The 108,697-nt window shown below is 55.6% G+C and overlaps 3 protein-coding genes and 1 non-coding gene across 4 annotated transcripts; 1 reads left to right on the plus strand and 3 right to left on the minus strand.

Moving 5' to 3' along the window:
• Positions 1-3,761: 3,761 nt before the first annotated feature.
• On the minus strand, positions 3,762-11,665 carry NPC2 (NPC intracellular cholesterol transporter 2). The gene is made up of 4 exons (XM_028506751.2): positions 11,499-11,665; positions 7,766-7,873; positions 5,924-6,096; positions 3,762-4,111 (listed from the first exon to the last, which is right to left on the minus strand). The coding sequence occupies exons 1-4, from the start codon at positions 11,578-11,580 to the stop codon at positions 4,025-4,027; spliced, it is 450 nt and encodes a 149-aa protein (XP_028362552.1). The 5' UTR covers positions 11,581-11,665; the 3' UTR covers positions 3,762-4,024.
• A 293-nt stretch (positions 11,666-11,958) lies between these two features.
• ISCA2 (iron-sulfur cluster assembly 2) lies at positions 11,959-13,895 on the plus strand. Its single transcript, XM_028506363.2, has 4 exons — positions 11,959-12,078; positions 12,320-12,422; positions 12,536-12,651; positions 13,135-13,895. Exons 1-4 carry the CDS (start codon positions 12,008-12,010, stop codon positions 13,307-13,309), a joined length of 465 nt encoding a protein of 154 aa, XP_028362164.1. The 5' UTR covers positions 11,959-12,007; the 3' UTR covers positions 13,310-13,895.
• A 2,892-nt stretch (positions 13,896-16,787) lies between these two features.
• On the minus strand, positions 16,788-107,624 carry LTBP2 (latent transforming growth factor beta binding protein 2). The gene is given in 43 exon segments (XM_036012167.1): positions 16,788-19,736; positions 20,214-20,363; positions 21,312-21,374; positions 21,377-21,497; positions 21,499-21,680; positions 22,003-22,170; positions 22,254-22,391; positions 22,720-22,848; positions 23,529-23,612; positions 23,720-23,881; positions 23,884-23,910; positions 24,750-24,893; positions 25,207-25,332; positions 25,618-25,752; positions 26,419-26,541; positions 26,959-27,084; positions 27,173-27,295; positions 28,065-28,190; positions 28,559-28,684; positions 28,910-29,032; positions 30,101-30,220; positions 34,756-34,875; positions 38,328-38,456; positions 39,172-39,291; positions 41,439-41,501; positions 41,504-41,551; positions 42,427-42,466; positions 43,646-43,665; positions 44,765-44,980; positions 45,215-45,379; positions 48,336-48,458; positions 51,658-51,732; positions 61,666-61,768; positions 62,849-63,135; positions 64,008-64,214; positions 64,522-64,692; positions 67,119-67,309; positions 86,744-86,990; positions 99,629-99,699; positions 106,028-106,304; positions 106,307-106,531; positions 106,534-106,822; positions 106,824-107,624. Coding segments are annotated over 43 exon segments (5,874 nt in total). The 5' UTR covers positions 106,869-107,624; the 3' UTR covers positions 16,788-19,590.
• Positions 82,353-82,456, minus strand: LOC114493738. Its single transcript, XR_003684338.1, has one exon. It is a non-coding gene; the product is annotated as a small nucleolar RNA U13 (small nucleolar RNA).
• Positions 107,625-108,697: the final 1,073 nt, after the last annotated feature.

The raw sequence follows: 108,697 nt of genomic DNA on the forward strand, positions 1-108,697 counted from the left end.
CAGCTGCTAGTTCTGCCAGAGGCTGCAGAGGTCACCTGGCCCGATCCCTTCCCTGTGCACCCCACGCACCGACCACAGTTAACGGCAGAGCCCCTAGGACGTTCCCTCTTTGTTTCGGCAGGTCACCTTACCACTAAACACTCATGTGAGTTATTGCTCTTCATTGCAAGATCCAGAAAAGAACCTTCGAACCCTCATGCGCATCCGATGAGAAGCTCCACCAAACCTCGTCTTTCCCGCTTGCACCATCTGCAGTACCTGCTCTGTGGTACAGGCATGCAGACGGGCAGGGCTTTGGGAGCAAAGTCATGCATTTCTCTAATCCTGACAATAGCCACTGCGGTTGCCTACCTGTCCCTCTGCTTCTTCACCTGGAACCCCCAGCACCTCTGCCATGTTCAAGGCCGGCATCCATCCATTTTGTCTGCCAGGCTCTGTATCAGTCTGACCCACTGGCGGTCAGAACTAAGCTGATTCTTTCACCTGTTGGCTGTCTCCTCTGAGACACGTGATGTGCGGAGAACAGCTTGCCGTGCAGAGAGGGGCCAAGACCTTCCATCTCGGGCCCAAGCAGATGAGGGGTAGCAGCACTGACTCGCTAGGTCTGCCCTGGGGTCTCATGCCCTTACTCTCCATCGGGGACAGTGAACATCTGTGCTCTGGGGCTACCATGGGACAATGGGCAGAGAACGGGTGGGGAACCTGCAGGAAGCGGAGGACCTCACTGTTCTTCTGCCACAGACCTAAGGAGCTCACCAGGCTCCCACGTTGCTCACTCTCTTCGGGGACCTCTGAGCCAAATATGCAGCCCATCTCTTGGGCTCCGCCCTCTAGCCTCCCATCTACTTTTTAGGAACCAAACTCCTGGTTTGGAGAGCATTGTAGGTTCCCATAGCAATGGGCTTTTAACTGTTTCCACGGCAACCAACACCCAGACCATTTAGTTGCTAGTCAACTGACAGCTGTAAATGAATAGCATTCAGTTTAGAATTTGAGGGATAGGCCAGGGGATTCTCTTCCTAGAAAAAGACACCACCACCCAAAATGACTCAGTTCATCTGAAGATTCTTTTAGGCAGCATCTGTGGAAATCCAGCACCACTTTCAAACTCAGGTCTCACAACGGTGCCTGTCCCATTCCCAACACACACACACACACACACACACACACCCCTAAACCAAGTATCCCGGGACTTTAAATCTCCCAAGCCCTACTTCCCATTGCCAAAGGGCCCTTGGGAAAAACACCTGTTCCCGGCGACTACCGCCGTGGTGACGTTTCTCACACACAACCCTTTCGTCTGTGTCAGTGCTCTCTCTTCCTGCGCACCACGACCCTGTCCTCGCACCGGCCCAGGCGTTTAGCCGGTATGTGCCTTTTGGATAATCTGATGTGCAAGGCCATTCCCAGATCCTCTTCCCTTCGCCTGCACCTCACCTAGGACCAGCTCCTTGTCCCACGTCCGTGGGTGTTTTCAGAGAACAGATTGTTTTATCAACCTCTGCAAAGTATAATGAAGATGAATTTGTTTCTTTTAAGAGGTCATCTAAGAGTTCAACACCAAAGAGGATTGGAAATTACTCCATGCTTTCTGATTTTTATTAGCCTGATCTGACTGAATGCCCGGCCTCCCACCTAGCCCTCTACTAAACTGGGGACACTCGCTGTTGGGCTCCCTCTACTCTGGAAGCAGGGGTGCCTCTCAATTTTTTTGTGTGTGGTTGAAGTTTTGAATTTACGCAAGGAAGATGTGTCTAAGCCTCCGTGGCTTGCTCAGTGGACTAGAAATAATATGAGACTGTCACTGGAAAAAACATGACCTTTCTTACGCAGCCTAAGTTCAGTGCTTCTCGATGTTTTAATGACTCGGGGGGCGCCTGTGAACCATCTCTACCGAAGACGACCTTTCAAACTAATCCCCCCGCAGGAGCCCTGGCTAGCTCCCTGCTACAGGCTCCACATAGCCTCACGTTGGCTGGTAAACAGTTATAAGCTGTTGCGTTACCCTTCTGCTCTGACTGAAGGGCACATGCTAGCTGAACTGCTTTTCTTCCATCATTGCACACGCGAGGGGGACACGCAGGGCAGGCAGCTGTTACCCTCAAGGAGCTCGATGACACGAGGGGTCTTCAGGGGGCAGGGAGAGAGCAGACACACATGAGAACGGAGCTTTTCCAGGAACCTCACACAGTTCTGTGCACAGAGACAGCCTCCTCCTTCGGAGGCGACGTACCGCACATCAGATTGAATTTTGATTTCCCTGATGTTTCTGAATGAAGAACAATGTCTGTCTCCTAGAATAACTGCTAACATTCACTGGGTCTGTGCCATGTGCCAGGGGGCATGCTAAATGTTTTACGGGCATCATCTCATTTCATCCTCACAGCCCTGAGGATGACTGTTGTCATCCCTATTCAACCATAGGAAACCGAATAAAGACTGCACTGGCAGTCCTATTCGCTGGGGAAGCCCAGATCCTGACAGTCTGCAGCCAGAGCCCACAGAACCCTTCAGGATTTGTGCAAGTCTGATGTACCTAGGGCCCCTGAGGGGGAGACAGAGTGGGCTGTCCCTCTGGACACCATGTGATGGGGTGCACAAAGGACTCAGCTAAGGAGCGCGGTGGAGTGGCTCCGGGAAGTGACTAGTCAGTCTGAGCGATTGATAACTTTATTCCCCGTCCAGGGCTGTCCCCTGGTGGTCTTTCCGGGAACCTCCAGTGAAAGCAGTGGGGTGACAAGAACTGGGCCAAACGGTGTTTGCTGTGTGAACAGCCTGACCAGAGGGCTTTTCAAAGTCATTACCCGATTCAGGGCTGCGGTCCCTGTGACTGGGTCAGAGCAGGCAGCCATGTACATGCCCCATGGCTATACTTGTGTTCCAAAAGCAGGAAATTCTAAGACTTAATTAGTTAGCCATTACTTGCAACTTTGTATTTCATTTTTAAGCTTCTAGGTTATCCTTGAGGCAGGTTCCCAAAAGACTTTATGCTTCTTGCCAACTTGTAACCTTACTCCCCACCCCCAGCCTCAATTCCGTTCCCTCAACCTTTCAGGTATTCAGCTAGGCAGTGTTGGCTTTCTCCGCTTATTTCAAACACACTCGGTGGTATAAGATTATGCGAAATAAAGCAAAACAGGGCCATTTAGTATCAAATAGATAGGTCCGGTCTATCTGGGCAGGAAGGGGTGAGAAGGCCGTTTCTGAGAGTGGTGTCTTTACTGCACGCTGGGACCATGGGGCTGGGGAGCCACCCTCCACGGATCTGGGGGACACACTCTGCACAAAGCAGGTGGCCTGCACACAAATACAGGAGACTGCCAAGATTTTTATTCAAAGGGACTGTTCCAGGTGCATAAAGAAGTCACAAATTAATGCTAAACAAACAGACAAACATCTGCGAATTAAGTGTTGCATTTAATGAAAACCACCGAAGACAGAAAAGAAGACAGGACATAACCGCAGAGAACCAGCCACCCGGAGTTGACGTTCTGCCGCAGACCACGCCCCTCCCCCCCAGAACCACTGGGCACCGCTACGGAGCATGTCGCCATCACCACTGTCGGAGCGGCGGAGCTGGAGGTGCTGTCAAAAGTCAGCAGGCTTGCTGGCCAGATGCAGCGAATGCAGTGAGGCACTTGGAGATGTGACAGACCAGCTGGAGGAACGTGGTTTGAAACCTCTCCTCCCCAACGAAGGCCAATAACCCCAAGGCAGGTTATCCCATGTCCCTCAGCAGGTCCTGTCTGGCTGGACCCTCCTTATTCCAACAGCAGAAATCAATGAAGACAATTAAATCAATCCTTCCAGACTCTCTCCTTTCCTTCAACTCTTTTACAAGATACTACAAGGGCAGCAGTTCTGAGCTCTCAGGAAACGGGGTCTTGGTTGCGGTTGGAGGTCGAGAGGCATAAGACGTCAGTCTATAAATTCCTTTCATCTTATGGCACTGATTTTGTGTAGATTCGGTTTTTCCTCTTCTCCCTCTCTGGTCCCCAGATGGACATACTGGCATCAAACAGCTCTAGTTTTCCAGCTGAACTGGGATTTCCCAGCAGAAGAAACATTGGTCGTTGTCATCCCGAAGTTCCCACTTCACCACCAGTTTTATCTGAAGCAAGAGGAAGAGAATTGGGAAACATAAAACTAGGACCTCGCCTCGACCCAGAGTTGATCTCACCATGAATCCTAGATGCACAAGGAAACAGACTGCCTGGCCCCTCGTGCTTCTGTCCTCCAACCAAGCCGCCAGGGAGGCTGCGAGGGATGTGGGTAGGCCTGCGCCTTTGAACCTAGGAGAGCGGGCCAGGCCCCGGCTACGCTGCGGTGTCGGCACCACATACTAACCGAGCCAACTTATCAGACAGGATTTCTGAAGCATCTTTTCCCGTCTTAGGTCAATGGTACATACATGAAGCCTATGTGAAAGAGTAATTTTTCGTTTACACAATTTCTCTTGTATGTGGCAATCTGATCCAGCTTCTTCCAACTGTAACCACGAGGAGCAGGGGTTGTTAAGAATAAGGAACTTACTGAGAAGCCAGAAATGAAAATATCAAAGCACAAGGGATGTCTACAGATGTTTACCGCTGTATAAATAATTTCAGGAACAACAACTTTTGTGCAACAACGTACAGTTTCAGTTAACTTCCTTAAGCTGTTTTTCGAGATATACCTCATTAGAGATCTCTGATATACTGTGAGCTTTCCCTTCTAATTCTTAATAAATCACCGACACTTTGCCGGTCCTTCCTAATGTGGACAGCGGCTTGCTTGTTATTACGCCTCTTCCAGGCTCCATGTTTCTTTACCATGCAGTACTTGAGGTGCAGTGACACCCAGGCCCTCGCAGCTTGCTTTGTAAGTTTTTCAAGACAAATACACGTTAACTACGGTTCTACTTAGTGCTTAAATTAGCATAGTTTAAGCTGTTTTTCAAATGAAATGTAATTCACTTCATTACTACCATATATAAAGTGCCTACTAGGTATCGGGCCCTACTTAGATATTCTGTACAAGTACCTGAGGCTCCGAAACGCCCATGATTCCCTGGCTGCCCTGTGAATTACTCTATAAACCTGTCTCGGACCTTTAGGGTCTCCGACATCTCTTAAAAACACATTCTCTACATTAGGGACTCTTTAAAAAAATGTTTGTTAATTATGTGCCATTTCTAGAAAATAAATGGCCAGATTGCTTCTGGGTTCTATTTGGGTGAAAAAAGATAATCCCTTTATTACCTCTATTCTTTTCAAGATCCATATTTTTTAATAAGACGGGCCCCTGCCAGCAGGCTCTGCCTTACCAGTGCTTGGTAGAAAAAGAAGTAGGTGTAGCAGGGTGAGTCAGAGGTGAAGGTGAGGGTCAGGGGGGGGGGGGGCAGAGGGAGAAAGGAGAGCAGAGAAAGCTACCTCTCTGCTATGGAGTAACTAGCTGCTGCTCTCCTGTTAACAGGTTACTGGAGAAAGCAGGATTTTCTTGTGACAACTTGAAATCTTGAACTGTTTGATATCTGGCTAAAATCTTTTAACATTGTGCAGGTTTTGGAGTCACAAGACCAGGCTCTCAGTCTAGGCTATAATATTTCTTAGCAGAGTGGACTCTGTCCATATTGCAGAATGGTGGAGGCTCAAATTTCATCATTTGTGAAAAAGGAGTGTCACCTCTCCCAAGGGTGGTCCTGAGAATCCAGTGAAACACTGTATGTAAAAATGGCGAACCAGGAGGCTACGGACAAAGGACGAAGGGGCACTGGAAAGCAGCGGCCGCCCCTCAGGTTCCTGGCTTCCCTCCCTCCCCTCAGGCTCCTTGCCTTCCCGGACATGAAGGACTCCCACTCCAGTGGTCTCTCCCTGCCCTCCCTTCTTCAGGCACCTAATCTAGTCCCAAGGTCTCGGGCGACCTCAGCAGCAATGTCACTCACAGAGGGGTAGTCGCTCTTCACGGGCAGTTTAGCCATGTAGCTGTAGGTCTTGTTCTTCTCTATGGGGCAGGTGACGCCGCTCTTACAGCCGTCAGCCTCGGGAATGGCAAAGGCGATCGGGACGCCCATCACGATGCCGTGCACCACGGCTTTGCTCCCTTGGGACTGAGTATCTAAGGGAGAGAGAGAGGGAAACAAAGACAACCAGACAGTGAAGGAAACAGCCTATTTCCAGACTCTAAATAAAAGTTCAGATATATTCTCAAGCAACAGCACTGCTATGAGAGCCAATCCTGAAGTCTGCACTTCTCATTTCCCACGGTCTGTTTCTCTTTGCGGTCATGCTCCGTACCTCTGTGAACCCTGCAGAGCAAGCACTCACCCCCGAAGTTAAAGACGTTACTCAATTATGCAAAAAAAAAAAAAAATCAGTGCAGGTTGTTTTCTTTGCTCTTAACCCCCACTTCACTGCCTTTCGCAGTTTCTCAGGAGAATCAGAGCTACTTGGATAAATAACCTCATTCAACTAAGTACCTGATTTTTGGCAGTAAACTTTCTATGTAATATTTGCATCAGCTTCTGTCGAAGCGGACTGTGTACCTTAAAGAGTTTCAGGAGAAACTCTTTAAGGTTGGTCTCTGAACTCTCAAATAATCCTGCACAGAGGATTCCACTAGAAATGAAGAGCGAAAGACAAGGCAACGTGGAAAGAAGGAATAAGGAACCGAAACAGACACGCCATGGCCTGTGACAGGAAAGATGGAGGTTAACTGTTTCGAAACTGGAAAAGGTTAGAAAGAGGCACATTTTCTGCCAAGCTCTACCCTTCCTAGGACAAGATGGGCAGGAGGAAAAAATAGAATAGAATTAGGACAATCATGCCCTGACTGGTGTGGCCCAGTGGTGTGCGTGCCGGCGTCCTCGGGTAGAGGGTGTGTCAGACATTAAACTGATACTACACTTGATCTCAGCCCAAAGGCCAAGAAGCCACGGGCAACTTCTTTTCATCTGGGTTGGCAATTACTTTTGTTAGAAGGTACTTTTTTGTTGTTTGGAACAACAGAGAAGCCAGGGTATTACCCAGGAGAAAAATAGGCTTAAGCAGGAGACAGATGATAGGAACTCTGAGATTTCTTATCAGACAGTCCAGTCTCGATCCACAGGATAGAAAGTAAGGGAAGGATTCAAGGTAGATGCCCTTTCTAGAAATCAGGGTTTTTCATTTGTCTAGATTCCTGGGAATCTGAAGGTGATGAATGTGGCACCAGAAAGCAGCAAGTTCCAATAATATTTCTTCCAACTGTAGAAAGTTCTCCAATTTCTTGATTGCTTCTTGGGTCCCCCGTGCGTTGCCTAAACCATACAGAGGCCAAGTATGAACTGCTCTTGTACTTTGAGGCAGAACACAGACTTAATAGCTAGAAGGTATATTGCTTAAAATAACATGTTGGAAGAGTTCCAAAGTCTGCAGAATTGGGTTCTGTACTAATAATACTCTGCAGTCTGTAGCTAAACAGAGCTGACATTCCCATAAAAGCCTACTGTGCAATATGGTCCAAAATAGGACATGGAGAAGCCAAGCTGTCTTCTCTCACCTGTGAACACATGGAAATCTCTCTCTCGGCTTAAAGGGAGTCTGGACTCTAGGAAACAGGCACATGGGAGCCCTGTATGAGAAGGGGGTCGGAGGGTCTAGCTAATCCTGGCTTCCACAGGTTGGAAGGGAGGTCACAGAATCCTTGACTGCCACTGCCCTCCCCCACACTCCCATGTTCATTCCAATGCCTGAGACTGATGTTACACTTTAAGATGAATCTTAAGGTAAGAGCCCCTTTTACTCACTACTGGTGAAGGTGACGTTGACAGTGTAAGACTGTCCTTTCTGCAGATGGCAGGGCTGGACGGGGCATGGGATCACATTCACTTCCTTTATAACTCCAACTCCGGAACCTGCAGAAGAAGAAAAACTGAGTTGAAATCAAAGAAAAAAAATAAACCACTTAGGCTGTCCCTACCTAATGGGAAGACACTCTGCTCTCCGAATCGCGGTGAGCTCTTTCCCCTCTGACCGTCAGTGGTCTCCAGGACACTGTTCGTATTTGATGGGAAAAGGGGAATTAAGGAAATGATTAAGTATACATAGCCAGCCCCCCCTACTGTACAACCTGGGAGGGCTATACCATGGGAAATCATCCCCACCCCTCCTCCCATCCCCACAGACTTGAAAGCAGCACACATCTCATCCAAGCGATGGCTCAAGTCACAGCCCTCCTCACTATCTCTGAGTCCTGTCCTGGTATCTCTCCACATCAGTGCCCCCAAGCTTTGTGTGCCCCCACCGAGGAGAACAACTCCAGGCACTCATCTGCAATACTCAGATGTGTGCTCTCCACTTTGCAAACCTGCGTTCTTCAAAATAAGTATCTTTGAGACAGGGTGTGTGTTTGTGGTTTTGTTTTTTTTTTAATTTCAGTCTAAAAAACAACAGAAGAGCTGTTCACAATAAATGCTCGACCAAAATAGGTTAGATACAAATCTTTCAAAATCCCGTCATCTCGTCCAGGCCACCGACACTGGACAGCTGAAGGGAGAGAAAGCAAGTCAACTGTGGTTAATGCTGCCTGCGACAGGGTCAGCGTAAGCTCTGCAACTCAGCCATCACTGCTGAGAGGTAGACTCTGGGACATGAGGTCGGCGTTTGAAATCTCACCGGCTCCACTGCTGACTGTGTAACCTCAAGGCAAGGTACTTAACCTCTCTGAGAACAGTAATAGTGCCTACTTCACACAGTAGGTGAGCTAATACACACACACCTCTGAGATAAGTGTTTGGAACATAGTAATGCTCTATAGTCATCCTCCTTCCTCCTGTTTCTCTTTCCATGGTTTCAGTCACCCATGGTCAACTGTGGTCCAAAACGATTAAATGGAAAATTCTAGAACTAAACAATGTGTAAGTTTCTTTTCTTTAGCAATTCGTAAGTTTTAAATTTTGAGTAGTGTGACAAACTCTCACACTATCCCACTCTATCCCGCCGGGGACATGACTCATCCTTTGTCCAGCAGGGCACTTAGTAGTTGACAGTGTGGGTAGTACAGTATTTGTATTCTAGTAACTCTTACTTTATTTAATAAAGGCCTCAAAGAACAAGAGTAGTGATACCAGCCACAGAGAAGCCATAAGGTGCTTCCTTTATGTGAAAAGGTACGTGTGTATAGGAAAAAACATAGTATATACAGGGTTCGGTACTATTCACGGTTTCAGGAATCCCTGGGGATCTTCGAACATATTCCCCGTGGATAAAGGGGCGCTACTGTATAATGTTTGCTCTTATTGTCATCATAGCAGGATTTAGTCCATAAATGTAATCTAGAATAGCTGCTCCTGGGTGGGTAAGCAGGTTCCTTTCGACACTCGAGGTGGGCCTCTCCTCTCGAATACTCTGTGGGAAGACATCGCGGATCCAGCTGACAGACATCATGAGCTCAGCATGACGGAAGGGATTCTGTCTCAAAAATGGAATGTGTGAAGACAGAGAGCAAGCCTAAGGCTGAGAGCACATGATCTGCTTTGTAGTCAGCAGGTCAGCTCCCTCCTGTAGGTCCTGTAGGATATGAACTGAGAAACTCAGGTGATGTCCGCTGCCTTCTCAGCCTATGCCTGGCGCTCTTGGGTGAACAGTTTCACCTTACTGACCAACACTGCTCCAGCTAGGTCTGTAAATAAATACTTTGAAGTCTCTTATCCCCAGCTTGCTTCTCCATCATGGCAAAGTTCTCAAACTAGACACTCGACGATGCCCTTCTCTAAGCACTCTGTTCCACTCTGTACTATCTTCATGGAAGGCAGGGGGGAAAGCCATCCAGAAGTTTTTAAGCAACAACCTACTGAAAATCAGTCCTTATGCTAAAGCTTTTCACATCTATCTTCTACCTGCTTCTTTCAAGGCTGGATCACATGATCTAGAAGGAACTAAGTAGAGGGTAATAGTTGTAGCTCCTTCATCTGGTTTTTCGGCTGACGAGAGGTTCTTGGACTTCCAGTGTCAACAGAACAAACTCCTCAGTCCTAGCCTGCAAAAACTTGCAAAATCACTTTGCTTGGTCCTATTTCTCACTTGAGGAAATGCCACTCCAAGGAAAAGGAGGCACACAAGGGAACTCAAAAAACTTTTGATGTGGGCAGTGAAGTTTTTACATTGTATTTCCCAATTCAAAAGTAAATTGAAACTCGGTCACCAACACCTGTTTCCAGTAAGTTCTTGCCATGGGTGGGGTGTACAGCTGCTCTTTTCAAACGAGTAGAAAGACATCTGGATTTAGTTTCCTCAAGTTTTTTTTTCTAATGTTATCACTGAAACCCAAAGTGCCTCAAAACACACACTAGTTTTATTAGATGTGAGAATGTGGGCAACATACTCTGTGTGCCTATTTGCTCATCTGCAAAACAGACTGTGAGGGCTGAACGAATGAACACAGTGTCTTCATCCAAATGTCGGCCACGAAATTTAATGGAGGGAAAGGCAGTAACCTGAGGCGACAATAGCGCCTTTCAAGCACCAGTCTTCTTGTTCAGTGGAACGCCATTTGTTAAGTACTAATAGGCCAGCAGTCTTTATTCCTTAATCAACCAGCCCCCAACTTTGCTTTTGTTTCAACATAAATTTTGAGGACATAGTGGAGAGAGGATTTATTCCCTCATTTACTTTTCCAGTAGATATTTTTGAGCAGTCACTATTACTTGGGAACTAGATATAAGGGAACAAACTTATGCTGGTTCCTGTTCTGCTGTGTGACTTTGGGTAAGTTACCTAACATCTCTGGAATTCGATGACTGATTTCCAAGTTTCCCTCCAGCTCACCAATTTTATAAAATCACTTTCATGCCTCTTTCATTTACTATTACACCTCTTCACTTCATAAAAGTTCGGCTGAAACAGTTCTGTAGACTTGACTGAATGAACTCACAATTTCTTCATCCCACTCTTTGTATTTCCCAATAGATTCCAACTACAGCGGCAAAAGGGGGTTATGTGTCACAAGCTGCGACCGCAAGCACGAGTTTTATAGATGGGGAAAAAAAATCACAAAATTCCATAACCCAAAGGAAACGCTAATTGAATGAATGATGAAGAGGAGAACTGACTTTTGACCTGCCAGCAAAAGATAAATTAAAAAGAAAAGCAAACAGAGTGGGGAGAGAGAGGTCATCCAAGACAGAAGGCAAAAATAAGAGTTCTGCGCCTCGCGCCTCATCCCTCACCCGCGGCGCTGCCTAAGGACCTTCGGTTGTTTGTCCTACAAACTTTAGGAAACTTCAGTAAAAAGTCCATACATCTCCAGGAATGTCCAGGGACCCCAAACACGCGTTCCAAGGGCAGACACAAAGTTGTGAGCGGTCGAGTTTCCTCGAGGCTGGCACCTTCTCCCCTACCCGAACCCACTCCACAAGAGGTCCCAAGACTGAGCCTAGCCGTCTACCGGGACCCGCCCAACCTAGATGGGGGTCTCAGCGCGAGGTTCCGGCGGAGGATCCCGCCGAGAGCGCGAGAACCTCAGATGGGTCTGGGGCTCACCGCAGTCCAGATAATGCACCGGCTCTGCCAGGGTGGAGGCGCTGAGCGCCAGGAGCAGGATCGCGGCGGTCAAGACATGCATCCTGCTAAGGAACTTCCAAGCTCGAGGAAGGAAGAAGCGGCTGCCGTAGTCACAAGATAAACCTACCGGGGCGGGGCCGAGGAGGAGCTTAGTCAGGCCGTGGAGCAACAGCAGACAAGGCCAAGACCCGCCCACGTCCCGCCCCCGGCTCCAGAGAGCCAGGCTTGAGTCGGTCTCCGCCCCATCCTGCCCACTCCGCAGCCCCGCGGGATTGGGTACATTTCAGCCCGCCTCTCTCTTTAGTTCTCGGCTTTATTAGTGCGTCCTCGCTTCGCAATGGGAGCACTTCTAGCCAATAAAAATTCCGCCGCCTCTCGCGTCACCCAATAAACGTGCTCGGAGGCGGGGTCTCTGTGGGTTCCACCTCCCGAGGCCCAGGTGGAGAAGGGGATTGGAGAGGCGCGAGGGGTGGGGTTTGTGGAGGAAGATGGCGGCCTCCCGGGCCTTATCTTTGAAAGTGGCGGCGCTGAGAGCGGTCACCCCCTGGTGGAACAGCAGGTACCAAGCCTAAAAAGGCACTTGGGGAGTGTGTTAGGTTTTGCGCCTTCCAGGACTGGTCCAAAACTAAGGCCAGCGGGGGAGGTGAGGGCTGTAGCGTGAGGCTGTCCAGTTGGAGGTCGTCGGGTTTGGTGAGGCAGTGCAGGTTGGGGGTCACCAGGTTTGGCGTGAGGGTGTCCAGGTGGGAAGGGTCGCCAGGTGCCCCTCTGCTCGCGGGCTCATCGTCCTCTGCGCGCCGCAGGCTCCTCGCGGCCTCCGCCAGACTTCAGGCACATCGGGACGTGTCATCCTCCAGCCCCAAGGCTGGCGAAGGGCAGATTCACCTCACCGAGAGCTGTGTCCAGGTAAGAGGGGTGGTGGTGCCCGGACGAGGGCCGGAAGTGCAGGGACCTCCCCTTGGCCCACCTTTCTTCCTTCCTGTGCCTGGCATTCCTGATCCCTTCTTCCTGCATTTCAGAGGCTTCTGGAAATCACCCAAGGGTCAGAATTCCTCAGGCTGGAGGTGGAGGGAGGTGGATGCTCCGGATTCCAATACAAATTTTCACTGGATACAGTTATCAACCCCGACGACAGGCAAGGAGGAAGGGGTGGCTCCTCAGAGAATGTGCGGGAGGGATAAAAGTGTCTCCAGTTTAAGGCGCACTTTTATTCCAAATTTAAAAGGTTTGCTAAGGATGCTTATCCCCCTTCTTACACAGTGGGGATACAGTGAAGCTTTGTTGTCTAGATTCAAAATAACTAAGTTATTGGAGGAAGATTGGCTGCCTGGGTTATGATTAGGGTTAGGGTTAGGGTTAGGGTCAGGTTCAGGGTCCATAGGGTAGTTGATAGAGTTAGGCTGGACTAGATTCCAGGCCTAAATCTCTAAACATTTTCCAGTATTCATTTCATTGAATCTTTTTGCCTCAAAATCAGCACATTTTGGAGGTAATAGGAATGCGTCCTCTATTTCAGAAACCTGAGGATGTACACCTCTCACACCAGGGCTCAGAGGATGTCCTGTTTTTGGTGTTTATGATATTCATTAATGCTTTTCTCCTTTTTTTTTCCCCCCAGGGTATTTGAACAGGGTGGGGCGAGAGTGGTGGTTGACTCTGATAGCTTGGCCTTCGTGAAAGGGGCCCAGGTGGACTTCAGCCAAGAACTGATCCGAAGCTCATTTCAAGTGTTGAACAACCCTCAAGCGCAGAAAGGCTGCTCCTGTGGGTCATCCTTCTCTGTCAAACTCTGATTAGATGACAGGTGACCCAGAGATTCCCACCACCAGTACCAATTTGAGGAACCTGGGTTTAGTAGAATTTTAGTGGTTTCCTTCCAATCATGTTCTTCTCTTAATTTTATTTCCCACGATCCAGGGGTGTTTCTCTTATTTTCAGAATGTGAAACTTTTACTCTTGACTTCATTTCTCTTGCACAATTTTAAGGCCGAGGCTCTAGTGGCTGTTACCTAAGATTTAATACCTAGTTGAAAACCAGTATAATCTGTAGAGCGTCCAAGGTTCCAAAATTTGAGTTACTTTTCTGGCCTTCAGGGTGGCTTGTATAGCTATGGATAAAAGCTTCATTTTAAAGAAAGTCCTTATTAGCTTGTGTTTCCGGTCAGAGTCTCAGATTAGGTATCTTGAACATTTATCACTAGGCCAGAGGGGATGAGAAAGGCAAACAAAATGTTCTCATTTTCATTTCACCCCTCCTGAATGTGCTGGTTGACTTATCCTTATTGTCTCTGCAGCTCATGCTCCACTAACCATTTGTTAGGGCCGATACATTTTCTTCTTATACTCAGGAATCCACTAAAACCAAAAAAAAACCAAACAGGCTTAACCCTGACTGATACCTGAGTCACTTGAAAAATAGCCTCCATACTCCCACAGACATGTCAAGATTCTGTGATCACTTTGTGACCGAATCTTTTAAGGAGATGTTGCTTTACTTAACTTATGGTGCGAAACATCTCTGGTCTTGTACAGAGCAGGAACTTACCTCTTAGTTGGACTAGATTGTAGATGCTTAAGGGTTTTCTTTTAGGTTGGATAACCAGATAAAATGCAGGACGCCCAGTTAAATTTGAATTTCAGATGAACAACAGGTTATTTTTAGTATAATTGTGTCCCAAACATTGTATGATACATACTTATAAAAATTATTTGTTGTTTATCTGAAATTCAAATTTAACTGGGCATCCTGCATTTTTATTTGTTTAAACCTGGCAACTTTAGGGTCACTGAAGGAAAAGCATTCTAAGCCACAAATCCCAGTGAATTTTAAAGCACTTGCTTGGGTTTGGCATTGAAATAGGTTATAGAGCTAGAAAAAGTTGTGTGTGTGTGTGTGTGTGTGTGTGTGTGTGTGTGTGTGGCTGCTGGGGGAGTCAGAACTGCATGGGCAAACAGACAGCTGGAAGGCAAGCATGCCATCACCCCAATGAATGATGTGCGAACGCTAGTGTTGGGGAAACCACATCAGATCGATTCTGGAAGAATTATCAGTTAAATCCATGTTTTCCTTGCAAGCCTAAAAGTTTGTTACAGCAGAAACTGGCATTTCTGGACTGGATGGAAACCCTTCTAGACTAGATTAGAATGAAGTCATTAGATAAAATAATTTACCATTAAAAGTGGAAATTAGGAATTTAGGGAGAAAGAAACTAAGAGAGACACACAGATGCTTACATTTTTAACACGGGAAGATCTAGAACTTAGAGAAAACAAACCTATCTTGTGTGTGCAATGTGTACAAAGAAGAAAGGAGGGGACGCTCAGAAACCTGAGCAGATTTCTTAGCAGATTTTCATGGATGGAGGCAGGAACCAGTGTACCGTGAAAGCATCGGTGTGTAACTTCACTGAGACATTGAAAATTGTTGCCAGTAACTGGGCCTAAGACGATTTTCAGCTCACGCTAAGTCCTTTCATCCTCCTCAAAAAAACATTTTGCTACATTTTAAGTATTAGAAATATTCTTCCAGAATGTTTTTGTGGGCTATTTATTGATATGGGGATTTAAAAACTCACAGTGGGCAGAAGCATAATAGCGCTAGTAGCTAAATAAGCCATTGAATTGGAGTCATGAATTAGGCAGGGACAGGCTCCCTTGGAATGCCTACATGTAATTATTAATGGGAAAAATGGAATTTTGTGTTTAGAAAGGGTAGGTTTGGGAGAAATCACCTTATTTCACACAGAAAGCTTTATGGGAGAACCTGAAGTAACAAGAACTCATCTGCTGCCCTGGCTGGACAGCTCTGCTGGTTAGAACATTATCCCAATACACCAGGGTTGTGGGTTTGATCCCCAGTCAGGACACACAAGAATCAACCAATGAATGCGTGAGTAAGTGGAACAACAAATCGATGTTTCTCTTTCCTTCTCTTTCTCTTTCTCAAGTCAGTTTTTTTTTAAAAAGTCTCTTCTGTAGGTGGGTGATACAGAAATTTTAGGAACAAATGATGCCATCAAGGTAACAGTAGGCAATTTCCTTGGAATAAACAGTAAGTGACATACAACAGGTTTAGGATCTTTCACAGGCACTTCCTGACCAGACGCCTTCTTCCTGGCAGGCCATAAAAGCAGACATCTTCACAAACGTTGCTCACTGAGCAAATTCACTTAGGAAAACTTTATAGTCTTCCAGTATCAATTGGAAGGGGTGTGTGTGTGTGTGTGTGTTTTGCTTCCTTTTAAGGGGAGGTTATCAAGGCCTTGTTTGTTGCAGAATTGATTTTATTTAACTATATGCAAACTACCTGGGGCAGCATGTGCTAACTGTGCCCCCCTCCACCGCCACAGTCGTCCACCACCTTTTGCTTTAGCAAAACGTGCAGGAACCAAAGGTAGGGGAGCCCTGGATCTACTTTATGTTGTGAATAGCTTTGTGTTGTTGGCTCCAAAGAGGTAGCTTCTTGGTCTACATTCAGATCTTACCTTGTGAAATAACGCTTTAGTTACGTGCTTGGTAGTGACTAGTGGAATGTGAACTCTAGGGGTCCCACCCACCCTTAGTTTCTTTGCGTGGTATGTAAATTATAGGTGTCCAGCCCACCCTTCCCGTCTTTCATGATTAGGGGAAAACAGGCTCAGAGTTAAGATTAGGAAGGACTACTAAAGTAGGTGTCCAAAAAGATACTCTTTTTTTTCTCTTTGCTCTGAGAATTGAGCCCTACTTTTTTGGCCATTTGTTAGAAGGCACCCAAGCAGAGGGTCGCCGTTCGGCAGGAACATCCTGTAGAGACAGGGGGCAGCACTGATTGATGGTCACGGCGCAGCTCTCCCTTAAACCCTGGCCCCATCCACTGCAGCACTACTGTGCTTCTGTATGTTTGTCTCAAAGGCAGGAAACGACTTTTCTGGGGGTCTAGGCTTGATGTTTATGATTGCTTTTTAAAAATATCCTCACCAAGAAGATAGGTTTTACTGATTTTAGAGAGAGAAACAAACATCGGTCAGTTGCTGTCTGTATGCTCCCTGACCCAGGATCAAGCCTGCAGCCTTTTGGTGTACGGGACCACGTGCTGACCGACCGACCGACTGACCTATCGAGCCAGATTTCTTTTTAAACATCCCTGCCTGCCATTTCCCTATAGGACTGCTTAAGGGAAGTTTGCTTTGAGAAGTTTTGAAGGAATGGTCATCTGGTTTTAATTGAAAATATAGTCAGGTACATATATAAAGAGAAGGAAGGAACATTTAAGTAGTCTATAGCCAGCAGGTGTATTTAAAAATATTTTATTTTTTTAATAGATCATACATATGATACAAAATTCCAAGAGGCACGAGAGGGGATACAGTGAAAAAGGGTCCAAATCCTGTATCCATCCACCCTGTCATCCTCCCCACAAATCACCATTGTTTCTAAGAATTTAGCCTACAGGCATAATCCCATAGATACAACATGAAGTAACATTTGCACAAGAATATTGATTATAGCATTACTTTTAATAGCAAAAAATAGGAAACAATGGAAATGTCCACCATTAGGGAACTGATTAAATAAATTATGATTTACCCATCCAATGGAAGAGTACACATTTATAAAATAGAATAAGCTCTTATGTGCAAGTATGAAGCAAAAAAAAGCAAAGGGTAGAACAGCATGCATAGTATGCTGTTTGTGTTTGTAATGCATGGAAATACATGTATGTGCATGAAGTATCTGCAAGAGCAGACAAGGTGAGGGTGAGGAGGAGGGCAACGGAGCAGCATGTAATAAAGCCCAGAGTCGGTGCTGGCCGGGTGGTTCAGTGGGTTAGAGCGTCATCCGGTTGCGGGTTGGATCCCAGGTCAGGGCACATACAAGAAGCAACCGATGAATGCATAAATAAGTGGAACAACAAACTGATGTTTCTCTCTCCCTCTCTCTAAAGCCAATTAAAAAATGGAAAGAACGTGCGGTGCTAACAGGGCCTATTGAGGAGCAGGAGGACGTCCTCTGAAATGATGGGGGTGAGGCGGAGTTGGTGGGGGTCCGATTCTCCCCCCCTTTCTTTGGACGAGTGGCAGCACGCGTCACACTGCGTTGTGCGGCCCTCCTTCCCCTCCATCCGTGTGGAAGGCATTGAGAGCCCCTTTTTATTTTTCTCTTTAGGGCTCCATAGCAATTAATTGTAATGCTTTGCTATTACAAATAATGCTATAATAAATAACCTCTTACCTATGTCATTTCACATTTGGGGAGAACATAGCTGAAGATTAAGTTCCTAGAAGGATAGTTACTGATTTGAAGAGTAAGTGATTTTGAAGGACAGTTTCATACCCTCTTCAGAAGACCTCTGTCGACTACGTTTGTGAGTGCCTCTTTCTACAGATGCTCGCCAGCCGACAATTAAAGTGTCTCAGTGTGGTTTAACGTGCATTTCTTTTATTTTGAAGGTCAGAATATTTTCGTATGTTTAAGAACTGTATGTTTTTGTCTGCTGAAAACATTTCAACTAGTACAGTGACCTAGAACAAATCATTGAAGCTTCGTGCGTTTCCGTTTCTCATCTCTAAGTTGGGAATAAAAATGATACATGGGATTGCTGGATGCCTACGTGAAATCTGTGTAGCACTCAGTACTGCCTGGCACAGGGCAAGCGTTCAGCAAGTTCCCGTGCGGCGGCTGGCACTCAGAGCAGCAGGAAGGACAGGGCAGATTCAGTGAAGAAAAGAGCATTCACTCCCTTGTTCATTTGCATTGCTGTCCGAGGGTACAAAGTCAGAGCTTTCCTTGACTTAGCAGAGTAAAGAGCCTTTTCCTGGGGGAACCCAATCAAAGGCCATTGGCAGTGCTGACCAGGAGTGGACACAGCCTCCGCTCTAGTACTCTGACTCAGCCAACGTGGTGAAGAAGTTGGGTTTAATGTGGAACAAAAAAGAGCCCAGATCTACATTTCTTTGTTCTACTGTGGGTCTAAATTCCCAGCTCGCCGCGGTTGGAGGTGGTCTCTACTTGCAGACTCAGAGGATGCCAGCCGGCCACTGCGTGAAGTGGGGAGGGCAGAGGCTTCCGAGCAGAGAGCACAAGCAGCACCGGAGATCTAGCTCCCCCCAAAACAAGACTCCACTGGATTGCACAAGCTAGAAAATAGACCTCTTTATTTTTAGCACATCAAACTGGTGTCCACAAGAGGAGAGCCCAGGAGAAATTTATTTCCCGTAAGAAGCAGTGTGTACTTCATTCAGGTCTCGGGAGATGGGGGCCGTGTCTGGGGCAGCCCTGTGCGCAGGAGCTGCCGCTGAGGGTGTTGGGGATGTTCATTCACTCGAAGGTTCTGAGTATTTTCTTTAGATTTGCATAAAGCCCTGGCTCCCCGTTTTAAAAGTCGATTTCCCCTATTGTTAATGTCACCCTTTTGCTTCTCAGGCTCCTTGCTCCCCTTCACATGTGTCTGTCACACTCAGCAATCCAGTTTTAGTCTTGCTCCTTTGAGATGAGGGGACCTCCGCCCCTCCCTGGGGCCACAGAAGTGGCTGCAGGATGACGTGGCAAAATCCGGTCCAGACCAGACTGGCAGTGCTGGCTTTGGGAGGAGGCGTTGGCGTCACTCCCCGGACTTCCTCCCATCCTTTTCTGCTCCACAGCGTCTGAAGGACCACCCCAGGACAGACGTAGGCTGTGCCCTGGTTTTGGAATCAGGGTGACGTGTGAGTCATGGCTAGAAAAGGGTGCCTGCGATGCAAGGCTGAAGGACCTCGAGTGTTTGCACGACTGGAGGGGAGAATGAGGGCCATCCTTCGGTAAGCATCCCACAGCGAGGCCAGGGCAGATGGCGGACTGGGCCTCATGGCCAGCGGCTGAAGCATTAAAGCGTTTGGTGGTGTTTGAGCCGAGCAAGGGCATGGCAGCATGGAGGCAGTGACAAGCTCACAGCCAGAGCCTAGGCTGGGACAGATGAAAAGCAGGCAAGGCTGGCTGGGAGAGGGGCTGCAGGGCCTCCTGCCAGATGTCTTCGTGGTGTCTTCCCAGCTAGAGAAGCGTCCTCCAGGGCCCCTCCAGAGCCCATTTCCAGGTAGCTGCCCACACTGACTCCTCACTGCTACTCCTTGGCAGTGCAGCGGGGCGGCCCCGACTCGGCCACGTAACCTGGGGGGCAGCGGCAGCGGTAGGAGCCCTCCGTGTTCTCACAGTGACCGTGGGCACAGAGTGCAGCAGGCCCGTTCAAGTCCTCACACTCATTCACATCTGCAAGGAAGGAAAGCAGGAGAGAGCTGGTGGGGGCCCAAGGGCCTGTGGCCTGGTGCTTCTGGCCTTCTGCTCACTGGCCCCCTGCTCACTGGCCCCAGCCCTGCAGTGGAATAGTAGGCATGGCAGCGAGAGGCTGACGTCACTGCCCCAAACTGAGCAACTCGAGGACACAAAGCAGGTGGTAGCAAGCCCATGCAGAGTGTGCCCAGGAGAGTGACTGTACTATTGTCCCTGCCTTTTCTCTGTCTAGGCACCTCCATGGAAAGGCTTAGCACAGCACCCGACCTTCCTTTGGAGTTTCCTCACCCCGAGAGCTGGCCCTGGGCAGCCTCCCCATGGGGCCGCTGTGGGTTTCCCGGCGACCCTGAATTTGGTCGTATGTCTCTAAAGTGAGTCATGGGCCAGTCTGGCTTTTCCGCACGGAGCCACCGGGGCCAGAGTGCTCCCGCATTGCCACTCTGACCCAGAACTCACCCACGCAGGCCATGTGGGCCATGTCCAGCTGGAAGCCCTCAAAGCAGTCGCAGGTGTAGCCCTCCCGCACACGCACGCAGCGTCCGTTCTCACAGCCGTTCAGGACCCCACACTCCTCCGCCTGAAGTCCCTCGAAGCCGGCCTGGTGTTCTGGTGGGAGGAAGTCAGGGAGAGAAGGAGGCTGGGGCGTCCCCGAGGCCCGGACCCTCACCCTGCACTGCAAAGGGTTGGCCCTGTTCAGTTCCCCGGGTGGGGCTGGGCACGGTCATCCAGCTCACAAAAAGATGCAAAAGCAAAAGGCAATACTGTTTAAAAGAGTCATTTTAGGTAAGGTAGACCTTTACGTGAGACCTTTAAATGAGGCCTCCAAAAGGGTTGCAATTCACTGCTTTCCTGAGGCCAGAGCCCCTGCGCAGTGGGGTGTCCATACAGTTAAGGTTTTGTGGTTGGTGGGAGGGGGTTTGGTTAAAATTTTCCTTTTCCTTTTTTTTTTTTTGCTGGGAGGAGATTGGCAGCAAAAGTGGATTTACCCTCACTCAACACAAAGCAAAACTACCAGGCCTGCCCAACCCTCTTTTCTGCCTAAGCCACTCCCCAGCCCTGGAGGAGCCCCCACCCCGACCAATCCCAGGGCGGTCAGTCCGAGTCCATCTGAGTGGGTGGCTGTGCCTGCGGCGGGTACGTGGCGCAGGTGCCAGCCCTGACTTCCCCCTTAGAGTCAGAAGCCCGAGTGCTGGGGTCATTGCCCCTGTCAAACCAAGTCCCCACAGCGGGCCTTGAAGTGGTCACAGGTCCCTGATTAGCGTTCCAGGTCACCAGCTGGAACTGCGGAGCAGGTCGTTCTGCACACCCCATGCGGCGAGGGAGCTGAGCCGGGCACCCGAGTGGGCCTGCGTCCTCCGCCGCCGTCTCCCATCTCCACCCGCGCCCACAGGGGCTCTCTGGGGGTGGGGATGGTGGTGTCCCAAACCCCCTCATGCCCTGTGCTAGTCCGTCGGAGGGAGTTGTGAGGGTCTGATGTGGGCATTTGGAGCTGTCCCTTCCCTTGAGTGACCCGGGGAGAGGGCTTGGTGCGTCTCTCCCCTCCCCAGTCCTCGCCCTGCTGACAGGGACTGGCAGGTGGGGGAGATGGAAGTGAAGCGGCTTTGGTGCCCGCCTCGTCCCATTTTTGCAGCAACACAGACCTGGGTGGCTGGCCACGTAGTGGGGCTGGAGTTCTGAAGGCGGCAGGGGAGACTCAGGGCCTGGGGTACGGCCCCCTGGGTGCCTGGCTGCGTTGGGGAAGGGCAGGCTCCGGGACGGCGTCCTCGGGGCCCAGGTAGTTGTAGAAGGGGGCCCCATCTGGGCCATAGAGACTGTACTGCAGGTCCTCGGGCCCGGGGCCGTACTCGTAGCCTGGCCGGAAGTGGACCCCGGCCTCCCGCTCTGCTTCGATCCGGGCCACGTTGCACAGCTGAGCATAGACCTCTGTCGGGGAGCAGGGAGAGAGGAAGCTGGGCCAGCTCCTGGTGACCAGCCTGGTGTGCTAGCCCCAGCTCACTACCCCAGGGAGGGGGTGCGGGCTGGGACTGCCGCCCTCTGGGAGTTCCAGCAGTGCTGCTGTCCCCACCTCGCCCCACAGCCTGCCCTGCTTCGTCCCCAGACAACAGGGACTGAAGACAGGGCCCCAGCTCTGGCCGCCCTACTCCTCTCTGAGTCTCCTCTTCCAAGGTGAGCGAGCGCATTGTCTACACTGAGGCCCAGCCCCACTCGGAGGTGTCTCCCCTCCCTCCCGCAGGCACGGCCGCACCAGAGCTCCTGGGGGGGCACAGTGCACACTGCTGGCTCCAGGCCTCGCCGTCCTGGCAGCAGCACTCTGTGTAGGTGGTGCGGTGCCCGTGCAGGGGTTGGCTGCACACGTAATTGGTGACTTTTTTCCAGCAGATGTCCATGTGGATGTCGTGGTCTGGCAGGTCCTCTGGTGGCAGAGACACAGAGGCACATGAGTGCCGCCCCCAGTCCAGGCCCGCCCCCCAGCCCTGCCACTCCAGGCCCACCGACCCGTGCCGCCGGTACTGTTCACGCAGCGCTGCCGGCTGAGGTCCAGGGTGAGGGGCGGGCTGCAGAAGCAGTGGAAGGAGCCTTCCGTGTTCACGCACTCGCCGTTCTCACAGGCCATGTCCTGGCACTCGTCGTGATCTGTGGTGGCGGGAAGACGGGAGGGGTGCGTGGGGCAGCGCCAAGGCGGCCGGCCCACGGACCCCTTCGTGGACAGGGTTTGCATGTAACGGATCACGAAGAGGCAGCACCTGCTTCCCCTCCCCTGCCCCAGCCAAGCCCCGGAGGACCCCTCTCTGGGGCCTGCTTTCCCAACAGGTCCCCACGGCTCCCCTCACCTCAGCCCTGCCTGCTGCAGCTGGCCTCTGTCCCCGGAAGGGCAACTCCCAGCAAGAAAGGGCTGGCTGGCAGGGCTGGGTGAGCACTCAGCTGTGGGCCCGGGGTGGGGAGGGCCGGAGTGTGTCCTCACCCTCACACTTCCTGCCGGCGGCATCGTAGTGGTAGCCGGGATTGCACAGGCAGATGTAGCCAGGAACCGTGTTGAGGCAGCGGCCGTTCTGGCAGAGGCCAGGCCCGAACAGGGCGCACTCGTCAGCATCTGCGGGAAGGCCAGAAGCAGCATGAGGCCGGACTTGCTGGGTTGGAATCCTGGCCCGACACCCGCTAGTTGGGTAGCTCCGGGCCACTTGCTTAAGGTCTCCTTGCCTCAGTTTTCTACCTAAAAAAATGTAGATATGACTACTTAACTTCTTACAGTTATGATGAGGATTAAAAGATTAATGCATGCAAGATGCTTAAAATAGTGCTGGGCACAGAGCAAGCACTTCAGGAAAGCTACTTCATTTTCTGTTATTTCCTTCTCCAGCTTTTGGATCAGGGTGCTCAGACCTGAACTACCCACTTTGAGTGCTGGCCCCCAAAGCTGCTAGCTCTGTCGGTGGGGCCAGGGAGACGGGCAGCTGCCTCTGGCTTCTGCACAGCAGCTCCCCTGATCTTGCCCTGTGCCCTGAGACAGGGTAGTCAAGGCGTCGTAGTTTGTTCCAGTGTGGGGGGGGGGTCAGTCCCAGGGGAGCAGAAAAACCAAGGTGGGGTTCTATGAACATTCCCAGGGGAGCTCTGGCCAGAACTTCCAGCTAAAACTCTGGAGGCCCCCAGCCCCGGGGAGTCTCTGGCTGCACGCAGAGCTTCCCTGGGACCTCCCTGGAGGCCCAGGCTGGACCAGTTCAGGGGAGCGGAGCTCGGTGGGGGGGCGGGGGTCAGGATGCGCAGGGAGGTTACCTGTGTACGTGGTCTGTCCAAACATCCAGGCTCCTTCCACAGGGATGTAGCCTTTGCCACTAGGGCAGATCTCGCTGAATTCGACTGTGGGGGAGGCACCTGAGCTCAGAGAGAGGAGGGCTCTGCCCCCTTCTCTCAGTGTCCCCCTGCAAAGCCGACCCCGAGAAGATTCGGACTGTCAGGGGCTGTACCTGAGTCCGGGGCCGGGCAGGGCTCACAGGCGGCCCCCCAGCTGGCCCCCTGGCTGCAGCAGCACTCGGCCTGCGTGGTGTTCCGGCCCAGGAGGCTGGCGCAGGGCGGCTGGCCCCTGGGCCCAGCGTAGCATTCTGCCCGGAGGGGGCCCGAGAGGTGGTCCCTTAGCGGGCCTCGGGGACACTCTGGCCTGTGTATGACAGGTGCTCCTTGTTATTGTCTGTTCATGGCCCTTGGGGACGCCCTCACCATTGCAGACTTACCATCTGCATACCACTTCCCAGTGCGCCACCTGCCTTTACCTGTACATCCCCTTGGCGCCCTCCACGACTCCGTGGGGTGCGTCATTCTCATCAGCTCCCTTGCACACACAGGCGAGTTGGGCGACTTGCCACAACCACCAGCTATAAGTGGCGGAGCGGGGAGTTGACCTCAGTTCCTCGGGTGCCAAAGCCCCCATTCTCTCCAGCATACCAGCCTGCCTTCTGCCACCACAGTGCGGGTGCCCCCTGCCTGCTCCTCTGCTTCACACTTACCCCATCCCCTCCCACCCTTCCTGTTCCAGGTCCTGCTTTATTTCCCCCACGTCAGAGGAGGCCAGCCGAGTCCCAGTCCACCTGGGAAGAGAGGCTGCACCCAGCCACTCTGGGGCGGAGTGGAAAGAGGAGAGTCCAGCTTAGCTCTGCTTCTAATGGATTTCCTGGGGGTGGACTGAGGGTCTCTCCAAGGCTCAATCTGAGATCCCTAGGGCCACCGTAAGTGGCCTCAGAGCTTCCTGAGCCTCCTATAGGGACCTCCACAACCCTGCAGCCTCCTGGGTGTTTCTGGGCCTGGGGCAGAACGCCCTCTTATCTTGACATTTGCTGCACTCTCCGACTCCTTGCTTCCCCACACTCCACTCCTAGGCTGCACCCCTGCCCACGCCACCTTAGTCCTGGCCCAGGCCCCCACTTGGGAGCTGGGGCGGTGGGAGAGCAAGCCACAGAGTGGCTGTGCGTGATGGTTGGGTCGAGTGTGGAGCCCGCTCACCTCCAGCCGCCCGCGGGCGGCAGCGCCCCTCCTGAGCGTCGTACTCTTCCAGGTCGCTGGCACAGAGGCACAGGAAGGAGCCCTCCACGTTCTCGCACAGTGCCGCCCCACACACGGCCAGCATGAGCTCACACTCATTCACGTCTGCCAGGCATGAGGGCAGGCTCGTGGGCGGGGAGGAGGCAGCCCATGCCCTCTGCCCCTGCCTCCCGCCCGGGGGGGGGAAGATACTCATTCCCTCAAAAGAAAGAGGCTGGGTCTTGGGGGAGGGGAGCCGAAGTGGGCATGAGTTAGCAGGAAGGAGGAATAGAGGAACAGAGGACACGGGAAGAGAGGACATAGGCCGAGCAACCGTGACCACTTCAGGAGGAGGGCCCCAGGGCCTCTACCCAGGACAGCCAGGGTCTGTGCAAATGGGACCAAGCGCCCAGGGCCCAGCCACTCTCAGGCCTCTCACCAACGCAGTCCCAGCCGGAGGATGAGGTCTCGAAGCCCTGGTCACAGAGGCAGCGGAAGGAGCCCTCGGTGTTGTCGCAGAAGCCGTGGCTCCCACACACGGTGTCGTTGGCACACTCGTCTATGTCTGTGGGACAGTGGACACCAGCGTGTGGGTGGTCTCACTCTCTTTACTCCCTGGGGACACTCATGTGGGCTAGTGACACCATGATCTGTGAAAAGTAACTTCTAAACACAGCACAAGGAAACTCTAACATTCCTCTTCAGTTTGTGCACAAGCCCTGCTACATGAAAAAATACAAACTTTCAGACAGCTGCAAACGTAGTGTCCTCAGGACAAAATAGCTTCTAGCCGCATGCACGAAAGGTAGGCATCTGCAGCCCTCCCCCAATGAGCCCCCTCCCTGCTCACCGATGCAGTCTCCGGTCGGGGCCATGTGGAAGCCGGGCTGGCAGCCCTGGACACAGCGGTAGGAGCCAGGGCTGTTCTCACACCTCCAGGCCCCACACACCGGGTCTCCTCCATAGTTCTTGCATTCGTCGATATCTGTCCCCAGAGCCGTGAGAGGGGACAGAAGAGGCCAGGTCACCGCTCTCACCCCACCTCTCTGGCATTACAAGATCATGCCCCCACACCCTCTGGGGTCCTCGATATAGTTTGAAACTACTATGAGCATCTCAACCCCAAAATATCAGGTTCAGGGTCATTTCCCCTGACCTGGCAGGGACAAATGTCTAAAAGAGAGCTCTATGCTATTGAGGAACAACTACAGAGCTCTTAGCTTCCTTTTCCCCACCCTCTTCTCCCCAAAGCAGAGCACTTTATACTTGTCCATATAAAACCTTCACCAGAGTGTATTACAGGGAGTTGTCTTCATACCTGTCTCCCTCACTCAATTTCAAGATTGCCCGTAACTGTCTATGCGTCCTAGCGAAAGACATCAAACCTAGCAGGTGTTTAATAAATGTCTTTGGAATCAGTTTGGCTTTGAAAACTAGATTGTGTGTTCTGCTAGCAAGGATTATTATTGTCTTCATTTTGTCATCCTTGCACAGTCCCTGAGTCAGCAGAGGCTCAATAAATAAATGCATTATCCACTGGGTGATTAATGTATGGCAAGGGCCCTGCTTCCCGGAAGCTGCAGGGGGAGGGGTGGGGGTGGCGGTGGGAAGATGTGGGGCAGAGCCCTGCCCCCCAGCAGGGAACCCTTACCCACACACTCCCCGCTGTCTGGGGAGGGCTGGAAGCCAGTCTCACACAGACAGCTGAAGGAGCCCTCGGTGTTGACACAGTGCCCTCCCAGACACCAGTCTGCGACTGCACACTCGTCCACATCTAAAACAGAGACGCCTGTCAGCAGACCCAGTCCTGGGTCCTGAGGGCCCTGGGCGGCTTCCCGTGGGCCCTAGGTAGCCCACGAGAGGGCCAGGGTGGGAAAGGGCTGAAGATCAGAGGAAGAGTTCAGAGCTGGAGGCCAGAGGTCCGGCTGGGGTAGGAGCCCTGGAACGGGGGCTTTGTCAAGGGGAGCAGGGTGACACCAAAGAGTTTGGAGGGAGCGTGCCTGCTGTAGACATCGTGGAGGCTTTGGTGAAAGAGTCGATCCCGATACTTGGCTCCCTCTCACCGCTCTCCAACTCCCACGTTCCCACCCCAGTGTGCGAGGGAGCTGGAGCACTTTATATCAGTACTCTAGACACAGCCTCTAGCGCCCTCTGCTGCCAGTAAGTGGACACGGCCAAGCTGGCTTCTCACCCTGGCAGCTGGCACCTCCCTCGCCGCTAACAAAGCCGGGTGCACAGAGACAGAAGAAGGACCCGTGGCTGTTGAGGCACTCGCCATGGGGCGCGCAGTACTCCTCTCCCATGCACTCGTCCACATCTGCAGGGAGGGGATAGGCAGTGGTGTCTCCTGGGGAACATCCCTGCCTCCCCACACAGTCCCGGGCGTGGGGACCTGAGCCACTCACCCTCACACACAGTGCCGTTGGCCAGCCGGAAGCCCAGGGGACACAGGCACTGGTAGGAGCCAGGCATGTTCTTGCACTCGCCTCCCAGGCAGTTGCTCTGCAGGTCTTCACACTCGTCCACATCTGCAGGGTCACACAGGAGGAAGGAGACCGGTGGCGGCACCTCCCAAGGACAGGACCCAGTCAGGGGGGATCCCCTGCCTGGGGAGCCTGGCCCCAAAGAGATGCCATCCCCTTGGAGAGCAGGCACAGCCAGCGTAAGGGAGCCTGCGGGGAGCTAAACGACTGAAGCTCCCCCCAACCTCTGCCCCAGCCCAGCAGGCTCCCCTGCCTCCCGGCTGGGCTTCTGCAGCTGCCCCTGCAGTGCCCACCTTGGGGACACTCGGCATCTCTCGGCAACCCCTGGCCTGGGATGGCCAAACCCCACTGCCCTCACGGCTGAGATGACTTAGGTTTTACTGAGAAGCAGCGGGGAAACAAATGAGAAACAAACCAAGGAAACACACACAACCTGAGAAGGTAACAGAAACCAGAGCCTTCGAGCTGACCTGAGATTTCAGAAACAGGCCGGCACCACCCTTACGAGGAACCTCTGGGGAGCGTGTTAGAAGACAGATCCCAAGCTCCTCCCCAGCCCTGACAGAGGTTCATTGAGCAGGATGGGGGCAAGGCCCAGGAGCTGCATTCGCCCAGCGAGGCTGATGCCCACTGAAGCTTGCGACCCAGCGGCTCATCGGCCCCTTAGCCCTGGATCCGTAGGCGTCCACAGCAAGCCCACCCTCTGAGGTGGACAGAGGGGCCCCTGGTCTAGGCACAGCCCTGCTGTGTCCTGGCCACTCCCTTCTCTAACCGTGAGGGGTTAGCCTCCCTCACCTGCTGCAGGGGCTCTTACCTTCACAGGTGCGGCCCTGGGGGCCAGGCCGGTAGCCCTGGTCACAGGCCCTGCAGGAGAAGGAGCCGGCAGTGTTGGTGCAGACTCCTGAGGGGCAGACTCCCGGAAAGGCGCACTCGTCTAGGTCTGGGGCAGACAGGGGCGGTCACCCGGGGGCTCGGGAGGGCTTCCTCCGCCTGGCGAGGCAGGAACCTGCCACGCCCCGGGCCTTTCTGTCTGAGCTCGCAAGACTCTCTCCACTGTAAGCTTCTCTCTTTCCCTCTTGTCTCTGTGGCTCCCGTTTCTTCCCGTCTTCACCTCTAAACTTGGGGATTACGACCACAGAAGCTCTCCTTGGGGCCAAGTCCATGGATACTGTGCTCTGGCCTAGCCTGGAGACCCTCAGCATTAGCCCAAAGCTAGGGGACAAACTGGAGTGTTCTTTGGAAGGTAAGAGGGCCTCTATCATATTCTCAGGCCGTCTCTGCCACCCGCCCCCCCCCCCACCGGGTTACCTTCGCAGGCAGTGCCGTCTTCATTCACCCAGTACCCGCTCTCGCAGGCCGAGCAGGCAAAGGAGCCCTCGGTGTTGAGGCAGAGGCCTGTGGGGCACGAGGCCCGGCTGGCACACTCGTTGACATCTGAAACAGGCCATTGAGTCCCGTGTGGGACTCTGCAGGACAGACAGGCCAGGACTGACAGGTGGCCAGGGCGCAGGGGGGAGGACAGGTCTCAGTGGCAGGCAGATGCGCTGGGTCAGCACCGTAAGGGCTGCGGGACCAGGGCGGGTCAGGAGAGCGTGCGCACGGGGGAGGAGCGGCAGGACTGGTTTGCTGTGGAGGAAGGGCGCTTCAGCGTCTCCGTACCTTGGCAGCTCTTCCCATCCGAGGTGACCTCGTAGCCCTGCTCACAAGAGCATCTGAAGGAGCCCTCCAGGTTGCTGCACCTTCCATGGGAGCAGACCCCGGGGGTCAGACACTCATTCACATCTGTGGGAGAGAAGCCCAGGATGGCCGCTGGCCTCCTCTCCCCCGTGCAGCCCCCTCTGTCAGGCTTAGAGCGCCTCCACTAGGAGGCCAAGGAATCACCCCTCGGAGGACCCACTGGCCACCCCAGGCACGCTGTGAGGCCAGACCTGCTTCTGGCCCCACACCTGGTCCTGGTGGCGCAGGTGCCCTTCCCCACCGAGTGCACTTCGTCTCTCTCCAGCGACACTGAGAACAGGGGCTAGGTCCCTCAGCCCTGGGGCTGGTGTGGCCCATCCAAGGACACCTAGAGTGAAGTGTCCAAACCCTTGACTTGCCTAACCATGGTCCTGAACCTCTCTGGCTTCTTACCTGCCGACCAAACCGGTACAATCTCACGTTCCCAGCTTCCCAAGCAGCGGTAAGAGGTGAGTGGGCAATGCCTGAGAAGGGCCAAGCTAGGCCTGGGCGGCTGAAGGGCAGTGTACAAGGGCCTGGGAAAGGTCTGCCCTCTCCTGAGCCTCAAAGCATCTATTCACGACTCAGCCCCTCCCGGCACTGTGAACCCTGGGCCCTCCTCCCTGCGGGGGGCTGCGGGGAAAGCACTTCTTCCTACAGCTGACACGCAGCCCCCTGTGGAGGGAGGAGAGCACCCGCTGTTCCGTTAGGCATCGCTGTTTAGACACTGCTGTTGGGACTGCAGAGGGGCAGGCGACCCCTCCTCCCAGGAAACCTCTCCTCCCAGGAAACCCCAGCGGGCCAGGCTTCTGGCTCACACCGCTGGACTCAGCCTCCCCCTAAGATGCTCCGCACTTCACTCTGCCCAGCAGGATCCAGCCACAGAAACTTCTGGGACCTTGGGTAGGACCAAGGAGCCAAAGTGGTCCCCACCCTAGCTGATTCAGACAGGCAGAGCATCAGTAACTGACGCACACCCATCTCATGCCCAGCGTCATCTGGGGACCCAGCCGGATCCCGAAGGACAATGGCCTCCAAACCACTTCCTCGCCTCTCTTCTCTCCCTGTGTGTGGGCTCCACCAGAGGTCCCAAGGCCAAACAGTCCTCTCAGCGCCTTGGCAAGCAGCCCTCACCTACACAGCTCCCGCTCTGGCCCCTGTAGCCCTCCTCGCAGGCCAGGCAAGTGTAGGAGCCGGGGGAGTTGACGCATTTCCCATCAGGGCAGGTGCCAGGGTGACGGCATTCGTCGATATCTGCAAAACAACAGCCCCTCCCTGGGTCATCCCTGGGAACCACAGCACGTGGGCAGGTCTGTGAGGAAGCAAATCCTTGACCCTGCCCTCGGATAGGGAGAGTGGGGAACGTCAGCTTCTGCAGGGATGGAAAGTAGGAAAAAGTGAGCGTTGTCCTGTGTTCCCAACTCCAGCTCCCACCCACTGTCCTGGAAGAACTTTAGAAAGGGCCGCTCCCTGGGTGGGTGTGAGAGGCTGCGGTGGCCACTAGCCGTGGGTGGGTGAGGGGGCGCCGCTTCGTGAGCTGGACCGGTGGGAACGGCCTCCGTGTCCTCCTGACTTATTGTTTTTGTTTTTTACAAGTGGTGACAATTACTGGGATTGAATGCACTTGGCACAACAGACCCCAGAATAGATCAGCCAGCTGGGTGGCGAGGGCAAAATGGACTTCCTGCCCCAGAAAATGGGGGCTGACAGTGACCCTCAGTCTTGGATGTGGACACGACCAGCCCCGAGGCTGGTGCAGAGCTAAGGGCAGACGCAGGCAGGGTCTCTCTGCAGGAGAGAAGACTTTTCTTCTGGTCAAGGACCCTGGAGGGCTCCCAGCATCCACCCTGGTGAGGCCCAGGAAAGTGAGCCAGAAAGGATGAGCCCTAGCACCACCTGGAGGAGCAGGGAGGAGGGGATGGGGAGGGGGAGGGGAGCTGTGATCCCGGGAGAGTGACAACGAGGAGAAGGATGGGCATCTCGCTCCCAGGCACTGCTCACGGGGCCCTCACCAATGCGACCCGGTATCATGGGGCGTCCACATCCAAGGGCCCAGGGGGTCTGGCTGAGATAGGAAGGCCATCCCACAGGGACCAGTGTCAAGGCTCCCACTCATGACGCACAGGTTGACTGAGCGCCAGAGGAAGCGGGAGGGTTTGTTCTTCCTCAATGGGTCGTTGTCACTGTCTCGAAGGGAGTCTGCCCACTTTCGCAGACCCAGAGGCCCTACGGCTCAGGAGGAAGACCTACTCCGCTCCATGGAGGAAAGGAGGAGGCAGGGCCGCGGGTCAGAACACAGGCTTTCCGCCAGGGGACTACGGCCAGAGGATGTCATCACAGAACGGGAAGTGGGCCCTGCATGGAGGGAGAAATGAGTCTCCCCTGAGGTTGCTGGGTCTGTAGGAGACAGGATGCATGGAAGCGCTCTGATCCAGGGAACCAGGGCGTCTCAAGGCCAAAATTTCATCCTGAAGGTCCAGAAGGGGAGGAAGACATCCACAGGGCAGGCGGTTAGTCAGGGGGGTATCTGCAAGGGGACACTCAGAACTCCACGGTGACCCTGGACACATGGAGATAAGTCTCGTCTCTGGAGAGAGGGTGGCCAAGAGCCCCTTGTTGCGTGTGGTGACACCAGGCTAAGCCCCAGTAAGGGTTTCTGTAAAGACAGACCTGGAGGGAAGGAGGCAGAGATGGAGGGAGTGATGGAGATAAGACCGCCACTCTGACCACTCGGAGACAGCGGCCAGCCCCACGGCCTGCTGGCCCGGGCCGAGGTACCAGAAGGAGGCTGGGCAGAGCCACTGAGGATGATAAGCAGTCCCTGCTTCAGGAAGGCAAGACTTTGGGGATGAAGGAGAACAAGGAGGAGGCAAAAGTCCTCCTCTAAGACCACACTGGGGAAAAACGAAGTCCTTGGGCCTCTCCTGCAGAGACGAGGCAGTGCAGGGAGAAGATCAGACGTGCCAGCAGCACAGAACCCTGAGGTCTGCCCTGGCCCCAGTTCTCTGGGCACACCCTCGGAGGTGGGGCATGAAGTGCCTTGTGCTGGGGAGTAGGGGCCTGGGGTCCTGATGCTGCTCACTAAATTTTCCAGCTCTTTCTGGGCCATGGTGGGCTTGTGTCTGCCTCCTGGGCTCTTGTGGTCGGGTAGGGCCGGGGGACTAGACCTGTGTGATTTAAGGACAAAGCATTGAACTGCATGCAATGCTGCAGAGCGCTCTTTCTTTCTTCCACAGAGACTGGCCGCATACAAGATGCTGGCCATTCCTTTGGCCTGGTTCTAGAGCTACGACACATGAGGCAGGACACTCAGCTGACCCGTGAGGGACACGTGGCACTGGTCCGATATAAAGTTTGCTCTGTTTTGGGAGCATCTGCAATCTTGCCCCCAGCCATGTGTCATCCGTTTGGCTCAATAAACTCGTATGAAATTTTTTTTTAAAAACTTTGCTCTGTTCTAAGTCACTAAGATTGGGGCTGCTTGTTAATGCACCATCACCTCATCTATCGTGGCAGGCTGCTGCTGGCCTCCTTCCTCAGAGCCCCAGCCATGATTACCACACATGTGAGAGGGCTGTCAGCAGGTGGGGGGGGGGGGCGGGCAGAAGAGCCCAGAGGCCCTTACTCTCCACCTGAGCCCGGGAGGGCCTCTGCTGAGTGGGAGCCGTTAGCCAAAGCAAACAAAAGAGCCAGATGAAGAATCTGCACGAGGTGGATGCCACATCTAACCGGTCCCTGTTAAAGGCACTGGCTGGCCTGTCACCCGATATCCTCAGGCGTTCCAGCAGCCCTCTGGTGCCTGGGGTAGAGCCAGTCTTTTTGGCCTGGCCTTGGGTTTGAACTTCAATCTAAGATCACGGTCTGTCTGGGCAGGTTTCCCCTGGTCGTGAGGGTGGGCGCTATCCCTCCTGCTCACTGCTGTATTCCCTGCCTGTGGCTGGGGCACACTGGGCGCTTGTGGAAGGTTTGTGGATCAGACAGTGAGACCGTGTGACTAAAACTTCACACCCTCTTGGTATGAGGCTGCTGCAGAGACCCCAGAAGATCCATGGAAACCGTCACTCCAGGGACCGGCTTGCCAACCCGCCCCTACACCGGGAGCCTTTGCAGGAGGAAAGGTCAGGGTGCCCGGCCTCTGTTCCTCGTGAGAGCGCAGGGTGGGGAGGGTGCTCAGTCAGGAGCCAGAGGCTCGGGTGACCTTGGCTGTGGGTTGGGGGCCGCAGAGCCCTGGCAGTCTGCAGGGGAATCTCACCCCTTTCCGTTGGAGCCCAGAGTCCTGGTACGACAGGCGTGCCATTGAGACTTTGGATGGGCTGCTGTCCAGACCACTCAGGCCTGTCACCAGAGACTTTGAGTTTAAGTGGAAAGAGTGGTTTTTCAGCTGGAAAAAGAAGGAAGAGGGAGCGGAAACTGACTGGCATCCTGGGGTGAGGGGTGAGGGACTGGGGCTGTGGTTGCCGATGGAAACCTGGGGAAGTGTGCGGGCTGCGACAGTCTTTCTTTCAACAGATTCAGGCGTCTGCCCTGGGCCAGGAACTCAGCCTGACCCCCCAGCCAAGGGGTGTGTCTGGAGCCTTGCCTCCAGGAAGGGAAAGGGATGGCCCAGCGGCGTGGTCTGGGGCATGGGAGGTCCTGAAGGGGAAAAGAGCAGGGCTGTCAGATGGTAACACTTTCCCGTGTTCGTGGAGGGTCCGCATGCGCCCGTTGCATGGATATTCGGCCCTCACAGGAGCCCTGCATGGGCACAACAGTTCCGTGTTCAGACACGGACATAGGGGCCGAATCCAGGCCTGTCTCCGCCACAGCACGCGCCCCAACACGCTCAGTCACCTGACACGCTCGGTCAGGGTACATCAGATCTTTCTGACGTCCTGGTGTTTGCTCAGTTCATTTCCTGTCGTTCTGCTTTTCTTTTTGATGATGTCTAAGGTCAAGCTCATAACGCTGTGATGCTTAAATGCGGTGATCTCTCAGGTGGCTAGCACAGGACTTGGCACGAGGTAGGCACCGCAAAATGCCAACTCCCTTCCCACCCCACTTCCCTGGAGACGCCAGGCTGTTGGCTCCACCACGTTGCTGGAGACAAGAGGTTCTGCCTTTGATCACGCAGGCTTGAGTCTTAAAGGCAGAGCGCCACAAGGGAGCCATTGGGGCGGGGGGGTGGGGAAGGTGACACGTGAGTAGTACAGACAGAGTTTTCTGTCCTACAGCCCCAGCCAGCTCTTGCAAGCATTTGACACCCCAGCCTGGCAGGGAGGTGGCAGGGGCAGAGCTGCCAGGAGGTGGCACAACAGAGGCCAGTTCAAGCCAGCTGGCAATGTCACAGCAAGAGCAGGACGCATTCCCTCGTTCATTCACTCAGCTAGAATTTGTTGGTGGTGTCCAACACATAGACAATTATTATTGGTCATCTAGGATATGGGCCAGTCCGAATGAGCTCACAGCCTGAAAGCTTTGGCAAGAAGGCCAAGCTGAGGCCCCGGGCGCCTCCCAGATAGAGCGACTCCTCCCTGCGTAAGGAGAGCACCGCGGCTCACAGCGAGGGGCACAAGTGTACAGAGGGATGTCCTCGGGCCTCGTGCACACAAAGCTGCCTGCGTTCTCGGCTTCAGGGGACAGGCGGGATGCCAAAATACCTCGGAGGGGGTGGAAGGGCTCAATATCCCCAGGCGGCTCTCTGTGCATAGGAGCGGGCTCGGCATCAAGGGGCCCAGTCAGAGACAAGTTGGAAGGGGCGTTGGGGACCACCAGTGCGTGGGGAGACGGCGGGGCGGCACCCAATTCCTTACCTTGGCAGTGTCCCTTCCTGACCATGATGTAGCCCTGGTCACACTCGCAGTGGTAGGAGCCCTCTGTGTTGGTGCAGCGCCCCCCACGGCACGCCCCTGGCTGCTCGCACTCATCTATGTCTGCAAACACAGGGAAAAGGCCTGAGTTGGGGCCAGCCCTGCAAGAGGTCCTGGACACCCCTGCAGAAGCCAAGGACAAGGACACCCATGCTGAGGCCCAGGAAGGACAGGCACCCTCGCTGCGGCCATGATTGGCAGGGGGCCTCGGTGCCAGATCTGGGACCGACCTAGCTCCGGCCCCTGCAAACCCCCCTCAGTCTCTTGCTCCCAGGGAGGCTAATTTGGGGTCCCATGGGGACCCTCACAGCTGTCTCCTCACCACAGTTCAAGGGCTCGTCTTGAGGTCAGGCGGTAGTCCATAAGGCATGATCTGGAGAAGCCAATAAAGTCCCCCTCCCAACACACCCCTCTGTGTCGGTCTAGTCCTAGAGCTCTTACAGGCCTTCTTAAAGGTTAGGGATTAAACAGCAAGTGAGAGCCAGCGTGTTAGGCAGCTGAGGAGCTATCAGTGAGGTTTATTCCATTGTCCCAAAGCATGCAGGTGCCCTGTGATGGCTCAAAGGCACAACCCTAGTCACGCCGTTCCCTTGCTGAAGCCCCACCAGGGTTCCCCCTGGCTCAGCCTGGCTCACACGGCCTCTGCCTCCTAGCCTCCGTCTCACTGGATTTGCCAATCCCCACTGGTTCGGCGTCTAAGCCTTCGTTCACACAAATACCTCTGCTCAGTTCAATGGCCAGCAGAGTGCTCCCATTTCAGAGACTGGGTGTACGGACCAACTCTAGGTCGCTCTGGCCCCGCCGCACTCCCCGCCCCACCGTCAAATTCATTGAGGACTCAGCTGCACCCCCACCCCCAGTGCTGACTGGTTCAAACACTCCCCAGGGCCCTGGTGCAGGTTAAATGAGATAATCCAGGTGGAGGGTTTAGCTCAGGGCCTGCCTGCCACACGGTCAGCACTGAGGAAGTGTCAACTGCTATTATTATTATTATTATATTAAACCTACCCCATAAAATCCAAGCTCCTCAGCCTGGCATGTAAGGTCTTTCAAGAGCCACCCGCTGCCTAAGTCTCTCACCTCAGCTCCTGCCTCCCCCCCCCCCCCCCGGCCCCAGCCACATGAGCTGCCGCACGAGCTGACTCCTTGCCCGGAGTGGCTCCCCACCCACCCACCCGCTTGGCTGTCTCCCACTCATCTCTCAGGTGAGTCTCACTTCTCCCCTCTAACCCAAGTGCTCCTTCCCAGGGGTACCTGAGGACCCAGCCCTCACAGTACTGCTCATCTACTCGCTTTTGCCCTCCCCGACTGTCAAGAATGTGCCTTATTCTCCCAGTGGGCCCCGCTGTCCAGCACAGAACTCCCCAAAGCGCACACCCTGCATGAACGGAATAACGATCATTTGCTCCGGGGCAGAGTTTTCCTCCAGCAGCCCTGCACAGCCCTGCAGTGCGCAGCGGAGTCCCGGGCCCACATCTGCAGGTTCCGAGCCGGCAGTACTGGACGGGCCCAGGAACCTGCACTTTAACAACTCCGTGGGCAGTTCTGAAATAACTGGCCCTCCCTCTGGAAGTGCTAATCCCAGTGGGTGAGAACCGGGAACCCAGAGGCAGAACTCGATAAAGGACCCACAGGCTGGCGGGGCCAGCACACGGCCTGAGAGACGAGGCTGGGAGCACTGGGGCGCTCCGTGGAGAGCAGCGGAAGTTGAAAAAGCCTGGCTTTTGGCCCACGTGCAAAGAAGGGCTCTGCACGAGTCAAACACGTCGTGAAAGACGAAATGATAACCTGAGGGAGAGAACAGGTAGGAGAACATTTCTGCGACTTAAGGGTGGGGAAGAACCTCTTAAAGCATGAACGTAAGGCACAAAGGTGAATTTTAACGCATCAACATTAAGGATTTCTGTTATAACAGGGCACGTGAACGAGGGTGATGCACAGAGGACAAAACGGGAGAGGTGCGGTGTCTCAGCCCAGGTGAGTGTCCGGAACACGTGGGGAGCTCTAAGAGAGCCACGAGAAAAACCAGCAACCGCCACTGGAAGACTGAGCAAAAGCCAGGAACAAGCAATTTCCGGGTAAGGAAAACCAGAGGCTAACTTCCAAAGAGATACTCACACTTATGAATAAAGCAACTCATTCAAAATATTTAATAGTCAAATAACTCATATTACTCAATTATATTATTTGAATCCTAGAAATTGTAAATTAATGAGCTGAAATAATGATACTGTTTTACGAGACTAGTACAACTTAGACAGTGGATGTTACCCTGGGTGAGGCCTCAGTGAGTGGCAGCCAGACCCCACGGCAGAAGTACAGACAGCTGACCTTGAGCTCCCTCCCTCCTTCCCAGCTGCTGGGTCTGGCAGAGACACCCCAGACACCCAGGCTGGCACGCAGCAGAATGCCCCGCGTGGGCCAGTCCCAGCAACGCCACTCCCTGCAGCAGTCACTGCGGGCCCTGGGCCAGCCCCCAGGGCCGGGCGGGCAGACAGCAGTGCCCCTGCCTGCAATGCGGGCCAAGGCCACAAGGCCTGGAGAAGCCCCTCGCCCCGGCCTCTCCAGATCCGGCTTGTGGGGAGCACTGCTGCCCGAGTCCCCTCCCTGACAGCCCGCTGACTGAATCACCACTCTCTGCTTCCAGACCCCTACGGGCTGCCGCTGGCCACGGGACGGCGCCCAAGCACTTTGGGCTGGCCCTCGGGACACCTCACAACTGGCCTGAGCCCCTGCCGCTTCCTGCATGGACCCCACGCTCCAGTCACACCGGATCTATCACTGTTCCCAGGCCTGGCCGCTGCCCTGCGCTCGGCAGAGGCGGCTCCCTTTCCCTAAGGTTATCCCTCTGCTCCCCCCAGCCCTTCACTTCGCGTGGAAGGGCGTGTGCTGGAGGAAGCAAACCACGCTTTGGGGCTCAAAGGGCTTTGGTTCTGTGCCCAGGTCTGCCACAGCCAGGTGTGAGGTCCCTGGGAGCTTCAGTTCACGTCTCTGAGCCCCCGTGTGCTAAACTGGAAAGAGGGTATACGGACTTCTGCTGCACGGGGTTGGGATGATGAGCTTCGTAAATAAAACGCTTGGGCCAGTGCCGGCTGGAATGAGCGCTCCTCTCACAGGGGCGTGTTTCCCCCCAGTCTGCCGGCAGTCCCAGCCAGCCGCCTCCCGGGTCACCCTCCTCTCCCTAAACAGAAGCATCTCCTTGTCACTCAGAATGGGGGCCTGGCTTTTAAACCTCCCCACCCCCACCCCGCCCACCATGTCCCTGGATTCTCTCGCTCTTCACATTAGCCGCAGCTCCCCAAAGGCTTTGTGAGTGTTGCTGCCTTTCCGATTCGTGCCTCTCAAGTTCCGTGTTGGGGTAGGTTGGCTTCCCCCAAGCCAGCCCAGAGCCCAGGGCTTGGGTCCCTGGGCCCCCGCACCCCCCACACTGCAGAGCTGTGAGGGAGTTCCTGCATCCGCTTCCACCTCTACACTCTCCGTGGGGCCCTGTGCCCACCCCAAGGGCAGGGGCTTACCTTGGCATCCCTGCGTGGTCCCTGAGGTGGCCGGTGCGTAGCCAGGGTAGCAGAGGCAGGAGTAGGAGCCCACGTGGTTGACACAGCGCCCTTTTCCCAGGCAGGGGTCCCTCAGACACTCATTGTCATCTGAGCACAGGGAGGTGGGGAGGGAGGTCAGGGAGGCCTTTCTCTGGGCACCTGCCAGCAACCTGCCTATACTAGGGGCTGGACGGGGATGGTGCTGTGGGGCAAGGAGCAGGTGAGGGAGCAGAGGAGGCCGGAGAGATGAAATATCTCTAAGGCTGGGCACCATGAACCCATCCACTGGGCCCGCTCAGACACCAAGGGCCTGGGCAGCTGTGCCGCACTCCTCCCTGCCCACGGCCCCTCCCCCAGTGGCCCCACGATCCCTTCCTTTCTCCTGGAAGGCGCAGTGGCCGTGTCTCCTTTGTATAATGTTGTGGGTGATGATTTGTCTTGGCCCCCAAACCTCTCCCCTAAGGGAAGAGGGAAAATGTCTCCTGATGGAGACATTTACAGCGACGGCGGACCTTGGTCCACTCTGCAGGCAGCGAGATGGCCGGTTTGAGGGGTAGGCTGAACGCAGGCCTGAGGGCTCCCGGCACTGGTGGCTTCCCGCCCTCCTGGAGTCCTGAAGACTTGTCGTATGCTTCTCCCAGAGATTGGCCTCCCCAAGGTTAAGGCCAGGTTTGTCCACAGCAACTGCACTGCTCCTCAACCCACACACCACCCAGCACAACTTGGACCTTCTGCTGCCTGGACCCTTTCCTGACTCTGTCCCCCAGTGGCCCTGCTCCCACCCACCCGACACTGAGTGTGCCCCGGACCCCGGAGTGAATACCTGTGCAGTAGGCCTGGCTGGGGTGCAGCCGGTAGCCGGGGCTGCACAGGCATCTGTACCCATCTGGGAGGTTCACACAGGTTCCGGGGCCACAGATGTTGGTGGCACATCTGTTGATATCTGTTGGAGGCAGAGCAAAGCAGAGGCTATGGCTGGGTAGTGGGTGGGCAAAGGCAGTAGAGCAGGGTGGGAGGAGCGTGGGGGGCAGGCCTGGGGGACTCAAAGGACGCTCACCCCACACTTAGTTGGGCCTTCCCACATTCACACATATAGCATGGCCTACATAAGCCCCTCCCACCCCCCACCCCCCGGAGGTCCCCCCAGGCCCTGAGCCCTACCAGGATGCAGCTTGAAAGAGCACACCACTCTGACCCAGACCAAGCAGATGCCAACGACCCGTGTCCTGAGTCTGAGGGCCTGCCCTGCTGAGGTCTCCAGCCTGACCTCTCCCTGAATAGGGGCGCGGCTCTTGCCCCAGTGCCCGGTGATTCCTTTACCTGGCTACTCCTGCCCATTTCCCCTGGACAGGCAGGCAGACAGACAGACAGATCTGGTGAGCGGAGTGCGTAGGGAGACCTTCCAGGAGGACAGGGGAGAGGGGCTGGGGCCCACTGAGCAGGGCCTTAAATGCCACACTGAGGCGTGTGAGCAAGGGGGTCATGCCACATGGGGTGTGACCAGCGCTGTCTCCGAAAGACCACTCGCTTTGCCACGCCCCCCACTCAGAAGGATGGGACGGAAGGCACACGGGGCCCCTATTAGAGACCTGCTGGAATAATTTAAACAAGGGCCATCGTGGGGGGTGGTTGTGGGGTAAAAAGGGGAGGCAGACACTGAATTCAGAAACAGTTTGGAGACTCTCCCAGACTCGGGGCAGAGGCCGCACGGAGGGCGGAGACCGGCTTTTGTGAACTCCGTCCCCAGCGCTGGAAAGGCGCCTCACACTTACAGCACACACCATGGACGGAAAGACGGATGCTTTCGGGCCCTGTGTGCACTCGTCAGCGGAGCCTCTCGGCCTGGCTCCCCCATCCGGCCCCACAGCCCTGAGGTAGCCCTGGAGACCCAGGGAACGGCTCAGGATGTGGCCTGTGGTGGTGCACACTGGGGCTTCAGAGCTATTGCTAAATTGGACTGGACTGAACCAAACAAGCACGCTGGCCCGTTTGGTAGGCTCCCTGCCACCGGCCTGGCTCCAAGTGTCCGTCTTGGGGCTCCTGGGGACCCCCAGCCATGTTCTAAATGTTCTCTTGGAGGGACGAGTTTGGGGGATAACAGAAAATGAGGGATAGGGCAGAAGACTATTGGTGGTGGTTGGGGGTACCCTCTGCCCCTTGGAGCTGCTGCAGGGCCTGGCTGGACCCCTCCTGCCCCTCTGTTTCTGACTCCAGGTCCATTTTCCTTGTCAGACACTCAGACTGCAGAGCAGAGCCCCCTCCCCCAGCTCATCCGGCCTGCCCGGCCTGCTTGGTGGAGGGGAGCTGAGGGGCGGGCGCTGAGCCCAGAGGACAGAGGGCCAGGCAGGGGCAGCAGGAGGCCCTGGTCCAAGCCCACGTTCCCTGGACTGCTCCACCGGGCTCCAGGTCTCTCCCTGTGTGGGAGGAAGGCCAGAAAGACCCCTCTCCCCCAAGGCGGCCTCAGGCTGTGAGGTTGAGAGACCGGTAAGCCCTGGAAAGGGCATGTGTGAGTGTGTGAGGGCACACACGAGGACACGAGGGCACACGTGAGTGCACATGCACACAGGGAGCAGCGGGCAGCACCGGCCTTGCCTATCCCCCAACAATGAGCCCCGGGGAGGGCACACTCCAGAGCCAGGTGGGTTTGCCAGGGACCCCCCCACAGCACCCCCTCACCATTGTAGTGGCGGGTGGGGGGGGTTAGGGGCAGGGGGAGCACAGGCTCCCAGGCAGTTAAACCACCCTGAGAACTAGGGCCATTCCCCTGCCCAAAGTCGGCCCTTCCGGAGGAGGGTGCTGCCTGCCACCAGGGCACACAGATGCCATGGCTCACGGTCTGCAAGAGCCAGGCCTCTGGGGCTCCCGGGTTCTCCGGGAAGGTCTCTGGGTGAGACCCTCCCCCAGGGTGGCCCTTCTCCTTCCCCTTCCTGGCTGGACCCATGCTCCAGTCAGGACCCCTGTGTCCTCCAGGGCATCCCGTGGTCTCCTTGGGGGTGAGGCCAGGGGCGCTGAGCTCCGGTGGGCTCATCTGGCTGAGAGCCCTGGGGTCAGCTCTGGGTGGTTGCCCCTCACAGGGCTGGATGCGGGTACCTGGGGGGCCCGGGGTCACCAGCACGTTGGCTGGGGTGGTCACTGGCTCTTCTTCCCGGGCCCTGGAATCCCCGGTCCAGGCAGTGGTGGCATTGGTCTTCCTGTGGCATGTCCTGTAGGGGGAAAGGGGAGGGGGAGCAGGTGGGCACAGCCCCTTGGCCACCCGCCTTCTCACCAGGGACAGTGCTCCCTCTGGAGGTGCCCGCAGGGGCCCTTCCCTTCCCCCCGCTGTTCCACCTCCAGGGGTGGAGCCTAGGGCTGCTCACCCCTTCTGTCTCCCAGCCTCCTGACACTGGACCTGGCCCCAGATAGCATCAGAGAACCTGAGAGCTCATTAGGGCTCATCCAGTCTCATGCTCCATTTCACAAGCGAGGGGACAGAAGCTGGCAGAAATGGCCACTTGCCCAAGGCCTACCTAGCTTCCTGGCCACAGAGCCAAAGCCCGGTCTTTGGGCTCCCACTCCAGCATCCATCTGTTTGCAAAGTGCTTTACTGTTTACTGTTTACTGTACTGCCACGAACACCAGCATCTCCCCTGGCTTGGGAGGCAGCAGGGCAGGTGTTAGTGCCCGTGTTTTACCAGAGGAAGCTGTCTGACTTCGGAACAGTGCTGTGTCCCCAACCCCAGCGACCGCCGAGCTGGGCTCTGCAGAGCCCTAAGTGTTCCCCAGGGAAGACAGGCCCTGGGGGAAGAGCTCTGGGGACCCGAGTCCCTTCAGGCAGTGCTTCCTCTTTGGTCGGTCTCCTGGGCGTGCTGGGAGGCATGCGGAACACGGAAAGGATGCTGGGGTAGGGAAACTTGCAAAGTACCACTGTGCCTCGCCGGCCTAACCAGCTCCTTACGTGTGTGGAGTTTACCTGTCATGTCGTCATGCATGACCTCACCTGACCGGAGCCCTGTGTAACACGCGCACTAACTCCACCACGAGATGGTCTCTCCTCCCCCCCTTCTCTGTTAGCTGGGAGCCAGTAGGAGGAGGGACTCACCTGGGACCCCGGCAGGTACTTGGGCAACACCGGCTGTGACCTGCACAGAAACAAGAGAATGTTTCTCTTGGTTCCTCTGTCACCCCCATGGCACACTTCCTTCTACCAGGCTCCCCGTCCGACTCACTCACTTTTCCATTCACTCCCGGAGTTGATAAGTGTTTGCTACATGTTGGGCGTCCTGCTAGGCACTTTATGTCTACACCTAGTTAATCTCAGCTGTCCTGTGCTGGTAGGTTGTAATGATTAAAGGGACCGAAGGGTGTAATGCGCCAGCCAGTATGACATCAGCTAGTGTCGTATCAATGTTGTGATCTCAGACACAGCAGCAGGAGCTCCAGAGGTTAACTAGCCTTAACTAGCCTGCCCAGTGTCACAGGGCCAGTGCAGTGAAGCTGGGGTCCCGGGTCCTACCTGCTGTCCCTCCCCACAGCCCACGGGCAAAGGGTGGACAAACCCTGGGGACCAGGAGGAGGAGGATGGGCCGAGGTGGACAGAGGACAAGGAGCAAGGCCCAGGGCCGTGAGGACTGGAAGCGGAACTTTGGTCTGGGGAGACAGCACGTGGTTCTCCAGAAGGAGAAGTAGCCCCTCAGAAAAATGGCGTTTGGGGACAGTCAGGCAAGCAGGTTGGAGGGGCAGGGGACAGGGAAGGGACTGGCAGACTGGCGAGGGAAGAAGCAGATTCACTCTTCCAGACTGTTTTTCTAGGAGAACACCCAGTTCTTTACAGGGGACTCCTGGGCACGGAGAAGGGGCAGGAGCCCCATTTCCCGGTGAAGTGGTTTGAGGCTGTCCACAGCTCTGCCCCTGCGCCCCCGTGAGCCACTCCCAGAGGAGACCTTGAGGTTTAAGCAAATCAAGCTCAGAAAGTGCCTGATTTGAAATCAGTCTAGAACCAGTTCTAGACCTCATCTGCTTGAGTGACAGCCCAGACAGGAGACATTCCTACTTCCTTTCTGAAGGGGGCTGCAGACCACCCCAAATAAGAAAGCTCAGAACCTATTTGACAAATAGTAGCTGTTGTTATTAATTCCTTTAGGATAAAACTGAGTGTTTGGTTCAACCCTCCCCCTTCAGCATGTCTCCAAGCGAAATCCTACATACACACCATCCTTCTCCCTGTCTTCCCTCCCAGGACACTGTCCTGCAACCTCGGTGGCCATGGGTCCCCCTCTGTGCCATGCTTGCCCAGCTCCCCAGTGAGGGGACTCACTCACCTGGCCAGCCTGAGAGTCACCTGGGAAGGAAAGGTGAGAGCGTGAGCTTGGGGAGGATAGTCTGGCTGCCTTCTCCCCTCCACCCATGGTCAGGGCTGGTTCGGTCTGTGACCTCCTGACCTTGTCCCCAGCAGGTCAGCTGGGGAGAGACGACTCCTCGGACTCTTCTTGCCTGCCTCTGCCCCTCCCGCCCCACAGAGAATGGCCACCACAGATCCCAGACTCTGTCTGCAAGGCTGTGTCCCAGACCTGCTTCCCTCTGAGGTCTCTCGTGGCAGGAGTCCCACCCCACCTGAGTCTGTCCGCCCTGTGGGTCCTAGCTGTCCCTCTCCTCCTTGCCCCACCACCTGCTCCCTCCCAAGCCTCCCAGTCACACCCATTCACTCCGCCGCTCGCCCGGGCTGCAGGCCAGGGGACTGTTCTAGGAAGCAGTCGCTGCTGGCTTGGCCAGTATGCGGTTCCCATGACGACTTGGGCTGTCCTGACTTCCCCGCCTGTCTGTTCCAGGTTCCTGGAGCAGCTCTGGCCATCTCATAGCTCCCCTGGTCCTACGGCATCCTGGGCCTCCTGCACGCAGTGTTCCCAGTAACGTGGGCACGTCTTCTGCACGGTTCCCCAAGGGCACCAGCCATGGGCACCACAAGCCCAGTCTCCTCCCGGGCCCATGCCTCCTGAGCCTAAGGGAGCTGAGCTGGAGTTCGTGCTCTGACTCTGTGGCCAGGGCTGGGGATCCAGAGCTCCCAGGCTCCCCAGGATCCAACTGCCTTTTCAGGCCTCGCAGCAAGCGCCAGCCTCAGCTGCTACATGACCAGGGGCAGCAGTGGAAAGGCCTGATCGGCTGGGGTGGGGGCTGCTGTTGACCACTCCCGCCTCCATCAGCAGCTCCCTGGGATGTGGGCTCCTCTGGACCCCGTATGGGAGGGGAAGGGGTGAGGTGTTCCCATCACACCAGGCCGGGAAAGCCGGTTCCCAGGCTGGGTGCTGCTGCTCCAAACTCCCCTTCCTAAGGCTCCAGAGAGAAGACGCTATGCGTCCAGGATAAACTCCCAGCAGCTCTTTGAGGCGTTGTAATCCAGGGGGGAAGGGGAACCCCGCAGGCATCTCCCCCAGCCCGGATACCCTTGTCGGGGATGGCCTCTGCCTCCTGCCAGGTGCTGGTGACCGCCCGGAGCGGCTGCCTCTCCGCTGGCCTGGGCAGGGTCCCCTGGCTCTTCGGCCTGTGCTCCCTCGAGGGCCTGGCCAGCTCCTCCTGCTCAGCTTTCCTCACGGTCAGGCGGATGTCCGAGCTCGAGTAGGTATAGCCATGGCCGGCAGGGCAGATCTCCCTGAAGGACTCTGCAAGGCCAGTGGTCAGAGGATGCGCTGAGAGGGGCTGCTCCTGCAGGAACCCAGGGCCCTCCCCGTGCTCCCCAGGGGGGACTGGGCTCTGTGGCAGCAAGGACGGAGGGACTCCGGGTTGGGTTAAGACGCTGAGCGGGAAGGAAGACTAGGGTCCACATAGGGGAAAAGGGCCACTGGCTCGGGGGAAGCCCCGTGGGGGCCAGAGCTGGGAAGGGACCCGAGCGTTACCTGTGCCAGGCGGGGGGCATGTCTCACACTCGCTGCCCCATGCTTTGCCCACTCGGCTGCAGCAGCATATCTGCTTGGTGATCCTCTGGCTCAGAGGCAGCGTGCAGGTGCCGAGCTCCAGGGCCCGGTAGCACAGGCCCTGCTGCATGGAGACGGCCTTGTCCGCTGCAACAGACACAGCGGGTGGGGCCAGGCAGGTGGCCGGGGGAGGGGGAAGCGCAGCAGAGAGGGCAGAGGATGGAGGAGGGGCCGGTCGCGTGCACTGGGACTGGCCTGGCCTGTGTCCAGCCTGGGCGCGTGGGCCCTGACAACGCTCACAGGAAGGTCAGGTGGAATAGCTGTGGTGGAAGCATCAGCACCTCCTCATGTTACCTGGTTGAGGGGTCCCCTGACTGCCACCCACATGGAGAACCCGACAGCAGGAAATGGGGGTGTGCCCACTTGTCCCCAGGTGCTGAATGGTAAGTGATCCCCAAAGCCCGACTTGGGCCTGGCATTGGTGGGGAGCAGTGGGCTCTGGGGGCCAGTCTCCTTGGAGAGAGGGGAGGAGGTGAGAACCAAAGGCCTGAGGGGGACCCGTCAGGACAGGGACTCTGCATTTTCGCAACCCAGGCCCCCTGCAGGTGTCAGCAGCAGGCAGATAGATGCTCAGTGCGTGCTGACTGAGCTGATGGACGGCTAGATCCATGAATCAGAATCCAGTGGACCGCAGTGAGTGGGAGCTAGGCTGGGTTTTGAAAACAACAATGCCACCACCATTGTCCCCTTGCTCGTACTTTGAGAGCGAATATTACAGCTTCTCTCATAAATTACCTCGGCAGAAGATGAGGACGTCATGCCTTATTGGAAGGGACTGAAATCTTTAGAGGGCCGGACAAGGGGACACGGAGTGGGGTGAAGAGGGCAACGCTCGAGGCTGAGGATCTGATGACTCTGGGGAGCCCTGGCCAGGACCCAGCAGCCCAAGCTCAACTCCCTGCTCCACCTTGAGCTCCATGACCTCCTGGGCCTTGTCTCCTTCGTGTGTGAAATAAGGGTGATGATGATGATGATGATCCCGTGGGTGGTGCACGCCTGTCCCTCATATTCTGGTAGCAGTGTCCTGTTTTCCTGTGGGACCCACCCCTCCCCCCAGTCCTGCCCCCCCACTTCCTGGTTGAAGGAGAGCAGCCCTCGTCCCCGGTCCCAGGGACTGACTCGGGGTGGGCGCTTGATAAGTAGGCCCAATGATGATAATCAGCTTTGGGGCTGTTCCTGGATTATTAGAAAAGAGATGACTTTTATTTTCCTTTTTTTTTTTTTTTGAGTTTGCAAGGCTGGAAGGATATAGGCCCGAAGCATCTGGTGGGTATGTTTGAAAGACCAAGAAATCAACCCCGAGGAAAGAAAGAGCAAGAGACATCCTAAAGACACTGTGGGTGCCTGGATCCAGCCACGCCTGAGGCACACCTACCTGTAGACCTCCTAGTTGTGTGGACCAAAGAATTACTGTTGGTTAAGGTGGCTTGAGCTGTGTTTCTGTCACTTGTAACCCAAAGACGCCTGACAAATACACCTTTTTCACAGCGACACGTGAGAAAGGGCCTTGTCAAAGGTTATGTGCTATACTAGGTCAATTGTCGGTCAGTCCATGAGCCTGGGTCTCCAGGTTTGATCCCCGCCCTGCCCCCACCCCAAATAAACCAACAACCAAACAGACAAAAAACAATCTTTGCCTCCAGCAGCCACTTCCCTTTGGGATGCTGTAGGGAAGGCCTGTCCCATGAAGCCCCAGGGAGAGGTGACACGCTGGGTATATCAGGAGGCTTCCCAGCCCAGAGGGCCCCTGGAGCTGTTCTCCCAGCCCTGGTCAGGTGACAGGAAGGAGGGCAAAGCTCAGACACCTAACCCCCACCCCTCCTGGGGAGATGAATCATCGGAGGAGGCCGGAGGGGTAATACTAAGGACAGAGGGGAAGAAAGGGCCATCTCTGCTTCCCTCTGCATGAAGGGTCTCGCTCTGGCACTAATAAACACGTCACCTCGGACATTAAATACGCCTGCCCGATGAAGGACTCTGAAGTAGGGGTGGGGTGGGGAGGAGGAAGAGCCGGAAGCCCCTGGAAGCCTTGATTACGTGTCTCTGTCACCATGAGCTCTTCCTGAGAGCAGCCTGGCACGTCCCCCACCCCCAGCCTGGGCCCCCCACTCTCTGGGCGTCCCCTCTCCCAGGAGACACACACTGGGCGGAGTCCGCCCTTCACTCGGGTGCTCCTTCTGAGTGGCACTGGCGTGACACTCATTCTGTGGTCTCCTCAGACCCAGGACCTTGTGGTTTGCAGACTGAGGGCTTGGCCAGCCCCAGGGAGCTCTGCTGAGCCGGGGTGGCCGGCCAGATCTGGGCTGTCCCTTGGCAGAGGCCAGTCGGGACTGGCTTTATTCAGCTCTGGTCAGACCTCGCTGCCCCAGGAAAGCCCCGTCTGGGCCGTGGCGTCAGCTCTGCCATGGGAGGGGCCTGTGAGCCTGGGCCCTCCCCGCTGGAACCCACAGAAGTCAGTGGAAACAGCTGCCTGGGCGTGCACGCACGCACACAATGCTAATACGACCCGTGACACGTACGTGCTCACGGACACAGAGACACACTCAGAACCACGAGGGACTGCAGGGTTATGGAAAGGCCCCAGGGCTGGACAGTGGCGGCGTTCAGGCTGCAGACAGGCCCCTTCTGAAAGGCCTGCGCTAAGTGAGTGGCAGCCGAGTGCAGGCGCCGGGAGAGGCAGCCGCCGCTCAGCCAGATGTCAGGGGTCAGGGTGGAGGCAACACCGACCCCCCCATGGCAAATGAGGTCACGGGGGGGGGGGCAGGAATGACTAGAGGGAAAACAGGAGTAGAAAATCCCAAACTGCCAAATCCCCCCCAAAATTCCTAAAGCCCAAAGCTCGGGAGCAGCTGTCCCTGTCCCAGCAGGAGGGGACAGATCCATTTGTGTACGTGGGGCCCAGTTCCAGGCTGAGTAGCAGACACTGCGCCCAGGGATGGAGCCCGGGGAGGGGGGAATTTCTGCTCTGGGCCTGGCCGGTGGCCCCCGGGTGTCCCATCTCGCCTCCCCCTGTCCCCTGCCCCTGCTCCCCGCCAGCACTCACACACACAGCGGCTCCTCGAGGGGTCCAGCATGAGGCCGGGCCTGCAGGTGCACAGGTAGCTGCCCCTGGTGTTCACGCACTCCGAGTCCGCGCACAGGCCCAGGGTCAGGCACTCGTTGATGTCTGTGGGGTGGGAGGAGATGACCAGGGCCTGCCCCACTGAGGCCTGAAGGGGAGGCGGGGTGGGGGGGGCGGGGGGGCGGGGCGGAGGTCTCCCAGTACTTCCTCCAAGTAAAAGGACAACAATAAGGGAGCTGCCTCCTATTAAGTTGATCCCCCTCTCTGTGCCTCAACTTCTTCATCTGTAAAATGGGGATCACAAGGGTCAACTACCAGATGGTCTGGAATAGGAGGATAAAACAAGATAAAAAGGGCAAATCACGTGGTCCTGTGACTGGCAATAATAACCAAATACTAAGAGCTAGTGTTTTCCGAGTGCCTATTGCATGTGACGCCTCACTTAACTTCCACAATTTTATCAAGCAGGTCCCCACGTCCTCACTTTATAGGTGGGGAAGCTGGAGCTCCAGGAGTAACTCACCCAAAGTCGCTCAGCTAGTAAGCGACGTGCTGGGATGCAAACAGGGGCAGCAGATAAGGGGACGGTTGGGGCTGGAGGGTGGAGAAAGGGCTTCCCAGTCCCTCCTGTTCAGCTTTCCCTGAGAAACCCCGAGGCACCTCTGCCGGACCCAGAGTCCGGGGAACACGTATGCAGTGAGCTGCAAGGGGTGGTGCCCCGATGAGGAAGGGGAGGCAGGTGCTGGGGGGCAGAGGGTGGGGAGGGCAGGTCTCCAGGCCCTTTGAACACCCCAGCCTCAGGCGGGCCACCCCCCACCCCGTGAGCAGGGGACGCTCAAGCCGTGCTCCAGACGAGGGAGCTCCATTAGCTCCCTCTGTGATCTCAGGAATGTTTTATGACAGGAGCTCCTCGCTGCAAAGAGAGGATCCCACTCTCACGCTGTCAGCTGCAAGAAGTCGCTGCCCCTCTGGGCAGTGTCACCTGTGTTCGTCACGGTGGCAGCAATGATGGTGAGTGTGAAGATTTGGGAGGGGCGCCCACCGCCAGGGCCAGAGGCGTCATCGGAGCCGCCAGCTCACCCACAGGCTTTGGAGAAATTGGCACTGAGCACAGGAGTGAGGGCCTGAGAGATGACCCACCTTCCTGGGTCAGGACACCCTCCCGGGAGGGACAGCCAGGAAGGGACACTGATCCACTCGCCTCCAGACTGGCCAGAGTGATTCGTCTGAACACAAACCTGACTGGCCTCCCCTCTGCTTGAGAAGCTTCTGGGCTCCCTAGCGCCCCCCACAGGGAGCCCCTGCACCCCTGCTAGGTATCCAAGGCCCTCCGCCATGTTTCTCCAAAGCCTGTGGGCAAGCGAGCGGCTCGATGAGGCCCTGGGATGCCTGCGTGCCTACTGGGTGCTCGCAGGCTGCACCCTAGTCCACCCAAACTACTCCTTCGAGCATGCTCGTCCCAGCGCCTGGAACCCCATGAGTGGGCCAGCCCTCCCCTTTCTTTAAGTCTGGCTCAGGGATCCTCTGGTCCGGGAAGGGCCCCCACTGTGCAATCCCACAGCACCCAGTGCTGCTCTCCGCCCAGAGCATGTTTCTCATGGTGTGTGATTGTTTAGGGGCTTATCTTCACCGGGGGCGGCAGCCAGGTCTTAGCTGCCCTGGGTACCAGCACCCTGCACAATGCACGCAGCTCACAACCACACCCCAAAATCACCCTGCGGGAGTAGGGGGGAAGGTGGAGGGACAGGGAGGTGGCACCCACGTGTGCAGCGTTGGGTGGGTCCCTTCAAAGATGTGAGACTGCTCCCACAGACGTGGGAGGGGGAGGGTTCAGGGCAGGGCCTGCGGGGAGGGCCCCTCGGTGTCCTGTATCCTTGGGGCTCAGGGGATGGAGGGCAGAGCTCATGTGAGATTCTGGAAACAACCTTAACCTCCCGGGCTGGGAAAACTGCCAGGAGGAGAGGCCACTGGAGACAGTTTAAATATGAACAGCCGCCCCCTGCCCCCCCGGCACTGCAGCCTCCAAGGGCAACAGTACAGACAGCTCTCCACACCCACTGTCCACTAGGCCCCCAGCCCACCGCCCCAGAGGGAAGGGGACCCCAGGCTGGGCTGGTCACGTGTCAGCCCTTTTGCCTGGCCCAAACTCCTTTTCTTATCCACGGGCCAGAAATCCTCCTGCGGCCTGGCGCCCCACACACCAAGAGCCCAGTCACCCTGGAGGCATCCTCAGACTCTGTGCCCCCAAAGAAGCCTCTGGGGGAAGGTTCCGAGGAGGCCACCTGGGTCAACCCATCTCTCATCCGGCTTCGCCCAAAGTGGCCCCAGAGACAGCAGCGTGACCAGTTCTCAGAGCTTTCTGCAGGGGGAGCTGCCTTCGTTCCTCCCGGACCTCTGTTGGCCCCAGACACTGCTCACAGCCTGAAAGCTCTGAGGACGTCCTGGGGAAAGTGGGGTGGCACCTCGTTCACATCACACCGGCCGCCAGGCCCACCGCCGCCAGGGGCTCCTCGCTCAGAGCTCCAGCTGCGGAGTGGCACCAGCCACCTCCCTCCATGAGGCCTCCTGGGCCCCTCAGCCATCCTGGTCCCACTTCCCACCCCCACTGGAATTCCCTGTAGTGACAAAGCCATAGCTGAACCCCACCTCCCACCCTTCGGTCCCGAGGTGCCCCCGGGCCTTATCTGCCTGGGGGGCTCTCTGACGCAGGGCACCCTGGGCTCAGCGGATCTCCCAGAGCCTGTCTGCCAGGCCAGCAAGGCCAGAGTTTGTGCTTCGCAGTCCCCTCTCCTCCACCCGTGCCCTCCCGTCTCCCCCTCCCTGCAGTGGTGTGAAGCAGGGAAAGCCGCTGATGGGCCTGGTTGGGGAGGGTCCACAGAGGTCCCCACTAACTCGGGCTGACTGGATCTCCCACCTTGGGGTCAACAGTCCTTCCATTCCAGGGACATCAGCCCAGGCGGTGAGTGGACGTGTGGAAAGTGGGGTGGCACCCTCAGACAGAGCACCATGTGTTCCTAGAGAGGCGCCTGGCCCAGGACTGGGAGGGGGCAAGTGGAGATGGGGAGGGGCTGGGCTCAGCCGTAGGTCCTTCCTCAGCTTGCTCTGTTCCTGTCCCCTGACTTCCTCAGGCCTCTGCACCCAGCACCCCCCAGAGCTCCTCCAGGAGGGGGCTTCGAGGTGCCCAGTGGAGACCACTCAGGCAGTGTCCACTGGTGAGGCCAGGCAAGTTGGGGGGCGGTCCTTGCATCATCAGGCCTCTGTCATTTCCCTCCCCCGGCCCAGCCTCAGCCTTGGTCATCCTTACCTTGGCAGTGAGTGAGGTTTAGTCTCTTGTACCCCTGGGGACACTCCAGCTGGCCATTTTCAATCACTGGGGAGGCTGAGGAGTGAAGATACACACAGGTCTCAGTGAGGGCCCTTGGGATCCTCTGTCACCCATGTGAGGAAGTGGGGTGCGGTCTGGATGTCCAGCCCACTCTGTAGCTGCGAGGCCCCATTTCTCAAGCCATCACCAGCTGCGCCAGGCTCCTCTCAGTCCTCCTTGCTCTTAAAAAAATGACGTTAAGCAACTATGTATCTTGTATATAATTATAGTATTATATATAGTATATAGTGTACTATATTGATGTAACACAATATCACATGTGATTGAACACCTTTTATTACTTTTTAAAAATATTTTAAAAAATATCTTATTTATTTATTTTTAGAGAGGGAATGGAGGGAGAAAGAGAGAGAGAGAGAAACATCAATGTGCGGTTGCTGGGGGCTATGGCCTGCAACCCAGGTATGTGCCCTGACTGGTAATTGAACCTGCGACACTTTGGTTCGCAGCCAGTGCTCAATCCATGGAGCTACACCAGCCAGGGCTCCTTTTATTACTTTTTAAAAACTTTTGTTTTGAAGTAGTTATAGACTTGCAGAAAGTTGCAAAAAAAAAAAAAAAAATAGTACCTGAGTATCCATCACCCAGTTTCTCCTAGTGGTTACATCGTACATAACTACAGTTGTTTCACTGGTTTTTAAACATCTGGATACAACAATCCACACCCTGGCTTAGTTCAGTCTATTCTGATACTTGGTCTTAATGCTGCCGTAACTGACAAAGTGTCCTACTCATTGTGGAAGAAACTCAACAGTGACTGCACGTACAAAAACCATGCCGTTCACTGTTCACTCACATTCACCACCCACGTGATGCTGTTGAAGTCTGGCTCATAAATTTCCATCTTCCCCACAGGGAGGTCGGTTTGTTGTTCTTACACATTCTAAATCAGAAAATTCCAGTTTTCCAGTTTTTCAAGCGAATAGAGATGGTTTACAGCACCCCACAGTGAGGAAACAATCCTCTGTGTATTTTGGTGCTGGTGCTCCTGCCTGGATTTCACAGCACCACCCTTCACTTCACAGAGCAGCTGAGAACTGTCTATGCTACATGGGAACAGGGGAAGCCTCCGTTACTTGGGGGGACAGACTAGCGTGTCAACCTTGTCAAAAAGCCCCAGCAGGCAGCATGCTCCGGACAGCCACCTGTCATCACAGAGAAAGGCAGCACATAGGGACACCCACCTCTTTGTTTTTTTAAAAAAGAATAGCTCATCGTTAAGTTTGACAAGTTCTCTGCCAAGAAAGACATAGCCAGCCATTTTCAAAGGGTTCTAGGGATCCTCACTGGCACTATTTCAACACAAAGTTCCATAAAGATACTGCCCCACTTTGAGAGTCTTGTTCTGTACAGATAACGGCATGATGCTTCCTGTAGCACTTTGCCGCCTCCCGGCTTTGACTCCTTAGCCGGGACGGCTCGCCTGTGAAGTCCGTGCTGAAGGGGTTTCACGTGCAGAGTTCTCCACCGAATCACGCACAGCGTCAGCGGGTGCGCTGCCAGAGTTGTTGTTGTTTTTTTTAATTCAAGAATTCATTTACTACTGGGAATATGTGTCCTCTGGTTCATTTTTTCTTTAGTGGCTTACAAAAAAGATAGTTCTTCATATATTTTATTGTTGAAATAGATTTTTGCAAGTACCAGGAGACATGTTAGAAATAGCTATACTTTCACTCAGTTGTACAGCAAAGTTTGAGTGTCTTAGTGTTTTTAATTTTTTTAATCAAGACAGCGTCAACTCTGTCATTAGGTGCTACTTCAGGGCACACTCCACACTTAAGGCAAGGCTTGTCAGTAAGGACAGCAGGTATAAACGATAGTGCACATGGCCTTCTCGGTCAGTTGGATCCTGGGCTCCACGGCTGATTGCACGGTAGAGGAGAGGTGCCAGCTTTGCATTTTTTAATGATTACTTGCAATTATGTCATTAGTATTATTTTGAACCTGGTTTCTTAGCAAGGATTTTTAAGAGTCGCTTCCCCACTTGGTGAGGCTTGCTGAGGTTAAAACTAGACAACACAGTTGGAACATCTCGTCACCCATGCACTGCCGTGTGCCATGTGCCATATGCTGTGTGCTGTGGGGTCCCAGACAAACAGGGGGAGGTGCCCCCTTTTCTTGGAATCCCGCTCTTCCCTGCCACTGTGTGTGCCAGCCATGACAGGTGATGGTTGGATACAGGGGCCAAGCGAGGACAGACATCAGTGAAGCTTAATGTTTTAAGAGTAAAAAGATGTGACTATAAGTTGCACTATCTGCTCCTGCCGTGGAAAGTCCTGTGCAGGGTTTGCCTGTTGCTCTGTCCGGGGGCTGGGCTCCAGCACCGGAGCTGTGTGAGTCTGAATGGGGGGGCAGGTATCACCACCCCTGGGGACCCCCCAGGTGCACCTCTCCAGCGCCCCCAGCACACGCAGGCGTTCCCTTGATGTTACAGCACGTAGCACGGCAGGCTGTCTGCTCGCCCCTCTCCCTCGACAAAGCGCAAACTCCGCGAGGACGAGGACCTCGTCTCCTTCACGTCTCTAGAACCGAGCGCGGCGCATGGAGCAGTGCGGACACTCAGTCAGAACTGAATGGACGACGAGAGTGAACCCGAAAGCAGAGCTCACTGTGGGCCAGGCCCTACTGTGAAAACTTTACACATACTACTTATTTAATCCTCGCAACAACCCTTGGAGCCACTTCCTAATATTACCCCCACTTCACAGATGAGCACACCGAGGTGCAGAGGGGTCAGGAAACATGCCCACGGTCACCCGGCAGGTGGTGGGAGCTGGGATCATGATCCCAGGCATCTGCCTCCAGGAGGCAGATTCTGAACCGTTCCTCTCTACTGCTTCCCAGTAAATAAACGACTGAACTCATGGCAAGCCTGAAGAGGTGTCTGGGCTGAGAATCATAGGGTCGGAGGTCACAGGAAGACGCCTGCCAGAAGGAAGCGTATCACCCTTTCTGGGAACCCTCCCTCTTCCCTGCCCCACCTGCCCCTTCCCATTTTTTCTTACAAGGGATCAGGAGAGCGAGTGGGAAATAAAGAAAAAGACAAGGAGCCCTGGCCGGGTGGCACAGTTGGTTGAGGTGTCATCCCGTACACCAAAAGACTGCGGGTTCGATTCCCAGTCAGGGCACGTAGCTAGGCTGCAGGTCCGATTCCTGATAGGGGCACATACAGGAGGCGGCCGATGGATGTTTCTCTCTCACATTGAGTTTCTCTCTCTCTAAAATCAAGGTGCATGCCCTTGGGTGAGGGTTAGAAACAAAACAAAACAGAAGGATGCCCAGGAGGAGGTCAGGAGAGCTGATTAGAAACTGGGTGCGTGCTCCCCAGTGTCCATAACCGAAGAGCCACGCCGAATCAACAAAGGGAATGGTGAAGAGCTGTACTAGCCCTCATGGCTGCTCGGCCAGCTCGGGGACCAGTGGGCAGAGCGCGGAGGATTTGTGAGATGTGGGGGGAGAGAGAGAATGAATGGCTGCTAACCCCGATTTCCACGGGTGCTTCAAGGAGACACTGGGAAGAGGCAGGTGACCTTGCCATTGGGACTCTCAGACCCAAGAAGGCCAAAGCAGCTCCTGAGGGGTCAGCTGGGATCGGCCTGAACTCCAGGGAGCCTGGATGTCACAGAATGCCTGAGAATCATGTAGGGCAGACATGTGTAAGGAGACCTGGGCCACGTGGGCCCGGCACTCGGGTCTTCTGGCCCCCGACCCCGGCTGTCCGTTCACCGCTGCACCTCAGCCTGGGCACAAACCGGGGGGGGAAGCAGAGGGACCCCAGCTGCAGCCCGCCCCTGCCCTGCCACCTCTCCCCCTTGTCTGCTGGAACTCCCAGGAAGGCCTAAACAAGAGCAAACTAATTGCTGGAGACAGCTTTGGCCCTGACTCCATGACAGAGCTCGGGAAGCAGGAGGTGGAGACATAAGTCTGGCCACACGGCTGTTTATAAGCCAGGGCTGTCTCAGCCTGTGATGACAGATGGCTGCAGCAGGGAGATGTGGAGGGTCCCTGCCACACACCCCTCTGTCCGGAGAGCACACACACACACTCACACACACACACACACACTGGATGAGGTGGATGAGGTTGAGCACGGTGTGCAGGGGCACGTGAGCAGGCTGGAGCCAAGCCCCAGTTTGCAAACTGCAGGCAGGAAAGCTGGAGAGAAAGTTCTATTTCCCAGAGCAGTCGGTGAAAGGGCGTGGGTGCAGGGGGCAGGCAGACCTGCACCCAATCCTGGGTCCAGTCAGAGCTGTGGGACCTGGGTGCATTTCTTAACATCCTTCAGTCTTTTTTAAACCTTTTTCAGTCTAATTTTTTCATCTGTAGAAGTGGGGACAGAAACTCAACTCATGGGATGCTGTGAGGACCAACTTGACAGAGGCGATCAGCGGCAGACTGAGGCTAGCACGGGGTCTGCCACGGCCTCTGGGTGCTCCCCAAGGCGCCCCTCCCCCATCCCCTCCTCCCTCCCTCTCTCTTCCCTCCTTCCTTCCTTCCTCCCTCCCTTCCTTCCTTCTCTCTCCCTCCCCTCCTTCCTTCCTTCCTTCCACACAGTCTCAAGAATAGCAAACTGGTCTGTAGCCCCTCACTGGCTGGAGAGCCTTGGCAACTTGCTCAGCCTCTCTGAGCCTCATTTGTTGTATCAATAGAATAGGGACGACAATTGCTTCCTGGGAGGGTTATTGTGAACACTGAACAAGCATGTAAAACTCTGAGCATAATGCTTGTCACATGTTGGTAATTATCATAATGTTCATTGTTCCAGATTTTCCTCCTTGGTGAAATCCTAATGGATCCTCCCAATATGGTGACATTCCAGCCAAAGACGTGCTCTGACTGCTTCCTCAGGGCGGCGCTAGAGCCAAAGTGGGTGCCTTAGTCACCACAAACGGTGTGGTGGGGAGAGGTCTGGTCAGACCCCAGTTCAGTCAGGTGCCACCCAGCCACCCTGTCCCTGTCCCTTCCTGGTGCTCTCCAGGCCCGAGATGCCATGTGCTGGGAACAGCCCCGTGCGTGCAGGGAGGGTACTAACACGAGTCCAGACATAATTCCCAGGATGCTTCGAGCCCCGTGGAAGAAAGCTCTCAGAACATCCCCAAGCCAAAGACACACTGCTTTTTTCAACAACAGAAATTCTGAAGATCCCATTTGTTTAAGGGCAGGAGACTGGGCATCTCACCCAGAGTCCCCGAGAAGAGGAACCCCACCCCAGCACAGCTGTTCCCCACCCTGGGGTCCTCAACTTTGGCCAATGCCAAGGGCACGACAGGCAGCACAGGAGGCAGATGAGAGAGCGGTTAGGAGCAGAGGTCTGGGGCCGAGCAGACCTGGGGTTTCAGGGCCCATTTCCTCATCGGTAAAAGAAAGATAGTAACACCCAAAGCTCCTAGAGATGTTGTTAGGATACAGAGAAATGAGGAAGCACTTTGCACGGTGCCTGGCACTCCTGAAGTGCTCTGAACAACAGCGACGGTGATGACAGTGGTGTCATTGCTGTGACCTGCCTTGTGTTTCTCTCCTCCAGCCTGGCCTCATGCCCCAGTCACCCTCACCTGTCCACCCTCCACTGGGGTGGCATCACACACCTGTGTCTGTCACACTCCTTGTGACCCATGCTTTCTTTACATTGGGCATTTCAAATAAGTTTTCCGATGTGTACATAAACACTTCACCCTCAAAAATCAATTTCCTTCCCCGACTTCTTCTACAAACCTTCTACCAAGGTAGGCACACTCCCTGGGGCCGGAGCTCACTACTTCAAGGCACACCCTATTATACTGCTGGGCAGTTGCAGTTTTTTAAAAATTCAGTCTCGACGTGGCTGCTTCTTTATATCCTTGGTTACAGGAGTTCTGTTCAGCTGGTCTTCAGCTGGTTCTCCAGGGTGGCTGTTCTATCATTTAGTTGCAAATTTGATGTGGTCATGGGAGGAGGCAAGCATAGCATTTACCTACTCTGCTATCTTGACCCAAAGTCCCAGTTGCAATTTTCAATAAGCTGTTCCTTACACTCAGTTTTGAGTTGGGCTCTGCTCAGCAGAAACATCCCCACACCAGCGTTTGCCCTCCTGAACGGGATGGAACAAGCCCACTCACGTCTCCCTGAGACTACGCTGTGAGAACATCTCTGTTAACTCTGAGGCCTGGGCTGCAGGTTGCTGCCCTGCCTGTCTACTCGATCCTGATCTTCTTTTTTTTTTTAAACAAAAATGTTTCTTATCCTCACCTGAGGACATTTTTTTCATTGCTTTTTGAGAGAGAGGAAGGGAAAAAGAGAAACATTGATGCAAGAGAGAAGCATCAATCAGTTGCATCCCATACAGGCTGGACAGGGGATTGATCCCAAAACCCAGACATGTTTCCCAACCAGGGATCGAACCCACAACCCCTCAGTTATGGGATGATGCTCCAATCAACTGAGCCACACTGGCCAGGCCACAATCCCAATGTTCTTGAGGGACATTGTCCTTCATGAACACGTAACTCATGAGATACAACCTGGTGTGCATCCTCCTGTCCATGAAATTACGGTTCAGGGTCCTGATTTCTGCTGTCTTTAGGCATGCCCAGGCTTCCCCAGAATAACCAGGGGGAGCTTGGTCAGCTGAGAATCTGGCACGTCGTGGTGTTTAAACCCTGGCTCCACTTGTCCTGACTGAGTGACCTTGGACCTCAGCCTTCTCTGCACTTAATTTTCCGCATCTGTCAAAGGGGGTGAAGAGCCTTAGCTTGTAGGTGGTCGTAACAATTCAGTGAGGTCATGCGAGCTGCGAGCCTAGCGTAGTGTAAAAGTTCAGTAACTGGTGGCTATTACTGTTTTTAAGAAGGAAAGCTGCAAAATTCTTTGAAGGGGCAGAGCAAGAGTCGGCTCTCCCTGGAGATACAGGGAGGGGCCGGGTTCTAAGGCAAACTCATCCCCTGCCAGGCAAATGGAAAGACAACCTCGTGGCGAACAGCTGGAGCCCACCAATGCAAGCCTCGAGCCGTGTGCCCGCCCTGCCGGCCCCTGCAAAGGGGCCCTGGGGTTGACACAGCCAGTGCCAAGACAGATGGGGCAGCGGCCAACTTTCCAGTCAACCCAGATGTCTGTCTTTCTCAGAGGAAAACTGAAAAAATGTGGCTTCAATCAAAGTGGCTTGCGAAAGCCAGGTTCTCTCCAGACCTTGGCTGGGGGACTTCGGAAGTTCTGAGTGGGGACCTTTGATAACTCCCAAGGGGTCAGGAAGGTCAGCCACATCTGTCACTCACTGAACAGAGGAGGGGGCACTGCAGGCTAATCCAGACCGGCTTGGCCATCTCCCTGAGAAAGAGGGCACTAGGGAATTTTTCTAGAAGAGAAGGGAATGTGTGCCGTTAGCCGAGACTCCGAGGCAGTCCCTCCTCCACGTCAGGAATAGCAGCGTTCTGCAGGGACGGACCTCCTTCGACAGTCTCACAGAGCCTCGGGAGCCAAAGGGAAGCAGGGGAAGTGGTGAGGTCACACGGCGCCCTGGCTGCTGGCTGTGCTCCTCCCTCGTCCCCGCTTCTGCTAGACCGCTTCACTGGGGATGGCGCAGTTCTTCTCTGAGGGGAAACAGAGGCTCGGAGAATGTTCTGGAACCCAGAAGTCTTGACCACCATTCCCAATCCCACCCTGGCAGCCGGCCTTTCTTTTTCTCGCCCTTGCACAGTAACTTGCTTGTCGTGCCTCCTTAAAGAGACACCGCCCGCTCAGCCCCAGGCGTGGGTGTGCAGCTAGGTGTCCTGGCACCCTGTCAACACAAACAAAGCTCCCAGCTCTTGCCCCTTCTCTGCACAACGCCCAGCGGCACCGTGATGTGTTCTAAATGTTTATGTTGCGCTGGTCTTTGTTATCCCGTTCTTGGGTGTGCTAGAATGCCTGACGTTCCAGGGTCTGCACCCTGGAGCCCAGCTTGCTGAGTGTGCTGGGCTCAGCTGGAGTGGGGGTGGGAGGGAGGTGGCAGGAGGCGACACCTGGGACCGGGAGGTGGGGGGTGAGGACTCAGCCTTGGGTGTGCTGTGCTCCAGGAAATGTTGCTCGCTCTCTCGGTCTCCCCTGTACATGCAATTTCCTTAGCTTGTTGAGCAATTACCCATCTCTTTGACTGGCTTGCTCTGGTATGTCTTCAGATCTCACCCTGAATGTCACCTCCTCTAAGAAGCTCCCCCTGATTCACCAGTTCGAGCTAGGGTTTCCTACGCACAGTATACAGATGTGCAGGTTGCACACAGTACGGATGATCACGTTAAGGGGACCACTGGCATCCTAGACTTGTGTATTTATTTATAAAGACCGTTTAGAAAAAAAAAGACTGTTTAGGGCAAATGGAAAGGGGACCTTCCTCTAATTTCACAATGTTGCTACAGGACCCATCAGGGTCCCCCGTTCTGCTGTCTGTTTCTGCTGTCACCACCCAAGCACTGTTTTCCTGATGCCCGTCACCTGTCTTTGTCCCCCTCCCCCACCAGACTGTGCGCTTGGTGACAGGAGCCACTATTCCAACCTCATTCTCCACCGTTGGTCCAGGGCATGCACATTAGGGACATTTCCAACTTGCTTCATCAGCGTAAATAGTTGTTGACAGTGGGATGTGGGACATGGAAGCCTCAAGGGTCAGCCTGACCAGGAGGAGGAAGAAAAACAAGGGAAAAAAGGAAAGTGCCAAAAACATCTCTGGCCTGCAGGGGGAGATGCTGAACAGTCTGACGCAGCTTCTGCGCGGGGCGGTGGGTCCACTCCCTTTTCCCTTTTTGGAGACATACTTTCTAATGATACTATTAACAACAACCGTTTATGGCCCTAACACTAAGCACATGCATCATTTCACTGACTCTCCACAGCAGCCCTACGAGGCTGATACTGTTGCTGTCTGCATTTTGTAGATCAGAGACGGGGCAGAGAGAGGCCGTGGGCAACCCTGGGACTGATAGCTGGTATGTGTTGGATGCTCAGGTCTGGGAGCTTAGTACAACCCTTCGCTGTTTCACCAAAAGTTGCACTACACTGTGAAACCGTCCACACTTATTTTTAGTTAGGAAAATATGGTCACCACTCCAAAGCAGGGTCTGAAGTTGAGAACAGCTCTGCCCCTCCTACCTTTGGGCTCCAGTCCAGGCCCCCCACAAAGCTGACTCACCAAGTCAATTGCTGACAGGCAAAAGAAATACACGGCAGGACTGGGCCCAGGAGTGAGTCCTGGAGGGGGGAGACAGGCTGAGCAGGCGGAAGCCATGCTCGCCACAGCCTTCCAACTGCAAGGTCAACACCTATGAGAGGGCAGCGTTTTGCTCACTCTTGAATTCTCAGTGCTTGGCACACACGAGGCACCCTGTGAGTATTTGCTGAGTGAGTGCATGAATGAATGAATGAATGAATAAATACATGTTAGGTTTTCCCACACTCTCCAAAAGAGGGCAGGGAACTGGACTTTCCATGCTCAAGGCTGAAGACATTCTGGGACAGACACCCCATCCCGATTCGAAGACTGGAGGCAGACGCAGGCGGCAAGGAGGAGGCCTGGGGGCCCCTCCGGGGAGAGAATTAGGGAAACACTAAGTCACCAACTCAAAACTTCTGGGCCCCTAGTGCCCAGGCAGGGTGGTGGGGAAGGGGGCACAGGGGTAGAAGAGGGCCCAGCATGGGATGAGATTCCCAAAATCTGAGCAAGAACAACTGGCAAGATGGAGGAACCTCTCCCAGGAAATGGGATGAAGCAGGTAGGCCCAGCTGCACCCGGCAGAGCATCTGGGCAGCCTGGGCCACCGGCCAGAGCCTCCCTCAAAGCGGATCTGGAAAGGCTGCCTGGTTTATGAGCATGTTGCACCAGCCTGGCCCCTGAGACCCTGGAGGGGTGTGGAGGGGTGCAGCAGAGGCCAGGCCCCGGGACACCTTCCCACACAAGCCTGGACCCTGGCACCCAGCACTCACCTGGTCTGGGCGGGCACGGGGCACACAAAGTCACCCCCCAAAAGGCCCCCACACTGCCACAGCAGTCCTCTTGGGCAGTCAGCTCCAGCAGGGGGTTGGCACACTGGAAAAAAGGTCGTGGACGTGTGTCACCACTTCTGCCCTCCCCTTCTGTGCACAGAGATGTCCCGGGAAAGCTCAAGACGAGAGCTCCCTCCCCCCAGCACCTCGCCAGAGGATACCCCCACCCAAGGGAGTGTAGGGAAGTGTCAGCAGCTGGAAGCAGACAGACCTGCAGTCCATTTAGCCAGGCCCTAAACTTGAGTGATGGGGACTTGAGCGTATCTCTGTCTGTGTCATCCCAGGCAAGATAAGGTCTCTGCAGGCTGCACACTGTCTCCTCTGTCCCAGTCCACAGACAGGGGGTCCCGAAGGGTGGGCTTTCCTCTGTCACACTCCAGGATCACCCACGATGCCAGCCTTCCCCGTGGGCATGGCCCAGGCTCGGGGACACCATGAGCTGAGAGGCCAGGGAAGGTCTGGGGACTCAGAGTCCCTGTCCCCTGGCTACTCCCCACCTCCTCCAGGTCCCTCACCTCAAGAGGGATTTCTGGGAACACCAAACTGCAAGCCCAAGAAGAACCATCCCAGGTCTGGCTTAGCCCCTGTTCTTAGGGGCCTGGACTCGGAAAGCTCACACAGTTCTCCGTCTCTGACTAAGGCTGCTTCCGTCATTGCACCCCCAAGGCTTTGGGGGTTGACCTGCATTTGCTAACTCCACATCTCTGTGTCTCCAATTTCAGCTGAATACCAAAATCTTTCTCTCCAGATCTGATAGCCCCACCATCCGTGCATGGGAGAGGGTGGGGGTGCAGGACACGCCAGGGGAGTGGGGGTTGGCCAGACTCAGCTCCAGGAAAGCCCAGGATTTGCCGGGCCGAGGAACCTGGTCCTCCAGAGGGGGCGTCTCTGGGCCGTCTTCTGTGAGCCTTGACAGGTTCCTAGCTGAGCCCGAGTGGGAGGCTCAGCCTCTCTACCCTCAGGCAATTTTATGTCCAGAGTTTTTCCATCCAGGGAATGGGAGACCCTGAGGCACTCACATTCCATAAGAAGGAGGAGGAGAGAGAGGAGAAGGGGCAGAGTGGGGGGTGGGGCAATCACTGTTCTGGAAGTTTCAGGGTGGAGGCAGGAGCTGCTTTCTCACCTGGCCATTCACAGCGCTCAGGTAACACCGGCCCAGCAGTCCCCGAGGCCTGGGTGCCGCTGGGGCCAGCAGCTGAGGGGCCCCTCCGGACCGAGCGGGGATGCTGTTGCGGTCCTGGTGGCTGTGGCCGGGGCTGGCAGGGAGCCGGGGTGAGGGTCTGGTCTCCACGCTGTTCTCCTCCGGCGCTTCCTCGGCCCCGCCCCGCACCCGCGCCACCTGGTGGACCTGCACGGAGGCCTCGGGCGGGTGGTGGATGTGCACATTCACCAAGGAGGGGTTCACAGAGGCTGGGCACAGGGGCAGGGGTCAGAGTTGGGGAGACAGGGCCCCACCCTCTGAAGAGAGCCCCACCAGCCCTGGGCCAGGCGGGCCACTGCCTGTGTGTGGCCGCCAGAGTCTCCTTCATTTCCGCACTCTGTACTCAAACCCTAGCGCAAGTCCTCAGTGAGGACAGGATGAAGCCACAGCCCTTTACTCTTTCCCTTTCAACGAAGGACCTTCATTATCAGCTTCTAAACTGCCTTCCTGATCCCACCTTCCCAGTGATCCTGTGCAATCCCTGAGCTCCAGGCCACTGCGTGGTCCCGCCTCCCTGTTGTAGCTCAAGCCAGTCCCTCTGCCGAGGAATCCCTCCCACCCCTCCTTGCGTAACCAAAGGCTACCCATTGTTTAAGGTCTATCCAAAGCCCGCCTCCACCAGGCAGCCTTCCCTGAACACAGGGGACTCTCCATCCACTCCTTGACCATATATATGGTCACAGAAGTATATATTTATATCCTTTTATTTGGCACCTAATAATGAAGGCAGGGGAAATAGGAAGTGTTTTGTGACACTATTCTCTTTCTTGTCCATCCTCCCTCTAATTTCCAAGTTCTCGGGTTCCTTGAAGGCAGGACCCTGCCCTTCTACTCTTCCATCCCATGTACAGCACCCAGTAGGGCTTAAGGGCAAATACACTGCTGAATTCTGGTGGAAGGGCAAAGAGAAGTTTAGGGAGTAGAACCGAGTGCTGAGGGTGAGGAGGAGGGAGGTCTGGCTGCGAAGACAGGCCTGGAGACAGCTCGCTGTCCCCTCCACCACAGTGCTGGCACCGCCCCCCCCCACCCGCCAGGGAAGCCAGGGCGCCCCCCAGCCCCACATCCCCAGCCCGGTACTCACACAGCTGGTTGGACAGCGGCAATGTGAAGGTGGACTGCCTCAAAGGGCCCTCGGGGGGAGCCCTGTGGCGGGAGCCCCTCTCTGCGAGCTCCCTGTCCAGCTTTGGAGTAGGCAGGTGACAGAACTTCCCGGTGGAGTTGGTGGGGCACCAGCACTCGTCCCTGCCGATGCAGCGGCCTCCATTCAGGCAGGGGATCTGGCAGAAATCTGCAACATTGACCTCAAGGTGACTGGCCGTGGAGGAACTCAGCAGCAACCACCAAGGGGCCAGTGAGTGACCACAGAGAAGCGGGAGGAGGGGGCAGGACTCCAATCTGCATGGCCCTGGGGGCCCCGGGGAGCCCGGCATCGCCTGAAACACAGGGACTTTCCAGGAGGCCCGGGCGTGAGGAAGGGTAGGTGACAACTAGCCCTCGCCTTGTAAAAGAGACCTTTCATGCCTGTCCTCCACCCCACAACAGCCCGGGGGACAGAGCCAGCCGGGAACTGTCATCTGAGGGCCGGAGGGACTCACAGATGCGGAAGCCAGACTTGGGGTCATGCCCGTGACCGCCCTGGCTGTACAAGGTGGTGGTGTCGCCTCGCTCACAGCTGTTGGCACAGCGCCCGTGGGCACACGTCTGCTTGCAGATGGTAGGAGTGAAGACGATCTTGATCTTCTTGATTTTCTCCGTGAGGTTCAGCCCTGCAGAGAGAGGGCTTGGGTCCAGGGGGCAGGGCTGAGAGGCACAGCCGTGACCTCCAGGGGCTGGTCAGAAAGGCCCGTGGGACCAGGGGTGAATCCATCCCAAGGGCATTTGCTAAGTACCCACTGGATACAAGGTCCCACAGTTGAGGCAGAGTAACTAACACCTTTGAGAAGCTCACGGGCCAGCATTTGCTGAGGGACGTGAGTGTGCAGCCAGCCAAGCTCATGCTTTCGGCTCATTAACTCTGAACCCCCTCGAGTAGTAGTTTAGGTTGAACCATTAGAAGATGCCTCATCTGAAGGTTGGAATGGTTGGATATTGGCAACAGTCCTATATCCAATCCAATAGTGCTACTGTACAGGCAGGGAAACAGGCTCCGGGAAGGTCGGGTTGCCAGTGCTGCAGCTGGGCTTTGAACGGAAGGGCAGAGGACAGAATGTAGCTCAGACCTGCCAGAGTGCACAGTTTTCTAGGTGGGGGAAGACAGAGCCTGGAAGAATGATTAGACACAGGTTGGGGTGGGGGGCTACTTTCCAGAACAAGGATTGGTACTTTATTTGGTTGGCCATGGGGAGTCACTGAAAAATTCCAATAACAGACTGAGGAGCAAACACAGGGCAGGGGCCCCGAATGCCCTCCCCGCTGGGTGTGCAGGTAGAGGGGAGGAAGGGTGGCCGGTGGGGCAGTCACTGCAGCAGTGTGAGCTGAGGTCGCTTCACTTAAAGCTGGTGGCACCGGAAATTCAAAGGAGGGGAACTCCTGTGGTGGTGGGGGGCCCAGGGAGGGAAGCTGGGGGGCAGAGGGGCTGAGGAGGGACAGCATGAGAAGTCTATGTGGACCACCCATTCAGGAAGCCTCACCGGGATGGCAGGGGACAGAGAGGAAGCCGGAGAAGTGTGTGTGTGTGTGTGTGTGTGTGTGTGAGACAGAGAGAGCTGTAAGGAGTGTGCATGCTGCCAGAAAGGGCTGAGAGAGGGACAGGGTGACGGGGGAGGACGGAGGCGACGAGGCAAGGACAGGTTAGGGTCATCTAGCTTTCCAGAGGAATCGAGAAAGGAGGTGTTCGTGCCTTTGACAGAAGAGGGACACTGCCTTTTCAAGGTGACAGGAAGGAGGTCATTGACTGTGAAAAGGAATGAAGTACTGACACAGGCTGCCGCATGGATGAACCTCGAAAACGCTGTGCCAGCCGAAAGGGCCAGACACAAAAGGCCATCTGCTGCATGACCCCATGTATACACATGGCCAGGATATGCAGATCTGTAGAGACAGGAAGTGGGTCAGTGGGGCCTGGGGCTGGGGGGTGGGGAGGGAGTGCCTCCTCAATGGCTATGAGATTTGTTTGTTTGTTTGTTTGTTTATTGTTTTTCAAGTACAATTTTTTGCCTTTTCCCCCATTGTTTGTTTGTTTTGAGCAATGGCCACGTTCTGGAATTAGATAAGTGTGGCCATTGTGCTGAATTGTGAATATACCGAAAACCACTGACGTGTGCACTTTAAAAGGTAATGTTACATTATGTGAATCTTACCTCAATTTTTAAGAAGATTTTATTTATTTATTTTTAGAGAGGTAAAGGGAGGAAGAAAGAAAGAGAGAAACATTGATGTGAAGGAGAAACATCCATCAGTTGCCTCCCACGGGCACCCTGAATGGGGACCAAACCCGCAAACCGGTGTGACCTTTCACTTGGCAGGATGACACCCAACCAACTGATGAGCCACACTGGTGAGGGCTTTACCTCAATATTTAAGATGAGAACAAAAAAGAAAGAAAATGAACTTGGGCACGGGCTGAGGGAAGGGGTCCGTGTGCATCGTGGTGGTGCAGATGGGTGAGAAGGGAGGAGCTCTCTGGGGGGGGCAGGCAGCAGGCTTGTCCACGCGCCGAAGGGACGGGACCTGGGAAAGTGGGGAAGCTGCTGCTGAAGAAGGAGAGAGTGTGTCCAGGCACACGGAGGAGGGTTGCGGAGGGACAACCAAGATTGTGTGGTGGCGTGAATCCACAGGGTGCCAGTTCTCTCCTCTGGGAAGCTGAGGCCCAGCCATAGGTGCTAAGAATGCAATTGGTCGGTGTGGTCCAGGGGGTTTGGGGTTTTCGGGAAGGATGAGTTGGAAGGACCAGGGCCAGGAGGGTGAGATTCGTAGCCGGACATGAAGGAAGCAAAGGCAGGAAGGGTGGCCAACGGAGCAAAATCGAAGAGTCTCCAAGGGTCGAAGTCCTGACCAGCTGGTTTGGGACCCCTGGAGCCTGGCACAAAGCAACCACTGGACGGACGATGGTTTGTTGATTGGCTGGGATGATGAGGGACAGGTGACAACTCAGCCCTTCAGTGAGAGTGGAGGAGAGAAGCAAGGCAGGTAGAAGAGAAGCAGAGAGTTAGATGCCCTGCTCTTCCAGGTCCTGGAGACAGGGCCTCCTTACCCCAGGGGGATGATGGGCGGTCCAGATACATTGCCTGCTGGGCACTGTCCCTCTGCTCAAGGCCTAGCCCCACAGGCAGGGCATTGGAAGTCAGCTGGCCATTGGCTGGGGTGGCTGGGTAAAGTCGGACGGTCCGGGACAGCCCCACATGCTGCTGGGCGGGCTGGGGCTGGCTGCGCTCACTCAGGGTCCTGTGGAGACAACCGTGGCACCGGGGTTTACGCATCGAGGAGCGGCATCCCTGTGCCATCCCCGCTCAGGACGCCCACCCCTGCCTGCACCAGAAGAGTGTTCTCCATTTGGCTGCCTTCTCGCCAATTCCGAGAAAACGAAGGTGCCCTGAAGCGGGGGCCTGAGCAAGCAGGGCCAGCCGGCTGGCTCCACAGGACTGCCAGCTCCGTGGCACAGCCAGGCTTTGGCTGGGTATTCTGGACAAGTCGTTTTGCCTCTCTGGGCCTCAGGACCCTTGACTGCAAAATGAAGGTGTTAGTCCTGTGCGGCTCTGACATTCTGACCCTGCGAGACTCTTATGGAACAGCCCCCTCCCCCAAGCCAAGTCCTGTGCCTGCCCTCTGCCACTTCTCAATGCGACCATTCCCACACATCACCTGTGGCACGGGTGCCTACCATAGACACAGTCACAGACTGATTTGGGGCAGAGCCTAGAATATCCCTTCCATTTAATTTATTGTGAAAATAATATAAAAATAATATTCAAGGAGAAAAAAATGAATTCATCATCCCCTGCCCCAATGGAACAAATAATTTTGCATATTTCTTTTCGGCCTTTGCTCAAGTATACATTCTTAAACCATTGTCATCAGAGTTCAAATTCTTATTCTTCACCGTACTTTATGCAATTCCATAATTTTCATGTTTATCATCTTAATTGCTACGTAATAGTCTATCTAAAGATGAATCACATTTATTTAGACATTCTCCTGCTGCAATATTTGGACTGTTTTGATTTTTTTTTTAAGATTTTATTTATTTATTTTTAGAGAGGGAAGGGAGGGAGGGGAGAGAGAGAGAGAGAGAGAGAGGGATTCAATGTGTGGTTGCTGGGGGTTCTGGCCTGCAACCCAGGCATGTACCCTGGCTGGGAATCGAACCTGGGACACTTTGGTTCCCAGCCCACGCTCAATCCACTGAGCTACGCCAGCCAGGGCTGTTTTGATTTTTTAACTGTAAATATTTTCACTCATGTGATTTTTTCCTTCAGTTAAAATATTCCTTTAGTATGGAGGGAATCATTATACTGTTCTATTTTACTCTGTATCTTTGGAAACTTCTAACAATAAACATTTTGAAAGGATTATTATTTTAGGGTTAATTCTCTGACCTAGAATGACCACGTCAAAGGTTTCAAACATTTATAGCTCTAGGTCCCCGGTGGTATATTGCTTTCCAAAAAGAATGGCATCAAAATGTTTAAATGGGCCACCCCATAAACGTGGCCTAGAAGCACCTACTCAGGGTTGGGCGGTTCTCCCTCCCCTAGTAGGTCCCACCCCTGGCCTCTCCATTGGATTCCTCGCTCAAGTGGGATTAGGTTCTGGGATCCTCCTCCCTCTACCATCCCTGCTTCAGTTCTGTTGGCCTTGGGTGCCCAGGCCATGAACAGGCTCCCTTTTATTCTTTCCGGGAAAAACCCAAACCGGGAGAGATGTCAGAGCCCAGCACCCCGCAGCTCTCCCCCAGCGCTGGTGGCCTAGGGCTGGCTCCTCCTCCCAGTACCACCCACGAACCCTCATTCTGATCGGACTCAACCTCACCTCCCCCTGCTTCCCGAGTTCAGGGGCTGGAGGGGGAGAGAGGTCCTGGTAGCCACCCTGGAAGCCCTGGGAGCCATGTGGAACCAGACCTGGGGACCCAGACCTCAGGCACCTGCTCCTCGTTCCCAGGAGAAGGTCAGCACAACCAGCTGTGGCAGAACACACAGTCCTTTTAACCGCTTCCCGGAAAGAGCCCGGAAGAGAGGTGGGCGAGCTGGTGGGCCCGTGGGAGTCCCCTCCTGGCAGCACCAGCCCGGTGCCGTGGCTCAGCTTCGAGTCGGCCCCCAGAGAGGTGAAGGGGGTCACTCATGATCTGCCCAGACCACTCGGCACTTTTTAAAACTCGATCCTGGCAAAGAGTTCTCCAATTAGGTCAAGATGGAAACTCAAAGGTTTCTTTTGCGGTGGTTTGTTCTCATTGTTGTTTGTAATTGTTGCTGTCATTTGTTCCTCTCACTGGAACTGCATGCGAATGTCCCCAAGATTCCTGAGTTCTCACCCCATAAGGGCCGGCTGAAGACCACCGGGGGAGCCACCAGCTTGCCCGGACAGTGCAGCCCCGTGATGACGCCACTTAGTTAAGTGTGACATGCCTACACCCTGCCCAGCACCCTCGGGTTCTCAAACAGCGATGAGAAAACAAATGGGCGAGGGGCTCCGTGCCCACCGCCCCACCCACCTCCACCCTCACCTGGCAGCTCCACCCTATCTCATGTATAAATGGGCTTCCATATGCTATTTTGTTTGATAAATATTCTGCTGCCCAAAGGACGTTCAGAAACATCACTACAGGGTAAGAGAACAGTTACAGCTCCCATGAACTGAGACTGAGCCAGGTGCTTCAAAGGCATCATCTTATTCACAATGATTTATGGAATGAAAAAAAAGCAAGTTGCAGGACAATAGGGATAGCATGCTTCCAATTTCGTGTTCTAAGACAAACTCTCTCTCTCAGCCCTAGCTGACGTGGCTCAGTGGACTGAGCGCGGGTTGCGAACCAAAGTGTCGCAGGTTCGATTCCTAGTCAGGGTACATACCTGGGTTGCAGGCCATAACCCCCAGCAACCGCACATTGATGTTTCTCTCTCTCTCTCTCCCCCTCCCTTCCCTCCCTAAAAATAAATAAATAAAATCTTTAAAAAAAAGAAAAAAAGAAAAACTCTCTCTCTCCCCCTATAAATATTCATACGGTCATAGGAGAGGCCTGGAAGGACCTGCTCGCAGCAGCCCTGGGGGGTGAGCACGCCCCTGCACGTGTAACTACTGTTTTGAACTTTCTATGTTTCTATATTTGTGAAGTTTTTTTCAGTAAAATTTTTTGCAGTAAACATGCATCATTTTGTAATAAAAATAAATCTCTATTTCCTCCAGCAACTCCATTCAATAGCCAAGAAAACCGAAGCTCGGGACACACATGGCAAATGTGTGGGAATAAATAGCGAGAACCCGAGGCGGGCGGCGATGGCGGGCGGACGCGTGGGCGGGCGGGCGAAGAAAGACTCTGACGTTCGGAACGCTCTACGCATTGAAGAGAGGGCCGGGTGTTTACAGTCTAAAACGAAAAGGAAGACATTCCCGATACGAGAAGCAGCATGAGAAAACGGGGAGCGGGAGCCACGTTTAAAGGAGAATAATGAGCACAGTTAGAGGAAGCACAGGACGGAGGGGAGGGGAGGGAGGGAGACCATGTGGACTCAGTGCCCCTCAGGTAGTGCACCTGGAGCCGCGTGTTTTACACAACCTATCGTTTGTTTGTCCAAACACCCCTACGATCAAAAACCTCTGCTTGGCCAAAACCACCTTAAACAAAGTTAAAAAGACAAATGGCAAAATGAGAAAAGTATGTGCAACTCATGTCAGAGACAAAAGACTAATTTCTATAACATGTAAAGAGCTCTAGAAAGAAAAATGACAGACCAGAAAAATGCTGTCCTAAAGGAAAATCAGGAAAGAAATATGAACAGTTCACAAAAAATATGTAAATTTTTCTGAAACCCATGAAAATATGCTCAATCTTTCCCATTCTAAGAGATGTGCCAATGCAAACTGCATCTAAGGTAGCATTGTGGCATCGATCAGCTCAACAAAAATCCAAAAGATTCGTAATTGACTAATTTGATGAGATGGTGCCCAAACAGGCACTCTTGGATGTTGCTAAAAGGAATGTAAATTGATACGGGCCTTATGGACCGCCATTTGGCACTGTCTGTCTACACCAGTGCATCTAAGTGCTGCCCCTCCCGTTCCACCTCCAAGACTATGCTGCAGATAAACCCGCGGTGTTGGGTGCTGCCACCTCCCAGCCCAGGACCCCTCTGCAGCTGGCGCACCCTACCCCAGCTTCTTCTGAGTTCTGCTCTTGGCCAATGGGAGCCACTTGACAGGCTCCTCCCACTCTCATGACCACTAAGCCAATGACGGCTTGAGCCAGAGGTTCAACAGCCCCACCCTCTGGCCTCAAGGTCCCACTGCTCTTGCAAGCTCCACCCTCAATTAGGCCTGGGCTTGGTTTCCTCAGGACCAGTTCGTGCTTGGCCCTTCCCTCCTTCTCGTTCTGCTTCCTTCCCTCCCTTGGCTCTCCCCTCAGTAGATCACCCCAATCCATTTCCCAGCTGCACCTCTAGGGGAGTCGGACCTAAGACACATGTAACAGTCAAAAATGATGGATGAACGAGATTATTCATAACAGGGCTATTTTGTAATAGCAAAATATTTTGTAAAGAATAGAAACAACTTAAGTGCCTTTCAGTAGAGGACTGGGCAGACAAACTCCAATACATCCACAGGATGGAGTCAGATGCCCTCAAAACAGAAAGAAGCCGCTCCTTTACATCCATAAAGAAAGTTCTCCAAGATATACTGAAAAGTGAAAAAACAGCCCAAATCTGGCCCACTGACTGTTTTCGTACAGACTGTGAAATAACAATCGTTTTTTACATTTTTAAATGGTTGAAAAAATCAAAAGAAGAATAATATTTCATGACATGAGAAAGTAATATAAAAATCAAATTTAAGTTTCCATAAATAAAGTGGACTGGAACACAGCCACGCTCATTGTCTAAGACCGCTTTTCCTCTCCAAAGGCAGGGCTGGGAGTCGCACATACCATATGTTGTGCAAAGCCTGACATATTTACTCCCTGGCCTTTTATGGGAAAAAGTGTGCTGACTCCTAGCGTGGGGCACGTAAACTGTGGTGTAAAAATAGAGAAAATAAGGACACCTGTTGCATTTATTTGCATATTCATAAAGCAACCTTGGAAGGAGGCCCCGGGGATTAGTAACAGCAGGAAGTGGGTGGAGGGGAGCAAGCTAGTGCTGCGCTGTAATGAATGCTTTCTCTGTGCCAGCCGCTGCGCCGGTAATGCACGTAGCATGCCTGCATTGTCTCAGGTGGGCCTCCCTGTAACCCTGAGAGCCACTCATTATTCCCATTTTATAGCCAAGAAAGCGGAGTAGGGAGGTTCTAGGCCTCGGTGAAGGGTGCACAACTCCTAGGCACAGAAGTGAGGTGATCAGACCAGGTAAGTTCATGCTAAAGCCACCCCAGCATTTGTCATTCCTTTATCACTGTTTTACAGATGAGGACACTGAGGCGTTGAGGGGTTAAGAAGAATAAGTCTGGTCCATAGGGTGGAGGGCTTGAAATATGGGGAAGGGGCCTGGGCTATACTGAATGGGTAAGGGCGAGTCCCTGGAAATTTTGGGGTAACTCACCCTCTTTCACTCACTCAAGAAGCACCTCCTGAGTGCCTACCACGGGTCCAAGGATGGCAAAGGCCTTCTCATCCTCTCTGCTCTGTTGGAGGCTTGGCAAAGGGACCAGCACCCCAGCAAAGGTGGAGGGCACAGTGGGAGCCATATATTAGCCTTGAGATATCCGTGGTCTTCAAGGAGGTCTGGGGCATGATGGGATGGGCCTTCATAAATGAGCATCACTCTGGGGAAAGACTACCTGGTGCTGGATGGGCCAGATTAGGGAGGGCTGGAGGCCGTGGTTGAAGCTACGAGGACCAAGGGTGGGGCCCAGGAGAAGACATGAGCTCAAAGGTTATGTAAGACATAGAGACTTTCCAGCTGTGGCTTAGACGGATGGGCAGAGGGGACCCCAGAAGCCAAGATCCCAACATAAGAGATCAGAGAAATGGCTCAGTTTGGGACAGGACGAGGGTTGAGTGGCTCAAGACAGGTCTGCAGAAGGAAACACCCAGGAGGAGGCCCTCAGGAGAGGGCGGGGGGATTGCAGTTGGGGGCGAGGGGTGGGGAGTCAAGTGTAGAGGTGGTGGTCACAGAGTTAAGGAGGGATGATATCACCCGGGAAAGTGTGCAGAACAAACCACACAGCAGAGCCCCTCCCCTGCTGGACCGAGGCACAAACCCTGCTAACGCTTCCCAATTTCAAGGGCGAAACGTGTTCACGAACAGGCCGGTCTCAGCTTTGAGCCGTGCTCCATCAGTTCGTCTCTAACCTTTGGCGCTTGCTACCACTTGTCTGCTAGCACATGATAAAACAAACGAACAAGCCGTAAACGAATTATTAATGGAAAAACGTGGCAACGGCCCACCGCACTTCACTCGACAGCTTATTCTACTCGTGTGCCTGTATTAGGTCGACACACAGACGATCGTCATAGTTTCTGCTAATAAAACTGTCCCCAGCTCTAATCACGGAATTAATTACATTGATAGTCCGTGTATTTCTGATGACTTCCAGGTGCTCTGACACCTAAACACTGAGGAATATAGGAGCAGAGAGAGTGGAGAAGGGTGGGGGGCGTCTGGGGAGCACCCGTGCTTACAGGGCAGAGGAAGGAGGCTGAGAGGGCGCAGGCAGAGAGGCAGGAGGGGACGGGGACAGCCCCGAGACAGGAGGGTAGTCCCAGAACTTCCTCTCCTCTTCTGGCTGCAGGGGCGGAGGCTGCTCCTTCCTGTGACTGTGGGGGAGCACACCCTGGTGCCTCCCACAGAGCCTGGTCTCCCCTGAGAACCTGGGCACTGGCAAGGCAGGGGGCGCCCTCACAGAGGTCTGCTCATTCTTTCCTCCTGGCTGAAACAGCTGGCCTCGCGTCCTGACTGCGCCCAGGCTCAGTGCGGTGGCCCTTGTGCCGAACCCCCAGGCACCCAGGGTGGTGCTGCCACCCTCCCGCCCCTGCCCCTGCTGCCAACCTGCCCTGCCCCAGCCGGGAGCAAGCGGGCACCCAGGCCTGGTGGATGAAGGGGAGGGGACACTGTGGCCTTGGCACACAGCCAGGAGCCCACCGATTCTGGGCGATGCAGAGCTTGAGGGGCTGAGCAGGTGACACCCAGGCTGGCTAAGGCAGCAGCCATCACTTTCCAGCCTCTGGGTGTCAGAGGTACCAGCTTGGTGGGTTCCCAGGTGGTGCTGTGGGGCAGGGAGGACTCCAGCCCTGCCCTGCCCCACAGCCTCGGGGAGCTAGGTGCTGTCGTTAACCCCATGTTCCATGAGAGCAAACTGAGGCACAGAGAGGTTAAGGCACTTGTCCCAGTTCGTTCAGCTAGAATCGTGCTGTCCTACGGGCTTCGTGATGATGAAAGGCTTTCCAGTATGCTAACTACTACTTGCTTGTGGCTTTTGGGCACTTGGAAGTGTAGCTGGTGAGACTGAGCAACTGAGTTTTACACTAAATGAAATTCAAGGAGCGCCATGTGGCTGGGGGCTACCGCCCTGGACAGCACAGTATAGAAAATGCAGGAGCTGGGACCCGAGCCCCGGAAGCCTACCTCGGCCCGTGACTGTAGGGTAAGAAGGCTCCCCTGACTCCCCTCACGGCATTCTGTGTCCCTGGAAGGCATTGCTCCCACCCCGGGCACTTGAGCCTCCTGCCTGTCCTGCTCTGGGGGAATCAGCCCCCTCCCAACCTTGCTGCCCTGCCCCCAAACTGCACTTTCTGTCCTCAGAGGTCGCCGGCAGGGCTGTGGCAGGAAGGAGGCAGGATTTCCTGAGGACAGGCCCACGACTGTGTCCCCAGCAGCAGGTTTCAGCCCTGGTGAGGAAAGACTTTTTTAAAGAGCCAGAGTTGCCCAGCGACATGGTGGCTCCTAGAGAGGCAGGAGCCCCCGGTGTCTGGAAGCCTGTGGATCTGTGTCCCCGAGTGCCAGAGAGAGAGCCATAGACAGCCCTGCGGAGGGCAGGGCTCCAGACTGACGGCTTCTGAGAGACCCTGCGTGTGGGTGCAGGCAGTGCCCTGGGAACCGAGCCCTGCCTGGGGCCCACACACTGATGCGGCATCTGAAACACCAGCACGCTCGCTCCCCAGGGCCCTTCTGAAAGGGCCCGGAGCCAGCCTCTCCCAAGTGTCATAAGACCTCTCCTGCTGCTGACCCTGTTGCGTCCACTCGCCCAACCCCCTCAGCCTCACTGGTCACCCTGCGGCCCCCACCCCGCCCACCCTGCCGCCTGTGAGTCACGTCCCTCTGCTCTGAGTTCTAGGTCTTTCTGTGGCCACACCCAGGGCTGAGGAGTCTACCCCCGCGCACAGATCCCAGGGGATGCCCCCAGCAGGCTGAAGGTGGGGAGGGGGCAGAACCTGCGGGGGCGGGGGGTGTCTCCTACACAGACGACCCCCTGCTCTGCTCAGAAGGGACCACACATCCCTGCTCCCTGGCAGGTAGGTAAGAGGCAGAGGTGGGTGGGAGCGCTGGGCCCTGGCCTGGGGCCTGGTCCCCACCTCCGGGAAGTCCCGGAGCAGGTGCTGCCTCAGTTTCCCAAGGGGCCAGGGCCCCTCTGAGCTGCATCCCTGGATGAGCTACGAAGAAGCACATGAGGAAAAGGAAGTGGTGGAAGAGGTGAGGCCATGGAACAGGAGTGGAAAGACAAGTCAGGGACTTGGACACCCGACGTGTGTTCAGGAGACGAGAGGAGGAGGAGGAGGAAGACAACTTCAGGCTGAGAGGGTAGAGTGAGGTCCACATCCCAAAGCCAGGGAGAGCTTGGTATGTGGGCATCTCACCACCACCAGACTGGCATGAGATGGCACCTCCTGAGCCCTTGAGTTCCCAGCTCATGGCCTTCGGGGGACCCCTCTACCCTCCACAATATTCACTGTCCCCCCCCCCACACACACAGAGTGGAACAGGCTTGCATTGTTGCACAGCAAACGCAGGCCTATGACTTCAGATGAGCTTACCCCACTCCTGCACTTGCCTGGACAGGCCCGCTGCAGACAAAGGCAGCAGGGCGCCTGGGTCAATGACACACCCTTCAGGGGTCGGCCAAAGTCCTGGCGGCCTGCAGCCAGTGTGTTCTCTAGGGAGCAGAAACTCTGCCCCAGGACCCTTAACCAGAGAGTCCTACGAGAACTGGGACCCAGCCCGAGAAGGCTTCCCTCGGTGACGCAGCAGCCCAGAGCTACCAGCTGGTTATATGCCAGACCTCAGCTACGGGCATTTTAGTTCTTATTTTTGTTAAGCCCTTTACATTTGATGCCTCACTTGATGAATGCAACAACTCTGCTGTAGGAACTGTCACCCCCGTTTTGCAAAAGAGAAAATGAAAGCACAGAGAAGCCGCTGACCTGCCTGGGACCCCCACCAGCAGGGAAGTGCCGTGTGTGTCTCGGGGCCTGAGCTCCACCTGCCTTTGGCAGATGACATTCCCCAGCCCGGTGTTCATTCACCCTTGGCCGTGACAGGAAACCTTGCCAGGGCCAGAAACACTTTCAAGGGGTCTGGGTAAACTCGAAGTGTCTCTACCACTGCTACTTTTCTGATGGAAACAAAAGGCTCAGATAACCTCAAGTCTAGGGACCAGTAAGAGTGGGTGCCATCCATAGAACATCCAAAAGGTTTCAGACGTATTTGCATGCATATCTGTTAGTAATCCTCCCGACAGTTCTGTAAGGCAGGGATGTCACCCCGTCTTACAGATGAGAAAACTGAGGCTCGTGAGGTTCATGCACTCGCTCCAGGCAGCACAGCTGTGAAGCGTTAGAGCTGGGATTCGAACCCAGAGGTAGCTAACTATAAGACACAATAATTTCACAATTCCTTCCACACGCACTTCAGCCCGCTCGCTGTAGGGGCTCTGACCTTGACCCAAGATCTTCAAAGAAACAAAGAAATGTGCAGTCAGTTTATTTCCCAAGAGTGTGGCTTGGCAGGGTTTCAAGAAGACACCCCTTCTTCCTCCCAGCACCAGGTTCCCTTGCAGGCCTCTCACGGAACCCCTCACCTCCACGGGGTGTACCTGCGGGTGGACACGGTAGGAGCAGGTGGGGAGTGAGACGGGGGCGGGGAAACGCAGTGTCGGTGACCAAGGCAGAAATGTGGCGGCCCCAGAGGTTTTGATTTGCAATCTTCATTTTGCAAGGAACGGGGATTTTTCTTTTCAAAAAGCACTGGGCTTCCTTGAATTTTAGACCTTCCACAATATTTTTTTAGGAGAAAAAAAAAAAGAAGAAAAAAACCCCCACAAAATGCCTGTCGCAACTACTCACTTCCACCATGAATCACAGACACAAAACCACAGCTATGCGGCTCTCAAAGCAACTATGTGTTTTCACATTTTGTTATTGGAAATCATTTAGCAATCTTTACTATGTCATCTGCAGACAGACAGACAGACAGAAAGATGAGCACACATACCCCTCTGGGTCCTAAGCAGCCACTCTTACAACCCTGGTGATCAGATGACTTTGTATTTAACCCATTTTCCTTTTCGAATCCTTTTCTGGGAAATCATCCTGCAAGACTCAAGTCTTCCTCCTCAGCCCCACCCAGAGGTGGGGGTTGTGCACACAGGTGGCTGGTGATGGGGGAGGATGGGGAGGACCTCCGACACATTGTCTGGGTTCCACAAGTGGAAACAAATGTACTCTTTGGAGTCCCCTTCTCATTCCTGTTACAATCCTCCCTCCGTATTCGTGGGGGACTGGCTGCAGGACCCACCCCTCCTCGCACACACCGGAAGCGCGACGTAACCTATGCGTATTCTCTCACATGCTTTAAATAGCCTCTCTATTACTTACAATACCTGATACATGCACATGCTATGCGAATGGTTGCTATGCTGTATATTGTTTAGGGAGTGGTGACAAGAACCAAAGTCTGTACATGTTCCATACAGACTCGCAGGCCTAACTATATAGTACGTGTCAGTGACAACTTAACTCATTTTTTCTGAATGGCTTCCACCTGCGGTTCCTTGAACATGCAGGTGTGGAACCCGCAGATATGGGAGGGGGCCGGCTGCACCACTTCGATGCCCTTGACTTTGGTAAAGGAATTTTTACCTGGGAAGCTGACAGCACCCTTTTCTGACAGCGGCAAATTAGTCAAGTGGTGGCGGATTTAAACGTCACGTACCTGGAAAAACTACTGGACCCATAAATCCAAAACTTCCTCTACAGTGTGGACAAGGGGTGAAACCTGACACACACTCGAAAACCATGAGCTCAAAAGGAAAATTCTCAGGACCTGAAAAACCTGCGTTATGATTTTTGAGGCCTGATCTCTCAGCAGGGCTTTCCGCCCACGCCCCACGTCCCCCCCCCCCCCCCCACCATGCGCACACCCCTCCAACCCCGAGGGTGGCATTTACCGAGCAGCCACAGTCTGCACGAAGCAGCCGGATGGGGAGGACATTCCCTGGGGCATCTGAGCAAGAGTATTAACTATCTTTCCATTTCCTTCTTGCTTCATCTCTCCCTAACTCTTTCCTTGCAAACAAAAATCCTGGAGGATTAGGTCAGTTAAATGCTATAAGTGTAGCCACACGCTTGAAATGTTTGTTGTTTCTATTTTTTTAAGCTGGGTGCTGGAAACTGTGGACGTTAACCTTTTAACGACCCAACCAGCTCCCCATGCTCCCCACGCACTGCCCTGGAGAATGCTGCTCCAGCCTCTGGCTGAGTTTCGGTAGTCTCCCGAGAAAGGTGGGGGGTGGCAGGCCGGCCCCAGTCCTCTGCAGCTCCCACACGGGGCCTGCGGGTTCGCCCGAGCCCACCTGCTGCAGGGGCTCGTTAGCAGATGGCTGTGAGCACGGACTTGCAAGCAGAGGTGGGCTGGAATCACCCTGCCTCGGATTCCTCATCATGCAGCAGGCAGCAAGAGGAGTAGCCTCCTCACAGGGTCACTGGGGACTGGTCCATGTGCTGGAGACCTTCCATCTGCCCCCTGGCCCACGTGGGACCTGGCCAGAGGCAGAGGCATTGACCCTCCCAGGTCTCACTTGACAGGCTGCTGCGGGCGGGCGGTGGCTGTGTTCCTCTGCCAGAGGCCACAGGCTTGCTCTGGCCTCTCCTATGGCTGCTCCGGTTCCAGTAAGCCCCGGTTCCTGTTCCCTTAGACCTGGAGGGTTGGGTAAGGGCTTTCCTATACCGTCCCCCCCGGGCGCCCACATCCTTTGTTGTTCCCCCCAGCCCTGCCTGTGCCCCTGCAGGTAGACCTTTAGTGAACTGTCCCCACTGAGTGTGCCCCTGTTTCCTGCAGAACTCTGACTGATGCCCATAAGGAAGAGTGTCAGCTATCAGGCGTTGAGCACTTAGCTATGTGGTTTACCCACTTTTTAAAATTTTATTCTGACTGCAACCCTGTACTTTACTTTATGCTGGCCAGCGCTGGCATCATTGATTCATACTGAGACTCAGGGAAGTGAAGAAACTCATGTAGAATCAAACCTCTAGCGAGCAACAGAATCAGGGGAGGAGGCTGTACATGACCCACGCCCTTAACCACCGGGCCGTACTGTCCCCGGTATCAGAGCAGGTGGTGCTTGTGACATGCTGTGCGCAGGAGACCAGTGGAGCCAACAATGTTCACGGCTCTGGCCGGTAGCTTGGTTGGTTGGAACGTCATCCTGATGTGCCAAGGTTGCGGGTTCGATCTCCGGTCAGGGCACATACAAGAAGCAACCAGTAAGTGCATAAAGGAGTGGGACAACAAATAGATGTTTCTCTCTCTCCCCATCTCTAAAAACCAATCAATCAATCAATGAAATTTTAAAAATAATGCTCATACATGGGAGGTTAAAATAACAACCCTACCACACTCAAAAGCCACACATCCTTGAACACATCCCCAAATTCCATTGTGACGAAACTCGAACCCAACCCTCTGGTTAAAACCTCATTCTGATACCACACTTGGGTTAGCTGAACTGCCACCCTGTTGTGAATGGAATGTCACCTCAGCCATAACCTTAGTCCACCCAGTCCCGACCCAAACCCCCTCCACTGCGGCCACAGTTCCAGGCGCCTCGTCAGGCTGAGGCTGGGTCAGCGCTGTGGTGAGCACCGGACGCTTCCCTGTCCCCCGGGTCCTGGGTGCCTGCCCCGGTCCCAGAGGCAGGAGGAGCCCTACTTGGACTTAACGTGACTGTCCAAAAGACATTTAGGGCAACATCCATGTCCTGCACGTGACTGAGCTGGCGCTTTGGCATGGGGGAGGAAAGGAGAGGACAGAGGAGGGCAGCGCATCTAGTATGGTGCCCGAAGCACAGAGCAGGGGCCGGTGACCCCTGTGGATGGTGATGATGAAGAAGGGGAGCTAGAAGAGGAAGAGGCTCGCAGTCTCTCCATCACTGTGCGGCAGCGGTGTGCAGGTGGGAGGCCAACAGCTCACATCTCAGAGGCTGTCGAGGGCCGGGGCCAGGGCTGGGCCGGGAGGAAGTCCCTCTCTGGCACCTAACCTAGCAAAGGGTAACCCTCAGCTCTGCGAAAATGCTGGAAAGGGGAGTTGTGCCGTCTTCATCAGAGATCTGGGGGCTGTGTCAGGCCACAGCGGCCAGATGGCCACCTGCAAACCTAAGTAGGTGAGGGAGGAAGCGCACAGGAAGGAGACGCCGTTTCTCTGGCATCTGCCCACTTGCTCTGCGTGGGGAGCAAGAGAGGCGTTAGAAGGCCCCGGGCCCCTCTCTCCCCTGAGCTTGGCATCTTCACCAACCCAGAGGTGAGCGCGCTGGCAGAGCAGGGTGGAAGGAAGGGGCTCGCAGGCCCTGCTGCACAGAGAGAGGCGCACAGCCCCCACCTTCCTCATGACCTCTGCCAGGACCCCTAGGCCTCGAGTCAAAACGTGGCCAGATTGGGTGCCCAGCTGCATCTGCCCACGGCCTGTGTCTTTTGGTCATTCACTCAGGTCCCCTGAGGCCAGCTGTGGTCCTGCCCAGGCCCCGAGCCCCATGGCTCTCGGGTATTTGGGGGGTTGCAGAGGCGCACATGAACACTGCAAGATTCCAGAGGCCCACCTCCCTTTTAGAGGAACCTGGAAGGGGCCTCCGCAGCTAAACCCAGCTGGAGAGGACGGCCTTGGAGCAACATGCTCTGTGGGAGAAATGGAGCCACCTCCCTCCGGGAAGAAGCAAGGGCCAGGGTCACCACAGGCAGCTGCCCAGGCTGCGCACGACACGGTTCCTGGGGCGTCTGCCGGTCGAGTCTGTAAAGCGACAGCCCTCTCCTGGTGTCGTGCCCGGTGACTGGAAGGCCCCTGCACAGAACAGCCTGCCTCCCTCCCCTCCCTGGCAGGAGCTGAGTGCTTCGGATCTGCCCACCGGTTACTCCCAGTAGTCTCTGCTGGGCAGGGGCTGAGTGCCAGGGGACCGTGCACAAACCCCGGTGTGGCCCACCTGCACCTCCAGCACACTCTGCAAGCAGCCGGGGGTGGGGGGGGCTGTGGGCAGTGACGGCAGGTTGCAGCTGAGACACTAGTCTCTTCTACTCTTTCAAAAGCAGCGGCAGGGCTCCTGCGACTTCAGACTTGGGACAACAAAGCCCTTTCCATTTGTTCTGGCTGGAGGCCCGTGAGGGAGTATCTCCCTCCGACTGCTCTCCTCTGAGCGCTCCCTGTTCCAAACCCACAGCCCCAGGGAAGGGTTCATGGGACTCCTCTGAGGGCCACGAGATGGAAGAAGCTGGGAAGAGACACCTTCACAGCTGACACGGCCCCACAGCAGACTCCCCGCTCCCCTGAGGGTTTGCTAAGTCCTGCTCTGGCTGCCGGCAGTCACCCTTAGGAGAGAAGTATGGCCCTCAGCCTGCCCTCGCTCCAGACCCCTGCGGCCAAGGGGCACAGGCTGGGCAGGTTCCCCCCTGTTGGGAGCATTGGGAGAGCCCCTTCCTGCTCAACTGCAGGCTGGGGGAGGGGTGGAGCACAAGCTGGGAAGGGAATGGCCCGAGGCCACGGTTTTTGCTCCTGGAGGCAACAGGGGACTGATACATCGTGGCAGGGATGTTCCTTCGGTAGCTGTTTATTGAAGCTCCCTGTCTGTTAGGAACCGTTCTGGGAGCTAGGGATACATCCGAACAAAACAAAATGAAGAGCTCGGCCCTTGAGGAGCTCACACCGTATTTGGGGAAAAACAGACAATCAACAATCAACGTAGCAAGTAAGTGATATGTCGTGTTAGAAAGCGTAAATAAAAAGTAGTGTGGAAATAAAAAGTGAGCCAAAGCAGGGGACTCTCAAGTTGGAGGTTTACGCTATTATCTATTTTTCTGCCGCGTTCATGTCAGAAGGGTCAGGTGCCGATGCCGTAAAGAGGTCTGTGGGAGGCACACGTCACACGAGAGCGTAAACACCCAGTCATCACACTCATGAACTACCAAAGGGTGGCAACACGATACTAAATAACAGGAAAACGGGAGGCATCTCCCTCTGGGAAGGAGCCAGGTCCACCCCGGCGGCAAGCCCTGGACGACGGAGGCTCCCAGTGGGAACCAGCTGCAGTGGGCTGGGGTGTGGCCGGCCCCCACGATCTCTGTCCCCGTGATGTTATGCCTTTGGACATGCTACATTAAATGGCCAGGGGAGATCAAGATTGCTGATGGAACTGAGGTTGCTAATCAGCTGCCATTAAGACGGGGAGAGTGTCCTGGGTTGTCCCGGTGGGCCCCATGTGACCACAGGGGCCCTTAGAAGTGGGGAAAGCAAAAAGAGTCAGCGAGACAGATTCAGCCAAAGAGGGAAGCAGACGGGATTCGAAACGTGAAGAGTGCACCTGCCATTGCTGGCTTTGAAGACAGGAAGGTGGCCAAAGACGAGGAACGTGGGCAGCTTCTGGGAGTCACCACAAAGAAACGGGACCCCGGTCCTACGACTGCACGGAGCTGGGTCCTGCCAACAGCCCGAACGAGCAAGGAAGCGGGCTCTCCCCCAGAGCCTCCAGGAGCTCAGCCCTGTGACACCTCGGCTTTAGCCTGGCCAGACCCATGGAAGAGGTCTGACCTGCAGGACTGGGGGATAATAGTTTGCATTGTTTTAAGCTGCTAAATGTGTGGCAATTTGTTATCCCAGCCATAGGAAACTAATACAGGAGGTATAACGAGATGAGGTGTGCAGAGAAGAGCTGCCTGCTGGGGGCGCAGCCCATGGAGAGCCACAGCCCACGGAGAGCCACCACCATGGGGTCCACATCTTCCAGATACCTCCCCACCATCCCTGCTTGCCGTGCTCAGCACGGCCTTCTAGGCCCCTGTTTCCTGAGTACTGAGCAAGCATGCCTAGGTGTCCCCAGGGGCCAGCCTCTAAGTCCACAGGTCAGACCCACGAGCACACCCAGTGGAAGCCCCTCCCACTCTGACCAATGTCGTGACACCTGCCCTTGACACCATCTGCCATAAAGCCAATGAGACAGGTCCTGGTGGAGCAACCAAGCTGGACAAAGCCACCACTGGTGCTTCTGCTGCTGCGTCTGCCAGTCACACCTTCCCTGAGGCTGGGCCTGGGCTCCGACATCCCCCCAGAGCAGATCTGCGTACACAAACACACATGTGTGCACACGCATGTACAATCACATGCGTGCACCCTGGTCTGCTCTTTGCCACCGTCTTCTGTCCACTCATGTCCCCAGGGCAAAGAGAACCAGACCACTGACAGCGATCAGGTGTTGTGACTGGTTTCTAAGGCCTGCTGGTCTCGGGTTGCTGTAACCACCTCCTTCCGCAGTCTCTCAAGGCCCTTCCCCAGCTGCTTGGCCCTTGCTCTTCAGGTGGGCAGGCCCTTGGCCCAGCCTTGGGGCACAAGCCTCAGCCTGGGGCCTGGAAGGAGTGCTCAGCCCAGCCCACAGCTGGGCAACATTGCTCCATGTCTGGCTCTCGGCAGAGCGTCCTGCCTGCTGCCTGAGACTCTCCCGGCCCCTCCCTCTCTTCTTCCTTCTGGGCCACAGGTCTTTCCGCCTCCGTGTAATCCTCTCCTATAGGAGGCCTCTGGCCATCACCAATCCCTGCGGTGTCTCCCCTTCTTGGACATTTTGTGGCCCTCTCTTGCTCCTAGAATGCCCCTGAGCCATGCCACTCCCTGTAGCTGGACACCAAGGGCTTGTCCAAGCTGCCGTCAGGACAGAGGCAAGCGCTGCTTGGGAAACCTGGCCAAGCTCACAGGAAACGTCTGACATCACAAGGCAAGCAGGGTTTGGTCTCCCAAAGCAAAACACAGCTGGGCTGATGGCGGGCCACTCGGACTTTCCCAGACTTCATGGCACTGAGGTCCCAGGGCAGAGGGAGGACTGGGCGGCCTGGAGACTGCAGCTCATTAAAAACGTCACAGTAGCCCCTGGCCAGGGCGCCTGGGAAGCTCGGAGGGCAGCCTGCTGTGGCTCACAGACCTCACCCCGGCTTTTTGCCTTCCAGCACCTCCTGCTCGTTCAACACTTGGCTCAGAGATCAAAGGCTCCCTCCCCTAGCTTGTCCTCCTTTCTTCCCAGCATCTTCCAGTCCCCAGCATCAAGTCTCATGCATTTATTCACTCGGCTTCTGTTGATTGAGCACCTGCAGTGTTAGGTACCGGGGCGCAGTCACGGACAGAGAGGGGCCACAGTCCCTGCTCTCAGGAGCTCCCGGTCCCGTGAGCAAGTAAACAGACCACCCCAAGGCAGAGTGGACAGTACTACACAGGAAGGCAGGGCGCCTCACCTCCTCCTGCACCCTCAGCAGCACAGGGGCCACGACCTCGGTCCCAGGCCTGGGGTGAGGGTTGAAACACCCACTCTTCGGTCAGGACCAAGTGACAGAGTGCAAACGCAGACTGAGCGCTAAGATGGAGCCCCTGCCTTCCAGGCCACAGACCCGCGGGGATGCGCCCCGAGTGTGTGCCGCAGGAAGTCAGGCAGCTGGGCGGAAGTGATTGGGGGGCGGAGGTTTGGAGGAAGCAGGCATGGGCCTTGAAGAATGTGAGGAGCAGGCAGGGTGGGCTGGCAAGACGGGTGATGTCAGCCCTGACTCAAGGGAGGGAGGGCAGAATGACCTGCCAAGCAAACACTCTCCGACACTCACAATGAGATCAGGGTGTTATAAATGAATGAATCACATAAGCCAAAAGATGGCCTGCAGGGGGAAAGCCCCGCTGGACAGACTGCTCCCACCCTGTCCCCGGCCAGCTCTGGAGCTGGCCTCACTGGGGCTCCTCCAGGCGCCTTCCCACCAGCTGGGACCCACAGCTGAGGCTAATCAGAACCAGGCTCAAGCCCTGCCCACCTGTTCCCTGCGTTGTCCACCTGGACCCTTAGCTGTGCCACTCCCTCTGTCTGTACCAGCATCCCCAGACCTTGGCCCAAGGGTTTGGCTCTTCTAGCTTTGACCTTGGAGCTCCCTGGGCTTCGACCTGAGTTCATCTGCTTCTGGCTGCCTTTGGAAACCACCTGTTTGGGTGGTCAGGCCCTGGAACCCCACCTAACCAAGACCCTGGTTGGCCTGCCCCCCTCTTCAGAGTGGCTGGACCATCTCAGGCTCCTTTCTTTTCCCTCCTGAGCTTTTGGGGGGACAGGGGGTGGGGCAGGCCTGACCTCACAGTCAGCCTTCTCTCCCTGGTTCTCCCGGCCTCCGAAAGGGCAAATGCTTTTTTTTCCCTTAGTTCAGCAAGACAAGGTGGCAACATTTCACAAAGAACTTCCGAAGTAGAAAGCGAATGGAAAAACTAACCTGAGAAACCAAAAGGAAACACAGCTCTCTAGAAACGGACCAGTTTACAAAGTTCAGGTTTCCTGTCCGGAGCTAGAGAAAGTCTAGCCAGTTTGGCTGGCAAGCAGGCCAGGGAATCCTGCCCGTGAACATTCCCTTCGCCCCTTTTTCTTCTCCTCCCTCCCCCACGTGCTCCTCCCCTTCCCCTCCAAGGAGAGAGGTCAGCGCTGGGCGTGAGTGACTCGAAGGGGGTTTTTCTGCCAGAGGAGCGCTGCCTGCATGCACCACAGAGACCACAGACGGAGAAGCAGAGACGTTTTTAAAGGGTTCACTGTGTGCCAGGCACTGTTCCGAGCACTTTCCTTGTGCTAACTAACTTAATCCTTACAACGATTCCATGGTCATTGTTATCACTGTTGACCCCATCCCACCGATGAGGAATCAGAGAGATAAGTTGCCCAAGGCCACCCACCTAGCCAGTGGCAATGCCGAGACTGCAAACAAGAGAGCCTGGTCCTAGCCCCACCGGCCAGGTGGCTCAGTGGGTTGGAGCGTCATCCTGTACACCAAAATGTTGCAGGTTTGATCCTGGCGAGGGCACGTGCCTAGGTTGTGGGTTCGATCCCCTGTTGGAGTGCCTATGGAAGGCAACTGATCAAAGTTTCTCTCTTACATCGATGTTCTCCTCTCTCTCTCCCTCCATCCCTCCCTTCTACTCTCCCTAAAATCAATAAATATAAACTCGGGTGAAGATTTAAAAAAGAGAGAGAGCCTTGTCCTAGGGACACCTCCCGCCTCCCCTGCCCGCCCCAGCCTGGCAGAGCCTATGCCAACCCCAACACCTGCTCACCTGCTCTCCTCTCCACACCTCCTGTGGGGGCGGGGAAAGGGGGTAACAGTGGGCGGAGGGAAGGAAGGACAACTCTGGCTTTCTCCAAGATCTTCCCCAAGTGGTCCTAAGGAATAAGCCCCGGGCCCCACGTTCCCCCGAGGAGGGGACTTACCTGGCCGGTGGCGGCTGTGGTGTCACTGGCTGTGGTCTGGCCGCTGTGTCTTCTCGGGTCGGGCTGCTCCTGCGCAAGTTGGGGGAGCCCTCGGCTGAGCGTCGGGGGGCTGGCCTGGAGTTCTGGGGGTCAAATTCCTCCTCGGGGATGACCTCCTCACAGCGGGCTCCGCGGAAGCCCGAACGGCACACGCAGAGCTGGGGCCGGCTGCAGGAGCCCCTGTTCTGGCACGGCGGCTGGCACACGGCTAGGGAGACAGGGGGAGGGGTGAGGGCAGGGGCCGAGCGGCCGGCACCCACCTGTCAGAAGGGCCCCTGCCTTGTGCTGCCTGGCCTCCTCCACTCAAGCAGGAAGCCAGCTGCTGGCTCCGAAGGCTCCCTGGCCCCGTTGCTCTTGTCCCTCCACCCGCAGGCCTCAGGGTGAGGCTTGCCTCTTATCGTTGTTGGACAACCAGAGGCTGAATGACTGGGGGTGTGGAGCCACTCACACCGCCACCTCCAGCAGAGCCTCCTGATACCGTGCCACTCACTTAGGAGTCCACTTTCTGTGGTCTGTCTCTGTGCCAGACTGGAAGCCCCAGGAGGGCAGACGTTCAGATGTTTTATTTTGTTCACGCCTGGAGCTCCAGAACTTGGAACAGAGACTGCCACAGAGTAAGTTCTCAGTAAATGAGGAATAAATGAATGAATGATAAATGGGTCTCGTTAGTGGGAAAGGGCTCAACACTAGCCTCAAATCAGGGGTTTGAGTTGTTGGGGGGGTTGCTATCTCCCATGAGTCATGCGACCTTGACCTCACGGAGTCTCAGTTTCCTCATGAGTCACGTGAGGTGGGCTCAGGAGGCTGGGCGATCCTAGGGGCCTCTCAAAGGCATCTTCAGCATGACAGTCTGTCCTCTTCTTCCTCTTTTGAGAGCATCTGCTCAGAAGCTCCCGCCCACCTTCACCGGTGGTGGAACTCCTGACTGGAAGCTGGGAGGATCCTGCCCCTGGGCCCTGGGTCCAGCCTGGGGGTAAAGGGGGGCTGAACAGGACCCCTTCCTCCAAGCTGGCAGTATGCAGCAGCCACCGGCCACGGGGGCCATGACTTCTTCTCTCCTCACTGCCCTTCATCATCTTGCAACATTGGAGTTACCTCTAGTGACCAGCAGCCAAGGGAGAGTCCCCTGCAGGCACACGCACCAGAGTGTGGGGCCCTGTCCCCCTCTCCCAGGACCTCCCCTGGGGAACAGGTGGGAACCCAGGAGAGCACAGTCAGGCTCACGCCGAACCCTCTAACTCAATGTCTCCTCCACCCGTCACTCATTCACTCATTCCATAAACACTGGCTGAGCCCCTCCTCTGTGCTAGGCATGGGGGACAGAGCCTTTGCCCACACAGAGCTGGCAGTTGAGTGAGGGAGTGAGGGAGACCCATAAAGAACAAGGGAACAATGAGAAACAAGAAAACAAGGCTGTTTCAGGCAGCATCACCGGCGACACGGTGGTCTGTGCCCAATCAGGCGCTCTCGAGGGCGGGCCTCCCTGAAGGGTGAGAGGCTGTGCTTGGTGCATAGGCGCAGGCAGACGCTTTCAGGCACAGGGACAGGCAGGTGCAAAGCGCCAGGGGCTGGCAGGAACACGGAGTGTTCGAGAGGTCGTCAGCGGTGCAGGGAGGCTGGGGTCTGTGACAGAGCGGGAGAGCAGTCAGCGAGGAAAGCTGAGGCCAGGTTCGCCGCCTCCACCGGAGGACCCACCAGGGCCGGGTCACCACCGCCAGAGACCAGCTCCGCAGCCAGACCAGGGCCAGCAATCCCTGGGGAAGGAGGCACGCCCAGGCCTGGTCTCTGCTCTGGTTTACTCGAGGGAGGGCGTAGAAAGGGAAGGCCTGAGTGGCTTCCAGGCGGACCGCAGAGCCCGCATCACTCCCGGTCCCTCGGAGCCACGCCTCTCTGCTGGCGGAGACCCGCAGCCCGGCCCTGGGTGAGAGCCGTGCAGCGGCCGACCCGTCTGGGTGTTGCTTCCTCCCGTGGGTGGGTGGTCCTTGCCGCTCACACGGCCTCTCGAAACCAGGCTAGCTTCCACCCTTCCCCTCCCGGGCTCTGAGGACGGCCCGTGGGTGACTTTAGCAGCGTCTCCCGCTCTCTAAACCCACGGCCCCAGATCCGTGTCTCCCAGCTGTGACTCGCTTACTTCCGGTTCTGCCTCACTTGCTAATTCACTCTTCCAACATTTAGTAAGCACCCTCTCTTGGTCCTACTGGGTGCTGGGGGCGCAAAGACGACAAGACGGGTCTCTGCGTGGAGGGAGCTCCGCCCAGTGGTGGGTTTCTCATAACCACAGGAGCCCCTCACCACTCAGGGCATGAGGTCCTCGGAGCAGACCAGGGTTGGCAAGCCTCGGTTGGTACAATGAACAACTCATGGAAAATGGGTAGTTAGGGGGGGAAGCTATAAAAAATGGCATGCGACTATGTATACGTTGTGGCAAATAAAAATTCTAAAAGGTTTCCAAGCCAGCCAGATTTGTTGGCGGACAAAACCCTACTTGGGAAGATAACCTTTCTGGATCAGAGCTTCTAAGAAAGGCCTTCCAACCAGTGTCAGGTTGTCGGAGGTGCTGAGCCAGCCCTGGCGGACTTCATTTGCATCCGCTCCGTGTGGTGTTCCTAAGCCTCAAGCAGGAACTGACTTCCTCACCGAACAAACACTTCAGCTTTGTTTGGAGCCTCGCCTCGCATCATGTATGGGGCTGGAGCACAGACTCCGCTCCTCCCTCTCCATTCCCCCCACATCACCCCCAAAGGGCCCCCGATGGCGGCCCCAAGCACCTGTCTGTGGAAGGGTGCATTCTTGTGACAGTTTTTCCTGGTCTGCAATAAAACGAAGGGAGATAGAAACCGTTTCCTGAGTTTATCGTTATGCGCTGCCCATTTTAAAGCTGTCTTATTTTGAAGTTACATCTTTTCTACTTTTTTGGTGTTAAAATGTCCTTCTGTAATGGCAGGTGATGGCAAAGGGTGGTCTGTTTTTCTAGCATCCTCACTTGGCAAAAGGGAAGAGCGGCCACTGCTCTTTGGTGCCGAGAATGTTTTTGGATCTTTTACTGGTGCATGAAATCCAAAAGTCTGGGACCCCTTGGGCAGGAGGCGGGCAAGAGCGGTCACATGTCCTTCTGTTTAAAGGAGACTGAAGCAAGGCATTCCTCTGTCAAATGAGCGCCGATCTCAAAACGGAAGTGTCTGGGAGGAGATCAGCCACCTCGGGGCGGCCAACGTCAGTGGCGGCTGGATGAAGCCAGGACGGAAACGCCGAGGGACCAGCAGGGACGGCTCTGTGCAGCGGGGTGGGGATTTCAAGAGGAAATTCCAGCATGGCGGCACGCAAAGTCTTTATGTTTCACTTTTAGAGCCTCATTCCTCCCAGTTTCCCTCAAGAACAGAGACTGTGCCTCACACGATCACCCTGGAATGGAGGACACGGCTTGAGCAAATGTTTGTTGATTGACTATTGGTAAAGTGTTCAGAAGCACAGTGCAGCGGTGTTCATATCTGATGGAATATTGGTGAATGGTTGTCAAGCACGAAGCCAGGATATCTGTGTTTAGCCATCGAGGACACACCCAGGCCCCTCCCTGCTAGAAGCGGCTCCCTCAGACAACCAGAAGGTGATGCTGTTACCAGCCTCGCCAATGCCAGTCCTTGGCCATTCATGATCTGGGCTCCTGCACACTCCCTGGCGCTCTCTTCCTCACTGGGGATTAGGCATGTGGAAAGTTTCAGCTTGGGGAGCTCAGCTCCGTGGAGTTAGCAGGATGCCAACAGAGAGGGGAATAAAAAGGAAACTCTCGAAACTGCTTTGAAAGTAAGAAATAGAAGGCATTGTCCCTCCAACCCCCCGCCTTCCGGCTGCGCCCCTTCCACCTTCAGCCGGCTCCAAAGCAGCCAGGCAGAGCTTTGCTCAGATTTTCCACACAAAGCCCCCACCTTTGGGAGGAGACCAAATTCGGAATGGGCAGGCCTGGGGAAGGTTCTGGAAAGAGCTCCCACCATTTGGGCCACTCATCTCCCCCCACGTGGCCTGCTCTTCCACTCGCTCAGAGCCTCTTCATCAAGCACGTGGTTGCAGTAAGAACATAGGATTGGGGGTCGGCAGGGCTCAGTTTGACTCCAGCTCGGCTGCATCCAGCTGCGTGGCTGTGGGCACATCTCGTCTCCCTGAGATTGTCCAGCTGGTGCCTCAGTTGTCGCATCCGTAAAGTAGGTCCGACAATTCCTGCCTCAGAGAGTCGTCAGGGACCTCAGCAGAGATCATGGGTGTGGGAGCCATCTGTACCGTTGAAAGCTGTGCTGTGCGATATAGCCTGATGCTGTGGCCACAAGCTGAATGTGGCTCTCTAAGATCCGACTGGTTAAAATGAAATACATTGTAAAATTCAGTTTCTCAGTTGCACTAGCCACATTGTAAGTGCTCCACCGCCACGCCACATCCGCGCATGGCTACCCATGTTGAACAGAAAGCTACAGAGCATGCCCATCATCACAGAAAGTGCTACTGGAGAGCACTGCAGAGCTTTAAAAAAAGATAATAAAACCCACCCCAAGCCCAATGGCAGAGGCGAGAGGGTTCCTGAGCTTCTCTGCTCCGACCCCCGTCCCCGGGAAAGGCAGTGTCTGTGCAGGCTCCGTGTAGTGAGACGGACACGCCCCATGGTCCGGAAGGCAGGGCTGCCTTCCAGGTGTTAAATCCAGCCAGTCCCCCCTCTGTGCCCAGAGAGGGCTTTTGTCACTAGATCTTTTCCCCGGGCCCCAGAGACACCTCCTGCCTTGGTTTATAGCCCGTTCGATGATGGGCACTGACTTAGGGGCGGGCCCTTCTCCAAGGCCTCCAATGCCATCCCTCTTGTCTGGAGGATGAACCTCAGCTCTGATCAGACTCTGGGCCCAGCACCTCCACACCTGAAGCTCAGCTGCTCCTCCATTAAACCTCCGTCTCCCCTAAAATTTGAGTCAGTGGGACCCTAAGAACCTACCCATGGAACAACTTGAGTCCCCCTTCACGAATAGGGGACCCAGATTTCAGAGACCCCAAGGCCAGTGAAATTCTAGTCTGGCTCCCACACCTTAGCATTCACCTGGGGATGGGTCCTCTCCATACCCAAGCTCTGCCCTTGGCCTGTGTCCCCGGGCCCCACCTCAGCCCCAAGCCCCCAGGCAGTGGGAGAAGGCAGGTCCTCCAGGGCTCACCCCGCTCCCACCACAGCTGTGCTGAGGCCGCAGCTCAGGACGGCTGGAAACAGCACTGGGGCTCAGGGGCCAGCCAAGCGCCCGGCTCCAAAATAGCAGTTGTGTTCACATAAAAGCCTCTAATGAGAGAAAGATGCCGTTCTTGGCCTCTCGCGCGCTCTTTGCAGACGCTGTCTGGCAGGCGGAGCGGGCCTCTACCGTTTGGCAGAGGGAGGGGAGGAAAGGGAGGTGTGAGTCAGACCTTGGCCCCCAGCCCCTCTGCATGGACCGCCCTGCTAATTGCATTAACAAACGCCTCGACGCTGGGCCAGTTGGAGGCCAGGGCCAGGGAGCAGCCCCAATTCCCACGGGCGCTAGCAGGCATGAGGACGGGGACCACGGGCAGGTCTGTGGCCCAGGGCTGAGGCATGGAGTCCCCTGCAGCTCCTGCTCCAAAGCAGAAGAGTCACTGTCCACCTCGTCAGAGCCCCGGGGGCCTTGTCTGGAAGGAGGCAGGGCTACGGAGACCCTGTTCCGGAGGGGTCCCTGAAGATGAGAGGAAGACGGGAGAGGTCCTGGGGCAGCCCCTGTCAGGGATGAGCCTGGGGACAAGTCCTTTCCAGGGAAGCAGCTGCGGGGCAGGAAAGGGGGCCCCGGTGGCTGGCAGGGGGCCGTCCAAGCCCTTCTGCAGCAGCACCGGCTCATGCCCAGGACCCAGGAAGGTTGGGAGTGTAGGGCACCATCCCCACTTATGACACAGCCAAGGCCAAGGCCAGAGCAGAAGCACGTAGGACAGAGTGGCCTTGCTGTCAAAGAGACCTGCATTTGAATTTCATTGTCAAGTTTCTTCTAGAAATTCCATCTAGAAAATGGTCGTGTATCTGATATTTACTATTAGCCTGAGGCGGTAAGTGAGACAGACACCGTCCTCTTCTCTGTGGACCTTTCAACGTAGACAGACTGTCACAGAACAAGTGAACACACGGGCAGAAGACCAGAAATCGGGATGTGAGTTGTGGCGGAAACGGAGGAGGGGCTGAGGTCCAGAATAAAGAAGCTGATGGGGCAGCTCTAGCCTGCGTGATGAGGGGGAGCCCCTCTGAGGGGGGAGCTTGAAATGGAGTCTGGGACAGTGACAGGCAGCCAGCCTCCTAGAGAGAGACGGGGACCCAACATCCTGGCAGTAGAGCATTCCGGGGCCCAGGCTGGATTTGGTAAGCAAGTAGGTGAGTGCCGAGACGGGGCCAGACACTCCGCAGCAGGAAGGTGTGGACAGGGGTTGTTATGATGTAGTTTATGGAGAAAGAGCCAGAGGGTAAGGGGGCCGGGACGGGGGGCGTTGGTGAGCAGTCAGCTGGCGGTTGCCATCAGCCAAGAGAGGGTGAGGGGACCCTGGGCCGGAGAGGCAGCAGGGGACGCAGGGAGGGGCAGGCCAGTCCCCCAGAGGTTTAGGAAGTAAAACAAACAGGGTTCAGGACAGATTCGAGATAGAGCCTGGGGGAGAGGAAGGTGTCTCAGGGGACCCCCAGGTGTCCAGCTTGAGCATTCAGGTGGGTGGGGATGTCCTCTAATAGGGTAGGTGAGACCGGCCAGGGGAGTGGCCTAGGAGGGAGGGAAACCGCTGGGTTTATTTCAGACAATTTGGGGTGGGATGTCTGGGAGGCATCAGGAGCAGGCAGCGGGACGGAGGAGTCGGGAGGTCGGAGGGGAGGGCTGGCGGAAGACATACATACGGGGCTAAATCTGGGCGCTGTCAGCCCGGAGACAGTGTTTACATCCCCGGGAATGCATTAGGTCATTCCAGGAGCCGTGCAGCGCGAGAGCGAAGAGGAGGACCCAGGCTCTGGGAAGCCACGGTGAGCTGTTGAGCAGAGGAGAAGCCGCAGCAGGCACAGGGGAGGGGCCAGGACAGGGAGTGACATGACGGCCACCCACAGGGGGAAGGGGCTGAAGTGTTTAGTGTGGTCCCTGGCACGGAGAGAGCATTGCACTGTTACTGCTGAGTGTTAATTGTTTGGCATGGAGCCTACTGGCACTGAGTAATGGGGAGCAAATAACGCTTGGCTTGGTTCCCGTGGCCCCCTCTTTCTGTGGGGGATTTGCAAGATCTGGGTAAAGTCCTGGGGCGGCCCAACATCAAGATGCTGGGTATAAAAGGACAAACCAGCCAAGGAGGTGCGGAGAGGCAGCTGGGCTGGCAGAAGGAAACTACTAGGCCACCCATGGGATCATTCACCCACTTAGTCCCTTTACGGACGTGTGCCGAGTAGGTCGAGAGGGCGGGCACTGTGCTGCTGTCAGTAGGACACAGCCCTCAGCCCCCGGGGGCCCCTGGGTAAGAACATCCGCTCAGTTAGATCTTTGGGAGTGCACCTGCTCACCAGAAAGATCCAAGGTGCCCGTAGCTGGTGAGGGGAGAGATGGATGGTCTCTCGCTGGGACTGCAGCCTTCGTGTTAGCTGGGTCTCACTGAGGTCATGTGATGACTGCCCCTAGCCACCCCCCACCTTCCTCTCCACCACTCTGGCTCCTGCTGGTTTGTAACTAGTCAGAGAAGAACCTGCAAATCACACCCCTGCTCTGGCCCTTGTCCTGAGAGTTTGTTCAGCGCTTACCATTACAAGGCCCTGGGCTCATTGCTTTACATGTACCTCTTTTCTTCCTTCTTATAGCTGCTACAAGCACTGTTCTCATCCCCATGGGACGTCTGTGGACACTGGGGCTGCGGGTGACCAAGCAGTTGCCTGAGATCTTCATGCAAGTAAGTGATGGAGCAAGGGTTTGAACCCAGGGAGTCTGGGTCTAAAGGTGGGGCTCTTACCCTTTGGGATGAGGTCATTACAGAGCTGGGGCGGGTGGGCTAGGGAAGTTCCCTCAGGGAAGCCGAGATCACGAGGGTCGGAGTCCCCGGAGCACTGACAAGCGGACTGGAATGAAAGCCACGCAGAGGCTGTGGACCGAGAAGGCAGGAGCAAATACCCAGGGTGCTCCGGGATCTCCCGAGGGTCTCCTGAGCCCTGTGGGGAATTCTCTGGAAGAGCTGATAGGCCTGGGGTTGCAGAAGGGCTTGTCTCAGCACAGACTGGGCGAGGCCCTGGGTCACTCAGCACACACTTACTGAGCCTTTACTCTGTGTCCAGTGAACACATGCTACTGAGCGGCCCTCGGGGGTCAGGGGACACCTTCAAGGCCAAATATGGGTAAAGCACATAGAACATGACCTTGAAATGAACATTTAACGTGAGTTATCTCGCTCGTTCTTCATGACTACGTGAGGCGGAGACTAATAGTCATGTTCTACAGGAGAGGGAACTGAGGCACAGAGAGCTTAAGCACCTTGCCCGTAGTCACAGAGCTGAGCGGTGGGGCCGCCGTGTAAGCCCGGGCAGGCAGCACGGCCCCCCTGGATCTAGATGGAGACGGCGGCTGAACTTCGAGGCTCTGCTGATTTCCGGCTGCGAGACGGGCCAGCAGTTAGGTTCTGTGATCTGTGATCGGGATCAGGATCAAATCGACCCTGGTTTACAGGGCTGTTGTGAGGGTTAAACACTAATAATCCAGGGCCCTGGCCCACAGGGAGGGCTACAGGGTGTTATTATCATTAATCTCCCCAAAACGACTCTTACTGATTGTTATACCCACCACATGGAGGAGGCTCTTGGGCAAAAGAGGGACAGTCACTTGCCTGCAGACAGAGCTGGGGTTCGACCCCACCACTCCTTGGATGTGGCACCAGAATTCAAAGCACGAGCTCTTAACCCTAAGCCTTTCTGCTGGGGGGTTGAGGGTCAGTAACCCGCCCAGCCCCCTCCTCAACAGCAGGGACTCCCTCTGCCCTCTCCAGAGCAGCCCCAGTCCCTGTGCAGCTAGGCTGAGATACACTGAGAATGTAAAGAATTCTTCAAATCCTCTTCCCATTGTGTGTATGGGCTGGGGTGGTGATGAAGGTGAGCCAGCCTGGGAAGACTGGAGGGTCTTCCAAAAGTCCTAACTGTAAACGGGACCCGCTCTCCCCACACTTGTCTGCAGTCCTGCCCCTCAGCCGAGCGAGCCAGGCAGGCCCTGGTCCTCAGTCTGCAGCCTCCACAAATGCACAAACATGCAAATTGCATGGCAGAGCTGGCAAAGCCACAGAAGGACAGGCAGATACGAAGACGAGAGGAGAGAGGGCCCAGCTCGTGACCCTGCCAAGGTGCAGGGAGGAGGTGCGGCTCCAGCAATGGCCACCTGCAGGTACGGTGGCCCCTAGAGGTCCAGGGCCGGGGCCAGGGCCGGGGCCAGGGCCGGGGCGAAGGAAGGGGCCCTCCAGGGAGACGGGCTGCTATGTTGCAGCAACCTAGGATTCTGGGAGAGGAGGTGAGAGGGGTGACAGGTGGTGGCCCCAGGGGTCTCAGGCCATCACTCCAACCAGGGGGTTGGAACCACAGATCTCTGGAAGACACCCGGGCACCGTCACAGTCTCCACACTGTTCTGGGACTAGACTTCATTCTTGGCAGTGGGAGGAGGTCACACACCCGTCCTTGTCAGCCCCCCTCTCCTGTTGGTGGAGTCACCCCACATGTGTGAAACTGCTAGGACAGTCATGAGCCTTCCCCTGCAGAGGGGCAGCCATGGGGGGTGGCGGGGGAGGAGAGGGAGCCGGCAGACCAGCTGACAGGGTGTGGAGCCAAGAGCCCTACATTCTACAGAGCTCGGGACCCAGTGGTTCAGGGCCAGCGCCATGCTGCCCACGTGGTTCTTGTTAGGCTCGTTAGTAGAGGAACGGCAACAAGCAAACAACACAGGGCCCAGCTAATTAGCACACAGACCTTCAGTGGGCAAGCTGACTTCGAGTGGGAAAGGCCAACGCCCACTGGCAGTTCTTCCTCCAGGAAAACTGCCAGCCTGCGTGCGCGGGTCAGGGACGACCGGGGAGCAGCAGGGTGAGAGGGCCTTGGAGGGAAATCACAGGGACTGAGGACCCCCCCTGGTGGGGTGGGTATTGGCAGCCCCCTGGAGCAGCCCCCTGCTGGGGCATGAGGGTGGACACACTCATTGGTGGTGACAATCCGCAGATTCACCCAACTTGGAGTTTCCAGTGTCGAAACTCCAGCTTGGCAGAGACTAATGCTGGAAAATCACGTGCAAGTTAGGAAGCTGAGAACCTCTGGGGCTGGAGGGCCGGAGCGAGGCCCATGCCCAGACCTCTTGGGCAGCTGGTGAGAAGCCACCCGCCCCCCTGCCCCCTGCTCCAGCTTCAATTCAAACCTCAGCAACACTCTCTGCTGAGCTGGCCAGAACTTTCCAACCCTCCTCCCCACCTCCAACCCCGAATCCCTTCCAAGGCCTCCAGAGTCTCCCGAGGCCCTGCAACTCGGGAGTCCCTGAGGGCAGTCCGCGGACCAGCCACCACAGCATACCCTGGGAACTAACTCGTTGGGAGCAGACCCCCCAGCCCTGCCCCAAACGTGCTCAACCAGAATCCGCACTTCAGTGAGATCCGGGAGGATCAGGGGCATATTCCAATACAAGTAGTACCCCCCGAGGCAAATCTTCCTATGATGGACCCCAAATTCTGTTCATTGTTCTCAGGTCCTGCTGGAATCACCTACGGCGCTTTAAGAAAATACTAGAGCTTGTGCTGAATGTAACACTGACTCCCCACATCCCTGGCTTTGCTGCCCAGGGCGGTCACTGGTTTTGAGTCCCAGACCCTCCTCTAATGAGGGGTGGGTCTTGACCGAGTCACCACTTCTCCGAGGCTCACTGTCTTCGTCTTTAAAATTAGGAGGCGCCCCCCACTCTTCCTCCAGGCACAGAGGATGTGTCCCCAGAGAGCCCACACTAACCCAGAGTCCCGGAAAAGGAAAGAATTTCCAGGCAGACTATTTGCTTTGCTGTTTGTTTCTGAATTTGGGGTTTTGATGCCTTTATCTGGAGATCCTTAGAGAGGCCCAAGATTCTGCCTGAGCTTCACTGTCTGACCGGGAGAGAGGTCAAGGCCAAGACAGAACCAAGAGCTTGGCGAGCCAGCAGCCCCACCCCCACAGGAGTGGAAGCAGCCCTGTCTTGCCCCTGTCTTGTCGCCTTCTCAGGGGGCATCAGAACCAGCAATGAGGGCCTCCGTACGGGCTGCCGACACCATGAGTTTGGTCGTGCACCTAGAAACCCTCCCACTGCCCAGGGCCTCGGGCAGGAAGGGGTGCTGCTGAGTCGGGCCCTTGCGGCCAGGCTCAGGGCCTGCCTAAGGGCAGTGGCAGCTCCAGCAAGGACAGTCTGAGTGAGCCCCTGGGGGCTGCCATGCAGACCTGGGGAGCCGACCAGAGCCCAAGAGGGGCCCTGAGGGTGAGAGAGAAAGATCCAAGGCGCTTCCTGAAACCACCAGAGCTGCTGTTACCTGTGGGGATGCCACACTCCGGACGGCCCCAGCCTCAGGTGGCCGTGGGAGGGAACAAAGCCCCACAGAGAAAAGTCCAGGGTCCTGGAGTCACACTGCCTGCATCCAGCCCCTGTGCCAGCATTTGGGGTAGAATACTCTCAACCACATTTCCCAACTAACCTGGGCCTCGGTTTCCTCCTCTGTAAGCGGGATCAAGAAATACTCATGTTGTAGGATTATTGAGAGGCTCAACTAAGATGATGTATATAAAGAGCTTAGCACAGTGTTGGCAACACGGTAAAGGCTCAGCGATTAGCTCCTAGTGTCGTAGCAGCGGCAGCGACAGCAGTGGTGGTAGCAGCAGCATTGATGGAGGTAGTGCAGTAATACTGCTAGCAGCAGTAATGGTGGCAGCAGAGTAGTAATGGTGGTAGTGGTAGTAGAAGTGGTAGAAGTGGTATATTGTCACCCCCCATTCACAGATGTAGAAAGTGAGGCCCAGAAAGTAAGGTACGGTATGTGGCAGGAAGTTGTCGTAATTAAGAAAAGGCACTTTGGAGTCAGGTTACCTGAGTTCAGATCGTGCCATGGAGCAAGGGACCTGTCTGTGCCTCAGTCTCCTCATCTGCCAGATGGACAGTGGAACTACCTACCCCGTGGGAATGTAAGTGCACCTTGCACAAAGGGAGTACTGTGTGGTTATCGGCTCCCGTCCTTGTCACTGCCCCTGCCACCATCAGTGGAAGCTTGGGCGCCAGCCCTGGCTCCCACTCGGTTTCCACGTGACCAGGATGACTATCCTCCCGCTGGTCTCATCTGGGCCGGCTGCCGGCTTCAGAGCAGGCCAAAGGGAGGCTGCTCCAGACCTGATCAGAGCCTTGTCTGACCGTCCTGGCAGGGCGCCTGATGGAGGCCAGGACCAGAGAGGGGGTTCCCTTAGCACGCGCTGTGAGCAGTGCCCAGAAATGTGTGGTGCAGAGGCTCTGGGGCCAGCCGTGCTCTGCAGACACGGGGCCATGTGGGCACCTAAGGGACCCTGCAGGCACAGCAGGTGAGGTGCCAACGCAGTAGGGCAGCAGGAAGGGAAGGCAGGAAGCTTTACAAACATAAGTGGGGCTTTTGTTTGAGAAGTTGTTTCCGGTTGGAGGCATTCTATAATCTCCTCCCTCCCAGGGCCCCTCGCCTCTGCTCCAGCGTGGAGCCTCGCCCCCCGGAGGGAGACTGGAAACTGTGGATGACACGTCTGCTCCAGGCTCTGGAGTCCCACGCCCAGCCGACTTCCCAGGAGACAGAAGGAGCAGGGCGGGTGGGGCGGAGGCACTCACGTTTGATGCAGTGGCTGGTGCTGTTGGCCGTGGTCCATCCTGGGCAGCACTTCCCCCCGCAGACATTCCTCCTGTGGAGTCACCGACACGGGGTCAGGTATGAGGACACTCAGGGAGGGGCCATTCCCAGAGCCCCCCCAGGGCCCTGCCCCCCTGGGAGGACGCTGTCAGGCTGCAAAGACCACCCAGCGTATCTAGGGAGGCCGCCTGGCCTGGGGCAGGCACTGCGGGGACCTGCAGAACTGACATTCAGTCCCGACTCTGCCATTCCCTGGCTGACGTTGGGGGACCTCACTCTCTGCATCTGTCCAACACAGAGCCCGCTGGGACAATAGTGACAAGGGATCATGACGATGATCAAAAAGCAAGTTCAGAGAGGTTCGGTCCCTTGCCGAGGCCGCACGGCCGTGAGAGCCAGAGCCAGATGCACATCTGAGGGGCCCCACCCTAAGTTGTGCTCCAGCCCTCCATTGCCTCTTGCTATAAAGTGAGCGCCACGGCCCTTCCCGACAAGCACTGACCATCCAAGGGGAGCTGGAAGACACACGCAAAATGGCCTAGGGGACATATGTGTGCATCACCTGCCAACACATGCACACTGGGAGGAGCCTCAGCTCTCGAGCCTGCTAGTGCACGGTAAGACTGAGAACCAGGCTCCAGAATTTCTGTTTAAGACGGGCGTGTGAGGCGGCTAGCTGACGGGAAGGTGGGGCTGGGGACCTGGGGTAAGCCGCCTCTGCATGAGGAGCTCCCTGTTGTAATGTGGGCAGGCTGACGGAACTCATGCTATAGGGTGACGCAGTCCTGCTCCCAGCTACTCTTTGGTGCTGGCATGGAGGGTGCCCCCAGGAAACAGTGACCTGTGCTGACTGCTGGGGCGCTCACCCTACTCACCCAAACTTCGCTTCAGGAGCCTGCTGAGGCACCCTGCCGCACCAGCAGATGTCACCGGCCCTGACTCTTGAACTAAAGGCCCAAATGCCTGGCCCTGGGGGACTTCCCTAGAAGGGCTCCTCCTGGGGAAGACCTCTGGGGGCCCGACTGCTTGGCTCAGGTGGGGCCTGGCTCTGGCTGCGCGGGTCCCATCATTAGCATCAGAACTGGTCTACTGAGCACTCATTGGCTCCGGTGGCAGAGGTACAAGGCCAGAGAGTCAGGGCGAAGGACAGAGCAAGAGGCCATCCCTGTGTCCTCTGTGGCCAGCATGGTAAGCATCTGGTCCCACTTAGGGATTTGTTTGACATTTGAATGGACCCCAAAGCCTGTGTGGTTTTGGAGCTGTACAAAGCATTCAAAATAAATTCCTGCAGCTTGAAAAAGCTGAGACTCATTCCTGGCCCTTTGGTCCAACCTCCCAGGGAGCTCTCAGAATGTGCCCCCAGCCAAGGGCTGTGCCATTCCCTCCACCTCGAAGCCTCTCTGGACCACTGCCTTCGGCAGCTTCCAGATTCTACCGTGGCCTCATCCCTGTGAGGGCCCAAGCCCCGGGTTCTGGGCAAGGGGCTGGTCCTCATGCCCAGGGTTTCTGGATGTGTACCTACCCATTTGTAAGTCACTACCCCTTGCAGTGGTGACAAGGCTCTTGGAGGCCTGGGAGGTCCCCGGAAGGAAACAGACTGCAGGCCCTGGGTGTTTTCGGAGCATGGGGGCCTGGGCAAGCCCAGAGAGCATGGACCGAGGGGCCTGCCTGGATAGTCGTGGCATGGAGCCCTGCCCGAGGAGGCCCCCAGAGCCAGCTGTCACCTCAGATGACCTCAGAATGGCTTTGCAGCTGACTGCCCATGGTAGAACCCTCAGGGCCGTCAGGGCCACAGTGAGGACTGGCCAGAATCAAAGGCTGTCAGGTGGTGGAGATCGGGGGAGCAGCTTGGGAGTGGGAGGGACCTCCAGAGGGATTCAGGTTCCAATGAGGGCCTCTGAGGGTCCTTTTTAGGCCAGTATGAGAGTCTTGGGTAGAGGCCCAGGGAGGTGGCCAGCCAGGAGATGACCATTCAGTGGGCTCTGGTCAGCTGGAGAGAGCAAATGAGCCCGACTAGCTGGGCTACATGCTCAGTGGTTCTGACCCCCTGAAAGGTACCACTTATGGATCATATGAATCCAATCTTCCAGGTGACACCATTCAGCAAATATTAGCCCAGTACGCATCACCATTGCCCAACACCTGAGGACACTTCTGGTTAACAGCATGGGACAGTTGCTGTTCCATCTGGGACAAACCTGGTCATACCAATCCTTTGTTTAAAATCCCCCACAGCTCTGCACTGGCCTCTACAGAGCTAACCAGGCCCCACCTGCCTCTGCGGTCTAATTATCGCCATCGGCCCTCCCTCGTCTCCGTGTCCATCTACAACCAAGGCTCCCAAGGGTCCTCCAAGGATACCAAGTTTCTCGTCCGCCAATTTCACTCTCTTCGGTCACATTTTTTATGGCTTTGCTCAAGCTGCTCTCTGCCTACAATGCCTTCCCTCTCGTCTTGGATAATTAAAATCTTTTGCCCTCCAAGACTTCCAAATCAAATGTTACTTCCCCTGACATCTACCCAGCCTTCCGCATTCTCCATTTCCTGGCACCTTTTAGTATTAATCAGTCTCAGGGTGTTGGTTGCATGGGTCTCAACTACCTTGAGGGTTCTTTCTTAGTCCTTTCTGCGCCTCCAGAGTCTAGCACAGGGTCTGACACCTGCGATACACTTAATGCGTCATTGGTTCACTTAATCTAGTGTTTCCCAAAAAGCGGATGAGCATCCCTGAGGGCAGGGAAGCGGGCTTTAGGGTTCCACAACCACAGCATTCGCCAATCCCGAGTCCCACAATGAGAAAGGGATCCCCCTGTCACTGCTCTTTTCAGCCTGATGAGGTCAGTGGACACAGCCTGTCCACTGTTGCGTCTGCAGGCCAGTTCCTCCCCCTACGCTGGCCAGGCCCCCTTTTCGGTAGGGAGAGCACACCGCAGAGCTGAGCTCCTTAAGATAATGGTGTCTGACTAGAATTTGAGAACATTTTGTTTTGATTTCAATTTTTCTCCAGTTATCTTCTCTTCAAGACAAGTGGTACTGTTTTCAACTTGTGATAGTGATACAAAGTTTCCTAGAAAATTAATTTATTTGTGTAGAAAAATGAATCAGGCACTGTTTGTAATAGCAAAAAAAAAAAAAAAAAGTAACTCATCTAAATGTCCAAAACCAGAAGGATAGACAAATAAACTGTGGTATATTCAGACAGTGGAATAATATACAACAGTTCGAATGAATAAACTTGGGCTAATTATATTAACATGGTTAAATCTCAAAAATCTAATGAGGGGGAAAGCAACTTGTGGAAGCATAATACAGTATGGCATCACTTATCTATGTTTAAAATATGCAAAACAAATTATTATTTTATGGATGTGTGCATCTGTAGTAATAGTATAAAGACATGTTGGAATCATAAGTAAGTTTAGGGAGAGGTGGAGGAGAGAGGAAGGCAGAGATGGAGGCAAATTTATAGAGGACATTTCAACTACAAAAAGTCAGATGCAAAATATGCCAAAATATCAAGGTTTGCTAAAGCTGGATTAGGAGTTATGTTATATCCAATATCTTTTTGTGTGTTGGTACAAAACTTCACTGTATAAAATATTTTAAAATAAATAAAACACAAAATCCTGCTATTTTAACAGTACATAAATTTAAACAAAAATAATAGAGCAAGAGATGAAAGGGAAAATATGATGAGAGCGGTGTGCCTTGAGGCTAGTTCGAGAAGCAATGAACTCTGGGAAGCAATGGCTTCCGAAATTCCCTGTGGACTGTCAGTTCCATTAGCGCAGGACCTGTGTGGGCTCTGGTGTGTTTCGTGCAATAAATCCCCACTACACTGCAGGTTCCATGAGGACAAAGGCTGTTTGCCACTGCTGCATCCCCATCATCCACCACAGCACCTGACGTACAGGAGGCTTTCCAAATGTGTGTTGAATGAATGAATGAATGGTTGAGTGAATGAATGATTAAATGAATGAATGAATGATCTCCAGTACTAGTGATGTCATTCCAAGCTTCACCAGCAGGTGGCACTTGGTCCTTGGCCCTAAGGAACCGACAAGGCAACTGCCAGAGAGGCTAGCCTGGCCAGGAGCCCTTAGCCAGAATGCACCTGGGTAGAGAAAGCTCGCTAACAAGATTGCCACTCAGCCCCTCCCCAGCTAACCTGGAGTGGCTGACTGGCGTGCGAGAGGAACTTGCCCTTTATCAAAGCTGCAGAAAATAATCTGGGGAAGGAGCCAAACCCAGCCATGCGATAGGATGTATGCACCTGCATACATACAGCAGGTGTCTGTGGGTGGCACCCAGCCCATGCTCTTACACACCTGTGCACACCTGTCAGCCTTATTGTGGTAACAATCTGCTTTGCTCATCAGTACCTCATTTCACGGTTTCTAATAGTGCACGCTCCCACCCCTGCCCTCTGCTACCCCCTCCCCCCTCCCCCCAGCTAAATGCCAGCCAGGTAGGTTCCTCCAGGATCTGGCCCAACCCCTGCTTCCAGCCTCAGCCCCATGGCTCCACTCACTGTCCTGCCCCAAGGCCAACAGTGAGAGGCCCTTGTCCTCCGGCAGCGCTAGGCCTCTAGGCCCCGCTCCTGCCACCTCCCCTCTGCTTTCTCCCCTGCAGCCCATTGAGCACCAGGGACCCCCGCTCACAGAGCCTCCTTGTCCTCTGAGCTCCTCGGCCACAACTGCCCCATTCCTTTACTCTTAACACGAAGCTTATGGGCCCAGAAAACACATTCACCGGGACATATCTGTTCACTTCTCCAACTCAATTATAAGCAATTGAGTTGCTCTTCTGGCGAGAACAGCACCTTTGCTTCTGGGACCCACCCCCATCCCAGCCCCCCACACTTGCTCTTAGGAAGCCTGTGTTCACCCGCAAAAGTCAGGAAGGGAAAAACCGGAAAACACGGCAGGTGCTCCACGAACACGTGTTGGCTGACTCCTTGTGTAAACCACTTGGCCGTGCACCCGCCTACCCTCTGCCTGCTTTCAGCTGGGCGTCCAGCGGGCGGCAGGGAGCTCATGCACTCGTTCAGCGGGCACCTTTCAGCAGGTACCAAATGGCACCGCACACGTGTGCAGCTCTCCTCCAGGCACCAGCGACCCAGCAATGAGCAAACAGAGCCTCTGTTTTCTTAGGGCCTGCATTACCATGGGCTGGGAGACACAGCCATAAACACAGAAAGAGAAATATAATACGTCACGGGGGAGGAAGTGCTATGAAGAAACGTAAAGCAGGGTGAAGGGAGAGAGAGGAGGGTGGGGCCGCAGTGGGGGAAGGCCTCTCTGAGCAGAGACCAGAAAAGCAGTGAAGGCGAGCGGGGGAAGGGGCTGCAGCCAAGGAAAACCGGCAGTGCAGAGGCCCCAGGGACGTCCTCAGGAACAGAACTGGGGTACCGGTGCCCTTCCTGCTGTGCACCAGAACCAAACCGGGCTGGTAAATCGGGCCCAGGCCAAGAGGGCTGCCAGGTTTCTTCCCAGCCTCCCGGTGGTGCCCCCACCCATCCCTGCGTTGCCCAGGGCTCCCCTGTCCTCCATTCTGGAGACACCCGACATGCCCAGGCCAGGCAAAGCACCTGGCAGCCAGGATGATCCCGGACTGGGGAGCCTCTCGGTGCTGCGAGGGCGCCCCCCGGCGGGCAGTGGATGGTGCTTGGGAAGAGAGAAAAAGCAAATCGCATAGTTGGGAAGAGCCCAAGCCTTGCAAAGTGGCTGAGGCACGCTGACACTTAGCTGCACAGGCGGACACACACAATTCCCCATGTAACCACCGTGCCGCAGCCACACCGGGGCGCAGGCAAAGTGCCCCCGAGCCAACGCCTATTCCCACATCTCACCATCCCTGCACCCAGGCCAACCTGCGCCCAACCGGAACATGTGTCCCATGTGCAGGTTTTGCTGCCAGCCTCCTTCCCAGAGATGCCACTGCTCTCGCACTCCGGAGCCCCCGACATCCTCCACCTGCCCGCGCTGTATGCTCCCTCGGCCCCCAATGGGTCTGAAGACCTGGACCCGCCACCCCGCTGCCCCCTCCCACTCCCTCTGCATCCCGCAGCTCAGGTTCCGCTGAGGGCGGGCGAATGCAGAGGCGTATTAGGAAAGGATTTAACGTCGGGTCTCGGGGAGCTGTACGAAAAGGTGAAGATGGTGTTTCTCTCTCCCTTCAACTTTCTGAAAGTGGGTCAGACCTCCAAGCCCCGGCTCCGTGCTGTTTCCCTGCAGTACTGAGGCCGGAAGGACGACGGGCAGAGCCCACTCCCCTCTCTCCGCCTGCACATCCCTCCAGCGACGAGCGCACAGCCGCAGCTCTCTTTCCCCACCCCCCACCCCACCCCCAGCCCCCATGCTTTTCTCTCCAGTGCTCACCCGGTGAGCCGTCTTCGCGGCGGGGTTGGGGGCGCAGCCCCGGGCCGCTGCTGGGTCCTGAAGCGCGGGTGAGCCGGGGCGGCCGGTGCCCGGGGTGCGAACTGCTGCTGGCCCAAGGGACTGCTTCTCCAGGTCTGCGCAGGTGGCCGGACTCGCCGAGGCTGCTGAGCTCGGGGCGGCCTCCTGGCCTCCGTCTCAGCGGACCTCCTGGGGCTCCCCCAGCCGGGATGGGCCACCTCTGCGGGCGGAGAGCCCGCGACGGGCGCGTCCTGCTCCGGAACAGACTGTACACCTTGGCTGCAGCCGCCACGGGCTGGCTGCCCCCAGGGCGCCACAGCCGACTCGCGTCCCTGTCAGCTGGCTCGTATCTTCCCACTGGGTACCTCTGAGCATGACCCACGCCCACGACGAGAGCCAGAGTGAGCGGCAGAAAGCTCCTCCAGGGGCTCCACAGGGCGCGCCCCGGGCAGGGGGCGGTGGTCGGCTGCCTCATGGCGCGGGGCCACTGGGGAGCGGTGCGTGTGGGGAACAGTCCGGGCAGTCGGGGAGCCCGACCGCCCGCGGGCTGCGCTCAGGTCTCCTCCCGGCGGCTGATTCTCCTGGTCTAGGGGCTCCCCGGAGTCCGACTGCCGGCCCGGCTATTCCCGGAGCGAGCGCTCGGCAGCGGAGGGGCCCGGGGCTGCGCGCCCTGCGCCTGGCGTCCGCGCTTGGTCTCCAGCTGGGCGCGCACCGCGGCTATACCTTCGCGCCTTCTCCGCGTCGCTGTGGCCTTCCGAAGGGGTACTGGAGGGTTTTTATTTTTGGAAACCTCTCTGTTTTTTCGTCTCTTTATCCACACCATGCCCCCTCCTCGGAGGGACAGCTCAGCCCCCTCATTATGGGAGAGGGAGAGAGGAATTCCAGCAACACCCACTTTGGCACCGGGAAGCGAGCGGGCGGCGTGGGGGGGTTAACCCGTGAGTAGCTGGGGGTGGCGCAGGGCTGACCCGAGGGCTGACGCGGGAGATGCCGCCTGCTGGAACAGCGGCACCGGAGCCACCTCTCTCCTGCTCTGGGCAAGCTCGAGCTGCTGACCTGTCCCGAATTCATCTCCCGCCCCTGACCTCGGGGACAAACTCTAGGTTGGATGACCAAGGCTGCACCCTTGAAGGTCCGAGGGAGGCGGGGCGAGGTACCAAGAACGGCGTGACAGAAACAGGACCGACCCTGGGGACCGACTCCCTGCCCCTTCGCTTCTAGCCCTGGCCACTGGGGCGTCCGCCCGGGTGCAGGCGAGCCCTGGGACAGCGCGGGGGGACTCTGGAAGGTTAGCTTTGTGGCGGGCGCGCTCGAAGGTCGCGTGGAAGGGGGCCGCACGCCCTCTGGTGGAGTTGGCCGCGTCGTTGGCCTTGCTGCCGCTTGCAGAGCGACCTGCCGCCGTCGGTCGCCTTCGCTTCCTGTTCTCGTGCCCTTCCCGTTGCGTCAGTGTCCAGCCGGAGGGCGGATCCTGGAAAGAGTGTCCTCTCTTTCACAGACGGTGGACCTGGAAGATCCCACACAAGGGAATACAAGCTCAACCCCTGACCTTGGCCTACAGAGGCCTGCCTGTCTGGCCCCCCCATCTGATCAGTCTCCTCTCTTGAAGGGGCACTCACCACCGCGTTGCACTTGCACCCGCCTCCTCTCTGCTCCCGAGCAAGCGGAGTTAACGCCCACGTCCCCGTCCCTGGAACGCTCACCTCCAGGATGTTTACAGAACTAACTCTTCATCGCTTCTCTCAACTCAAACATCACCTCCTGGAGCGGCCACCCCTGACCCTTCCCCCACCCCCACCCACCAATCTAGAGGAGCCCTCCCACTGGAGTCCTCACTGTCTAACACATCGGCCTGTTTTACTTTCATGGCTCTCATGACTGGTTGAAATCGTCTTATTTATTCGTTTGCTTGTGTAACTGCTTTATTGGATGGGCTGAGCCTGAAGACGCCAGGTTTTAAAGATAATCGGGAAACAGCTGTATGTCTCTCCCCTCACTGCCCTTCCCCCAAATGACGGTGAATTTCTCCCCCTCCCCCCCCTTAAACTCACCATCGTTGGCTTCCCCTTCCCCATCGGTCACAAGAATAGTTTCTATTCCTATCATTAAGGCCAATTTTCAGGCACTAAAAAGTCTGGTCCTATCCAAATCAAATCCTTATCCAATTTAATCAATCTCGAATCCAATGCAACACGCCTCCCTGCCCTCCCGGGACTGTCCCTGGGCTCCAGGTCCCGTAGAGGAGAGAGTGGACTGCGGTCTGTTTTTCTGACCACCCCGTCTCTGCGATGGCTGCTCTGTGTCGGAGGCAGGGGGGAGGTAATTAGAGGAAAAGTGACCAAGCTTGTGTGGTGGGTGCATTGGCTGTCGGGTGCACAGGCGGGCACATTTGTGGATTCTTGGGAGGCTCCCTGCGAGAAGTCCACCCTGCACTGCTGTAGCAAAACACGCCCTGGCCAGCCCCTTGCAGACCCTCCCGTCCTCTGCCCCGCGTGGACTTTGCAGCCATGCCCGCAAACCAGTGGAGAGTTGGCTGTCCTCACCTGCTGTAAAAGCCTCTCCAGCCAGGCTCCATAGCCAGAATTCTCCAGCCAACAAGGGCCCACATGTCTCTTCATTCATGCACACCCCCAATTCCTAAAGACACGTGCTGGG

Source organism: Phyllostomus discolor, chromosome 1, assembly GCF_004126475.2.
Source record: "Phyllostomus discolor isolate MPI-MPIP mPhyDis1 chromosome 1, mPhyDis1.pri.v3, whole genome shotgun sequence".
In the NCBI taxonomy this organism is placed as follows: Eukaryota; Metazoa; Chordata; class Mammalia; order Chiroptera; family Phyllostomidae; genus Phyllostomus; species Phyllostomus discolor.

Coding starts and splice junctions, on each gene's coding strand:
- NPC2 (XM_028506751.2), bottom strand. CDS start 11,580: ATGCATGTCTTGACCGCCGCGATCCTGCTCCTGGCGCTCAGCGCCTCC. Junction 7,874..11,498: donor GGTGCATTATCTGGACTGCG/GTGAGCCCCAGA, acceptor CTTCTTCTGCAG/GTTCCGGAGTTGGAGTTATA. Junction 4,112..5,923: donor TGAAGAGCGACTACCCCTCT/GTGAGTGACATT, acceptor CTCTTGCTTCAG/ATAAAACTGGTGGTGAAGTG.
- ISCA2 (XM_028506363.2), top strand. CDS start 12,008: ATGGCGGCCTCCCGGGCCTTATCTTTGAAAGTGGCGGCGCTGAGAGCG. Junction 12,423..12,535: donor TCACCGAGAGCTGTGTCCAG/GTAAGAGGGGTG, acceptor CCTGCATTTCAG/AGGCTTCTGGAAATCACCCA. Junction 12,652..13,134: donor GTTATCAACCCCGACGACAG/GCAAGGAGGAAG, acceptor TTTTCCCCCCAG/GGTATTTGAACAGGGTGGGG.